Raw genomic sequence first — 144,179 nt, forward strand, 5'->3', positions numbered from 1 at the left:
TATGAAAGCCGAGGCAGAGACTTCAAACTCTTTACATTTGACTGGAAGCAGCCCTGAGCTGTAGCTTAGCACTCGCTGAAGCTTTCCTTACCCCCTGACCCTAATCCCTCACCTCAACTCTGCTTATTATCTGCATGTGTCGTACTCTACCTGCATCGTCCCCACAGCTGGGCTCATGAGCAACAGACAGATTCATCAGCTTTGTAAAGACATAAAACACATTTCAGCTGCACTTTGAACACATTGTGATGATGGTCACAGCCCACCAGCAGTTTCTTTGCTGAAAGCTAGAATTACAGCATGTTTGGGACTGAAAAACCTCTGCTGGTGTTTTTCTGACTCACTCTTCATTCTCCAGAGTTTCTGTGAAAATAACGATCCAAAATAAAAGCAAATCAAAATGATGATGAAGGCGCTCCGGCTGCCGCTTCGTAATTCTGATGCGCAGCCTGACCTGATCTGACTCTTCCAAACCAAAACAGAAAAGCTGAAACTTAAGAGGTGGAGGTGCTTCTTCAGGACATCTTCAGAGTATGACTCAGAGCTCCGCTTTGATCTGGGGTCAGTGGGGTGACGCTCAGCTCCTGCTGGGGATGTTTGACCTACAGAGCGTCAAAAACGAGCCGTGTGGTAGTTCTGCTGCGCATAACTGTGTAACGTGCAGCACCACATTAACTAAATATCCATCCATCACCTGAAAATGAATCCCACCGTTTACACTGCTCGTGTTTGCAGATGAACCTTCCAATCACTGCAGCCCTTTACTCATACGTCTGTTATACTGCAGCATATACAAGCAGCATTTGTGCTTGCGGTCCATCAGTCGCAGACTCGCAGTGGCTGAGAGCGGAGCTCGCCGCCCGTGACGGCTGCCTGAAGGATTCTCTCCCTCTTTGCAGTTAAGATGTTTAGAGACACCGTGAACTTGCTTTCATTTCATTTCAATTTATTGCTTCATGGTAAGAAAACACATCACAAGAGTCTTCTGAAACTCCTGCAGGTCAAAGAGAACCACCCCAGCGATTTCCACGCTGTCTGGCTCAGAGAGGCTGAGAATGCTGGCTGGCCTTAATGCCACAAACATGACTTAATGCAGACTCTCATCGGTACTCAGACGAGGCTTTTATGTCCTCTCCCACAAACTGAATATACAGAAAGCACTAAAGCTGCAGCCAAAGCCATCTGTCGTCAGGCGCACAGGTAATCAGCCCATCGCAGGGATAAGTTAACCCCCTGAGCGCCAAGTCGTCGTAGGAGAAAATAATCGTCTGTCTTGGAAAGAGACTATTTCTATGTTCACTCTTAGCCAAGACGTTGGAGAACGATTTGGGTTGGAGTCATCACCGATGTTTACTCTGGAGTACCTGCAGGACCACACAGGGACAGGAGACTGCACAAACAAAGGTTCAGTCGACCTGCACGTATTCAGGCGAACCCTCAGTGCATCATGGGAATCCCCAGCAGCCTGGACCTATTGCAGCACAACTGTCTCCTGAATCCAAATCCAAAGAACTCAGGACCTCTGAGCTGCAGCACCATGCCATTCTGGGCTGTGTCGGAGTTTCTGCTTTTGCACACATGGCATTATAGCTTTAAACAACTGCTGTACACAAACTTTCCCTCATGCAAGAAGAACATCCAGGCAACATTAAAAGTCTCCACCAGAGAACAAGGTTGCAGCCGTTGGCACGTCTTTGATTTTGGGACCAGGAAATGGAGAAAATGGGATCAGGTGATCTTCAGAGGATCGCTGATCAGCATGAGGGTCGAATCAGAGCACAGTCCGGTGTGTGCAGACTGGCGCCGGGCTGCAGGATGACTCTGCCTGGGCGTTTAAACACAAAGTGAAAGAGCTGAACTCACAAATGATTTCTGATTGGTTGATCAAACAGAAGAGCCAATAAACACTCGGAGGGCTTTGAATAAATTAGCAGCAAGCAGAAGATGGTTGGAAACACTGGATAAAAGTGTAAGCCAGTAAATGTGATTGTTTTTGCCTGATTTCCACAAGTTGATTACTAATCAGCGAAGGGCACGACGCGGTCACCTTCCTGACGTCTTTCAAAGCGCTGACCGAGGAGCAGGAAATGGACCTGCTCACGCCCGAGGCTTTTCAAGGAGACGTTCTTCCTCTCTTCAAATCTCTGACGCTGTGAGTCCGACCCAGCCTTCACTGTCTTCACCTCCACTGTCACTGTTTTCTTTGGGCTCTTACAGCAGATGTGAGTATTGTCCTTTTAAATGTGTGTGGGTCAGTAAAATGTTTATTTTATTTTGAAAGGGAATTATCAAAATGGTTTTTTTTTATTATTTCAAATGTGCAAAAAAAAAAAAGTTTAGTTATAGCTCCCTTTTTAATGGACCTTTTGGTGTGCATTTGTCAGAGGTCACCAGATTTACAGGGGAAAAGGAAAATCATTACTTGTTGTGTGGGTTTGAATTTGTGTGTTTAATCTGAAACAACATATTCTTACAGGTACGTGTTTGCAGTAAACGGGCAGGTGTGTGTGTCCCTGTGAGCTCATCATAATGTCCTCTGATCGACTCTTTGGTAAACTGCAAGCACAGATATTTGGAGAAGGGTCCCTAAAAACCTACCTCAGCAGAGAGCAGTAACCGCTGCAGAGGCTGTCGGCCGTGGGTTGGATCCACAGGTGGACGCAGTTCGTGCTCTGTTATCTAAAGGTCACACTGGAGCATGTCAGGGGGAGGGGCTTCAGTTCTCAAGCTCAGACGGTGCTGCTCGGTGTTCGGTTAGAAGTCCAAATATTTCACGCTGTCACTCGAGGCTGGTCTGATTGTCATTATTGTGAAACTGTAGTTGTTAAAAAGCCCAGTGCTGAAAGAGCAGCTGCTATCTGTTCCAAATTTCCCAATAAACGGAAGCTCAGCCGCTCCAATTACTTCCCATTTTGCCTTCTCCCCTCAGCTCCTGTTATTATCTACCTGCTTTGAATTTAGGCAGAAAATTGGAGAGTTTTTTCTGCACCGAGCAGCACGTAAACAAGACACGCAGATTGTCTGCATCAGATATTTGAATGAACGCCTCAAACAGCTTTTCCTGTACTGAACGATAAAGAAACAAATACATCAAATTACAAAAGCCGGTGCAAACAGGAAGCGTGTGGCTAGTTTGTTCTCGCTGAGCTTCAGTCGGATTATACAGGAGAACATTCAATAACATATCGCTGCTTATCTCTGTGCTGCTAATCTGAAATGCAGATGTTTGCTGGAGGTGACCTTCATCTCTGCACTTTTGAATGTCATCGGCCTTCCCGGGCTCACGAATAACACCAATTACAGTTAAAAGCACGCTTGCTGATTGGTGGATCAGAAACACCTGCTGGGGACGAGCAGGGCAAAGGGAGAGCCGTTCGGCTCCAGAGCAGCGAGCTGGCAGAGAGACAGCTTTGGTTTCAGGATTCCAGGAAGTGATGGAGGTGAGGTTATGACCGGGGATCATGTGACCAGGAGCATTTATAATAATTGAATTGGAGGAGAAGTGAGACAGAGGTGAGATTTTAAATTTGGCAGAGGTGACACGAACTGTCGAAGGCGCATCCTGCCTCAAACACACACACACACACACACACACACACACACACACACACACACACACACACACACACACACACACACAACCCCGTTCAACTATCTTAGCGAGGACCTTCATTGGCATAATGCTTTCCCTAACCCTGACCATAATCTAATTGTAACCCTGACACTAAAACCACATTTTGAGCCTCAAAAAGGCTTCAAACTTGTGACCTTGTGTCCTCACAAGTGACTGTTGGTTCTCATAAGTATAGTAGAATGCAGATTTCGGTCCTCACAAAGATAGCTAGACAGGAACTTACACACACACACAGCAGATCAACAGGTGTGACAGAGCAGGATCTGCACCCACAGGTTTGAGATCTAAGAATTACCTGTGAGAAGAACATCCAGTTTACAGGAACCAAATCTGTCTGTCGTCCTGTGTGATCCTGACATTTTCTTTCTCTCCCCACCTCTCTGTGTTTGCCTCTCACCATCATCTCTTCCGTCCAGGAGCTTCACCCGTTTTCCTCGTCGTGGCTCAAGAGTTGGGAGTTCGCCTTGTAATCGGAAGGTTGCCGGTTCGAGCCCTTGCTTAGACAGTCTCAATCGTTGTGCCCTTGGGCAAGACACTTCACCCGTTGCCTACTGGTGGTGGTCAGAGGGCTCGGTGGCGCCAGTGTCCGGCAGCCTCGCCTCTGTCAGTGCGCCCCAGGGTGGCTGTGGCTACAATGTAGCTGCCATCACCAGTGTGTGAATGTGTGTGTGAATGGGTGGATGACTGGATATGTAAAGCGCTTTGGGGTCCTTAGGGACTAGAAAAGCACTATATAAATACAGGCCATTTACCATTTCCTATCCGGTTGTTCAGTCTGACGTCACTAGCCGTGTCTGGGCCTAAACTCCGCTGCAGGTCCATATATCAAACGATCACTGTGGCATTACTGAGAGTTGAAAACTGTCTAAAGTCTTTCATCTTTAATAAAATGATCAGCGTTCTGCTCTACCAGGTGTAACAACTGAGTTTAACATCCAGGAATCCATGAAAACGGAATTTATGACATTTAACGGAGTTAGAAGTTAGCAGGGAGTTAGCTCGCTAGCTTCTATCTAAATACAATATAGCATGTCCTGACTGCGGGGTTTTGGAAACAAATTCAAACGTACAGCTCTGCTATCACTTCCAACATAAATGAAGACAGAAAACTAAACAGCAGTGACGTTTGTAGGGTTACTGAAGTTGGGCTAGCTGGTATATAATGATGTGCTACGTGACCGCTAGCGACACAGCTATGTTAGCATAATATAAACAAGCTAACTTTTTTTCCACTGGATAAAAGTTAACGTGAGTGTTCTCGGTGGTCAGGAACAAATGTAATCGCATGGCAGGATGCTGTAAAAGGACCAAACTTCAGCCAGGAGAACAACTGAGATAATCCATCCACAATACGAGGTTAGTCATTCATATACTGCTGCATGGGCTGGGCTGTAGTTACATCCTAAGGTTTTAAAAACTGAGCTTAAATAAATGATTAGTGGTAATAAAAGCCGAGGGAGGTCAACAGGGATCACTGACTGTTTTAGGAGCTTTTTGAGATCAAATAGAAGAAAATACAAAACATTAAACATGTTAACAACACAAAAGCCATATTAAACGCAGACTACTTTTTTTTTTTTTTTTTTTTTTTTTTGCCAGAGAAAAACCACTTTATTTTTTATTTTTTTTATTATTATTTTTTTTTTATTGACAAAGCACAAAATACAGATATACAAATACAAAATATGAAACACAATGTCAGGGGATTCGTATAAAAAGAGCAAAATAGACACAGTCTATTATAGAATCACATAATATTGAACAGGGAACATAGGTTTATGGTTTTGACAGCTTTTTGATTTTGAGAATGTTGTATGGTTTTAACATAGTGTTTGGTTTCATTTAAAAAGCACCGAAAGGATGGTTTTGCGTTAGAAAATTTAGACTTATGTATATGAAATTTAGCCAATAATATCAATAAGTTAACCAAATAAAATTGGTTCGCCCTGTGCATGGGGTACTTAAAGAAACCAAACAATATATTCTCGTAACAAAGAGAGAACTCAGAAAAGATAAAGGAAACAACAAAAACACAAAATTCTTGCCAGAAAAGATTCGTATATAAGCATGACCAAAATAAATGAGAAATATCTTCCTTCACACAATTACAAAATGTACAGTTAACATCAATGTCCTTTTTATAACGTACAAGAAAAGACCTAGTTGGGTAAAAACGATGAATAACTTTAAAAGATATTTCCTTTACTTTGTTATTTAATAGAAATTTCGCCGGTAAGGTCCAAATCTTCTCCCATTCCAGGTCCTGGTATAAGTTATTCCAGTAGGCGACAGCCGTTGGGACACAAGTTCTGTCTTTTTGAAACAGAGTTCGTACTTCACGGTTGTTTTTCCTCCTTACAGAGGGGAAACACACCTGACCGACATAAGTAGCAGCAGGATCCAGTGGTAAAGGGGTCAAATCACTAACAACAGGATTTCTAAACAACATTAAGACCCCAGCAGGGATAGCATCAAACACTACGGCATATTCCTTTGGTGGAACAGGAAGACCATATGTATTCAGAAATTCTGAGTAAGAGAGTAAACCTCCAACAGGATTTATAAGTTGTGCAACACGATGAATCCCATTATCAAACCAATTACTTAAAAACACAGATTTATGTTTGTATAAAATGTCTCTATTGTTCCAAATATAGTATCTATGTGGAGAAAAGTTGTGTTTATAAATCAATGACCAGGAAAGAAGCATTTGTTTATGAAAGTTGGATAGTTTTAAAGGGATTTTATCAATATTGTAATTACAAAGCAAAAGAAAGTTAAGACCACCAATTTTTGAGAAAATATAATTGGGAATAAAGTTCCAAATTGAGGTTGGGTTCCTGAAAAATTGTTTAATCCAGTTTATTTTAAACACATTGTTTAATGAGGAGAAGTCAAGAAAGTTTACTCCACCATGTTGGTATGAGCTGGATAAAACTGATCTTTTAATATAATGAATTCTATTCTTCCATATGAAATTATAAAGATGTCTGTCAATATTTGCCAGGGTTTCTTTATTTACATCAAGAGATAAAGCAGCATAAGTTAGATGAGATAAACCCTCTGCTTTCGTGAGTAAAACTCTCCCTTTAATGGATAAATCCCGCTGCAGCCAAGCATTTAGCTTTTGTTGTGTTTTGTCCAAAATTGGAGTGAAATTAAGGGAGCACCTGGTGGATTGATCTTTATTAATGACTATACCAAGGTAAGTGACAGACTCTTTAACTGGGATGCCAGCAATAGATAGACTGGTACAATTTCTAAGGGCAAGCAGTTCACATTTGCCAATGTTTAGGTGGAGTCCTGAAGCTAAAGAAAAGGCATTAATTGTGTTAATAGCCATCTGCACCTGTGAATCATTTTTTAAAAAGAGAGTGGTATCATCAGCAAGTTGACTAATGAATATTTCTTCATCCGCAATTGTTATACCTTTCAGAGGACTGCGTTTAATATAATCAGAGAGGAGTTGAGCACAGATGAGAAATAAGTATGGGGAGATGGGGCAGCCTTGCCTGATACCGCGGTTCAAGTTAAACCTAGGTGATGTACCTGCTTGTAGTTTGATGGAGCAGTTCATATTTTTGTACATTGTTTTAATTGCATTCTGAAAATAAGGGCCAAAGCCAAATTTGTCCAAAGCCTGAAAAATAAAACCATGTTCAATCGTGTCAAACGCTTTGCAGAAATCTACAAATAAGATAAAGCTATCATCCCTACACAAATCTGCATAATCAATTAGGTCAAAAATAAGTCTGATGTTGTTGGATATGTGTCTGTTAGCCATAAAGCCAGACTGAGTTTCATCAATAATATCATTCAAAACAGTTTTCAGTCTTTTGGCAAAGATCTGAGCTAGGATCTTATAATCATTATTAAGGAGGCAAATTGGCCTCCAATTGTCAATATAAGTGGGATCTTTCTTTGGCTTTGGGATTAGGGTTAACAGACCTTGTGATAAAGTGGGGGGAAGAGACTGATTTGTAAGACTTTCAATGTATACATTAAGAAGAAATGGAGCCAGTTGATCTGCAAAAGTAATGTAAAATTCAGAGGTTAAGCCATCGGTTCCTGAGGATTTATTAAGTTTAAGACGTCGAATAGCAGGTAGCACTTCACTAATAGATATCAGCCTATCACAGAAACTCATCTGATCTTCTTTAACTGTTCGCACATCAGGGATTTGTTCCATAAAGTTCAGAGCAGCACTCTCATCAAACTCTGACTTGTATAAATTTCTGTAAAAATTGGAGCAATAGGTGGAGACTTTTCGGGGATCATCAGTTATAATACCGTCAATATTAAGTCTCCGAACAGAACCAAGTTTAGAACGAGATTTCTCTAATTTAAAAAAATAGGATGAGTGTTGTTCACCTTCTTCTAACCATTTCCTCCTTGATCTCACAAAGGCTCCCTCTGCTTTCAGTTTATAGATATCATTTAACTTACTCTGTTGCAAAGCTAAGTCAGTTTTGTCTTCTTCAGATAGGTTCTCTGGTGGGATCTGAGTGAGAGCAGATATCCTAGTAATTACATTAATTTCTTCATTTTTCCTCTGTTTTGCTGCAGATGAGCCATACTCTCTTAAATATTTAGCAGCTTCAAATTTAAAGAGTTCCCAGTTTTGACAGTAGAGATGACTGGTTAAGGCTTTATCCCAGAAACGTTTGATTAATGACAAAATATCTTCAAGCACTTTTTCATGTTTTAGAAGGGAGTTATTAAGTTTCCAGTAGCAGCTCCTACAAGTTTGGGCGGCATTAGTATTGAAAAGGACCTGAAGTGATACCGCTTTGTGATCCGTGAGTGGAGTTGGCATTATATTGACTATAACATTATCCCTATTTAAGCAATCAGAAATTAACCAGAAGTCAATACGGGATTTAGAAGAGTTGGATTTGTTACTCCATGTAAATAGTCTGGCTTTAGGGTTTTTAAATCTCCAAATGTCTATTAAATGAAACTTTTGCATGAATATATTTAAACAACAGGACAGAGAGTTATTTGAGCTAGGTGGCCATCTGTCTAGTGAAGGATCTGGAGCAATGTTAAAATCACCTCCAACTAATAACAGGAGATTCGGGTATTTGGATAACCAGAACAAAAAGCGTGTTTCAAGGGCATCCAGTAAGAAGTCATTATCAGACTTAGAATTAAAACCATACACGTTGGCAAGAAGAAGAAGTGTACCATCAATGTTGACAATCATTAACACATAGTGTCCTTCTGAGTCCATTTCAGAGTGCATAACATTCCCATTAAATTTGTTCTTCAGAGTAGTAACTCCTGCCGATCTTTCTGATCCATGTGAGAACCATAGGTCCTTGCCCCACTGAGTTTTCCAAAAAGCAGTATCCTTAATAACAGAATGTGATTCTTGAAAAAAAACAAAGTCAGTATTCTGTTGATTTGCAAACAAAAACAAAGCTTTTCGCTTAACAGTGTCTCTTAAACCCCTGACATTGAGAGAACAAAGTGATATAGACAGTGCGGCTTTAGCACAAAATAATGAACAGTTTACTTCCCATAGTTAACATGGAACTGGTATTAACTTTTATCCTGAACCTCAAAATTGTAAACAACCCCTTTGACATCTGTAACTTTATACCTCAAGGGGGGCATGAAACCTCCATCAATGCAGGTGCAGCTTGATCCTCAGGCGAAGTGAGCGTTGGGTGCACCTCTTTCCCCTCAATGATCACACGGACCCCAGCAAAGTGTGCTCTTTTTCCTTCTTTCCTTGCAGCATCAATAAGAGGCCAAAGCTTCTCTCGAATTGCTCTGTCGGCAGAGGACAGATCTTCAGAGAACCTCATGTAGTTTTCTTTCAGAAAGGAGCAGTTTTTAGCTTTTCTCCAGATCAAGTCACGAGCTGATCTTGTCACAAATCGAATGATAACCAGCCTTGGTTTCTTCTGAGTTTCGCTGTAGCGGCCCAGGCGATGAACTACATCAATACTGTTTTTGAATCCTGCACTTGTTTCCCCGGCAACAGTGGAGCAGATGTCAAGTACTTTTCTGGTGACGTCTTCTTGCTTTTGCTCAGGGACACCTGAGAGCCTGAGATTCCATCTCCGATGGTATCTTTCAACTTCGTTGACCTTCAGTTCTACTTGAGACATTCTGCTGCTGTTTTTTTCACAAGTAGCTTTAACGGTTTTGGTGACATTCTTCAAAGATTCTACTTCCAAGAACATGAAGTCAATAGACTTCTTCATGGCCTCGATGTTAACAGTATTCTTGCTGATCATAGCCTCCAGATTATCTGAGCGCTCATTAATTAAAGTAGCAATGTTGTTTTGCACATCAGCAAGAGTTATATCACCTTTGTGTTTTTTACCATCTGGTCTGGCTGGAGTATCGGGATCCGAATCCGGCAGTGGCATCAGTTCAGGACTTTTGCTGCGGTTGTAGTCATGTTCGGCGGTCACGGCATTCTTGGGGCTGGTTTTTGAGCCAACAACACCTGTGTTTCTCTCCATTTCCTTGGTTGCTCCTTTGGTTAAACTTTTAAACTTCATGGTAGTTTCTTTTTCCTTCCTTTTGCTTCCCTGAGTTGCTGAAAGCATCGCTGAAGTAGCAGAGCTTTCCTGCTGTTAGCTGAGCTATCGCTCTGCAAAGAAGCTAGGGTCGCGAAAAAGTCCTTTGAAGTATGGTTCAGGAAGCCGTTACTTAGAAATGCCGCATACGTGTACTGAATAAACAGTCGGTAGAATAACTCATTTGAGATTCAGAGAAAAAACGATGGCTGAAAGGGAAGTAAAACTGCAAAATCCTGCTTAGCCGCGGAGAAGAGCATCTACCTCGGTCGCCATCTTGGCTGCTCTCCTTAAACGCAGACTACTTTAGACCCGGAAGTAGGATTCGTCGCGTCATCACTGAACAACCGGATTGGAGGATTCAGCTGAGAGCGCTGCAGTGGAGAGTTTGTCAGGTGGATGTTTGTGGGAAACAGAGGATTTCTCAACCTGACAAACCGTCCTGAAGCTTCGTATATAAGACACTGTGGATTCATCTCTTTTGAAAGACGTAAATAGTTTTGCACATTTCACTGTTTGAAGGACAGCTTTTGCTTTGCTAGTTAAAGTTGGAGACTTCAGAGGCTTTGTGCTAGCCTGACCATTTGCAAGCATTACCCAAGTGTTTGCACAACATTTAAGGAAGATTTTGAAAATGTCGCTTTCTTTATAACTTTAAGCTTTGTCTGGTAGGCTGCTACCAGACAAAGCTTAAAGTTATAAAGATAGCGATATTTTCAAACATGTCTCAAAGGGTAAACTTCTCTTTCTGGTACTGAGCTAGGTTGTGAACTCTTTGCCATCATTAGTTCACGGTACGCTCAGCCGCGCTGTGCAGATCAGGGGTCTGCGCCTGAGGACAGAGGCTGCTCTTATCTGGTGATGCAGCAGCAGATCTTTCTTTATCACTTTGCAGAGAGGCTGGCACGGCTTCTCTCCTCTGGGCTGATGCTTTCTTGGCAGTAAAGTTCTGGGCTGATTTTCACCACCCAGCACACCTTTCAGTCCCAGGATCCAAGTCCACCTCCAAGGCTGTTACGCTGCCTGGATCGCCGCGCTGAGCTGATTCTCATTAGAAATGTTGCTTAGCTTCAACGCTCAGTGGCCACACGTGTTTAAAGCTGTCAGTGTTTCAGCTAAAACAAGACGATTGGATGAGTGTGGAATCATAAGGCGACCTAATCTGTGACAGGATGTAAACATTACTGAGGCCTGACACCAAAGCTACATGATGTAAGCAGCTTCAAGCAAGACAATGTCTCCTGACAAACTGTGCTGAATTTGAATAAAGGGTAAAAACAAACAGTTTCATACAGACAGATTCTGATCATCATCACCAGCTTCACCTTTTATCCGTGGACTCCTGTATTGTGGCTCTGCCTGATTCACAGTTTGGAATAATCTTTCTTTATTTCATGCCGGAGCTCCACGCAGCTGTCAGACGTTCAGGCCGCCTGTCAAAGTCAACATTTCAGCTCCAAATTAAACTGTCCAGACTGAGGAATTATTGATGAGCCTCATTAATCTCTGTCAATATTTGCTGCTTTGTGTAATGACCATATCAGTCCGAGCAGACGAGACAAACTTCAACTTGAACTTTGTTGTTGCCTGGTCTCAAGTCCAGCATTAGAAGGAAGGGGCGAGCACCCACAGCCAATAAGAGAGCTTTGCTTCATGTTTGGTGTCAAAGCTCCATTAACGTAAAGACGTACATCCTGAAAACGGTCTTTTTTTAATTGGTTTTGGTGGCGGTCACAGCCTTGGTGAGATGGGGCTGGACTTGAACCCAAGCTACGGTCCTTTAATGAACCAGGGTACAAGGATGGCGGTCACCTGGCTGAATAAGATAAGTCCCGTCTGCCATCCAGCATCTCTGTGCTGCGTTTGTACGCCTCTAAAATGGGACCATTATTAGCGCTGCTGCAGCCAGTGCATCGCACCCATGCCTATGGACACGTCGTGCGTACCAGCGAGGTGCAGGAGGCATCTGACAGTGACATGTGATGCTTTAGGATGAGAATGCATTTGAAGAACTTTGATTTATCAGATCACACTTTAGAAAATAAGAATCAGGTTTTAGAGACTAAGATGTGAAACCAGCGGCTCAGACCATAAACTGATCTGAGGTCAGGTGAGCACAGGGCTCGTTTTCTGAAGGACTTTTAACGACCTGAGGAGTCGCCCCCTGTTGGACAGTAGAGAGAGTCCCGGTGAAAAGCACGAGTAAGACCCCCGTTAATAAAAAACAGGTGTTCCTAGAAATAGACTGTGTTGTGAGGTTTTCCTCTAACTTATCGTTTCAGCACTTTCAACATTGAGACGTCACAGTTGAAAGTTTCTGAGAGTTACTTGAAAGCCAGTCTGTCCTTTTGATCTGACTTCTGGTGAGTTTTAGCTCAAACTCCAACTCAGGACCTTGACAGCTCAGATAGTTCTTTATAAATGAAAACACGAGTGCACTGAAGTCTTCTTCATGCTCACATTTTTTATATCTAACCATCAAAACATCACAGGTGCCCCGACCTCGATTCCCTCTCTTGATATATAAACTAAGGGAGGGAACGGGCACAGTTAGCAGCACTGCACGTCTCAAAGGACGGAGCGAATGGGTTTCATTTTTACGCTAGAGATGAGAAAGACAGTAACGATGCTATTCTTCAAGTGCACATTTAAACTTTCTGGAGGAAAAAATAAACTTTTTAGAAAATAACATTCATTTGTTTGTCTGTTTTAGTTCATTTTGTTCCCATTTAATTGGAAACCTCTCCAGAAAATCTGTGTTTGAGCTAAGCTCCTTCCTCACTGAGGAATGATGGCGCATTAGGCTTGTGGATAATGATCAGGAATAAAGATGTTTTGTCCTTGGATGGAAATAATGACAAGCCGTGCTGTTTTAACCTCGGAGCGTGAGCTTTCATATAGGATTCACCTCCTGCTCTGACCTTTTAAAATTGGCTTGCACATGCTGCTTCTGATATGGAAATTATGATGAGACCACGGCTGCCTTTGTACAGAAATAAATGTTTAAGGAGACACTGACGAACAAGAAAGAGGGTTTGTGCCTTTATATTATGGATTTTATTGTAATATTGATAACAGGGGTTAAATTGGCAGGTGGGGGGAACTGAGATTAGGTGCAGTGCATCAGCAGGGAGGAGATGAGTCACATAATCATTTCTGCTGTGAGTTTCAGAAGATTTTTTTTTCCGGACGGTTGTGTTTTCTGCTTTTTGTGGATTTGACCAGCTAAAATTTGCAAATTATAATTTAAAGCCAGAATAAAAGTGTAAATTGTTGCAAAAGGACATGATTGTTAAATTCAGATTCTGCAAAATAACCAAGAAAATACAAAACACAGTTTTAAAAGACAAAAAGCTATCCAAACCTGGCTCGACCTACATGGAAAGGTCCTTGCTCACCTTAGTAAATCATGAATTAACTGTAATTAAACCCATTTCTGCCAGACTGCTAAATCAGAAAACACTGAACCAGCAGCACATGCCGTCATGATCTAAAGAACCAGCTGAGAAACCAAGTCAACAAGATCACGAAGGGTCGTCTGCCAACAAACACCTGGATGAAGCCCAACTGGAAAATATTCTGTGGACTGACGAGACAAGAGCTGAACTTTCTGGAACGTTTGAGGTTACATCAAACTAACAGTGTTTCATAAAGAGAGCAGCAGTCGGACACGTCGGTGGTGTGATGGTCTGCGCTGCTGCTTCAGGACCTGAAGACTTGCAGTGGAAAATGAAACCATGAATTTTTCTGTCTACCAAAACATCCTGAAGGAGAACAGCAGCAGCAAGTCCGCCTCTGAATGCTAAAGCAAAACAAAATGAAGTCAGACTCCTGACCTGAATCCGACTGAGACGCTGTGGCACGACCTTAAAAAGCCGGATCATGGTTGAAAACCCTCCGATGCGGCATACGGAATAGGAAATCAGGAAGTCGCCCTTTAAATGTGTCGTGTTCAGTCTTCGCCATGTTTTTCTTCTTGCTCTGTGTTGCTGTTGGTTTTATGATAAACATATTTGTTTTTTTAAATCCCTTTATGTAAACGACTTTTCTCTCCAAGCGCCTTAGATTACCATGACCTGAACGACTACGAACCCACTCAGACATTTTATGCGAACATTTTTTAATTGTTGTTTCATTTCATATTTTTGCTCTTATTATATTTAGAAACCTGCAGGAAAGGTGATAACATTTGACTGACTGCAACACAAACACTTGCATGTAGTGTGTACATATTATCAGAGTTCATTACTTCATGAAGGAAAAGCTTAATTACTTTTGGAAAAAACTTTTTTGTTTATCACAAACATTTCTGAACCACAAAGTCAGACAAATGTAATTGTGGTTTTCTTGGAAGCTTTATTGTGTTATCAGCTTTTTATGATACTGCTGCAGATCTTCTTAGAGACAAAGTGTCGTAGTGGGAACTTGGCGAGAATGTCCCCAAATATTTGATCAAAGGCGATTCACGAGGGGGAAAAGGATCTTTTATTCATGTGGAACAGCTTTGATGTCAGGAACGATGTGCCTCGCAGCAAAATATGAGCACATGAACATGAAATACCTTTTGCTTTCTCCGAGTGTTTCCTCGGGTTGGCTGCAGAAGAAAAAGATCATCCTGTCAGCAGAAGAACGTGTGATGTTAACATGTTAATGAGGAGAAAAGAGCCATTAAACTAAAGTAAATGTCAGTAAATGAAAAACATAAATGTGATAAACATTTTAGAAAACGTTAAAGGAATGAGCTGCCGTTCACTTTTTCTGCTACGTGTTTATTTTTATTACGTTTTCTCATCACCGCATGCACCGAACGCTGAAACATCGTCACGGTTTTCCATAAATATGCTTCCTTTAATATGTTTTCATCAGTTTCCAGGTCCAAACTCTACCTCAGCTGCTACATTCAAACAAACCCTGAGCTCCAATAAAACAATCAGCGTGGCTGTTCTCCCCGGTGTTCCAATAAAGTTTTACAGGGTTTAGCTGTTAGCCGCTAACAAGGTTAGACATTAGCTACTAGCTGACACAATGATGCAGAGGGCAGGAGGAGGTTTCAGCTGCTCTCATTAAAAGTTCATGTTGTCCCTGGCAGGCAGAGACACTGCAATCACACTGAGAATGATTCTATTCTGAAGCCTTCAAATATTTGGCGTCACTGTGAGCCCACCGACAGTGGGAGCATCTGGATGGTTTCCCTGGTTGTGAGAAGAGTTCCCGTTATTTGTCCTCTGGGTGGCGTTTCCACCTGTTCCTAATTCCCGGGCCATCACCTGGAGGATGCTTGAACCAGCGCTGCCTGCCTCTCGCTGCCAGATCGTCACGCTACCATTGGCGATAACTCCGCCTCGTTGTGTTCTACGTTTACGCTCGCCCGTCTCGTGGTTAACGTTGTTTTCTGTTCCCGGTTTCTCAGCAGCACTGGTCCTGTTCCTTTCAACTTCTCCGGTCATCCTGCAAACCAAAGGTTACACACTCACTTCACTCCCTGGCCTGCCCACCTGCTCATCCTGTCTCCCTTGGATTTCTCCCCACCTCTGGACCACCTGGAATCTGGACCATCTCCGCTCACATACTCCACCTTCTTTGGACGCTCTCACAGCTACGCCCGGCACAGATTGAGTCTGTTTTTGGGTCCAAACCACACTTCTCTAGTCTGTGACACCATAAAGATGTGCTGCATTTGAACAGAGCTGATAAGAAGAGAAAAAGTGCTCCCTCGGTGAATAGTTAGCTGCTTCTGATCAGCAAAAGCTCAGTGAATAAACAATGAGGCTGCTTCAGCCCAAATCAAAGGAAAAGGAACGTGTTTGAAGCATAGAGAAGCTGGTGGCAGTCGGATCTGACGGAGGCGACTGGTTGGCAGGTGAGCTGGCACCACACAAAGTCCAGATGGAGCAACGTTCAGGCTGAGTGGAAGGAAGGCCTGTGGTGGGGGAAAGAGATAATAATAAATGAATTACATGAAACAATCAGAAGGCAAAGTGTACTGCTCGTGTTTTATTCAGCAGTCATCGTGGATCTTATATCTGCTGTCAGAGGACATCAGGGAGCACAAGTCTGCTTCAGGTCCTTTAAAATTCTGCAGCCAGCTCAGGCTCCACCTGCCAACACTACGATAACATTTCACAAGCTGGGCCCACATCCTCATTTTAGGTTTGACAGCGTTTTAGGAGGTAAAGGTGGCAACGGCTCCTGGGCAGATCCCCATGTACTAAATAGAAATGAAGAGGTTAAAGAATTGAGAAGAAGGAGGGAGGGAAGGTGGGGCACGTAAACGAGAATGGATGTTTGGATGTTCCAGGTCCTGCTCCTACATAATCTCCAATAAAAACCAACAACAAACCAAAACGCAGAGACCCCGACAAAATGTCACCATTAGTTTTTGTGCTTCGTGCTGTTATCCAGCCCAGCTCTTCTATTAAACGTGGAAAAATCAAAGAGATCTCACGAGCACATCCACGAGGTTTTCATCATCATCACTTCTTATCCCGCACTCTCACCTAATACTGAAATCTCCCATCTTAGCTCGATGCGTAGCTCCTAATGATGAGCTAATGAGGCACAGGGAGTGCGGAGTAGCTTATATATGATCAGGCTTCCCTGCCGAGTCTCAGATACAAACAGTTGTATTGGATTAAAAACACGAGCGCACGATAAATCCATAAAACCATAGGCGTCAATCTCAGGCTTCAGCCAGACACTTTTGTTCTTTTCTGCCTTTGAAACCCATGAAAGGCCTTTTTATTAGACTAATGATGCCCCTGACATCTCATCTTCACCATTATGGGACTATCTGAGCATCTCTGAGAGGCATATTGCTTCTATTGAGGTTATCAGAAGTAGAATTAATCAGGGGAGCATGAGGGTGGGAATGGATGTTTGTGTCTGTGTGTGCCTGTATGTCTGTGTCTATATGTCAGGTTGGGTATCAGACGCCACCTCTCTGGGGACACCTCAGGCCCTCCAAGGTTTGGAGGCCTATCTCCACCCACCACCACTTCCCCTGCCGGTGGCGGACTCCCTCAGGTGTCGGTGTGTTGGTGGTTCTTTGTGTCTGGGGGTGGGCGTCCGGGTACACACCGGCTCACTCCTTGGCGGCCGCTTGTCGGGGCCTGGGGCCTGGGGCTCGCTCGGGCCCCTTTGGAGGTGGGGTGCCCCCGGCCTCTCGGCCTAGGGCTCGGTCACTCAGGCGCAGCTGGGGGCCGGCGGAGCTCACGGGCGCGTCACTGCAACTCCCCCTGACTTCTGCTCCGCGGCTGCTGGGCGAGCCCTCATCTGGGACTCTCCTCAGCTCTTTCTGGGACAGTGGCGCGGCTGCCCCTCTGTTGGTCTTCCATGGTCTCTTGTGTTCTGGGGGCCTCTGGATGTCTGGAGTTTTGATCTCCTCCATACCCGCTTCACACCCTGGAGGACGGGGCTGTGGCCCCCCCACACTCCCTAGCAGATCATTACATGGAGAAACCTTTGGAATGCAAGCATGCTGATCCACACAGGTATGCACACATGGGTATTCACAGACGCGGACTAAAGCTTTCTTGGCTGCTGCCTCAAAGCACACTGTGCGCTGTCTATCTTGCGTGCTGCACAATATCGTTTATTACTTAGTAAATACTGATATCTATGACTAGCTAGTTTATTGTGATGGTGCTTTGTTTTCTCTATTATTATGTTGCTCTTTGTTGTTTGCTGTCTCCTCTGTTTGTTTTTGTTTGTTTGTTTGTTTGTTTTTTTTCTCCATACAGGTGACCCAGGAGTTTTTTGTTTTTTTTTTCTCTCTCTTCCCCCCCCTTCTCACCGTCTCTTCTCCCCTTTGGTTTTCTTTCTTTCTCTCCCCCTCTCTCTCTCATTCATTCCCCCTGTCCTATTTATTAAAAAAAAAAAAAAAAGACAAAGGATGAACTGAAGCTCTGCCATCACGTAATGTCGCATACTGCTGTTTCTGATGTCATTTAGAAAAAAAAAAAAAAAAAAAAAAAAAAAAAGAATTAATCAGGGGAAGCTCTGATTGAAAAACTGGGAAGAAGAAAAGCTTTGAAAGCTTTGAAATGAACTGTGTAATTTATATAAAAATCCCGCTGCTAAGTCATTAACGTGGGACGGTTCTCTGTGTTGTCATGATTATAGGAGAGAGTGCCACACAGAAACGCTAAATAAATCAAATCTTAATTGGATTTTTTTAGGAACTAAAGACTTAAATGGCTTCGTGTCAGCTGAGATTGTGCAGATTTCTTTAATAAAGCTTTAACCTTGGAAGATAAAGACTGTCATATTAAGGATTGAAGAATGGCCTCTGGACCCACACTCCCAACAGACCGAGCGCTGAAAAGTTTTCTGCCCAGTGGGATCATCTCATTTGTGTCTTCATCCTCTTCATCAAAGTCGGAGGAAGAACCAACGCACGTACCGAGGACACTGCTCCAGTTGTTTGGATGCAGACACCCTGGAGGATGCGTCTGCGTCGTCTTCATGTTGGTCAGCAGTGGTTTTCTCCTGAAACTCTCCCACGGAGGTCTCACTGTTGCATCATGACCTCTGACCTTCACTGAGCTGAGTGAGGCCTGCAGGTCTTCAGATGTTGTTCTGGGTTCTTCTGTGACCTCCCGGATGAGTCGTCGATGCACTCTTGGAGTAATTTTGGTCGATCGGGAATGCTCCTGGCAATGTGTGGATAACGGCTGTTTGAAGATGTTTCACCTCTACCATGACCTGCGTGACCGAGAACCTACACAGGCACATGAATATAGTGACCCCTGGTGTCATCAGCTGCAGTAAAAGTCATGTTTTGGTATTTTTGCTCCGACGATGTTGGCCCTGTCATACAGGGTGGATGAAACGTCTTCACATCATCAGGCTGTGGTTCATGGAAATATGTTGATTTTGGTCTAAACAAAGTTGATGATCATATATTGTACGAAAGACGGGCAGAGCCACCAACATAGTCAGCGACTGATGCTGGAGCTTCAGTGTTTTTGCTGCCTTCATCCTGGACTTTTAGAGTCAGAAATGACAAACGTGTAGAGTTCAGTAGAATCCACATAAAGTCCTAGAATGGACTCCCCAGAACAGAAATATGGAGGCTCCAACAGCACAAACACAGTCCAGAGGTCCAGTTCAGGGACTCCAATTAGCTGAGGAGAACAGCTAGCAGCTATAGCCACCTGTTGAGGCCACACCCCCAATAATGTAAACTTTAAGCCCTGATACAGTTTAACAGGTGAGCACACATGTTATGAAGGAAGAAATGATCCACAGAGGCCGAACACTTTGAACGTGGGAGTCTGTGGGACGGACTCACTGCTGCCTCTGCGAGCTTTGTGACACTGGGTCGCTCTTTAACCCCTCGTGGTTATAGTTTACTCAGCTCATTCGCACAGACCGCAACACATTACTTAATTAAAACTTAATTACAGCAGGTGACTCTTCGTAACAACGAGGTGCTTCGAGCGGGCAGAGCAGCTCGAGACGACCTCAGAAAAAGTCTGTAATGTGCTCAGAGTCAGATTACAAATCAGACGGGACGTTTCTGTTTATTTCATCACTCGCCGGCTCACCGTGAGACATCCAGGGAAGAAAATGTGCTGATGTGGAACTGAATGTGTTGAGAGAGAGGAAACTCCTGGAGCTGCGAGTCAAAATCTGTCAGCAGCAGCGCTCCTCCCGCTACAGGTGAGCGTGCTTTACGGAAAACAGCAGCGGAGCAGTGGCACAACAAAGAGCATGTCTCAGGTGGCGCTCTCCTCAGATGTTTGCATCCTGCAGTCACCAAACGGGATATATTTATTCTAAAAACCACGAATAAGCTTCACCTGAAACTGCAGCTATGCAGAAATCTGTTGGGGGCGGGGCATAATAATCACAACCTGTAATCTGCACACTCGTGTATCCACCTGTGTGGCCTCAGCTGTGCTGATTTGTGTCCACACAACTAACTTTTTTCTTCACTTTTTAGGGGAAAAGTTGTTTTTTTTCCGGATATACGTCTTTCCCCACATTTAATTTTAGTAACAGACATCACTAAAACCTGGTATTTCTGCAACGTAGCTCATGTCCACACTAAGAAAATGCATGAACGTGTGAATCCACTAAATTTCCCATTTCTATAAACTATAGACTAGTCACATTTGTGACAGCGCCGCCGCCAACGTCCGACTGTCTGCTGCACTTCACTTCCCTGCTGCAGATCAGTGACATGATTATGTTCTCTGGCATTATTATTGGCTCGTGTGTTACATGCAGCAGTAATCATTAGTTTGATTGCTTTCATCAAAGGCAGAGACCCGCTGTGGCGTCTGCGTGCTCACCGAGTGAAAGGCAGAGAGCATGCACAACTGCAGAAGCTTACGATTATTCTGCACACGCACACACACACACACACACGCACGCACACACACACACACACACACACACACGCACGCACGCACGCACGCACGCACGCACGCACGCACACACGCACAGCGACCTGCACTGTGGCCTTCAGCCCACAAAGGAACAGACGTCCCCACACTGTCTTTTCAGGTTCCTATCCCAGCATCCTCCTCTGTCACTCCAACCCCCTGCAGAGCCCCAGAGTGATTAAATGACTGCTTCTGTTCCCCGTCCTTCAAAGCCTCGATGCCATTCTGCGTTGAAGCTCTCAGCTGTTGCAGAGCTGCAGTTATTCTCCTGTTGACGACTTTTCTTTCAGAGAAGAAAAAAGCCAGTGTAGCCGATCGAGCTCAGGACAAAAAACACGAGGCAGGGAGCAGCACGGCGGGTCGACACCGATCGAAGCAGGAAAGTGTTGGGAGCTGGGAGGTATTTGTCAAGGTTGGGTGAGCTGTAGCTTTTTGTTTGGCGACAAACTTTATTCTGCGTTTTATTCCATCTGCTCTGGACCTGTTGGGATAAATGCTTAAAAATGGATGAATGGAGAGATGCATCTGGGAGCATTAAGAACAGTGCAAAGCTCCTGGATATGAAAAGAAGAGACATGATGATGGCGATGAGTTCGTTTATGGCTCATTATTCTCTGCGAGGGCTCTGCAGACAAAGTGTTTACTGAGAGGAAATAATGAAATCAAGAGGAGACAAACTGGGTTACCTGTGACCTTATCAGCAGCTCTGTTGTCATTTCTGACTCTTGAGTGTAGAATTCAGGCCTGATGTTGTGACCTTAGATGTGCTGACATTTTGTCAGCTTGTCGTACTGTCGGGCCTCTTATCAGTGCCGTTAAGCTGTTTTCCCCACAGGGACGACTTAAAGTTCAGCTCATTAAACTCACACTGTTTAGGGATGAGTCCCAGCAGGAATTCACGTATATAGAGACACACCCACACGCATACATACAGACACCCACATGTGCTCGCACACACACACACTCAGTGCCTTAGTTGTATGATGCACCACAGGGGGGTTTACAGTTGGTGTTTGTGAAACTGTGTGTCACAGAATAAAAGGCTGCAGGAAGACTGGGAGTCAAAGTTGGCTGGGAAACAGGTGAGGAGCGTTCAGCTCCAGCAGCCTGGTCCCGGCCAGGCTTCCCTTGCTAGCAAGTGAAAACTGGTTAAGCTGTTTGTCTTGCTTCGTCCACAGGTGATGAGTCTCTGAACCAGCCGGCCTGCTAAGCGCAGACCCAACAATGGCCAGGGCCGCGACGCCACGACTCCCCACACAGCAGCCCGACAGTTAAAACTTGGACACAGTTGGTGTCAGCCGTCCCAAACACATCAGATCTGGTTGTGGAGTGGATAAAGCAGGCTGACATTAAGGTTTGTGGACCTAAAAGCTGGATCTGTACCAGGAGACCAGCCAGTTTAAATGAACTCTACCGACTCTGTCTCTATACATAGAGGATAAAACCTGGACACGACAAACTGAAGGCAGCACAGGAGCAACTGTGTCGGACCCCCATCACTGAGTGCCGTGACGACACTCTGACAGCTCCGTCCTCAGGTCGGCGTGTAACACGTCTAAAACTAGACGGATGCTGTTCCTCTAAGCTCTCCTCTCACATGTGTCTGCATGCTGTCCCCATGCATCGCTGCAGATTGTGCCACTTGACTGTTGACTCCTGCGTTTTAATCTTTGGATGCAGATTGTTGCAAAAGGAAAACAGAAAAAAGAAACTATCAGAATATTATTGCTTAAAGAGTCACGAGCGTTTACGGCGCCTGCATCACAGGACGGTCTCTTCTTGCTTTAAGTTAATTATGTGAAACAGTCATAATTAATCTGTCCCACTGTATGACTCATCCTTACAGCTACTAATGGACTGTACACAATGGTGTGAAATTACAGCTCCGCCTGTTTCAGACTGATGTGTGCTTTGTTCTGGTCTAACAAAGGATTCGATTTAGTGTTCAAACTGTGCCACCCTGTTCAGTGTACTCTTATCATTCTTTGTTGCATAAAAGAAACAGATGTAACACACAAATCACAGACACTCCAGCCCCAAACCATCATTATTATCATCATTTAAAGGGTTTCTTATATCAGAACAAAGGTGACTGTCAGCCAGACTGAACACACGGTCCAGACTCAGTGTTCCTGATAACATAACAGCTGTAAGATTACAATGAATTACACATAAATGACATGTTTTTGTGTGTATGCCTTCAGACTGGGAATGCTGAACTAAAACAAGAACTGCACATGCAGGCTGTATCGCCAAGCACGACGAGTTCTGCTTGTTCGCTGACTTTTCCCCCTTCGGCTCCCAGCTTTGGCTTTAATGATGTTTATAGTTCGAGCCCGGCATGAATGCGATAGCGAGAGTGCATCACATAATGAGGTCTACGAACTGCAGCGGAGATCAAACCCGGAGATTTTGTACAAAAGCTCGAATGCAGAGACAGCAGCAGCAGAGCTGAGTGTGAGAGAAGGGCTCGGCTCCCCCACGTATCAGCACTAATCCTGTCTGTTTGGAAGCTTCGCTCCAGGCTTTCATTTCCACTCAGGATTCAGTTAAACTGACCCACCTGCTCTCTGGTCTTCTCTTTTTCCTCAGAGGACAGAAATAAAACAGGTGCCGTTATCAATAAATGTTGAAGCAGACGGGTTATATCATACTGTTAGCTAAATCTTTATTTTTTATCTATCTGCTGTCACACAGACGTTTGTAGTTTGGCCACGCATCAAGATGCTGCCCAACGTTGTGATTGGCTCACACTGCTGGAGAGATGCTTTTAAAGGCCTGGCTTTTATCCAGTAACTTAGCAGGAGGCAGGAGAGGCTGCCATCGCTGGTAAAATCTTTCTCATGTGGGCTAATATGATTCAGCGTGATGTCATCATAGTGATGAAAACTCTCCGATCAGCTGATCTGACACCGCGACCAGGACTCTTATGCTACATGTCTTTCACATTGTGCACGACTGCATCAGAAAACACCCTCTCACCAGGAAAGCAGGCAGAGGGGACTGAAGCGATGTCATTGCACGTCCTGTTAATCCTCCTGTGGAGTAATTGGCTTCAGTTCAGCCGGGACTGCAGCAGGCAGCTCTTTCCTCCTCGTCAGTAAACAATGAATCCACTTTGTGTTCTGAAAACTGACTTTTGTAAATCGCCTGCGTTTATAGATCTAGTACACGAAGTCTGGCAGTCACTCCATCGTGCAGCGGTTTGGACAACCTCTTTTTGCAGCTAAAGCCTGCAGCAATGGTTCCTGTGTGACTTTATCAGTCTGTCTCATCGCTGTGTTGGTTCCTTCCCCTCATTGAGGTTTGCAGCATTCGTTCATGCACAGCTCTCTGAGCTCTGCAGCAGCTCCGTTCTTCTCTTCTTCGGTCGTTCTGTTGCAGACCTGCTGCTGTGCTGGGATCTTTGTCCTGTTGATGACCCGGTTTGGTCCGAGCTTCAGCTGTGGGACACACGGCCTCACACTGACTCTACAGAGGAGCTCATGGTCCACTCAGATCATCGTCCCTCCTCCACCGTGCTGACGGCTGTATGAGGTGTTTGTTTCCTCCAGACGTGCTGCTGTGCGTGATGGACGAACATCTCCACTGTGGTCTTGTCTGTTCCAGGAGTCTTTTGGTTTGTTCAGATGCAGCTTTGCAAACCTCTCCTGTGGAAATGTTGTTTTTCACATGATGGCAGACATGTTTGGGCCTAATCTGAGCTGCTTCTAGCACTCGGGCCTCAGTTACAGCACTAACACATTATGTGGATGACATTTTCACTAGAAAAAGTAAGAAAACACGTGAAGTTTATATCACATGAGGTGGATCCGTTGATGACTCACTGTGAGCCCGATGTGTGAAGGGGCTACATGAAAAGTTAGACTTGTAAGAAGAAATGATCAAGTTCTTTCTGCCAGCTCAAAGTAAATAAAAAGCCCTGAGCATTAGTCAGACCTGTCCTCCTGCTCTGCCAGGAAAACTGTTTCTGTGAGATGCTGCTGGCGCTCCTGCTGGCGCTGATAGAAGAACACAGACATTAAGATCTTGGCAGGTTGTTTGAAGATAAATATATATTTGAAAGTGGCTTTCATTTAAAAAAACAGAAGAAAGCGTGAAAACATAAGAGAGATCGGGCACATCACCAAGAAACTCCAAACAATTGGCAGACGTGCGCTCGGGATTCAAAACCAGGTCAAGTGAATTTAACAAACTCAATATGTAACAGCAGATTTCCATAAATACACACATTTAAACAAACGTCACGATCCTCAGCTGAACTCTCCGGGAGCTGATTGATATTAAATCCTCCTCCATTTATCATCTTTAGCAGCAGTCAGGTTTCTACTATCCATCCATCCATCCATCTTCATCCGCTTTGTCCGGGGCCGGGTCGCGGGGGCAGCAGCCTAAGCAAAGAGGCCCAGACCTCCCTCTCCCCAGCCACCTCCTCCAGCTTATCCGGGGGAATACCAAGGCGTTCCCAGGCCAGCCGAGAGATATAATCTCTCCAGCGTGTCCTGGGTCTGCCCCGGGGCCTCCTCCCGGTGGGACATGCCTGGAACACCTCACCCAGGAGGCGCCCAGGGGACATCCTTGTCAGATGCCCGAACCACCTCAGCTGGCTCCTTTCGATGTGGAGCAGCAGCTGCTCTACTCTGAGCCCCTCCCGGATGGCCGAACTTCTCACCCTATCTCTAAGGGAGAGGCCAGCCACCCTTCGGAGGAAGCTCATTTCTGCCGCTTGTATCCGCGATCTCGTTCTTTCGGTCACTACCCACAGCTCGTGGCCATAGGTGAGGGTAGGGACGTAGATCGACCGGTAAATTGAGAGCTTCGCTTTTACACTCAGCTCCCTCTTCACCACGACGGACCGGTGCAGTGTCCGCATCACTGCAGCTGCAGCCCCAATCCGTCTGTCGATCTCCGGCTCCCTTCTCCCATCACTCGCGAACAAGACCCCGAGATACTTGAACTCCTCCACTTGGGGCAGGAACTCATCCCCGACCCGGAGTGGGCACTCCACCCTTTTCCGGCTGAGAACCATGGCCTCAGATTTGGAGGTGCTGATCGTCATTCCCGCTGCTTCACACTCGGCTGCGAACCGTTCCAGTGCGAGCTGGAGGCCTTCACCCGATGAAGCCAACAGAACCACATCATCTGCAAAAATCAAAAATCAAAGCGAAAGCTTGGTGGCCTCAGCTTTCTACTAATGGGAACCAAATCATTGCTACCTGACACTCGATGTAGAGGTGGGGAAATGGCTTGTTTTACACATACAGGTTTAGTTTGGGATGAGGGATTATTTAGGACTGTGAATGATGCAAAGTTACTTCAGTGAAGTCCAAGAATAAAAGCACAGAAGTTGAAATGAGTAGAAAACATCTCATCTTAGCATTCCTATATCATCGAATACGTGAGCCCCACTTCTGCTTCGTGTTGATGGACTGTGACAAGTTTCCATATTTAGCCAAGCTTAGCTGAGGTGGAGCCTAGCAGACAGCTAGCACACATCTGCGTCACTACAACCACCTGTCAAAGAGGCCACGCCCCTAAAAATGCAAACTTTAAGCTTTAAACAGGCGACACAGGTGTTATGAAGTAGGACGTTTTCTACAGAGACCAAACCAGCTTGTGTGTCCGGCTGTAAACGTGTTTATTTCTGCCGTAAAGTTTAAACATGCGAGTTTGCGGGGTGCCCCGCTGCTGCCCCTGGTGGACGTCAGTGGAACTGCAACTTTTGGTACAGCACCACCTTCAGCCACAGCTAGATTCTTCTTCTAGTCACGGACGTTTTCCCAGATGCTCCCCCTGAGTTACTGTTTGAAACGGTGCCATCGGCCAAACGGAGCAGATCCAGTCTGTGAGGCTCGTGCTCAGCTCAGGGTTCACGGCCCACTGCACACTCACAGGAGGCTTTAAACACCCTCCTCACTTTCACACGTCTCTCTGCAACGTCCAGGTCAGTGTCGAGCAGCTGAAGAAGTTATTGTGTTTGAGGATGTGCCGTCCATTGCTCTGCAGAGTTCAGCTTTTCTCTGCTTCACTCGTCCTTCGTTAAATCATGCTTGATAAAAGAAATTAAAGCCTGTATACGAAAACAAAAGACCCCAAAATCGATCATCTGATTTTGTGTCTCCCACGGCGACAGCTTAGACGGGATAATTCGGGGCTCACATGCCTTAGATTACCTTTAAGGAGGGGGAGTGATGATGACTTAAGCCGTGACATTTAGAGGGAAACCCATATTTCCAGTGTTTTTACCAACTCTTTAATCCACAGGATCAACATTTATTAACTTCTCAGCTTTATAGTGTTTGGTCAGAAAGGCCTGAAACATAATATACTGACAGAGCCTCGTTAATAACTCATTGCATTCTGTGTTTTCTGCTCAGTTTAAGTTAAACTTCATTTCTTCTGCTTGTTGTCATTCTGAAGCTGCAGGGAAGCGAACAGCAGGACACAGAGCAGCCTGTGGGACGAACCGAGCAGTGGAGCGGGGAACACGAGTGGGTGTCACTGTGGACCGCCACGTTCATCTAAATCATCTGTGTCTTAAATGTTGTCGGTGTGTTGGCTCGGCAGGCCTGTAGCTCCGAATCATTTGTTAGTCGTTGATTTGCTGTGAAGCGCTCGCCACGTTTAAATGCAGAAATAAACTGATTTAATCAGAGTCTGAAAGCCAGCATTTAATCAGCTTCAAAACTAAAGTTTGTGACCCAAGACAAAAGATCCAGAATCACGTGCTGCACGGCACCAAACAGGGAACCAGATCTGCGAGGGAACACAGACTTATATCCCTTTTTCTTAGTTTGCTGTGCTTCATAATCGCAGAGCTTTAGTTTGTTTCTTCTGTTAGTGTCTCTGGTTCTGACGCCTGAAATAAAGATGGCGACACGCACGCACAGTGCTTTTTGTTGTTCCTACAGTAGCCGATGATAGTCAGCAGTATTTTCTATTCATATTATGTCAGCTACTTATGTTAAGTGCTTTTTTAGTATTGCTTTAATCCAACTCGACTTGCAGAAAGACAATACAGTCTTAAATCCTTGAATTCCTTGAAGCAGGATTTGGTCTTATCCAGGTAACCTCAGAGTGAACCCGGGTCAAAGGTGCTTCACTCCTTACTTTGACCTCTGCAGGGAGAGCAGGAGTGACTGTATTACCCTGAAGAGCATCAGTAATACACATTGATATCTGATCATAAAAGATAACCTTTACACTATACTTGCTGACCTCATGTGGACTATATTTAAATTCTGAATTGATATTTACTCCCAAACACTTAAACAGGTCAGAATCTGCAGCTGAGGGAATGAAAACTTAAACTGTTGGGAGCAACTGGTTTAAAATAATCTGAAAGTGTCTGATTTTCATATTTACAGCGTGTTCGTAGAGTCTCTATTGGGCAAATTTGTTCTATGTGTGTAAAATGTTGAGCTAAAACCACTGAACCCAAACTGTGCATGTGTTAATCTGCTGATTCTGACTCACACTGATGTGACCAGCTGCAGTGATTTCCACGTGTGCTGAACTAACCTGGATCTACTTAAACATCAAAGCTCACAGTCCCACAGCCTGATGCAGACTCCAAGATCTAATATTTAGCCAAAGTGTGATAAATCAGCAGATTAACAATCATCTCTCGTTCTTTTTAAAACACTGCTGTATTTTACAGTTAGATGTTTTAAACACCATTTAAAGTCTGTGGAGCAGGAGACGCTCGCGGGGATCATTTTCTCGAGAAGAAAATTCACCTGATCTGATCTTCTAGATTGGTCAGAAGATGCTAACACCGGCCTGTCATGTGACTGTGCAGGTGTAACCCTGATTTAACTTAACCAGCTGATAACCAGCTTTCCATATTTAAGACTGTCCAGTTCTAATCTGCTGTCACGTGTGTTTGTTAGTCATTAGTCAGTGCCAGCATGTCACCATCGCACAGTCGTCAGACCCTCCCAGCCTGCAGGGAAGTGAGGCTGAAGCAGAATGTTCTCCTCTGGTTTGAAAGTGGACCGTGTTATTATTCTTAGGATTTATTTTAAACCAAACTTTCTGCCGTCATAAAGACACTTCAAACTCTCCAGGCCCGTCTGGGCCGACAGCCGGCGGATGTTAATTTTCAGGTTTTCAGTGGAACAATATTTTAAAGTAGGGGCTCCCCGGAGGCTTCTGATGGCGGCATACTTTAGATGCGCTCCACGTACATGCAGAGCACACATCTGAATTCAGCCGAGGACCCGCTCCAGACCACACTCTCGTCTCGTTTCCATCTTCCATCGTTTCCTGTCTGGCTCGTTTAATGAGGGAAGTTAAAAAAAAGAGTGGATGGTTTTCATTCCTGATGAAGCTGAAATGGACGAGACATAAACAGGTTAAGAGGCAGCAGGGAGTTCGGAGACAGGAGGCCTGGGTCTGAGTTTACTGTTCCCGAGGAGAACGTGATGTCATGAAGTGAGAACGCCGATGTGATTGCATCTCCACTCCGTCCTCGCCACTGCTTTGACTCCATTAGCAGACGATGAGCTCTTGAAATGAAGCTGGTGGAAAACATCAGCTGTCACTCAGCTTTAAAAAGCAGCAGCCATTAGGCACAAAGACGCGGAGCTCTTCATCAGCCGGCAGAGATGGCTGTATTTTCTGCTCAGATTGCAGTTAATTACACCGACGTGGGATAAAGAGCACGGGTGGCTCATCTGTTTCTGCCTGATTCTTTCTAATCACTGAGAATTAACCAGAGTGTTGATGATGTTGGACGTCAGCCTCTTCGTGTCCGGTTCGGGTCCTGACATGTTGAACGCTCACAGAAACATCAAATGTCAGCGTCAGGGATACAATCACGCTGGGCTGTGAACTAAAGGATGCTTCATTGATGAAACTGATAAACCTGCAGGGGGCTAAAATCAAAAACATGACACCGTGTCCTGATGGAACTCCACCCACATCTGAAGCAGGGCGTCGCCGTGGACAGTCTGAGGTGCACCCTGGTGGTGTCGGATGGACCGAAACATAATGTCCCCGAGATGATCAGAAGAGCACGCCTATCACACGTGCTCAGGGGGAACCTGCTCTTATCTGTGAAGGGCACAGCTGTCCACTGGTGGGCCGGGCAGTGACCCTCCCTGTGAAGTGTATCTCCGATTGGTTGGTCAGAGACGTTGACCTCAGCAGCCTGCCGGAGGTCATTTTGTAGCACTGGCAGCACTCACCCTGCTCCTCCTCGGTTGTGTCATTGTTGCCCCTCTAGAGCTCCTGTTGTTAATTTCATGAACACCAAAGCAGCTGAAAGTGATGAACAGCCCCTCTGATGCTTGACTGACCAGGTCAATATCCCAGAAGTTTAACTGACCCGATGCCGTACTCTGATTAAAACGTCCTCCTTTGATGTTTCCCTGAAACGTGTTTCAGGAACAGAATTAAAGTGTTTAATTAATACATACTGAAAACACAAGGACAACAGCAAGTTTAGCAGGTGAGTTTGTAGCTACTTTTAAAACATGATCACAGATGTAAGACTTCCAGAGTCTGCGAGCCACTGTTGCAAATAATGAGTCGAGCCATCTGTGTGACTCATCAGATGTGTGCGACAGCGAGTTGACGACTTTGGAAAGTAAAGTTGAAAAGTAATTCACAGATGAGCAAAACACAAACACAAGCGATGCCTCTTTTCAGCCGCGTCACAGCAAACAATGAAGCGCAGCCACGTTTTTATTAAACACCAGCAGCCAGTCTATCAGGTCGAATGTACGCTTCATTAAAGAATGTAAAGGTTACTGGATAAAATGATACTGGAAACCTGATGGTTATGAAACTCAGTTCTGACAAAGAAAAAAGGCTTTTGCACATTTTCGATGAAAGATTTTTGATAAAACTGTAAAGCAGCTTCAGCGTCGTGTGAAAGCTGTCAGACGCTGGAAAGTCTAAAGCAGGAGAGAGAAACTGTGTCCATGGTGACACCATCCATCAGCGTCACTGCGAGTGTCAGAGTGGACCCGTCGAAGCAGAACGCCGCAGGGCGCCGAAAAACGTTTGACAGCTGAGAATGATGCAGCTACTGCGAGGCACACCCCCTGACTGAAGATCTGATGATCGCTCATCTTTTATCAGAGACGCTCGCAGCTCAGTGATGATGATGAAAACGCAAAAAGATGAGCTCATGAATTATCAGCCTGGTTTAACTTTACTATTCTGGGACACGCACACACACACGTGCGCACACACACACACACACACACACACACACACACACACACACACACACACACAGGTTAAGATAAGATAAACCTTTATTCGTCACAGCAGACAGTACAAGCTGAGAGCAGGAAAATTAAGAAAAAAACAGAAAACAATGTGATAGAATAAGATGCTACTGTATATAAAATAGAATAAAATACCATGTACAATAGAATAAGTACTATACAAATAGAATAAACACTTGCACATCAGTGACAGTTACAGTTGTGTGCATGTGTGTGTGTGCAGTCATCTGCAGAGACCACGTTGTAGAGTCTGACAGCAGTAGGGAGGAAACATCGTGGGTGCCGCCACTGATGGAGCGGCTCAGTGCAGCTCAGGTTCAGCTGCTCAGTGATGCAAATCATCTAATCGGCCAATCATGTAGCAGGACTGTGCACAGCAGCATTTAGGCATGTAGACACAAACTGAGAATCAGACTGAGGTCAGCTTAAGTGACTTTGACTGTGGTGTCATCTGCTGGGATTCAGATCCAGGGTCCTGCCTTGCATCAGCAGTGCAGGCTGGTGCTGTAATGGTGTGGGGGATCTCTCCTTGGCTCACCCTTGACCTCCTTAGTCCCAGTTTAGCACATACCTCAGCCTACCTGAGTGCTGTTGTCCATCTCTGTACGCTGCCTCCAGCAGGACGTCACAGAGCTCAGACCTTCTCAAACTGGTTTCTTGAACATGACGATGACTGTCGCTGTGGTTTGGTGCTACATAAGTCAAACTGGACTGAAGTCAAGTCAAGTAATCTTTATTTCCCTGTTGGAAATAATCCCTGTTGGACAACGTCTCCCACCCCATGCAGCAGACTGTGACAGCACTGAGCAGCTCCTTCAGTGGGAGACTGCGGCACCCACGGTGTGGGACGGAGAGATTTCGCAGGTCTTTCCTCCCCACTGCTGTCAGACTCCATAATAAAGACTTTAACTGATCAAGCACACACATCCATACATATGCAATAATACTAAGTGCAATAATCTTTTCTGGCATCGTTGTATTTTTACTCAGTTGTATATAGTATTTGTATTTGTATTCTATTTTTATCTTATTGTATATTTATTTTATTCTACTGTATATAGTATTTTATTTTATTCTATTCTGTACAGTTGTGTACTGTATTTATTCTTATTGTATTCTAATTTTTGCCTCATAACTTTTGCACTGTCCACTTCCTGCTGTGACAAAACAAATTTCCCACGTGTGGGACTAATAAAGGTTATCTTATCTTATCTTATTTATATAGCACATTTAAAAGACGTCAAGTGTCGGCCAAAGTGCTGAACAGAGGGATGATATGGTCAAAGAATTAAAAAAAAAAATAATTGTAAGACATGTAAGAGTATATAGCATATAATGTAGATGCAATTTTCCCATAGAAACATAGAATTGAATAAAATCGATTCTATGTTTAACTGGTAGCCAATGTAGAGATGCAAGTACCGGGGTAATAGTCTCTGTTTCTGGTACCCGTCAGGAGCCTTGCGGCTGCATTTTGAACAAGTTGCAGGCGGGTCAGGCTTGAGTGACAGATGCCTAAATAGAGAGACTTACAGTAGTCAAGACGTGACAATAGGAAAGCATGGATAACAGTGTTCAGGTCTTTAGATGACAGGATATTTTTGAGTTTAGAAACGCTCCTGAGTTGAAAAAAACTGCCACGAACGACTGAATTTATTTGCTTGTCCAGCTTGAGAGTGGAATCAAAAATGAAACCAAGATTTTTTACGTGGGGATGTACACGAGCTGATAATGGGCCCAAATCGTTTCTTATGAGACTAACAGAGTCCTGCTTACCGAAGATTATCATGTCGGTTTTGTCGTGATTTAATTTGAGAAAGTTCAGAGACATCCAGCAATGTATGTCGCTAAGACACTCTGAGACTTTCTGCAGCGTACTGTCAGCACCTGGTTTTAGAGAGAGGTAGAAATGTGCATCGTCTGCATCGGAGTGACAGGAGATCTGGTGTTTCTGAAAAATGGAGCCTAATGCGAGCATGTATGAGGAGAACAAGGCCGGGCCCAGAATAGAGCCCTGAGGTATTCCACAGGTGAGAGTAGCTGGGAGGAGTATTTGTTACCCAGCATCACAGAGTAGGATCAGCTCTCCAGGTAAGAGGCAAACCATGTTAGAGCAGAGCCTCGAATGCAGACACGTCTTTAGACGGTTTAACAGGATTGTGTGGTCGACAGTGTCAAAGGCTGCGCTCAGGTCTAGAAGGATGACAACTGTGCTTTTTCCAGAGTCACCAGCTAGAAGCACATCATTGAACACCTTCAGTAGAGACTCTGTGCTGTGGAAGGCTCTGAAACCACACTGATATTTGTCTCAATCTCAGAATTAAGGCAGTTCTAAAAAGAGCGTCCAACCCAGTACAACAAAGCCCCAGTCAGTGTACTTTCTCATTTGCAGTTCAAAACCAGCTGGGCTTGTTCAGACTCGAGTGCCTGATTACAAAAGCTCTTTGTGTTCTGCGCACTCTGACCTGCAGCTCAGCAGGTCATCTACTTATTGAAACAGTTGGTAGTTTGATCCCTGCCTGCTCCAGACAATCAAGACACTAACCCCCGGTGGCTCTTAGATGCATCCTTTGGAGTGTGAACGATAGATAATATATTCATGAAGGTAAAAAGTATGAACCAGTCCCAGTATGAGAGTGGTGCTTTCTGTCCTCACGGCTCATGAGCAGTGAAAGAAAAGCCTCTCTGTGGTTTTGAATGTTTCTACATCATGTTTGTTTGGAAACATTTCTATTTTGTTGTCTTCTTTCCTTCCCTGATCTTAAAAAGCAGTCTGACAATGAAAAAGACGTCAGGAATGCAAAATCAGGAAGCTCGACGGCTGAGGCTGTCTTCCAGAAACAGCCTTGGCAAAATAAAGATTCAGATGATCTCAGAGGAGCGTGTAGCTGAAAGCCAGGTGGAAGCAAAACAGGATGAAGCTACGGAGAAACAGAGAGAGCCAAGACGTGCAGGAAATGTAAAGGTCAGCCTGGATCCACGAGGCTGTTTTTCAGACCGCAGCAGCTGAAGGTAATCTGAGAGCGCCAGATGTCAACAGCTGCAATCAACACTAAGAAGGAAAAACAGCAAAGTGTTCGCCTCGTGCTTCTCCAAATGCTGCAGGAAGGAATAGATTCAAGATACAAGCAGACATCTCACAAACAAAAGGACAACTGACGCAGCCCAAGTGCTCAGCAAAGGCCATGAAACACCAGAACCGAGCCCAGAAATCACCATCCTCACGGTGTCGCCTCAGAAACTCGTGTTTCTAAGGCTCGTATTTTTATGTATCTGCCTTTAATGCTGCGTTTTTCATCCAGACCGGTGCACAGATCTCTGTGGTGCAGGGCACAGCTGTGATTGGCAGTGTTTTAGGAAGTGCCCAGTTTGTTTTTGCATCGCCTTCTGTTGGCAGAGCATGCATTTTAATATTGCTTTATGGTGTTCGTTTGAGTGAAGCCAAGATCGAGATTTGATCAATGGTGCAGGCCTTGATTCAAACTCGTCTTTTATTCTCTCACACCTAAATAATAAATGGATCGTCCTCACAGACCAGCTTCACTCTGACGCCCCAGTAAGAATGTAAAGCCTGAGGTGGCAGGTCCACACTAACAGTCCCTCATGTGGGTGCAAAGTGATTGACCGGAAGCAGAGGAGAACATGTCAGCTCTGCACAATCATCAGTAAACTGCAAATATATTTAGCACCTTTTATCCTTTAAAGTCTCCATCAGTCCATCGATTCAGCCAACACGGCTGCTGTGTCAGTGTCAAACGTGTGGCCTGTGGCCCAGAACTGGTCACCAGTTAAAAGAGCCACTACTGTGGAACTGGTTCAGTTCTTTTCTAATCCAGATTCAGGATTTTACCTGTTCAAGTGACCGGCCTCAGCCACACCTCTGAAACTCCGGAATCATCTCCCTCTTCACATTATCTTCCTCACTGACAATCTTTACCTGAAAACAGCCTCGTATTGTTATTTTTCTCAGCTTCAGACTTGTTTCAGGTTCCTGTGTTGTTGTTTTTACTTTAATTGAATGATTGACTGCCTCTTGCCTTCTAGACAGCTGGGATACGCTCTGGTCCCCCGTGATCCTGAACTGGATAAGGAGAGGAAAAATCGATAGCTTTGGAAAGAAAAGCGTGGGGACTTCTTTAAGTTTCCTGAAGATGTTTCATCTGAGAAGCTTCTTCAGTTCTCAGAGCAACTGGTGGAAAGTCCCAGGTTTAATCCCTGTGGGACGGACCCCCCAATCATCCTCTGCCTAATCACACAAGCCAAGGTGTGAAAACTGGTGTGGGTCACAATCAGCAAAGGTTTCAGGTGAACCCACTGTGAAACCTGGCCCCACCCTATCATGTGATTTCCTGAGCTCAGATGGCCCCTGAAACTATGGATACTGGATGCCTGTGCTGGCATTTCTCCTGCGGTGTTGCTATCAGTGTGTGAAGAGTGGGAGAAGAGGGTTGCATTGACAATCCAACACAATGGGCAGCACATTGAACACATTTTATAAGTGGTCAGAAACGTAAATAACTCATGAAAGAAGTTACGTTGAAACCAAGCACACCATTGTTGTTCTTGTGACATTACCAATAAGTTTGATGTGTCACATGGCCCTCTTCCTATTGAAGAAACAAAAGTTGTATCCAAGATGGCCGACTTCTAAATGGCCACCACCCATCTTGAGGAGTTTGCCCCTCACATATACTAATGTGCAGCAAAAAGGACTTTAATATCACCAACCATTCCCATGTTATTATGGTGTATCCATATAAATGGCCCACCCTGTATATGGCAGACAGTTGGTGTTGTAAGCCCCGCCCTCTGTTAAAAGATGGTCGTTCACAGTGGACATAGATGTTTCTTTCACTCCTCTTTCAAACCCTCTTTCTTCTCTGTCCAACATGTGAACATTGGTGTCCTCAAAGTGTGACCTTTAACCTTCAGATGCAGATATACAGCCAAGTGTTGTCTGTGTGGAGTTTGCGTGGGCTCTGTCCGGGTACTCTGGTTTCCTCCCACAGTTCAAAGACATTCAATTCAATTTTATTTATATAGCACCAAATCACAACAAAAGTCGCCTCAAGGCGCTTCATAGATACAGAGAAAATCCCAACAATCATATGACCCCCTATGAGCAGCACTTTGGCGACAGTGGGAAGGAAAAACTCCCTTTTAACAGGAAGAAACCTCCAGCAGAACCAGGATCAGGGAGGGGCGGGGCCATCTGCTGTGATTGGTTGGGGTGAGAACACTAACATGCAGTTAGTGGGGTCAGGATTGCCCATAGGTGTGAATGTGAATCTGTCTCTATGCGTTAGCCCTGCAGCAGACTGGTGACCTGTCCAAGGTGTGCCCCGCCTCTCACCCTAAGACAGCTGGTATCGCAACCCTGACAGGGATGGATGTTTCTTTGATACTTTTGCTTCCTGTGCAGCACTTTAGTCAAAATCTGAGTTTAATTTTGCCATAAAAATAAACTGACTTTAATGAGATGGATGTACGGAGCGTAGACATGTCCTCGATGCAGCTGAGGAGCTACAAAGTGCAGTGTGACTGAGAGCAGCGAATAATAAAACTTTCAGGCACTGGCTTTCTTCTTACTTCCTTTTAATGGTCAAAATGAAACGAAAGGCGAAACTAAGGTCACGTTCGTGCTTAAAAACGTTGATGCTTTCCTGCGTGATGTACAACTTCTACCAAGACTGCTTACCTCTCAGTGAACCAATCAGATGATGTTGGACAAAGATCACAGCGCAAATTATTCAAGAGGTAAAAGGTGTATGCTGTAATGTCCGATGATGTCAAGGTGGGTGAACGACCTGCTGTATGTGTTTGTAATGTTCGCCCAGAAGGAAACACCAAGCTGCATGACTGTGATTCAGAGATGATTCGAAAAACATTTGAAGTTCTTCTGAGAACACGAAAGACCTGAAGAGCTCGAAATGACGTTGAAGCAGCGATAGGTGGAAAAACACGCATGTCACATGTTCTAAACCTCATTGTTTGCCACACCTTCAAAGCCGTTTCTGAAGCTATGGATCTGTTTATCAGTGTGCCCACACTCCACCACGACCAGTTTCCTGCCGTTCAGAAAAAGCGACGCAATGAGCACCGAGAGCTTGAACACCCAGAGGTCATGCACTCTGCTAATTCCTGCAGCCTTCAGATGATCAATGAGCATCTTACTGCAGCCAAAACTGTTTTGATTTCAGTTCCAGTAAATGCTGAGCAAAGCCTCGCAGTGAACTCCTGATCTGCAGAACTGTGAGAGATCTATCAACTGCATTCATCATCTCGTACAGAAACAGCTGTTTGTCAGCGCTGCATGGCTCAGTCAGTCAGCTCTGTGGCTTTTAGCTTTGAGGTTGAGGGTTCAACTCCTGCTGAAAACACTATTCTTTCTCTTCAGCCACAACATTTAGATGTTTCTGCTTCGGGGTCCATGAATGCAGCATCGACTTGTTTGGTAGGAAACGTGACGAGCTTGAAACACCCGATCGAGGTCGGGTTCATGATTATTCATACGGCACATTTAATGTAGAGCACTTGGGTCACACGGTCTTAAAACTGTATCTAACCCCGAGAAAAACGTCACTAAGGATCCAGAAAAATCAAATAAAAACGATAAATAAAAGTAAAAGCAGAATAAAGTGCAGTCAAAAGCTTCATCCCCTCGCCATCAGAGCATCCGGGCAGATGACCTCAGAGCTCTGATGTCTTGGTCGGTCGGTCCTCCTCGGACAACCTAGTTTTTGTATGCATGCATTCTCCCTTTTTCCTCTCCCCTGGCTGTGGGGCTTTGTTTACAGAAGTTTCCAGTTAAGACGTGGCTCGAACGGCCTCCAACCCGGAAGTTTGTTGGATTTTTGGGGCACTGTAAATAAACGCACTGTTTTCATCTTCACCAGAGCGCTGCACCTCCACAGCTTACAGGTGTGAGCTTTGAAATCAAGTTTAAGCTCAGTCAGTCAGTTTTTGTAGCTTATTTCCTGTTTGCACTGTTAGTGCCTCCTTCATTACATCCATGAACCAACTCTGAGGTCATAATCTTTTCAGCCACCACTGCGCCTCCTCTGTGCATATCCAAACTGTCTCAGCGTCGCTTCTCTAGCTGCTCAGCCTGAGCCGTCCCTCCGATGAACTCGCTTCTAATCCTGCCCCTCCTGGTGATCCTCAACTCTGCCACCTCCAGCTCGGCCTCCCGTCTTTGTGTCGGCGCCAAAGTCTCCTCGCTGCCGTTTAATGAGAGCTTATCAGATTTGTTGGCTTGGACAAATTGCTTTGCTCTGAAACAGTTCACTGCCCTGACGGGCGAGGACGGTTCAATTATCACTGCAGAGCCAAACGAGAGTGGACAGAAAGAGCGTTAACCGTTTCTGCACGCTCACCATCTGCAGTCGCACGAACAGCACGGACTTCAGGTTTTGCCTTCTTCAGCATTTTGCAGCGTCCGTGAGAGATGCAGTGGAAGATCAGGTGTTTTTGTGCCATGAATCATTAGCTTTAGATGGGTTTTGTTGATTGGTCCAAACTCAGATGCTCATCTGTCTCTTTTGGAGGTCTCAGATTTACAAGAGATAACCGTCCCACTTTAGAGACCTAAAAGTCCACCTTAAGAGGTTGGAGGGATGGTGGTAGTATCACCATCCTGTCTGGACCTTTACATTCTGCATTTTCCTTCATCATAATTTCTTCCAAACTCACTGATTTCATTTTTTTTTCTTGTTAGGTTTAGTCACTCAAGACTGCTCGGTCAGGTTTTAGGTGCTAAAAGCACCGTGGCTGGGTCGAAGAACACACACCTGACTGCTGAACCTTTGCATGGCTCAAGTGTGACAGTTTGCGGTGCTGCATTAGAACAGACTGTTTGTTACAGTCTGGCTGAGGCAGACTGTAAGGAGTGAAGAGGCAGACCCAAGTGCAGACACGAGACAAGGAAGAAAAACCGACGCTCGGACGAGGAATGAATGAACACACAGACTAAAAGCACACAGGAGGTGGAAACACGTGGAGAAACAGCTGACGCAAATGAACATAATGACGTCACAGTGGAAGAGTAAAACTAAACACATTGAACACAGGAACACAAGACCTCTTCAAAATAAAACAGGAAACATCATGTTGTCATGTCTGTGTCTCATTAACTTGACAATAAGAGACATGCAGACATGAAACACATGAAGGAAAAGGGAGACGTAACACGGGCTGAAAACACAAGCGGAGACTAACAAAGCCTAAACCCTAACCATTAAAAATGAATGCCTAACCCTAAACCTAACCAGTGATGGGAATAATGGTGTTACAAGTAACAGCGTTACAAACGACGTTAATTTTTTTTAAGTAACAAGTAATCTAACTAATTACTATTCCTATCGTTACAACACCGTTACAGTTACCAACAAAAAATGCCGCGCGTTACTATTTTTCAGCAAACAGACGGTTGAAGTTGTGTTCAGTTTACCGCTTCTTATATCAGCTGCACGGACGGTAACGATCACACCTGGATCGCACGAGTGCTGCTGTTGGACTGAGGAAGAGTAAAGTAGTCGTGGCAAGCCAATCACATGACCACTTAAAGACAAAGCAACAAGGTGACATATACCAGTTTATAAACTGTGTTGATCGGCCACGTAAAACCAGAGTCATGATAAGAGTTTTGAGATGTGAGAGATTTGTGACGTTCAGCGTGTTTGGAGTGTGTAGTTAATGTGTTGTCTTGTGTAGTTAGTGTGTAGTGCTGGGAATAGTGTGTGTCAGAACAATGAGGCGACTGCTGTCGCAGTCTGTGGAACCAGCTTCCAGTTTGGATTCAGGAGACAGACACTATCTCTACTTTTAAGATTAGGCTTCAAACTTTCCTTTTTGCTAAAGCATATAGTTAGGGCTGGACCAGGTGACCCTGAATCCTCCCTTAGTTATGCTGCAATAGACGTAGACTGCCGGGGGATTCCCATGATGCATTGAGTTTTTCCTTTCCAGTCACCTTTCTCACTCACTATGTGTTAACAGACCTCTCTGCATTGAATCATATCTGTTATTAATCTCTGTCTCTCTTCCACAGCATGTCTTTATCCTGTCTTCCTTCTCTCACCCCAACCGGTCGCAGCAGATGGCCCCGCCCCTCCCTGAGCCTGGTTCTGCCGGAGGTTTCTTCCTGTTAAAAGGGAGTTTTTCCTTCCCACTGTCGCCAAAGTGCTGCTTATAGGGGGTCATATGATTGTTGGGTTTTTCTCTGTATCTATGAAGCGCCTTGAGGCGACTTTTGTTGTGATTTGGCGCTGTATAAATAAAATTGAATTGAATTGAACTGAATCCAGGTAGAAACAGCAGTGACACACCTGCTGCTGTCAGACCTGCAGGTATCAGGCTGTGATGTTTCCTTTATAGTGGACAGAAATTATTGTTTTGGAGTGGCACAAATAATTTGTGGCATCTTATTGAAGAACAGCTGATTGTTCAGTAAATAGTTTGAAATGGTTATTTAAAAAAGGGTAAAAGGTAAATGGCTGCAAATAACTTTGTTGTTTGCAAAACTTGTGCATATGATTTTAAAATTGACCATTTATATTTGCATTTAAAGTTATGAAATGTGATTCATTAAACATGTTTGTGGTTCTTACAGTAAAAATATAACTTTTTCTATTCTGATATGTGTGTTTGTCTGGTTTTAGATCAATTGTGTTAATACAGTTTGTCAAAATGAAAACATGACTGTAAATTCAGACACGTGAGGTTGTGCTGAAAAGAATGAGACCAAACAAGGCAAAGTAAACAGTTTTTAAAGGTAAAATGTGGGAAAATCAAAAGTAGTAAAAAATGGCCAATTCTACCCTGGAGCCCAGAGGGTTAAACTTTTTTTTTTAAAGTGACGCAGTAGTTACTTTTCAAGTAATTAATTACTTTTAGAATATTGTAACTCAGTTACTAACTCAGTTACTTTGTTGAAGTAGTAACTAGTAACTATAATTAATTACTTTTTCAAAGTAACTTGCCCAACACTGAACCTAACCTTGTGAGTGTGTCCTCACAAGTATAGTAGAATGCAGATATCCGTCCTCACAAAGATAGCTAGACAGGAACACACACACGCACACGCACACACACACACGCACGCACGCACGCACGCACACACACACACACACACACACACACACACACACACACTGAGTCCAGTTGTTGCAGAAAGAGGCTGGATCACAGCTGCTCCACAGGAATAACCAAAGTGGGTGAGCTTCATATTGTCAGGTAGATCCTACAGTAATATACAGAAAACCCAACAATCATATGAGCCCCTATGAGCAGCACTTTGGCGACAGTGGGAAGGAAAAACTCCCTTTTAACAGGAAGAAACTTCCAGCAGAACCAGGCTCAGGGAGGGGCGGGGCCATCTGCTGTGATTGGCTGGGATGAGAGAAGAAAGGCAGGATAAAGACTTTTGTCTTTGTTTTCACCAACTTCTTGTGTTGATCCCAGGATGATGGGCAGCACTATATCAACAATATCGACTGGATGAGCAATCAGCTTTGGCAGGGGGGCGTCGTCACTTTGCTGTCCCTCACACGTTATGCATATTTACAACAACACACTCAGAGAGAAAGGTTATCAAAGTGAATAAAGTACATACATATCGGACAGACACACCATCAGGGAACTTTGCTGATTAGTTAAGTCTGCGCAGCGGCTTAGTCCCAGTTCTCTCAGTTCTCTTCGCACTGTGTATGTGCAAATACTCTCACTCTGACTTTTAAGCATAAAACCGAGTTGTGCTATTGAAGTCTTGAACGACTTTCATCAGAACACTGAAATTCACACCTCTCTCTCTCACCTTCGTCCTCCCAGGTTTTAGTCAAACGTTGGGATGTTCTTCACACATCGGGACCTCTCCTACATTTAAATCAGGATGAGCTCAGAGTACTTTCACTTGTGTTGTTCTCACTCAGGTTTTTTCATTTTATCTTTCACTTCTTAAACTTTGTCATTTTGTCTTTTGTTTTGTGTTATTCGATTGTTTGTGATTTACAACAAGACATAAACCTGACTTGGTGCAGGACACGTGCGTCCGTTATGGTGAACCTGTGGGCGGTTCTACAATAGATGCAGCTCACAGCTTCACATCACATCAGTCACACGTGAGAGCACAAATTTCCAGCATGGATCACTTTAACCTGCTGTCTCTCCAGGACTGTGATTTGCACTTGTGTGAGAATAGAACAGGAAGTGGTGAATTCACAGTGAGTGGGTGTCATGTGTCCCTGCCTGTCTCCACGGCTCACGCTGGCCATCGCACCTCAACCAGATCCAGCAGTGTGTCTGTGGTGGACAATTTCCTGCAGCGTGTTACACGTGACAAAGTCTCTCCTGAGTTCATGTTTGGAAACGGCTTCAGAGTCCTGTGAGCGCCATAAGAGACCTGCACATCCTGCTCCCTGGATTGATTCTGGAAATTGATTTTTTTCTGCAGGTGTGGACACAACCTTTTTCTCTTATAGACACTGAATTCTAAAATCAAAGGGTTTTTGTGCACAGAGAATCGCACTAACTAGGCTTTGCCCGCAGCATGCTGGAGGAAGAACATTCCTGCAGCTAAAGGGCAGCTCGGCTTTGTGGAGAAGGCACCGCAGACCAATTTGAAGGATGAAAAGCACACAGAGGTGAAAAGAGCAGCAGCCTGTTATACAGGCTTTGGATAGAAATGTTCAAAGGGTTATCTCTGTGCAGCCGCCCAGTCAGAACTTTCTAAATCTCTCTGCTACGATTGTTAGACCACAGGGGAGGCGAGAGGCGGGGTCTGGGCTGGACTGATCGCCAAGCTCATGCAGGGCTATTGTTTCCTGTTTCTGCATAGAAAAGGTTTATTAAAAGACAGAAGGCGCAGAAATAATGCACGGCACAAGGAGACGGCAGCAACATGCGTGAAACGATGCGCAGCTGCAGACTCACACTGAGGGGGATGCAGATGACTCTCAGTCCAAGCACGACACGGCGGGACTGAAAGTGTTAAACAGCGTGTTTTTGTGTGTATTTAATACAGTGCAGTATTTGTTACCGTGGTAGTAATCGCTTTAGTTAAAGCTGGTTCAGTCTGCTGAGCGTTCCTGTCACCAATCGCTGGATCAGCGATCCTCCTGGAACACGTCACCTGTGCCGTTTCCTGTTTCAGGTGACAAACGGAGGCTGAAATGAGGCATCAAGAGGACCAAACGCAGGTCTGCAGCAGCAGCAGGGCGAAAGCTTTTAGTCTGAGAGACGACCGGCACGTTACCTGCAGCAAGGAGATGAACATAAAACCCGTTTGCTGAACACCCGTGTGAATGTTGGACGTTTCTCGGTGCTAACATTAGAAAATGAACTTTCTCCCTAAAAGGTCAAATAAAAGCTGAGAGTAACGTGGTGTGAAATGCTTTTCTGATGGTTTTCTCGTGTTGTGCCTCACTTACCTGAAAGCACCCTCGGGGTGTTATCAGCAGGCTGCACATTAAGGGTCTGTCAGTACCCTTGAGTGCAGACAAGCATCATGAAACGGCCCAGAAAATACCAGAATTGGACGGCCGGGCCTGTTACCTGCAGACGGACAGAATGTCGGCTCAGTGAATTATTTTTTTGTTTGCTCTGATTTTTTTTTCCTAAAGAGTTGTTTTGATAGTAAAGAGGAGCATGATTGGCTAAAAGAATCCTCTACTTGGTCTTTGTGCCTTTCTTCTGCCTCCTTAACAGACTTGTAGAGGCTCGTTCCCAATCATACATGAAAGTTTCGAGCACTAAGTACAAATTCAGGTCTTTACATCTTGGCTCATCAGGATGATTAAATGTCCTGAAGCTAAAATCGGTTCAGACGAACATCTCAGTCACACCAACATCTCCAACTAAAGGAAGAAAGTGAGCTTTTAATTCAGCAGGAAGCTGTTGGGATTTTAAATATTGCTGCTTCAGATAAACAGCTTCCATACTGAGCAGCATCTCTTTAAAAATAATCTGTCTCATCTTCAGAGGCGGCAAAAGTACAGACTTTAAGTAGAAGTACAGATACCAGTGTTTAAAAATACTGAAGTGCTGAAGCAACTTCTTTACTCAACTAAAAAAGGTTCAGTCTGTGAAATGTGCTCAAAGTAAACAGCAGCTCCTTGGAGGACAGTCATAACACGAATGAATGTCAGCATCATCAGCTTCAATGCAAATTCATCTCTGCTCTGTTTTCTCTGGCACAAAGAAAAAAATGCGGCTTTTTGCTTGTATTTGATGAAATTAGCAGACGATGCTCGCTCCTCATCTGTGGCACCAACCAGATGCAAGTTTACAGAGATGCAGCTCCGCGTGAGCACGGCAGCCGTGTGTGAAGGCAGGAGTGATTTTCAGCCCTAAATGCTCCAAAGACGATATAAAGGAGGAATCTAAACATTATGTATATTTAGTCCAACACTGAGCATAAAGTTCACCCTGTGAGTTTGCCGAGCTGTGGTGATCTTAACTTTACCTGCTCTGATTCCTGGAAACACAGCAACTGTGCATGTAGCATGCAGACACGTGTCAGTGTGTGTTTCCTGTAGCTGTTTAAAGAGTCACCTGCCACTTAAAAGCTTCACTGCTCTGGTGCAGCGAATGTGGCGTATGAAACATCCCTGAAATGATGTGCGTGTAATTAGTAATGAAAACTGCAGGAGCTGCAAAACAAAGCTTGAGAAAAGTCCTCGTGAACCCAGCGGCACTCATTATCCTGGTTCCCCGTTTATATAAGAAACACTGTGAGCGAGGATTAATGAGTTTAAGGGTCTCGTTAGCTCCACTACGTCCTGTTTGTGTCTTTATTACAGTGAAAACATTTCACAACATTAAGTGCGAAACTAAAGCCTGCGTAAACTGTTTGATGAATGCACGTCTGAATCACTTTGTGGATAAATGTCTGCATCATTTTCAAAGATGATGAAGACGGATCTTGTTTGGCCCTCGACCCTCGTCATGACATGTGTGCATAAAAACATTTTTAAATACACCATATTTCACCACTTCTGAATAATTTCATCAAAGAAGCCACCGAGTTATAAATAATTACAAAACAAAGAGATTAAAAAAGATAATGTCCCATATATCATGAAAGTTATGAAGGATTGCACATGCATTCAGTTTCTGACACACAACATATTTCAGACGTGTTTTTAAACATTTGAACGAAGCTCAGATGATTCATTAGCATAGCTCAAATTTATGACACCACCATAAATACATGACCGTTTTATTACCGTCTCAGATCATTTGGTGGGCGGGGCCATAAATCTGCATTTGACACTTGATTAGCTCTCTCTTTATGCAAGCAGACAACACGAACACAGACAAATACACATCAGTGCAAATGTTTCTGTGACATGAAAACTGTCTGTGGGCAGCTGGAGTCACACACACACACACACCTCGGGTAAGTGGTAGATGTATAACAGCACAGGGTCGTGAAGTACGCCGGTTTTTTAATCTTTGAAAACAAACTTTAGGCTTTAAACCTGCAACAAGGTGGAGCTCAAACACTGAGTCTGTTTGTCCAAGTCTGAAGGAGGGCTGTTTGGGATGACGTGCTGCTGCCTCGCTCTCTGTGCCGACTTGGCTGAGAACTTAATCACATCTCACTAGTTTGGGGTTCTAACCCATGAAGCCGCACTGTACACAAAAGCAACATCTAGCAAATCGGCATGTCTGCGAAGGCAGACGTCAGGTTTTCCTCTAATGCTCAGTGTTAATCACTTCATCAGTAATGATGCAGAAACACCCGCAGTTCACTCACTTCCTGGAAAAGACCGATCGTTTCCATCTTTAGATTCAGCCACTTCTTATTGGAGAATCCCAATCAGCATAATTAGAAAACTCGAGGCCGAGCAGATAAACAGCACAGCAGTAATTAAGCTAAACTGGCTGCTGCCTCCGAGCATTATGACTGAAAAGGCTTCAGTTTGGCTCTGGTGCTTTTTAGAGGCTGAGGAAGCAGCAGCAGCTCGGTGGTTTATTCTCCTCTCTGCACCCGTTACAAGCATCTTTTAATTAGACACAGGCTGCTCGCACCTGGCGAGGAAGCTGTGCAGGAGAAAGCTCCCCTCAGCGCGTTTTACAGGGAAATTATAGCTGCATGGAGGTTCCCAGCAGACTCTCCATAAGTCAGAGGAAGCCGAGACAAAGACACGGCTGTGGGTTTCCCTTCATTTAAATTCAGCACACGGCTCCACATGCTGCTTCTGCCAACTTGAATCGAGAGCTGAACTCAGCTTAACAAAAGGCAGCAGAGTTAGGGCGTCACCGATAACCTGAATCGCCGCCGCACGGCTCCAGGAACCAGTCCAGCCCTGCCTAGTGTCCATGTGTTAGTTTAATTTCAACTAGCACCGCCGACGCTGAAAGAACAGGTATTCCCATCTACAGCAGCTTATGTTGGGAGGAATGGCTGATCTCACACCTCCTCACTCTATTAACCTTTAAGACCTACCACAGACAAGCTCGCCAGAGTTTATATCTTTATATTTTTACATGCTGTAGGGCCATTTCAAGTTCAACCGTTATAGCCCCAACTTTAATATGTATGCATTAAGTCCATAATAACTACATACATTGCAAAAAAGTGCAATAAACTACAAAAAATTGATTTTTTTTTTTACAAAATTTTCTAGTTAGAGAAATTTCAGAGGCTTATCCCTCAAAACTGTAAATACAAAAAAGTTGCACTAAATAGTTTCCAACCACAGGAAAGTTATTTTGAGTGTCTTCATAGTTTTATTTTTGAGAAAATAAACATTAAAATGCAAATTTGCAAAAAAAAAACAGCATATGCATCAAAGTAAAGTATGTCCAGCAGCAACTTGAGTTCTAAGCATCCCAGAAACTATAGAGAAAAGCATAAAGTCAAACATGACTTTTAAAAACACCAGTATAGGCTTATAAGGCCCTGAAGGTAAAAAAAAAAAAAGAAGAAGCAACAAAACTTTCCACGAAAATGACATCACTTCTGGTTTCAGGCAGGTAATGGCGGACATGCCATAGTTTGCACTATGAACAGCTGATCGGATCGGCAAAGCGTGTTTCTGGAATATTGTTTTTGTTGCTGCAAGTGCTTTTTATGCAAGGAAACTGACGACATAAGATGTAAGTACAACTCCTCAGCTTTCATGTGCAAAAAAAATTACCGGGATTTAAAAATAGTTATGGTTGGTTTTTATTGTTTTACATTGCCATTTACTGTTACATTGTTTTATATTTCCATTTCTTGTGTTGTAAAGCACTTTGTGGTTTTTTTATCTGTGAAAAGCTATATATAAATAAATTTTACTTACTTACTTTTCCTGGGGAGACAATGACGTCGGAGGGTGAGCAGAAACGAATGAGCTCATTGTGCACAGGTTGGATATGGGAGGTCGTGGAGGAACGAGGAGGTAAAACATTAACAAGACGAAGAGAAGACATGATCTTCCTCGGCTCTTTGGTAGACTGGATGCTGGTTCTTTTGGATGACGAGGTTGATCAAACACAGGCTGCCTGAAGAGCAGGAAACCCCCAGAATAGCTGCTCAGCCATCCTGGACTTCAAACTGAAACAAACCAGGAGCACGACAACAGAAAAGATGAAAGTCTTTTAGAACAGGCTCCTCTAAGAGCATGTACATGAAAACAGCCTATAACATCCAACAATCCAAGCAGTTCCTACTGACGACAACGGCCAAAAGCGGGATCACCGGCACCTTAAAACCAGTTAGCTTTGGGCATACGAAGCTTATTTCCCAAACTTCCGATGGCCGGCACAGCTTGAAATCTGAACCTGTTCTGTGGCACGCCCGAACTTTTCTCAGACAAACCAAAAGTGTCACGGTGGTGCAGTGGTGAGCACTTTTTCCCCACGGCAGGTTCCTGGTCTGAATCTCCTCATCGGCAGTGGCCTCTGTGTGGAGTATCCCCCCCGAGAAGTCTGGCTTCCTCCGTGCTCGATCGTACGGCAGCGTCCTGACCTTGTAGCTGTAACAGCCTGCTCACACGACCCAAACCGTGCATCAGGCGGCTTTTTCTGTCATCATTTATTAAACGTGAGTTTCTTTGGGTAAGATGTGCGGAGCTGTGGGCGTCACTCTCAGTGTCACATCTGGTCCCGAGCGTCTCGCCGTCGTTTCCTGCGAGCAGCAGATGCGACTCGTCGTGCCTCATTAAGACACAGCAGGTTCCATCTTCAAGCCCTGACACCTTTTACTCACCCTGCTTCCTGTTTAACATGTAAGGTGGTATCACACATCTACCTGACTGCATCTTTATCTGTTAAACTGTCATCACAGCTCCATTACCAACACCACTGAAGGGTAGAGACGTCTAAATTTTGCACCGTGAAGTGGATTTTTCCTGGGTGGCTGCCTTTAGCAGCAGGGAGAGTGAATCTGGTTCAGGTTGGCATTAGTATTATCAGGGAAGCTCAGCGGGGAAATTGCCCTCCTGTCAAAGGGTTATTTCAGTCAGTCTTTCACACAGAAGAAATTTCCGGAGGGACTGCGAAACCATCGACCTGACACTCGGCCGCCCACTGAGCGGCAAAACTGCAAATACGAAAGGATCCGATTCGCTGCAAAGCTTCGGCCTTTCCTTTTTGCTCCTCCTGGCCATTTCTCACTCTAAATGCGTCTCCGTTTTCCTTCTGCCTTTGCTTTAGTTTTCGCTCGTATCCTGCAGATCAAACCTCCCATTTTATCAGAATGTGATGGTTCTACATGAGGGTGAGTAGGGCATGACATGACGGGACAAAGACGCCAAAAACAGGCCAAACTTCAGCCAACAGAACGCCTGAGACAATCCGTCCATATCAGTCATGAATGTTCTGCTGCGTTGGATTAAGCTTGGGATCAGGATAGTTAATGTCCGCACGTCTACTAACATATGTGCAGAAACTGATTTTGCATGTTTTGTGTTTGTTGCACTTAGTCATTTAACTAAATAGTTCCTTTTAGCTTTAGCTATGCATATTGTTTTGGGAATATAAAGGCTGTATTAATGCACTGAGAGCTGAAAAGCTCCAAAAATATCTACAGTATGTAAAAATGTAAAGAGAAGCTCTGAGACTCGCATAAAACAATCTGACTTAAACACAAACTTGCACAGATTCATCACACCACTGTCATTTTTCTTATTTGTGCCATTCTTGTCACAGTGATGGTTTCTGGTTTTGACCCAACAGTGAACAGTAAGAGACAATTTGGGGAAGTGGAGCTGAGAACCGTGCACAGCGTTTCTGTCCCTGCTGTGAAGAACTCGACGGCTGCAGTCATCTCTGACTCACGTTGGCCTTTGAGCTCAGGGCTGATGGTGAAACAAATCTCAGATGTCTTTGTTTAATACTATGTTAGTACACATAAATAACCCAGCACCATGGGGGGCTTACATAAGCACACTGGCTTGTGCTTATGTAACGTCTTTGCCAGAACAAACATGCAGATCAGCAACAATGACATCTCCGTATCGGATCAATCAGGGTGCGACGGAAACCGAGGCCAAAGGAAGCAGAGAGAGAGCTGACAGTATGATGTGCTTACTGTTCTGCCATGGTGAATATAGGAAGATAAAGGGTGTGGGAGTCATTCTGAAGGAGAGAGGACCAGACAGGATCATGAGTCTGAAGCTGGAAATCCAAGTGGTGACGCTGAATGTTGTCAACATCAGTTTACTGTAAAGCAGAGGTGTCCAACTCCAGGCCTCGAGGGCCGGTGTCCTGCAACTTTTCCATGTGTTCCTGCTGCAACACACCTGAATAAAATTAGCAGGTCATTAGCAAGAGTATAGAACGTGACTGCATGCGTGGTGATTCAGCCATTTAATTCATGTTACAGCAGCTCATGAGTGAATGAACACGGTGCAATAAAAGTACATTTGTCCAAACACATACTTCACTTTTATTTACTTGAGTAGGGTTACAGGTTGCCACCTCGGCATGCAGTCAAGTTCGATAGTCTTGCTAATGATCTACTCATTTTATTGAGGTGTGTTGCAGGACAGCCGCCCTCGAGGACTGGAGTTTGAGAACCCTGGTCTAAAGGATGCATTTGGAAATCCAGAAGAGGAAGCAGAAGAAGGATTAATGCTGCACAGAGTTCAGGAAGGAGCTGAGTGGTAGGGAAGAGTCGGCAGGTGACTGGGAAAGTTCAGCTGCAGTGCTGAGTGAAACTGCCAGGAGGTGTTTGCTGTTTCCTCTGAGGAAAGAGGACGAGGAGACTTTGAATACTTTCCTGCTCTTCCTCATTCCTCCACAAAGGACGAGGTAAGAGAGGAGTGCTGAGAGGTGGCAAAGCTGTTGTACGTGAGTGTCGACTCTAAGGAAGAAGTCTAAGTTGCTTGAAGACGTTTCACCTCTCATCCGAGAAGCTTCTTCAGTTCAGAACTGAAGAAGCTGAAGGGGAGACGACAGAGATGGGAGCAGCAAAGTCTTCCTGAGACTCCGGGTTCGATGGGCTCGCCTTTCAGCTTCAGATATTAAATAATGATTTTATAATCCATTCTTTCTTTCTGCAGTTTTCTCAGCATTTTAAGCCAATCCTGTGAGTGAGCTCTGAGCTCGCTGTCAGCCTTCCTTCCAAACTCATTAAAGGCACAAGAAGCATCAGGTGGCCGTGGACAGGAGCACATCAGATTCTGGTTTCAGCTCCACTGCTAACACGCGGTGTGATTTATTACAGTCTGAAGTGACTCATATGCCCTCCATTCATCTGTAACAGCCGTCTTATCTCTGGCACACCGATTCCTCAGCCTAGCTCATCATAGACGAGTCCTTTCATGTGCACCTGATTGTTGCTGCCACGTTTGGTTCCAAGTGAGAAAACAGAATATTCGTTTAGCAGAATTCACTCAAAGATACTTCATGTAAGAGCTGATGAGACAAAGTTAATGGTCAAAGATGTCATCTGTATATTTAGTAACGAGATGACAGGCAGCACCACATGAATGGTTTCATCTTACATAAACTGGAAGTAGCTGGCCTTTTCCTCCTTGAGTCATATAATTGGTCATACTTTTAGTACCGTCTCATACAGTCCAGCGATGTGTTGCCGACCCATATGTGCTGTGATTTCTACGTCACTTAGCGTTGCTTTGCTTACATCAGTGCAGCGTTCGATACTGTTGATCATAATATCCTATTAGAGCGATTAGAGCATGCTGTAGGTATTACAAGTACTGCGCTGCAGTGGTTTGTATCATATCTATCTAATAGACTCCAATTCGTGCATGTAAATGGAGAGTCCTCTTCACACACTGAGGTTAATTATGGAGTTCCACAGGGTTCAGTGCTAGGACCAATTCTGTTTACATTATACATGCTTCCCTTAGGCAGCATCATTAGAAGACATAGCATACATTTTCACTGCTATGCAGATGACACCCAGCTCTATCTGTCCATGAAGCCAGATAACACACACCAATTAGTGAAACTGCAGGAATGTCTTAAAGACATAAAGACCTGGATGGCCGCTAACTTTCTGCTTCTTAATTCAGATAAAACTGAGGTTATTGTACTCGGCCCTGAAAATCTTAGAAATATGGTATCTAATCAGATTCTTACTCTGGATGGCATTACCTTGGCCTCCAGTAACGCGGTGAGGAACCTTGGAGTCATTTTTGACCAGGACATGTCCTTCAACGCACATATTAAACAAATATGTAAGACTGCTTTCTTCCATTTGCGCAACATCTCTAAAATTAGAAATATCCTGTCTCAGAGTGACGCTGAAAAACTAGTTCATGCATTTATTACTTCCAGGCTGGACTACTGTAATTCATTATTATCAGGATGTCCAAAAAACTCACTGAAAAGCCTTCAGCTAATCCAAAATGCTGCAGCAAGAGTCCTGACAGGGACTAGAAAGAGAGAGCATATTTCTCCTGTTTTGGCTTCCCTTCATTGGCTTCCTGTTAAATCCAGAATTGAATTCAAAATCCTGCTCCTCACATACAAGGTCTTAAATAATCAGGCCCCATCTTATCTTAATGACCTTGTAGTACCATATCACCCTATTAGAGCGCTCCGCTCTCGCTCTGCAGGCCTACTTGTTGTTCCTAGAGTATTTAAAAGTAGAATGGGAGGCAGAGCCTTCAGTTTTCAGGCCCCTCTTCTGTGGAACCAGCTTCCAGTTTGGATTCGGGAGACAGACACTATCTCTACTTTTAAGATTAGGCTTAAAACTTTCCTTTTTTCTAAAGCATATAGTTAGGGCTGGACCAGGTGACCCTGAATCCTCCCTTTGTTATGCTGCAATAGATGTAGGCTGCCGGGGGATTCCCATGATGCATTGAGTTTTTCCTTTCCAGTCACCTTTCTCACTCACTATGTATTAATAGACCTCTCTGCATTGAATCATATCTGTTATTAACCTCTGTCTCTCTTCCACAGCATGTCTTTATCCTGTCTTCCTTCTCTCACCCCAACCGGTCGCAGCAGATGGCCGCCCCTCCCTGAGCCTGGTTCTGCCGGAGGTTTCTTCCTGTTAAAAGGGAGTTTTTCCTTCCCACTGTCGCCAAAGTGCTTGCTCATAGGGGGTCATATGATTGTTGAGTTTTTCTCTGTATCTATGAAGCGCCTTGAGGCGACTTTTGTTGTGATTTGGCGCTATATAAATAAAATTGAAATTGAATTGAATTGAACATTTGACCTCTGATTTTTTGATCAAATCCGATGTTTTTGTCTGCTTGTTCACACTACAAATAAAATGCGACAGCAAACGCGCTCTAGTGTGAACGCTCAAAGCGCCACATGCGCAAAAGAAGACGTCACACACAACGCGCTCTGTTTAGACCCAGAGTACAGTATTGTTTGACTGATGACCTTAATATAAAGACTTCGGACTTGACGTTTCCCAATTTTTGCTTTAAGTTATTTTGTTATTGACATAATAATGTAAATAACCTAATAATGATCCTTACTGCTGTTTTAGAGGAGCGCTGCTTCAAAGGATAGCTGCAGGTTTCTGTCAGAATCTGCAGATTATGCAGTACAAATAAAATGTTCACGTTTCTCCAACGCTGTCTTCACTGACATCTACACTGGATGGACAGGAAGCGTTCGCGATGTCTTCTCCGGAGCTGATAGTTGGCGTCTGTCTTGTGTCGGTGACGTAAAAGACAGATTTAATGCGACATGGCCATCAAACAGCAGTCGCTTTCTAAAACATCGGATATGTATGGGATTCAGCACCACATACGAAAGTGACCCAGATCGGATTTGATGCCCTTTCGCCTGCAGTGTGAACGTAGCCTTGGTGAGGTACGGCGTAACAAGCTGCTCTAATAAACCCAGCAGAGACTCATACGTGCTGGAAGAGTGAAAACGTGGCACTTCCAGATTATTCTAAAACCTCTGCAGCCAACAGTTTTAGTTTGTATTCTCTCAGCTGTAGACTCTGTTAAAGGATTTAAGTATTTAAATATTAGAAAATGAACTCAAACAAGCTTAGTCTACCTACAAAGTTGATGAGGTCTGCAAGTACAGCGTGGGTGTCCGTGTTTAGGATCAGATACAGGAAAAAAAAATACTCGAGGAATAAAGCTGCATCAGGAATGTAGATGTATCACTGATGCTAAAGATTTCATACACTGAGAAACATTAAACCCTCCTACTCGTCCACAGAGGACTGAGCGATCTTCCAGGAATGGTGATGGTGGAGAATTGATTGGTTGGCAGGCATCGATAATCAATAATCAAGTTCCAGGTTCCCCAAACAAAGTGACTCTCTCCTCCACGTGTTTGTGGCAGGATGAATGTTATTTCTCGGTTCAACCCACTTTCAGCCTGGCGCATTAGTATAAATAGTGGCCATTTGAGCATTCCTGGATCGCTTACCTGTGATCTCCTTTTTGGTCACCTGACTTCCCTTTGGCGTTGCAGAGATCATTCTGAAGCCTCCGTCGCGGCTGGTAGGTGTGTACTCATTGTAGTGCGTACATTACCTTACTTGGTGGTAAACAGATATTGTTTTTAGGTCATAGCTGTGGAAGCCTCCTATGAGCCACTCTGCTCATGTTTCATGACGCGCTTTACTCAGTACGTAATTCAATTTTGTTACGATCTCTGCCTTTTGTTGTTCTTTTATAGTAATTATTATGCTTTGCAGGAAGTGTGGGCCTTAGTTTTAGGCAACGCCACGCTAACTGAAGTGCTGCTGCTTTGCTTTGACCGTCTGTTCCCGTTGCGAGGTTTCGTTTTCCTGCTGCTGCCAGCTTTTCAAAGTGGACGTCGGCGTGGACAGCGGCCATATGCATGCTGGTTATGGGAGTCAGCTGGCGTACATATTAATTGACCGGATGATTAACTTATAGTCGGGCAGACGGCAAGTTGGGTTATTCTCCAGCGCTACATTAGTTTTGTTGTAATATATTAAAATTTTCTTTATTCTTTTTTTCAGATGCGGAGTGCCGACGTGGAGGAGACGAGGGTGGTGGGATCCTTTGAGTGTACACACCTGCCTTGTTTAGTTTATTAGTGTGAGTGTGTGATTTTGTGTTGCACTTGTGTCTTGGTGTGTTTTCTTTTTGAGTTTGTGCGTGGCATCCCTGCCCCTCCACTGGTAAGCCTCAGCTCTGAATACCTTTTTAAGCATATCTGTACATGGATATTTATGATTGTGCTTTTATACGGTGTTTTAAATAATTATTAATAAATTGTCAACTTGTTTTACCATTGAACCTCGTCTCTGTACTGAGTATAACAAACCTAACTGCCTTCTTGGTGATTAGTGTTACTTCCAGTATTCTCTGGGTGAAATTCCCAGAGTGGCGTTGTCTTTTAAACTGTGAAGAGTATTTACTTTATTCTCCAGCACAAATTAATCATTAAGCAACACAATCGACACATCAGAGTTACACCTGTTAAAGTGTTGGGGGGTAAATTTAGAACTGGGTTCTAGATGTCCTGTTCCAAATTGGGCGCTCCTGGTTTCTGGATAGTCGGGGAGGACATCCTGCCCTAAACCCCACCAAGCAGCATGAACGTTGTTTTATGTCATTCACATTATTCACTGAGAAGCAGCTCACAGTGCCTCCTGCTGAACTGCAGCCAGTGTGTGTTTGCGAGGCCAACAAGAAGTGCAATACCTCCCCTCAACTGACTGCACACTCACAAGAAAAATTCAATAATGAAAGCCAATATTTTGATTAGAAGAATAAAACTAGAGTGTCTGAAACTGTAACCCAGTAAATTCGATTGCTGTATTGTGCCGGCCTCTGAGCATTCACTGAATTACCTCTTAAATGTCCTGAGAACAAAATCACATCTCTCACAGCTCAAGTTGAAAAAATAGAGGACTGAATAAAGAAGCATCTTCAGCTGTTTATTGAACACTGTGCAGGATTCATTTTAGCGACGACTTCCTCATTCAAACAAAACACACTGAAAAAGCCAGAACAGCAACAACACACACATTTCAGATTTAATGAGGAAGTCTCAGAGCAGAAAAGACGAATGATTCTCTTTTCAAGTCTGCTCACACTTCACCTTTTATTCAACAGACGTAAATGTGAAGAGCTCCGACAGCCCCCCACCCCTGCTCGGCTCTGCCCCCACCACATGGCAGGTGGGGAATGCTGAGGACGATTAGGTGGAGGAAGGCAGAAAGCCTGGGCTTAGCACAGAATACAGCAGTGGACCAAACGTTCTGATGAATCGCCTTCAGTTTTCTTCACACACTGAGCTTTTTAGATGTACTAGCTTATCTGTCACGGCCTTATAAGCCCAAAACAAAAAAAATAGTCCAATAAAGGCCGTGGGTGGAAACAGGTGGTTCGTCCCAGAACGCACTTCCAGCTTGATTCTTAAAAAAATAAATAAATAAAAAAAAGGTTTGTTTCGTGCTAAAATTTAAACCTAAAGTCAACCCAATCATTTTTGCAACTTGGACATGAAAGTTAAATTAATTTGTTCCCAAGTGTTCAATCTTAAACCCTCGGTCGTTTCCATCGCACCCCATCCGTTAATCCATCAATTAATGGGAGGCTTTTCCAAAAGCAAGATTACAGATTTAAATAGCAAATCTAAAAGTTCTTACTGTTCTAAATTATGATTCATAAGAAGTAAGCAAAAATGGCCACAGCATTATAGCTGAAACACCAGCACGGTCTAGCTGCTTCCCTGCTCTGTGTGTTTAGTTACTCCTCAGACCGGAGTCGGTGAATTGCAGCTCGACCCCACACCACGCAGAGCACTGTAGGCAGCCAGGCTCCTGTAGACTGTGGCCCTGTTAGCTCTCCCCCAGCAGGACTTTCAGAGCAGCTGGAAATGAAGCCCTATGAACTGCATCCTCACTTACCCGAAGTCTCAACCTCAGTGGCTGCTGGTCATCAGCAGAGAGGAGGCGGCGAGAGATCCTCAGTGATGTCATCAGGATATATTCTGCACATTAGCTGATTCTTTGTTTACAAGCCTCTGAGATGTAGCTGAAGCAGGCATGATGGTGCGCTGGAGAAACCTGGAGTCACAAGAGCAGAAATTTCTGACGCTCTCGTGGTTAAAGGAACTTTAATCATCCTTTCAACACGTCAAATTTACTGATACATGCGGCAGGTCCAATGTCATCAATGCAGTCGTCGATGAGCGGTAAAGGAGATGCGCCAGGAAGCGTTACAGTGTTCCCGTTGCTCAGGTCTGTAGCATCCTAGACTTTGATCAGCTTTTATGTGCAGTGACATGGAGAACTCCATGAGCTACAGCGTCTAACGAGAGATTCCACTTCCTTTTTCATAACCTCTTTTTATTGGGTTAGCATGTTATGTACGCTGTTTAATATGTGCAGGATTGGTGAGAACAACCACCACAAACCTTTAACAAACAGAAGAAATGCCCCAGAGCAGGAGGAGAGAGCCCAGCCACATGCAGGCTTCGATCCTGGCTGGTAACACTCAGTAAGACTTAACTAGTGAGTGAGACAATAGACCCATCAGGAAAGAGCTGACTGATCTGAGAGATCATGTGAGCAGCGGTTTCACTTCCTCGTACTCCTATACAGTGGCGTGTCCAGCGGGGTGGCCTGGGGGGTCACAGGCCATCCCCCCAACCAGACTGGCCACCCCAGGTGCCACCCCGAAGCTAAAACAATAAAATTCAATCAAATATCAAATGTACGATCATGTTAATGATGATAATAATGGATTGGATTTATATAGCGCTTTTCAAGGCACCCAAAGCACTTTACAATGCCACTATTCATTCACTCTCACATTCACACACTGGTGGAGGCAGCTACAGTTGTAGCCACAGCTGCCCTGGGGCAGACTGACAGAAGCCAGGCTGCCATATCGCACCATCGGCCCCTGTGGCCAACACCAGTAGGCGGTAGGGTAAAGTGTCTTGCCCAAGGACACAACGACCAGGACAGAGAGCCCAGGGATCAAACCGGCGACCTTCCGGTTTTCACAGTGAAGCTCAGATATCCGAGTGTAAGTGAATGCAGCATCGGCTTCTGCACTATGAGCATCACCTTAGCAAAGGTAGGAGAGCCAAGCACGAAAGACGGTGTTCTGGGAATCCATCCTACCTGGCAAACCATCCTACCCGTTGTTTCTGCGCATGCGCACAACACGAAATTAACTGCCAAACCGTCCTACCTTTGTGAATGTCACCTACAAGCATACTTAAACGGCTAAAATTTAGTGGCAAATCGTCCTACTTTTGTTAATAACAGCTACAAGTATACTCTGATGGGCAAAGTTAGGTGGCAAACCGTCATACCTACTTAAATTGGCCTGGAATTACTCTGTGACAGCAGAAATGTGCATAAACTACTTACGGTAGGACGTTTTGCCAAAGTAGGATGGTTTGTCAGAAAACAATTTTCGGCGAAAGAAAATGAGGAGAGAATAAATGTCCCGGTACGTAATATTAAGTTTGTTGAGTTTAGTAAACTTCGGTGAAATTAGAATACAAAGAAAAAAATAACACTTGAAGAATTATTGCAGCCGTCGAATATTTCAGACAGTATGCTACTGAGGGAGCTAACATAAGAGTTATGAGTTATAAGATATAATCCAAGTCGTAACATTGCTGTATGGAGCTGCAGATTTGGTTGCAGGTTAAAGGCCGGTCTGTGAAAATATTGTCGGGCATAAACCGGTCCGTGGCGCAGAAAAGGTTGGGGACCGCTGCTTTAAATAATGTTTCCTTTTATAAAAGTAGGATAATGAAAAAACATTTATCATAAAATTTATTATTGACATGTTTGTGGCAATTAATATGTGAATCAACTAAATGGGGGGGGGGGGGGGGGGGTGTTAGCCCAACTGGTCTTAAACTAAGAAACACTAAAGTTACATTTGAAAACAATTTAAAACAAAACATCCCCATTCTAAAATGTCATGTGACAATCTGATTGGCTTACGGAGTGATGATGTCACAAGGACTTTGTTGCCTTTGATCTGAAGTCTATAAATAGGGGTCAGAAGCAGCAATTAATCAGTTTGTTCACAGCCTTCAAACGTTCGACCAGAGATACATTTGGAAATATTTCTAAGCCTTTTCAGAGTCACTGTGCACGGGCTCCAACATGCCTCGAAAAGGCCAACAAAGACAAAAAGATTATGCTCCCTGTCCTTTGTGTTCTGGCCGGCCAATCTCTCCAGGAGAAATTGTGCGGCCAATCTCTCCAGGAGAAATTACCACGGTTGGTGTCTTATCAGTCCAAAGAGCATTACAGGAAAGTCAGAAGGAAAAATCTGACCTACATTACAAAATTAAACAAATTGAAGAAGAGAAGCTTCAACTAGAGGAAAAGTGCAGACAACTGGAAGCACGAAATAAAGACCTGGAAGAAAAACAGCAACGCCAGCCTGATATAAAAATGATCAACGAGGGCTCGGGAGTGAAGTTTGATGAAGGACGAGAGAAGATTTTTTCTCGTTTTCTTTCATCAGGAACACAGAGTGCTGAATTAAAAGAAACATCTGCCCAGCTTCAACGAAAGAAAGCTAATATTGAGGAGATACAGTGGGATCTCCAAAACATTGAGAAACAGAATCAGGTGCTTCGAGGAAAGCTCAATGAAGCGGAGAAAACAATTGAAAAAATCCACCAACAGAAGACTGAACAGGAAATACAAATGCAGGACGAACTCAAAGCCATGCAGAAATTGTACAACAATCTGAAAGTCAAGTGTGGTGAAACAAAGCGCAAAAATAAAGAGCTTCTTGAAGAGAAAAAGCAACAGGAAGAAGAAAAACGTATTATCCAGGACTTTGAGAGAAGGCATCTAGAATTGCAAGAATTTTATAATAAAGAATATGAGGAAACACTTCAACTGAAAAGAGAAAAGGAAATACAAATGAAGGACAAACTCAAAGCCACACGGAAATTGTACAACAATCTGATAGTCAGGTTTGGTCAAATAAAGCGCAAAAATAAAGAGCTTCTTGAAGAAAGAAAGCAACAGGAAGAAGAACAACGTATTATCCAGGACTTTGAGAGAAGGAATCTAGAATTGCTAGAACTTTGTGAAACACCTGAACTGGAAAGAGAAAAGGAAATACTGGAAAAACGATGTTCAGAGATGCAGTGTAGGATTGATAGAATGAAGAGGAAACACTCAGCGGTCATTAAGGAGATGTTGTTGAAGTCCAGTGACTTGAAGAGCCAAATAATTGAAATGCAGGCACAAAAGCAACAACAAGAGAAAATGCATGAAGACCTGCAGCATACGAGTCAAGAAATCCAGAGAAAAAATGAGCTGTTAGAAGAGATGCACAACAAAAAGCAAGAAAAGCTTAGAAAAAAACAAGCAACCTTAAAAGAAATGAAGCAAAGATGCCAGCAACTCGAGCAGCAGAATGCAGAAACAAACGATCAGCTGAGAACCCTTATCCTGGAGAAGGAGCTCATGGAAAAATACCTGAAAAAGAAGAAAAAAGGCTGGTTCTGCCGCTTATTCAGATGATTTAGCCTCGTCCTCCTCCACCTGTGATCCATCTTACCTTGCACCTCTCCTGTCCCCCCTAACACATATTCTCCACCTTCTTCATCTTTTTTCGTTTTTCACCCTCCCCCCCCAACCAGTCCCAGCAGTTGACTGTCCCCTCCTGAGCCTGGTTCTGCTGGAGGTTTCTGCCCGTTAAAAGGCAGTTTTTCCTCCCCACTGTCGCCTCGTGCTTGCTCAGAGGGGGTTGTTGGGGTTTCCTCCCCTCCTCCTTTCCCCCCTTCATTTACTTATTTGCTTGTTTAACTTTTCTTTTGTTGTTTCTGTAGTTACTTGTTTTACTTTTTTCAACTTATGTAAGAAAATAATAAACCAATTGAATTTATCCTTTGAGTATTTTTCATCTAATCTTTACAGAGTTAAGCTCTGTCTTTTATTTGCTTGTTAAAACCCCATCAATGGTGAAGTAAAAACCCTGGGACATGGTTTAAAACGTTGAAATAGACTAACCAGCTAGTCTAAAACTAAGAAACACTTAAATATTACGTTAAATTGAAAACAGTTCAAAAGAAATATCCCCATTCAAAACTGTCATGTGATAATCTCATTGGCTTATGGAGTGATGATGTCATAGGACATCATCACTCCAGCAGTTCAATAAGGCTGATAGAAGGGTACAAAGAAAGGGGCAAGGCAAACTGATGCAAAACTAAACTTTAACCTAAACTGGGTGAACTAAAACACAACATGAAGAACCCTGACATGAACAAACCTGGACATGAATACATGCGACCTGGAAACATGGTGTGAAACAACAGACGACCTGGGCCCTGTTTCAGGAAGCCGGTTTAGTGCAAACTCTGAGTAAGTATATCCTGAGTTAACGAAAACTCTGGGTTTTCGGTTTCACAAAGCGAGTTTAGATTAATTCTGAGTGAGTTACTATGACGACACACTCCGTGAAGCTAACCTGCCCCCTAGCAGGTTTACTTCAACTAACCCTGACCTTCTCCGCCTCTTTGTCAGAAACCTGACTGTAGGAAGTGTCAGACATGGCGTGCTCCTTCCTTGAAGAGCCAGTAGATGTTGAAGCCCAAATTCTCCGCAGAGCTCTCCGCCGGGAGAGAGTGATTAGAGCGCGTTCGGACATTTTATCATTTCCTGATGATTTCCTGTGTGAACGTTACCGTTTTTCAGCACAATCTATAATTTATTTGAAGAACATCCTCAGGCCTAATATTACGCATGTGACACATCGCGGACATCCTCTCAGTTCTGTACATATTATTTGTATTGCACTTCGGTTTTTTGCAAACGGGAGCTTTCTGTATAATATTGGTGACGCTGAGCACGTTTCCAAGGCTACCGTCTGTCGGGCAGTCAGGAATGTTACAGTTGCACTGAAACGTCTCCTGTACTGGTTTGTGGTGTTCCCCGGTCATAGACCCACAAGATTTATCAAAGAGGGATTCCACAAAATTGCAGGTATCAGGATGAACGAAACTTAATTCATGATGTGGTGATACTTGAACTACTACTTAAATTTTACATTTATTCTCACGGTTCCCAGGCGTGATTGGCTGTATAGATGGCACTCACATTCCAATCATTGCTCCTTCAGTAAATGAAGGAGACTATGTGAACAGGAAGTCTTTCCACAGCATTAATGTACAGGTACATAGTTCCCTGTAGCATTTCAAACTAACAAATTATTTCATTATAGTAATGGATGCTAATTTGTGTTCTCTGCACTGTGAAGATCATATATGATGCTGCCAACATTATCACAAATGTGGAAGCCAAGTGGCCAGGCTCTGTGAGTGGTGGTGGTGGAGGACCCCCACCTGTTTTTCGGGCCTCCGCTTTTTTTCTGTTGGCTATAACGGGTCACATTTGAGCATACAGAGTAAGCAAATATGTACTTGTAATGTGCTCAGATAGTTTCAATTAGTGCTTACAGAGGGGAAATTAATGTAGCCTCTAACTGCAATTGATTTACAGCGTTCAGTAATACGATGGCACTAGTCCAAGATGGCGGCCAACCAAACCGGTTTGACAACCGGTTTGACCGGTTTGACAACCGATTTGACCAGTTTCGTGTGTGTGTGCGCATGCGCGTTCAGGTGTTCTTACCCTCTGGGCGGGAACGACTCCTCCTAGTGGGATGTGCTAGGTTGTATGGGTATAAAAGTGATCCTTTCACATTCTAAGAGCATCACCGCCACGGTCTGAGGAGCACCGACACATCGCGCTAAGGATCCCCGACGCATCAACCTATGGAGCTCGGAATGACACCCAGCCAGGACATCGCCCATGCCACAGGCACTCTAGGTATGTCTTCAGGAGTATGCAGTCGGGGTCCTCAACGTAAAAAGCAACGCTGTGGAAACGCCGCAGATGGAACTGTATTTAAGTTAGAATATCGAGGCGTCGAAGGGTATGTGTATGCCATTAAATATACCGAAGGGACAGTTGTGCTTAGTGTAGATTGTGGTGAGGGATTGTTTTGGGGGGAAGCCCAAGTCATGTCTACTAAAAACTGGAAGCTCTTCCGCACCGTAGTGTGTGCGGACCTGGACAATGTGGGTTTCCCAGAGCTGCTGTATGTTTCCCAGTGGAACAGTGCATCAGGCCCTGAGCTTTACAGGGTTGAGGCTGATCGTTTCAATCGCAACCCCGACGACTTTATTTTTCTCAGTGTATGTGATGACAGGGATAGTCTTATTGCTTCCAGAGGGCTTGAAAACTGGAGGTTAAATCCATACCCTCTAAACCTCGAAGAGCGCACAAGATGGTTTAAGGACTTGTTTTTTATACAGTGGTGCGACTGGAGAGGTTTGTCGCGTCTGTTTAGCCAGATTGATGACGCGATCAAGAGGGACAGACTCAACACTGCGTACGAGAGTATTAGAAAGCGCCTTGTTTTTGACGATCTGGCGAGTTGTCCGAAGACTGGTTTGCCTGGTACCCTGTGTAAACCTAAAATCATAAGACCTTCCGACAGCTAAACAATAAACTGGTAGGTTTAATGTGCGGGTGTGTGGGGTTGAGTGTGTATCTATGTGACAAATTAACAGGTTGTGGTTTTCATTTTACAGAGAATGACACGCCCTCGTGGGACCTGTTGGAGTCACCATCAACAGAGCTGCTAATCCCGACCCCCAGACTCCACCACCCTCACCACAATGCTCGCAGGACCCCCTCATATCAGACCTGTGGGATGAAACTGTAATCGACATCAAACTCGCAACTCTCCACCTGTTAATGTTGGCTTTGAATGAGTTTATACAAGAGACATGTTACGGATGCCAAACAGGCCACCCCAGTCAGGTGCAACACAGCTGCTTGCAGGAATTGTCTGAGTATTTCTTCGACACCTACTATGATGATGTGATGATAAGGCTCCAGACTGACCGATTCATCCCTGCCATCCGGCTGTTTGTACGCTCATCCACTGCAGATGGGTCTGGAACACAAATCCGCAGAGTTGCAGAACACATCATGTGTGAACTGAGATCAGAGCGATATATAGTATGCGCCATTAATGACAACATTGGGCACCTGCTAGATGCAAGTACTTGCGCCCGCCGTGTTAAACCAGCCATGCTCCGCATGATTGGAAACTACTGGGCTGGGTTACATCTGGTTTAATGTGGGGTGTCCAAGTATCCATTGTCTGTGATTGTGTCTTTGTGAAAATTAAATAAAAAGACTTGTTAAGATCAACATCATAGTCATTTGTGGTTTGTAAATCATGGAAAGCACATTGCATAAAATATATCATGATCCAGCCCATCCTGCGGGGTTAGCCAGTTTAAATAAGCTACGTATAGCGGCAGGGGAGGCATCAGGTGTAACACCTCCACTATCTCAGGTCAAACATTATTTAGAACAAGACGACACCTACACACTCCATAAACCTGCGAGGATCCATTTCCCCAGAAATAGAGTATTGGTGACAGGGGTCGACAAACAGTTTCAAGCCGATCTGGTTGACATGTGTGAATATGTGACAGATAATGATAATGTGAGATATCTGCTAACATGTATAGATGTATTCTCAAAATACGCATGGGTTAGATGCCTAACAAACAAGACAGGGTCTGTTGTATCAGCTGCTTTTGAGGATATACTTAGTGAGGGTAGGATCCCTGTGAAACTACAAACAGATGAAGGCAAAGAGTTTTATAATGCAACCTTTAAACAGCTAATGAAGCGATATAATATCAAGCATTTCTCAACAGCTAGCGAGGTTAAATGCAATATTGTCGAGAGATTCAATCGTAGCTTCAAGGGTAGAATGTGGAAGTACTTAACATCAGCCAACTCCCGGAGATATGTAGATATCATACCAGATCTCACACACGCATATAACAATGCTTATCACAGATCTATCCAAATGGCTCCGGCAGAGGTGAATAAGGATAATGAGAAGTCGGTCTTCAACGCGCTGTACAAAACGAGGCCTCAGAGGGAACTGCGCTTTAAATTTAATATCGGTGACACTGTACGAATATCAAAACTGAGAGGAAAGTTTCGAAAAGGATACGAGCAGACCTACACCGATGAGATTTTCACAGTCAAGGAACGTATAGGGAGACAGCCCCCAGTGTACAGACTAGTGGATTTAGCAGGAGAGGTATTGAAAGGGTCATTTTATGAGCCTGAGATACAACGTGTGGTTGTTGATGAAAACAAAACATTTAAAATTGAAAACATATTGGCTAGAAAAAAGGTGGGTCGGAAAAAGCAGGTGCTAGTGAAATGGCTAGGATGGCCCAACAGCTTTAATTCGTGGATTCCAGAAAAAGACATCGTTGAGGCGTAATTAACTCAGATGACGCAGCTCTACACACATTCATTCAACACTGAGCATAGACTGAGAAAGCATGAATAAAAAGAACAACAATGCAGGCTTCTATGTAAGCCTCTTCTCGAATGCTTCATCACATGTTTACCCGGGTAATAAGATATCTAATTTTAGAACAAAGCTAGCAAAACCTATTGTTTTGGATCAGCCATATGAGGTCGCTGTTATAGAGATACAGTACCCACGCATATGGCGGACTTTTCCACAATCAGATTCGGAAGTGGAAATTCATGACCCCGTCAAAGACGGAACCATAGCCGTAACCATGATCGAACTGTCTGTGGGCCATTATGCATCTGTGGAACAGATAATAAAAGAATTTAATTTTAAATGTCAACAGCACCAAGCCACTGGAGACATTAAAATGCAGTACAACGCCGTTAGTAACCATGCCTGTGTTATGGGGCCTAGGGGGACTATTCTCACATTTAGAGGGAGACTGGCGGAAATCCTAGGATTCAAAACAGGAGAACCGTTTGCACTTCATTATAAAAACACATATGCCCCGCACCCCGCAGACATATACGGGGGAAAATATAACATCTTTATTTATTCAGATATCGTTGATTACCAGCTTGTGGGTGACGCCCACGCGAGGCTATTAAGAGCTATAAATATTACAGACGATGACCGCCGGTTGCCTATTCTACAATTTGACAGCCCACACTACACACCTGTGTCAAAGACATTAATCGACGACATAGAAATTGATTTGAAAGACGATCGAAATCAACACATACCCTTTTTATACGGCAAAGTGTTTGTCAAGTTACACTTCCGACCGATAACACAGCATTTTTGAAAAAAAAGGATGGCCGTCTACAACTCTGATGACTCAAAATATGTAAAATACTACTTATCATAGGCTGGTGGAGAGCTCGGAGGGTATGTTGGGACCAGTACACAATATGGGACAGGTCTGGGTGGGTTGTTCCGTAGCTTGTTTAGATTTGCAGTACCGCTGTTTAAAAAAGGAGTCAGCATAGTCAAACCACACCTAAAAACAGCCGCATCGGGCATAGTGTCTGATGTCATAACCAACATAACCAGACCCTCAACCACTAAGCAGGACGGTAACGGCTTGTATGTGTATACGCCCAAACCATCTAAGACCCCACCCCCAGGGCAGCCGTTGTCTAAAAAGCGTAAAACCACAAAACCTAGCAGGAGAGCCACCAAACGGACACCGTCACGCAGAGTGAAGAGACCCAGAACCAGTCGTTCAAAAACTGCAGCGCTTGACATATTCTAAATGGCACTGTTACACAGTCATTCTGGAGAATGTGTAAAAACAGAGCTCGATCTTTTTACTGTCCCATACACACAGACTAGCATTGAGAAAAGTACATTTATTGAAATCCCACCTGTATCTGCAATCACTGATGGAGGGCCGATCGAGTTTTACATCTCATCGTCGGGTGAAGATTACCTGGATCTAAATGACTCATATATCTACACACGGGTGAGAATCACAAACGTTGATGGCTCAAACCTGGCTAGGGACGCTAATGTAGGATTTATTAATTATCCTGGATGCAGCATATTTAGTCAAGTCGATATTAATTTGGGAGACCGGCTCATTAGTCAATCATCCAATACATATCCATACAGAGGTGTGATAGAATGTCTTATCAATTATAATAAGGACACTTTAGACACACAGTTCAGCACCGGGTTATTCTGTAAGGATACAGCATCACACATGAATGACACATCTATAGAAGGAGAGAACCAGGGTCTGATGACCAGAGGTGGCTACACAGCAAATAGTAGTATTGTTGAATTGATTGCACCAGTACATGCAGACCTGTTTTTTCAAGAAAAACTGTTACTTAATGGAATCGACCTGTCGCTGAAATTTGTGCGCTCTAAAGACGAATTTGCTCTCATGACAGCGGATGCCAATGCATACAGAGTTAAAATTGTCTCAGCCAGTCTCTTTGTCAAGAAAGTTAGTGTATCACCTAGCGTCAGACTTGCACACAGCAAGGCATTGCACCATGCAAACGCAAAATACACGGTAGACAGAGTATCTTTAAAGACCTTCTCCATACCTGCAGGGGCTAGAATATCAACAAATGACCATTTATTTATGGGTAGGATACCTAAATTTGTCATCATTGCATTCATAGACAATGAAGCATACACAGGCTCCTACCAGCGTAATCCATTTCATTTTGAAAACTGCGATATAGAATTTATGTCTTTATATGCTGATAGTCAGGCTTATCCTGCTAAACCATTCCAGCCAAATTTCCAGAGAAAACACTATATCAGAGAATTTTACCAGCTGATACAAACCACAGGAAGACATTTAAAGGACAGATCGTTGGCCATAACACGTGACGACTTTGGTAACGGCTACACTTTATTCTGTTTCAATCTGGAAGCTGACGAAGGACATTCAGGGAATGTGTCGTTAATTAAAACTGGGAACGTGAGATTGGAAACCCGTTTCAGAAATCCACTACCCCGTACAGTGAACCTCTTGTGTTATTCTGTATTTGATTCAGTCATTGAAATATCTAACATGAGACAAGTGCTCTTGGACTACTATTGAGACAAAAACGGTCATGAACACTATAAAACTATCAGCCGCGGTCGGCGGCATTATCAATAAAAACACACATTTCCTAGGCGTGTTAGCCTATGATCAGCTAACCACTGAACGGCTTCAAAGACTCCCTGCTATGTGTATTGTAAACACACACCCTTCTACGATGCCCGGGGAACATTGGCTTGCTGTTTATATTTCGAGAGACAGACGCGGTTATTTTTTTGATAGTTTTGGTCACTCGTTAGACAGTTTTCCCCCAGCAATAAAGGTGTTTCTTCTAAAAAACTGCTCCACTGTTTTATATTCAGGAAAACAAGTGCAGAACGACTTCTCCATCACATGCGGTCAACATTGTGTATTTTTTTTATATCATATGCAAAATGGTGTATCTTATGCCCGCCTGCTTAACATGTATGGGTCTGATTTAATTTGTAATGATGCTATGGTGTGTCGATTTGTCAACAACATACAACCTGTTGCTGTATGCAGTGATTATGTGTGTGTGCAATGTGGATACTGATATGTACTAATGAGAATAATAATAAAAACAACATGAGAGCATGATTTAATCGAGTCAATGGTATTTATTATCAAATCTCATATATATATATATATATATATATATATATATAGATTCATAACATACTTTGTTTAAACATAAATAAAAGAAATCAAACATTAACCAGTAATAAAAGACATAAAATATTTAACAGTAATAAAAGAAAATAAAACAAAACAATTTAGCAGCAATAAGTGAAAAAAAACATAACAGTTGAAAAACACCAAACAGCAAATATTTTTAGCAGAAAAACAATTTCTGCAATAAGAAAAAAAAAACTGAATTCAAAAATCCAACCACTCTACAGGACCCCCCTTTAATTTGTTTTTTTTATTCTTTATTTTTTTTAGTGTACTATGTCGCAGCGGTCCACCGGGCGTGTTCTTTTTTGGTGTGTGTTTTAAAAAACCGCAGTCTTCAGACAGTGTGTGATCGGTTTTATACATGGCGACGGTCTTACGTATGCCTGTGTTAGATATGGCTGATAACGGTATGTTTAAATCTGAGAAAGCTTTTAAAAACTCTGTCCAGCCGATAGGTCTCAAACCCTCAGAAGGTGTGTGTGTGGTTGTGACGGCTTTAATTAGATCATAAATGTGTGAACCAGGGATGGTTTGTTTATCAACAACAATTTCGCCTTTGTCATTGTAAGAGATCAAGTGTGGCGAACGGTTCACCGCTGATAGAATAAGTTCTGCATTCCTCCTACTCCTTTTAGGTATGTGTGTTAAAACATTCTCCGCAACAAGATCCCGCACCCCGGCATCACCATGAACAGGCAATGTGTCCGCCGACTGGGGTTGCACATCCCTGTTAAATTGTTCAGGTAATGATAAAGACAATACATTCTTTTCACGGGCACCTTGTCTCACAAGGGTGAGGTATCTTTGGAGAATATCGCTGTATTTTTTAGCCTTCTCATACACATCTATGTCAGAATCTTGTAACACTTGTAACATCTCCTTGTCCAACTTGTTCTGAGACTGTTGTCTGATGGTGCCTGTTTGCTGCTGCTGCTGCTGTTGCTTTATTAAGTCCAACTGGTGTTGGGGTACCAAAAACATCTTTTGCACATGTTCCATTTTCACCTGTTTGCTATCAGACTGGTTATGAAAGGGATTGCAGCCCCTAATAACGGCAGTAAAAACCCTCCAGATTGGTTGATTGTCTTTCTCTTTTTCAAAGATTTTATTTTTTTGTCTGCAATCAGTCTGATTATTGTTTTTTTCTTTTTTAGCTGTTTGTACTGCTGATTGGTCAGTGGAATGTTACCATGCAATACATTAAAGGCTATCTCACACAATGCATTGATAAAATCTAAGTTTGAATTACTAATAATAACTCTGCGTAGAGTAGGAGGAGCCCTGTATATCATCTCCAACAGAGACAGATTCCTCCGCATGCGTGATGACATCCTCTCACCTCTTTGCTGATTTTTGTTTTGGAATGTAAACAACCGGACGGTCTGACAGTAAATTTGTTCTGAGTCTTGAATAGTCCGGGGTCTTAGCTTTATAGTCTATTAAAAGATACCCGTATGTTGTGGATGTGGCATCATTAAACGCTTCTATAAAATATTTAGTATTACCCGGAAACATTTGCCTGGCTAAAAGCATAACCTGATATTTATCTCTCGGATTTTTAAACAATATTAGGTAATTAGTGTTCAAGGAAATGGTTCTACTGGATTTTCCCTGAATAAACAAATTCTGAACTAGATATATACAACTCAAATTCCTATGATGCACATACTTTGTGAACACATTTTGTACTTCTAAATTGTTAGCTGCATCGTTCATTACATCGTCTATAATTAACAAATTGTTCTTTTCTGCAGGCAGAAGGGTGTCATCAGCAAGAGATTCGGGTATACCGTTAACAAAGTTTATGTTTCTTATCTTAAGAAGCTGGTCATATAGTGGCTGCCAGCATGAGTATATATACACAATGTTATCAATGCTGCATGATATAATCCTGGAAGAGTTTTCAATTATGTTTTTAACAAAAAAAGTCTTGCCACAGTTACTGGGACCGCTGACCACCATGCTGAACGGATGCTGCAACCGGGCGTCAAACCGCTGTTCTAATTTAAAATCCATAAGGAAGGGTTGTGAAGTCTGGGAGCACACGGCGCTTATTGTAAACAACTTTAACTTTTTTCACAATGGTTTCATTCTTCAAATGAAGCTTCTTTTTATCGCGTCTGATGCTATCAGACACGGCAACTAGGTGTGCGTCTGATGTCTGATTGGCTACAAACTTGCGGACTAAACCTTTCAAGGAGTCGTGGGTGACAACTTTCGAGTTTAATGCATTCAGTGTGACGCCTTTACATTTCACCTGGGTCTTGCCCAGCGCTGTGTGATACGCGTAACATTTTGGCCCACCGGAAACAAATTCCACTATGTAATCCTCCACACCATCCTCTCCACAATCTAATTCACTTGTGAGATCCCCCAGAAACGGACCTAGAGGAGGCATCCACTCGCCAGGGCGTGCCGTGAAAATGACACTGTCCGTGTCACAATACAGCACGCGCTGCTGCAAGTTGTCTAGCAAATCATACAGCATGAGTCTGGCGTGTGCAGTGGTCATGGCCCCGACAAAGACATTAACGTCCTTCACACGGGAAGCTCTACCATCAGCGTGGCGCCACTGCACCATTGCGACGTCGTCAGAGATGAAACAAAACTGACGCACGTCGTACTGGTCGCTAAACATTAGCTGGCTAAATCTGGAAGGGTCTGTAATGAGCTCAGATGATGCCATGTTTGACCTCATGCTGAAACGACCCCATAACGAGTTTAACAACAGCTTGTTACAGTTACGAACAGCTTTATTTACACAAATCTTGGATGGGTCTAGCATTATTCCCTCCTTCTCATAATACTCGTCTATGTACTTCTGCTGTTCGTCAGGTGTGTTCACATGTTCAGGATACCCCGAGTCCTCCTGTTTGAGTTTTAGGAAGGCTTTCACATAGTCTTTAAACAATGTGTCGGTCTTATTGGGGAAATGCCACACCTCATCAACAGCAAGAACCCTGTATCCCTTCTCAACAGCTTTTTCAAGCTCAAATGAGACCCATGTGCCTTTCAACACCCGCTCACTGTCACTGTGCCCGCATGCAGTATGCTGGTTCTGGTCTTCAGCACACATGCTGCAGAGTGGAAACATCAGTTTTCCATGGCATCTGTAGGGTAGGACGGGGTGAAAAAGACCCTTAGGTGGGAGCACTGTGCATTTAACAAAGCCGAAATAATTTTCTAGCTTGTCAAAGTTGGTGTAAATGACTTGAGGGTGTCCTACAGGATAGTCTTTTTTAGACTGCACTGTGGGATAGAGGCTGGTGAAGTCGTAGTAAAATATTTTTTCATCACAAGCAGTCTTGTGGTACAGCTTTAGAGCATTTGTGCGACCGCCAAAAAGGGCGTCTCGGGGATTCAGGCGTTCTGGCTTTCTGTACGTATGCATGAAAGCCACAACTGCAGGGTCTGTCTGCTTCAAGGCAGCCCATTCACACTCCCACATCACTATTACGCTCACACTGTGTTGTGATCTCAGTGCATCAACTTTGTCACAAAACATGCGATGCAGCAGTCCATAGGATGCTTTGCTGACAGGATTAACTTCACTCTCGGGGTAGCATTTAACACAACCGTGGTGAAAACATCCTGCAAATTCATAAGCTGTATTACTTGTGGGGTCAAAACCGTCCACAAAATACGGTCCAACCCTCTGTTCGCCTCCTCTGAGAGCATGTTTTACCACTTTGTTGGTGGTGTGGGACACATATTGAAGCCATTCAATAGAGACGTTAGAAAACGTCTTGTTCTGCTCAACGTATGCCCCTTCATACGTGAGAGCGAGCGCGTCTCTAGGCAGAAACAGCGTTTTATACACACCCATACTAAATGCAGCCAGGGTGGTATACATGAATGGATCAACTTGAGTACAACCCAGTAGCGTGTCACGATAAATGATGCATGCTTTACGCAGGACATCAACATCGTTAACACAGTAACGCCTGAGTTCAGCCTGAAAATCAAAGGGATTCTGTGAGGCAACCTGGTACCATTCCGTGAATCGCACCTTATCGCTTTCAGACATGTGCTCATAGCCGTAGAAGGAGGGGTCTGGGTACGGGCCCACATAACGCTCATTATCCCTCGTATTAAACCTGTGTGGGAAATGGCCCTTCTGCAGGTCTTGAAAACCTAAAGCAGAGGGTATTTTGGCAAGGCCCATGGGCAAAAAGCTGAACGAATCAATCCACCGCTGGTCATAGTCCCTGTCATGCATTAAAATCACACGGCTCCCTCTCATTGTGACACTAGGTGTTATGCTCTGTCTGACAAAGTACTCGAGGAGTATGTAGTTATCAAAGCCAGATGCATTATGTGCTATGAAAGTGTACCCACGAAACCTTGGGCGTCTGTAATGCTGCACAAACGCCTCCACACACTTTAATGTATTAAATGTGAACTTATTGCCCTTCAGATCAGACGCACACACAAAGTTAGCCTCGTGTTTACCGTTGTGGTACCGCGTCTCAAAATCATATAAAATGTATTTATCGTTAGGCTTCTGTTTTTCAACAGGCTGTATGAAACACTGATGCTCGGAGTCTCCTGCTAATTTAGGTTCGCGGCAGTGCTCGCATCTAGGCTGCGCACATTTGTGTGGCAATTTCTTGGATTCTCTATATGTGGTGCCACAGTGCATGCAATGTTTCATATTATCACAGGGGATCATGTTGTGTTTTAATTCAGGTAATTTGTGTTGTTGGTAACAGTGTTGTGATTTGCAGATGCGGTTACAGTCGCTGCATTTCACTGTGGGTCCCCTGTGATGTTGACAGAGTGTGTAACATGTGTTACATCTATGTTTACAGCTGTGCTGTAATGGTGTATTATATATACTGTAACAGAAATTACACATATAGGATCCCCCCAAAAAAGCGGTCGGGTTTAAAATCAGGTGGTAATGTTGATTATGGAGATACATCATCAACGTGTTAGGGTTTGGCTCTTCATGTGTGTAAAAACATTCCAGGCGTTTACGCCCTTCTGTGTGGTAATAGATTACAATCTTAATGTTGAAGTGCTTCTCAAATTTACCGACATCAGAGAATGATACTTGCTGTGTGTTGCATAGACCTACTTCAGCATGCATCTGTTTAGCTGTAGCAAGTTTTTCATGCTCAGAGGATGATGAGTTTAATGAATGTGCTATGCATAGGGAGAAGCACAAATTGTTGTTTGTGTTGTTTGGTGTGTATAAATGTCTGCCTTTCTTTGAGAGAATCTCACCATAAAGGTATGTGCGCCAGTCTTAAGCGAGACCCGCCACTACTGTTCTGAGCTACCGTGACAATAAACTCTAATTCATCATCACCGATAGATTCATCATTACTCTGCATAACTTGTGCAATTTGATCGAGAAACAGCTCCGGATCATACCGATCATCAGCGTTTAAAACAGCCTGAACATCTGAAGCCAGCGAGGGGCCACGCAGGACCACGTTTAGAACACTGCCCTGTTGGGATCCCGCCACAGCTCTGTCTATCACATTGGCTAAGCACTCGCGCACTCGCGCCGGCACTTGTTCTGGATGATCGAGACTTATACCCCTAAAATCAAGGCGTTCACGCAATTCGCGAGCATTAAAATTAGGTATCTCTCTAATGTGTGACTGAGAGCGGCTGCCGGATCCAGACTGCACAACGGGCTCAATAACAACTGCAGTAGCTGCAGCAGAGGTGACCCGGCTAGATTGTGCATCAGACGCAAAATCACCAGCAGCACAAGCTATATGGTTAGCATCAGTAACAGCAACGGCCCGAGCAACACCTGCTGTACTATCACTATTATTAGCAACAATAGCCCCATCAGCAATAGCAGACGTAGGAACAGTCTGACAAGGATGTGTATCGGATGAGGCTGATGCAGGCACCCTATTAAGTCTAGCTATAATATCGTCTAATTTTTTATCTGTTTCTTCAGCCCACTGCATAAAAGTCTCTAAGTCAAAACATCTAACAGGAGTGGAGGTTCCGTTATTATGTTTAAATAATTTATTTGGAGGGTCCATGGTCTGGATTTTAAAAGTCAGGGACTTGAAATTTTGCTGCAGATGTTGTCTAATGTACTACACACTTTGTTTATGAGTTTGGTAAACTGTTGCCTTTGTACCTGTGCTTCTTGGTGGTATTGATTGAGTCTAGCTTCAATCAAACATAATTTATCAGCTATTGAGGCTATATGACTCTGTTCAGCAGGCTGAGCGTCTGGAAGCTTTATGTAAGCATCATACGCCGCTGATATTTGAGAGTCTGTTATGCCGCCTTCTTCGAAATCTATGTGTGAATCAACGCTATTTCTGACACATTCTGGGGTGGTGGGTATATGAACTAGATCAAAATCTGATATACTGTACTCAAAAACATCAGAGAAATCGCGATGTAGCCACTCACTCGGAGGTGTTGCAGGTTCGCTGATGAAGATCGGTTCTGACTCTCCACTGCTGCACAAAGCTCCAGGTTTTTGTTGTTCTGGGAGGTCGATACTGCTTAAACAGTCCAAAAACGTCTGGAATCGTACGGTGTCCTGATCATTATGAGGAGGGGTGCTGTTCTGCAGTCTGTGAAGATAGATAGACATGTGTTAAAACATTTTATACATGTACCCATTTCAAACTGAATAACCGTGTCTCCCTCTCTATCTCTTTTTATCTAATTTATATATGCCTATGCTTACCTTGTAGTGTGCGTTATTCGGGATGGTCCTGCTCCTCCACACACACGGTTCTCTGGCGTGGCTCTGTATGTGTAAAACGGTCAGTTTAGAACATTTGTAATTGTTTAAACCCCTTTAAAAAAAAAAATACACAACTATACATCGCGTTGTATACACACCTGATGTAAGGTAGGGCTCTGTGGTCGCGGGGTCTGAATGTTTTCCTGCTCAGTTTGTTAACCCTGGAACTAATCAAACAAAAACGTTATTACATAATTTAAAACAATCGCTAGTTTAAAACATACATACGTTTAAAAATCCAGTAATGCTGTACACACCTTGTGCCTGTTAGAGAACTAGTTCCAGCTGTAAAAGCGCCCGTTTCTGAAGAAAAGGGTCCTGGGCCGTTCTCCCGAACTCCTAAAAATTAAGCTTTTGTTTTAGGAAAAAAAATAGTTTGAATATCCTATAATATGTTAACATAACACTTTTTAAAAATCCAATAATAGGTTTTGTTTTACTTACCGTTTACGATGGCCATGTTATACACTGTTAAAAAAATCCGTAAATTTAGGGGTCCCTTTACCGTGGATTTGCTACGGATTCGCTCCGTTTTGCGAAATACGGAAAGTTTGCTGTTGCGCGAGGCAGAATTTTCTCCCCCAGCCAGAATATTCCGACGCCATTACTTTCAGTGCGGTCAGTGCCTACCTAAATTTCTGCAAGTCACAAGGAAAGTTGGAAACAGGTTGGTTGTGTGGAATGAGAATGAGAATGGAGTGCCACCTTGTTCCCCCTCGTACATTAAATTGGTCTCGATAGGCAGTTGGTAGTGGTGTGTATGTGAGTGGACGTTTGCTGCTAGCTGCGTTAGCATTAGCTAGCCGCCTGCGCTTCGTAAGTACGTCAAAAACCATTTTTTCCCTCCCTCTTACATGAAATTTGGTCTCGATAGTCAGTTGGTAGCCGTGTGTGTTTCATGGTAACATTTGAATGTGTGGGTTTTGCGTTATTTTGAAGCGTGGTTTGCCCAACTAAAGTTAACGTTAGCCCATAAGTTGGATGCGCGCGCTTGTGTGTGTGTGTGTAAATTAGCCACATGTGTGTATTGTTATAGCTCACTGTGTTACGTTATCATGCAACTGAACATGGTAATAATTAAAAGGGGTGATAGTTAAGTAGAATCAGATTTCATTGCAGAAAACATTGCAGCCCAAAGAGAGTGGCCCATGCAGCCCAACGCAGATTACTTATTTGAAGGTACCTGAAAAGTGAATGTGCTTCACTGTGCTGATATAAATTTATTGTTTTCATATTGATTCTGTTCTGATTCTGGCTATCCGTCAATTGGCAAATTCAATCTCTTAAAAATGTTGCCTTGTAACATTTGTGGCTTTAACGCTCGGTCTTCGACTGATTACTTGAAACACTGCCGAACACACAGAAATAATAATAATGTATCTTTTTTATGTGGCCATAGGGATTGCAGAAGGAAGTTTAACACATACAGTAGCCTTGCTGTGCATATGTCACGAGCTCATGTAGACAGAAGGAGCACACAAACATGGAACCGTAATGTGTCTGTACAGTTAAGGTGCTTGTTTAATTTTTGCAGCAGTGAATATGATGATCTTAAAACTTTAAAGTGTCATTTGAGTGGTCACATAGATGAGGGTTTGACTGTAACGTGTCCCTTTGATGGATGTTCTAAGACATTCAATGTAAAGTCATCCCTAACGCATATTTCCAGATACCATAAAGGGTGGGATGTTACCAAGATAGCCCCAGTTCATATATGTGAACTAACAGAACGGTCTTTCCAAGGTGAAGGATCACATGTAGAACCTGAAGAACCTGAAAGTTTTAACATTGATGCAGAACAAAGTGATAATTTCTGCAGTGATCAAGTGAAAGACAACTTCACAGAGAGTCTTGCTCAGTTTTACTTGGGTTTACAGGCAAAATATTTGGTTCCAGCCTCCACAATAACAGAAATAGCAAATGAAATGAGAACTATAAGTGATATTCAACAGGAATATACTGTGGATGCACTAGCCTGTGAACTGGGGCAGTATGGTGTTCCAAGGGAGACTGTAACATCTCTTGGGAATAGTATATACGAGCAGAGCCCTATGCACAAGGCATTACATTCTTATTTTAAAAGGTGCATTAGGGCAAGTAAGAACTTCATAAATGTAACCAAGTCTCTGGCTGAACGGCACCAGTTGCTTCAGGCTTATCAGTCTTGTGGTACCTTGTTTCGTTCCCAGGTTCATGTCTCAGACTCAACACAGTTCTATCCAGAGCTCTATGACCAGAACATAAAGACAGTGGTTGGAGAATTTGATTTGAACTCAAGTAACTCAGTTGTCACAGAGAGTGTGCAGGTTAAAGGCACTACATATGCAAATTGAATGCTGGTCTTACTGAGCTACGCAAAAGGACTACTGCAGTTAGGACAAATAGCAAGCATTTTTGTAAAAAATGAAACTACTGTCCTACTTTTGCTTCGAGGGAAAAATAAAAGTTGCCATCAGCTGTACATGGCAATAATTACTCTATAATTGGTTTTCATAATTAGGTCCATTTGTATTCCTGGTTGACCCAAACTGGACATTGAGGACCAATGTATTAATTGATTTGCAACAATTGTGATGTGTTTAATTTATGGAGATGTTTGTCATGTCATCCATAGATTCACAAACTCCACCGCAGTTCACCCGGCCTGGCCCCTCATCAACACCTGAACCACAGAGGTTTCAGCTGCCCTCAACACCACCTGAGACAGCCGACTCCCCATCCCAAGACGCATATTCTGTACCATGGCACAAATTTCCCTCAAAAGTCATGGATGAGTTGCGTGAAAAAAAGTACATAATGGGGAAAGACAGACGAGAGATGGTTCGGATCGTCGCTGAAGATTACCTCCATAAACACCCAGGAAGACCTGGTAGACAAAAGCTGAGGGAACTCGCCAGTATGATTGTAGGACAATATCCTGCCTCCTTCAAGCTGACAGAGCCATTTGGAAACAAACCTTTTGCAAAAGATGGTTCTGAAACTCTCTTTCGTCAGCTGGAACACAGAATTGAAAATATGAAGAGGCCACAAAGCTCACTGAAGAGGCAAGCAGGGGGTGAAAATTCAACAAAGAAAAGGCCCAGGAATTCAGATCTGTATGGATGTGTGGCGTGGGATCCAATCATTGAGGGGGCCGTGTGTAGAGAAGACCTGCTGTCTAAACGAGATGAGTTGAAACGTGCCTTTCAAACCCAGGATCTTCAGGTGGGTCTGCAATCATCCATTACAGATACAGAAAGCTTTATTAATCCTCGAAGGGCAATTCGGTTCCTACAGTCCACCATCTAGACATACAACCATTCACACAGCAATAGTATATAGCAGGAGTAATGCGATAAGGTCTGGGTCCAAGTACAATTTAGGACACATTGTGAAATTGTAGATCGTCTGTAGATCACTATGCCCATAGTCAATTGAAATTGATACCCTGTTTTATTATTTTAATTGGTTAGTTTGACTAACTGTTCGACTGTTTGTCTAACTGCCTCATATCTTTAGGAGTCATCTGTTCGAAAATTGATGACTGAAACATATCCCATTCAGCGTGAAATCCTCAACGATGATGATACCACTATTGTCGTTGTAAAGGACGAGTGGCCGTTCCTGTTTGAAGTTCCTCACCTGTTTGATCATGCATCTAAACTCCTTGGCTTCTCTGTACAAAACAAGCTGGCACAGGTGTGTTGTTATTGTTATTATTATGATTGTGCTGTGCTGTGCTGTGCTGCTCCATATGGAGAGAATTTTGTCTTTATTAATCAATCAGAAAAAGATTTGCAACCAAAAAGAGAGTTGAGACCAAAAAAGATAAACTGGCAACCAATCAAATAGAATAACTTGGATGAACAATCAAATGGAATAGATTTGAGACCAAAAATCAGGAAGTGACAACCAAAAAAGCAGGACATTTGAGATCAAAACAGAACAGGTTGCAAATGAAAATGAAATAATTCATTTTTATTTTTATTTTTTTCAAAATTCTCTCCATAGCTCCAAACGAAAATGAGTGTTAGTCTTATGTACTTGTACAAAATTAACACCTTGAACCTTGAACAGGAACTTTCCAAAAAAGAAAAGGGGATCAATGACTTCCTTGACTCCAAAGGGATGAAGATGGGCGAAGGTCCAATACAGCTCATCTGTGGCATTTCAAAATACTTCAAGGAAGACTCTTATAAACTCTTCCACAAAAAAGAGGTAGATGTTGTAGATTTTAAACTGTGTGCAAGATAATTATTTGCATCCAGTGGTGAACCAAGTAACCAACCACAGTAGGAAGTATAGATTCCCCTAATTGTGCTGCTGATATTCTCTATAAACTCTCTATCTATAAACTATTTACATTAATGTTTTTGCATAATGGCTACCTCTGTCTGATGAAGACACTAGCAGATAGTCAATTTGCCAGCAGGTTTGTGTGTACTGGAAACATTAATTCATGTATCATGTCTGTCACCAAAACAGATCTCTGCAGATCCTGAAGTCGAACTCCCAGTGACCCCATGCATCCTAATCAGAGGTTTGTAGTTAAATCTTTTTTTGTATCCCAGCAAGCTGTTGTTAGCTGTTGTTATAAGCTGTTGTTGTGTCATATTTATTAAAGAAATGTTTTGCTTGCCTTAAAATATAGGATTTTTTTTTTTTTTTGTAAATGGTACATGGTTTTTATCTGTGTTTAAGGTGACCAGCAATTCAAGATTGCTGTTGATGGGTTACTTGTCAATGACCACATCACCTCTCCCATTGTGGCCTTGAGCTACGTCTTCTCCACGTTTTATGTCTGGAACGTCCAATACCCACCGGAGATGGCTTTTACTCTCGAATTCATGCAAAGGTAAGCACTCATTGTTTGGAAATACTTTGTAAATGTGACTTTGCCGTGCCTTTCTGCACCTGACCTGCTTTTTGTCAATCTACACTAAACCCGTTTGTCTGAGATGTACAAGCTCAAAATGTGTCGCCACATGCTGTGAGCTTTTAGATCAGCTGTTATTGGCTTATGATCCCCCTGAATATGGATTTGTTCAGAGATTTTGTAGCTCCCTGTTGAAGACTATTGTTGGAATAAATGTGTCATATCTTTTTAAAGGGCAGGTAACATGCTTTTTGCTTTAAATAGTGTCCTAAGTCAATCAATAACAAAACAAACATAACATGATTCCAGTTGGGAAATGGAGCAAAAACATATTTTTCTCAGAATGGTTTGTTGACACAAAATTCGTTTGAGCTATCTCTTTAAAACCATTAGCACCTGAGACCAGGTTATGTCAGTGGTGGTCAAACCTTTTCATGTCAAAGACACACAAACTGAAATTTATTTGGCTGCAGACCCCAAACTCAAAATATGTTGTTCCAGGGACCCCCCCCCCCCGAAGGAAAGACTAAACATATTAATTTAAAAAATACTACATAGTGGATTCATGCCCAAATGTTAATACTTGTACTGATGTGTAACGTGCACTGAATGTCACAGTTTCTCCACTCCATGTTTGAATAACCCCCAGGACAGTCCGTGTTCAAATGTGCTGTTACACCTTTTGATAGGACAATGTCAACTGTGTTTTCTATCCCCTTCTGTGTTCTGTGCATTTATAATATCCCTGCATACACATTGAGGATGCATGCTGTCATGTGTTGGTGATAAGCAGACTTCTCACCCTTGCAAACATTTCTGTATATGCACAGTGTGAATGCATGTGTCTTGAAAAGACAAAGGAAGAGAGCTTAGCCACTGGCACCAGCACCACAACAACATTGGGTTCTAGACAGATGGTCAACTAGAATGATAGAGAGGTTCACACATAGGGGCATAGTGAAGAAAACAAATGTAGGATTTTATTGAACTGCTCCACTCCTGTCAAGCCACACTACATGTGCAAACTTTGTCTGCATATCACTATTGTTTTTTTTTTCCCTCAGAGTTTTCTTTGGGGTCAATCCTGAGCGAGGCTCCAAGGCAGAGAAGAAGGGGAAGAAACGGCACTTCATTCCTCCACAGGTGTGCAAGCTGGTTTCTCAGCTGAAGGAATTTGAATGCAAGCAGAAGGAATCTGAATGGGCCATTTGAGCTGTTCTCAGAGCTCAGAAAATACCTTTTTGGACTGAATGTACACACACACACACACACACACACACACACAAAGGCAAATCCAAAAACACGGGGCTTGGGAGTAGAAATACAGATTTTTACAGTATTAGGTGAGTTCAGATGTTTTAACTAGATGCCCACAACACACATGCTGCAGTTTCAAATCCCCCATGTTAAGGGGGAGGGAAGGTGGGCGATATTTGTCATTCCAGTTAAGCTTTTCCTGTCATTGTGGAGTTGGAGGTGTAAGTTTTAATTTTTTTTTAGTTTTAAGTTGTTTTAAGAGTTTTAAAAATCTCTTTATGGCATGTTGCACAGTCATCCTTCTAAGGTCATGGTTGTTATTGCTGCACTGATGTTTTATAGAAAAGTTGTATAATGTAATACTTCTAATGTTCTATTTGTTTTTTGTAGAAAGGTCAGCCACTGGTTGCAGAGCTCTGCCTGTCGGTGTGATATGTGGAGTTGGAGGTGTAGGTTTCTGCATCCTCCTGGAGGGGGCTCCTCATTTTGCACTGACAGGTGAGACAGCAACAGCAATGCTGGCAGTTTTATTGTCTTATTTTGTCATTGTCTTTAACAAATCAATTTGTTATTAATGCCTGTCAGCCTGTGGATGCTAAAAAGTTGCTAGATTTGGCATCTCCCTGTTAAAGGACATGGCTGTACTTCTTTGAGAAAACAGCTGGTTTATGTATGTAAAATTTCTCTGAATGTGAAGGTGATGTTCTGAATGTTTTAATGGTTGTAGTGTAAATATTGCAAATCATTCACCACAAAAAGTGAAATCACTTTAAAGCACTGGCAGCTGTTAAAGGAAATAAATAATTGCTGTGATTCTACATTTGTGCTTTATTGATGGTAAACGGTATAGAGAATGGTACAGAATTAAACATTTTAGGATGACTGAAGTGTCCGTAAATGGTATGGATTGAGTACTTAAATAATACGAAATATTCCATTTTAGGTTTGATGGAACTGTCCGTAAATGGTAAAGAAAAAGTCAGGTAAATCTACGGAAATATCTGTTATAGGGTTTACGGAATTGTCTGTGCAATAACGCCGAAATTTATGGAAAATACGGAATTTTCCATTTTAGGTTTGACGGAAATGTCCGTCAATGGTACAGAAAAACTCGGGTAAATCTACAGAAATATCCGTTTTAAGGTTTACGGAAGTGCCCGTACAATAACGGAAGAAGTGCTGGTAATTAATTACCAGCACTTTTTCCGTTTTATAACGGAATTTTTTTTAACAGTGTAAAGAACGATGTTAGTGTTGATGATCGCAAAGAAAATGGTGTGCTCTGCAGCGAATCTTGAGGCGTAAATGGCTCAGGGTTTCGGGGTCTGAGCCTGTTTTTTATATAGGGTGGTGTTTCCAAAAAGAAAAGGTATGTCGCCAATCAATTTAAATGAGACCCTTCAGGGCTTTTGTCTTCTCAAGGAATTACAAAGGAACCGATACTTCAGACAATAGGCGGGGTCGCCACCCAACTGGTACACCTGCCCCATTTACCTTGTCGAGGAATTACAAAAAGAGCCAATACCGGCCACTTTAAACAATAGGCTGGGCCCTTGTTCGCATGGTACTCTCAACTAGTGATACCCACGGTGGGCTTTTACAATCCTGAACAAATTCAAACAATTAGCCAGCTGTTGAAAAGTTGGAGCGGGTCTGGGCGACTGGTTTTAGAAGTATCACTGTAGCGTTTATTTTCTAAAGGGCTGAATGTTATTTGTGACTATCTGTTGTGTTAAAAACTACTCTGAAACCATGAAACCCCTTACAGAAGAAATGGCCCGTTTGATCCGTTTTTAAATAAATAAAATGCTTGCATCGGTGCAAGGTGTTGACACCGGAATCACAAAATGAGTGTATTTAAAAGACGATTAGTTTGAAAAGAGCGATACTGGCTGCTTATAGCATTTATTTTCTAAAGGACTGAATGCTATTTGTAACATTTACTGTGTTAAAAACTAGCTGGCTGGCTTTGTCTCACTCTTAGTTCAACATTCCGAAATCCCGATTTTTAAATAAAATGATCGCATCAACCCTGGAAAGAAACCCCAGTAGATGTGTAAAAACTAGTTAAATTAAAACTAGGGGTTTGATTAAATGAAACGCTTGTGAACATGCTGACATCACCCATTCAGAAGAAATTCCCATTTGTGCCATTTATAAAATAAAATGCATGCCTCACTGCAAGCTGAGACATTGTCAGATTTAGAAAATTAGTGTGATTAAAACACTATTACCAACACTTTTGACTAGAGCACACCCTCTTTGTTAAGGCGCACTGTGAACCAAAACAGCTTCCACTCCGCCAAGAATGAAACAAGAAACAAAGAATTGCTTTTAAGAACACATGCATAACTGAATGTTGCGATACACCTAAGTGATAAAAATAGTTTAATTAAAAACCCTATGGTTTGATTAAATTAAAACCCCGTTAAAAACACATAAACTCATATAACCCCTCTGATCCCCTGTGGTATTTCCACACCTGAACGCGCATGCGCACACACACACGAAACTGGTCAAATCGGTTTGGTTGGCCGCCATCTTGGACTAGTGCCATCGAATTACTGAACGCGCATGCGCACACGCACGAAACCGGTCAAACCGGTTGTCAAACCGGTTTGGTTGGCCGCCATCTTGGACAGGTGCCATCGTATTACTACTTGCCTCAAGCGCTGTAAGATACATTGACCGCGCCTTCTTTCCCTCCGTCTCCATGGTGACTCGCTTAATCTGTGCTCCACTAATCAGGGCTTTATGTATCCTCGTCCGCGCGCTTCACTTGGGGTTAAAGCAACTCCGCGTTGACTGAACTAATTGTTATCAGCCTTTCTGAAACCGAATATTCCGAGTTGGACAGTTCGGGGTTACTCAACCGTGAGTGTCGTTTTTCACTCTGAGTTTTCTAAACCGGCTTCCTGAAACAGGGCCCAGATAAGGAACGAATGAAAACACAGACTAAAGCACACAGGAGGTGATCAGGGGTAGTGAAAGTGTTGGAGTCAAATGTTAAATGTTGCCATCATTGTACTTAAACTTGTAAGTCTTGGTTCAAACTATATGGTCAAGGACATTCCTTTGTTTGTGACCCCCTCCCCAGCCTGTTGAATGGTGGGGGAGGCTGTAGTCTTTTATTACAGGCACAGCCTATGTGAGGGTTCTGTTTTCTTGTTTAGTAAACGTCCTGCCTTTATGACCCTTTTGGTGAGCAGGGCCCTGTTTCAGGAAGCCGGTTTAGTGCAAACTCTGAGTAAGTATATCCTGAGTTAACGAAAACTCTGGGTTTTCGGTTTCACAAAGCGAGTTTAGATTAATTCTGAGTGAGTCACTATGACGACACACTCCATGAAGTAAACCTGCCCCCTAGCAGGTTTACTACAACTAACCCTGACTGTCTCCGCCCCTTTGTCGGAAACTTGACAGTAGGAAGTGTCGGACATGGCGTGCCACTTCCTTGAAGAGCCGGTAGATGTTGAAGCCCAAATTCTCCGCAGAGCTCTCTGCCGGGAGAGAGTGATTAGAGCGCGTTTGGACATTTTATCATTTCCTGATGATTTCCTGTGTGAACGTTACCATTTTTCAGCACAATCTATAATTTATTTGAATAACATCCTCAGGCCATATATTACGCATGTGACACATCGCGGACATGCTCTCAGTTCATTGCATATTATTTGTATTGCACTTCGGTTTTTTGCAAACGGGAGCTTTCTGTATAATATTGGTGACGCTGAGCACGTTTCCAAGGCTACCGTCTGTCGGGCAGTCAGGAATGTTACAGTTGCACTGAAACGTCTCCTGTACTCGTCTGTGGTGTTCCCCGGTCATAGACCCACAAGATTTATCAAAGAGGGATGCCACAAAATTGCAGGTATCAGGATGAACAAAACTTAATTCATGATGTGGTGATACTTGGACTACTACTTAAATTTTACATTTATTCTCACGGTTCCCAGGCGTGATTGGCTGTACAGATGGCACTCACATTCCAATCATTGCTCCTTCAGTAAGTGAAGGAGACTATGTGAACAGGAAGTCTTTCCACAGCATTAATGTACAGGTACATAGTTCCCTGTAGCATTTCAAACTAACAAATTATTTCATTATAGTAATGGATGCTAATTTGTGTTCTCTGCACTGTGAAGATCATATGTGATGCTGCCAACATTATCACAAATGTGGAAGCCAAGTGGCCAGGCTCTGTCCATGACTCACAAATATTCCGTGAATGTACACTGAGCACAAAATTTGGACATGGTGAGTTGAGAATACTTTAAAATATATAAAGACCAATTGCTTCAGGGACATTTGAACTGAAGTGTATCCTTCTGTCTTAGGAGAGTTCACTGGCTACTTGCTTGGTGATAGGGGGTATCCATGTTTACCCTATTTGCTTACCCCTTACCCTGACCCTGAACCAGGCCCACAGCAGCGATATAATCTGGCTAATTGCAGGACAAGAGCCAGAATTGAAATGACTATCGGAATGCTTAAGGCCCGGTTCCAGTGCCTGCAAAGACTCAGGGTCACCCCAGAAAGGGCATGTGACATTATTGTGGCATGTGTGATTCTTCACAACATTGCCACAATTAGAGGAGAACACTGTCCTTCTGAACCAAACATCAGCAGTGATCCAAACCATGAACATCCTGACCCTCCCACGGACATACAAGATGGAAGAGCAGTCAGAGACACCATATGTCACAATCATTTCCTTTGACCCATCACCTCAACATGTTGAAAGAAGAATAAACAGATTTTTGTTCAACTGGCTTTATTGGTCGCCTGTATTTCCTGTACACAAAGTATTAAAAGATGTAAACCTCATAAAGTGTCTCTGTTGCTTCCTCCTCTGTAACAGCTGTCAATGTTTCTTCATTATTTTCCTGTAGTAAAGAAATAAACAACATTGCTGTTCTACTGTAAACTCATATAATCTGTGGAGTATTACTCACAACTGCATGTTGGTCTGGCTCAACAGGAGGCTGCACCAGATGCAGTACACCACCACCATCAACTGATAGAATATGAGGTTTATACAGGTCACTTATAACTTACAAGGGACCAAATGGCAATTAACAAACATACCAATCACCTTACACTTCATTGTCATTATGCTCTCAAAGACAACCAAGACTGAGGGAAGGCAAAATCAGTCGGAAAATAACTTCACTACAAAATAATCCATTATGGTAAAGAGTTTATCAAATGAATGAGTAGCACTGCAAAGGTGACTGTGAAGAAAGGATGTATGCACATCATGTATTATTTTGAATTTACCCCTTATGTAGGCACTTGTGTCTTGCGGGGTTATTGACTCAGAGGATGTCCCCGCAGAGATGCCTTCGGCCACAGGGCGCCCACTGTTTTGGCTGAGGGCCAACTGCTCAGCCTCTGTGAGTGGTGGTGGTGGAGGACCCCCACCTGTTTTTCGGGCCTCCGCTTTTTTTCTGTTGGCTATAACGGGCCACATTTGAGCATACAGAGTAAGCAAATATGTACTTGTAATGTGCTCAGATAATTTCAATAAGTGCTTACAGAGGGGAAATTAATGTAGCCTCTAACTGCAATTGATTTACATGGGACAAACAGACCAAGCACTATGGCTCATAATACAATTACACCTTACCTGTTTGGACTATATTTTTATATTTCATTTTTACTTGCTGCCAGGAACGTTTGGGGCCTGTTGGGTTGCACCTGCGCTCACATCACATCACAAAATCAAATGTATAAAATAACAAATAAAATAACATATGATAAAATAATGTGTTAAATGGGTGGAAATCCCTCGATCAATGTTTAAATTAACACTCACGCATTGACTCTGTCGGCCATGTTTTGCCATGCATGCTCTCTTTCTTTTGCAGCTGAGGCTGTGTTACTTTTTTCCGTGGAATTTGCATGTTATCAGCATATGCTGCCATCAGAATTTCGGCCTCAAGCGCTGTGAAATACATTGACCGCGCCTTCTTTCCCTCCGTCTCCATGGTGACTCGCTTAATCTGTGCTCCGCTTATCAGGGCTTTATGTATCCTCGTCCGCACGCTTCACTTGGGGTTAAAGCAACTCCGCGTTGACTGAACTAATTGTTATCAGCCTTTCTGAAACCGAATATTCCGTGTTGGACAGTTCGGGGTTACTCAACCCTGAGTATCGTTTTTCACTCTGAGTTTTCTAAACCGGCTTCCTGAAACAGGGCCCAGGAGGTCACACAAACGCACGCCCAAACACACACTCACATGCACACGCATACACACAGACACATACCTAGAAACTAGAATTCTGTGATCTGTTGTGTACACGTAGCCTGGGTTTTGGGGTAAGTCGCGTTTCCTGCCGCAAACGTAAAAGAAGTCCAAGGGTGAAATACACTGCAAAGTATTTATTGGGCAGTACGTGGTGTGTGGATCGTTGACGAATGAAGTGAAATTGTGCGCTAAGCAGAAGTGAGTGTGTCTGGCATCACGGTGTGTGTGAAAAGGTATCCAGCTGGGGCAGACATGATTCTGCAGGTCACCTGCCCAGTGGACAAAAAGAAATAAAATATTTGTGTGGATGAAGTATGAATGATAACATGAAGAGTGTTTGGTGTTTCTCAGTCTGAAACAACTGTAACGCTACTTTCTGTTTTGGAGAAAAGGACAGTTTAAAAAAACAGAGAGATGTGTGTTGTTTTAAGCAGTGATGAGAATAATGAAAATTTGATGACAGAGGAACACAAAAACATACAGAAAATGCATTAACCATGCTAACCCTACATGCATATACACATACAATGATACTCATGAAGACCAGACGGCATCTTAAGCATGAGATTCTGCTTGTCATCTTGTCCAAGTCACTTAGTGTGATGAAAAGTGATGCAAAGACCATTGGACTAATAGCAAATTAGTTTAAAAAAAAAAAAAGATCAAATAATAGCAAACAAGTGTGTAGGAAAGGCAGCTTTAACAACATGTTCTGCTGGAGATGCAGCTCCTCAGACATCGATTAAACCTGCCTAATAACACACACACATGCAATGAAAATCAGCTTGTTACCAAATGCTGAATTTATCCAATGCTGACAAATTAACTCTGTAGGCTGCAGGACAACAGTTTAACTTTTGTGGGGAAAAAGATTCTGGTTTGAACAACCAGTGATCAGACAATAAATTTAGTTGTTAATATAGTAAATTGGGAGATGCTTTCTGTCTGATGCAGCACAAGTAATTTACTGTATGAGGGAAATTCTATTTTTGTGATAACATTTTGAACATGCATTTCTGTTGTCCTGTCAACTTGGTGGGATGGTAGCTGATATGCAAATTAGCTGATCATAATTAGATTAAGGAAAGGTGACTGAATTTTAGCACAAGTGAATGGGATGTGTTGGAGACTCTAAAACACTGAGTTTCCTGTTTTGATGTGCGAGTGAACCCTGCACCCAGATACACAATACTGAACACATAAGAACAAACTTGTTTTGTGAAGTGCATGACAACATGTCACGTGTTTTATGATGAAGGGAAAGAAGGAAAACTGAATAAAACGTGTCTGTGGCCTAAATGAGTGAGCTGATTGTGAGTTTCTGGTGTGTGAGAATTTAAAAAAGAATGGGGAACTGACTGACTGGTTAAAGCTGACAAGACTGACTGATTTAACATCATTGTGTGAAGTTCAGTGGCATGTCCAGCGGGGGGGCACGGGCCACAGCCCCAACCAGACTGGCCACCCCAGGTGCCACCCCGAAGCTAAAACAATAAAATTCAATCAAATGTACGATCATGTTTTCACAGTGAAGCTCAGATATCCGAGTGTAAGTGAATGCAGCATCGGCTTCTGCACTATGAGCATCACCTTAGGAAAGGTAGGAGAGCCAAGCACGAAAGACGGTGTTCTGGGAATCCATCCTACCTGGCAAACCATCCTACCCGTTGTTTCTGCGCATGCGCACAACACGAAATTCAGTGCCAAACCGTCCTACCTTTGTGAATGTCACCTACAAGCATACTTAAACGGCTAAAATTTAGTGGCAAATCGTCCTACTTTTGTTAATAACAGCTACAAGTATACTCTGATGGGCAAAGTTAGGTGGCAAACCGTCATACCTACTTAAATTGGCCTGGAATTACTCTGTGACAGCAGAAATGTGCATAAACTACTTACGGTAGGACGTTTTGCCAAAGTAGGATGGTTTGTCAGAAAACAATTTTCGGCGAAAGAAAATGAGGAGAGAATAAATGTCCCGGTACGTAATATTAAGTTTGTTGAGTTTAGTAAACTTCGGTGAAATTAGAATACAAAGAAAAAAATAACACTTGAAGAATTATTGCAGCCGTCGAATATTTCAGACAGTATGCTACTGAGGGAGCTAACATAAGAGTTATGAGTTATAAGATATAATCCAAGTCGTAACATTGCTGTATGGAGCTGCAGATTTGGTTGCAGGTTAAAGGCCGGTCTGTGAAAATATTGTCGGGCATAAACCGGTCCGTGGCGCAGAAAAGGTTGGGGACCGCTGCTTTAAATAATGTTTCCTTTTATAAAAGTAGGATAATGAAAAAACATTTATCATAAAATTTATTATTGACATGTTTGTGGCAATTAATATGTGAATCAACTAAATGGGGGGGGGGGGGGGGGGGTGTTAGCCCAACTGGTCTTAAACTAAGAAACACTAAAGTTACATTTGAAAACAATTTAAAACAAAACATCCCCATTCTAAAATGTCATGTGACAATCTGATTGGCTTACGGAGTGATGATGTCACAAGGACTTTGTTGCCTTTGATCTGAAGTCTATAAATAGGGGTCAGAAGCAGCAATTAATCAGTTTGTTCACAGCCTTCAAACGTTCGACCAGAGATACATTTGGAAATATTTCTAAGCCTTTTCAGAGTCACTGTGCACGGGCTCCAACATGCCTCCACGAAAACGCCAACAAACACAAAAAGATTATGCTGCCTGTCCTTTGTGTTCTGGCCGGCCAATCTCTCCAGGAGAAATTGTGCGGCCAATCTCTCCAGGAGAAATTACCACGGCTGGTGTCTTATCAGTCCAAAGAGCATTACAGGAAAGTCAGAAGGAAAAATCTGACCTACATTACAAAATTAAACAAATTGAAGAAGAGAAGCTTCAACTAGAGGAAAAGTGCAGACAACTGGAAGCACGAAATAAAGACCTGGAAGAAAAACAGCAACGCCAGCCTGATATAAAAATGATCAACGAGGGCTCGGGAGTGAAGTTTGATGAAGGACGAGAGAAGATTTTTTCTCGTTTTCTTTCATCAGGAACACAGAGTGCTGAATTAAAAGAAACATCTGCCCAGCTTCAACGAAAGAAAGCTAATATTGAGGAGATACAGTGGGATCTCCAAAACATTGAGAAACAGAATCAGGTGCTTCGAGGAAAGCTCAATGAAGCGGAGAAAACAATTGAAAAAATCCACCAACAGAAGACTGAACAGGAAATACAAATGCAGGACGAACTCAAAGCCATGCAGAAATTGTACAACAATCTGAAAGTCAAGTGTGGTGAAACAAAGCGCAAAAATAAAGAGCTTCTTGAAGAGAAAAAGCAACAGGAAGAAGAAAAACGTATTATCCAGGACTTTGAGAGAAGGCATCTAGAATTGCAAGAATTTTATAATAAAGAATATGAGGAAACACTTCAACTGAAAAGAGAAAAGGAAATACAAATGAAGGACAAACTCAAAGCCACACGGAAATTGTACAACAATCTGATAGTCAGGTTTGGTCAAATAAAGCGCAAAAATAAAGAGCTTCTTGAAGAAAGAAAGCAACAGGAAGAAGAACAACGTATTATCCAGGACTTTGAGAGAAGGAATCTAGCATTGCTAGAACTTTGTGAAACACCTGAACTGGAAAGAGAAAAGGAAATACTGGAAAAACGATGTTCAGAGATGCAGTGTAGGATTGATGGAATGAAGAGGAAACACTCAGCGGTCATTAAGAAGATGTTGTTGGAGTCCAGTGACTTGAAGAGCCAAATAATTGAAATGCAGGCACAAAAGCAACAACAAGAGAAAATGCATGAAGACCTGCAGCGTACGAGTCAAGAAATCCAGAGAAAAAATGAGCTGTTAGAAGAGATGCACAACAAAAAGCAAGAAAAGCTTAGAAAAAAACAAGCAACCTTAAAAGAAATGAAGCAAAGATGCCAGCAACTCGAGCAGCAGAATGCAGAAACAAACGATCAGCTGAGAACCCTTATCCTGGAGAAGGAGCTCATGGAAAAATACCTGAAAAAGAAGAAAAAAGGCTGGTTCTGCCGCTTATTCAGATGATTTAGCCTCGTCCTCCTCCACCTGTGATCCATCTTACCTTGCACCTCTCCTGTCCCCCCTAACACATATTCTCCACCTTCTTCATCTTTTTTCGTTTTTCACCCTCCCCCCCCAACCAGTCCCAGCAGTTGACTGTCCCCTCCTGAGCCTGGTTCTGCTGGAGGTTTCTGCCCGTTAAAAGGCAGTTTTTCCTCCCCACTGTCGCCTCGTGCTTGCTCAGAGGGGGTTGTTGGGGTTTCCTCCCCTCCTCCTTTCCCCCCTTCATTTACTTATTTGCTTGTTTAACTTTTCTTTTGTTGTTTCTGTAGTTACTTGTTTTACTTTTTTCAACTTATGTAAGAAAATAATAAACCAATTGAATTTATCCTTTGAGTATTTTTCATCTAATCTTTACAGAGTTAAGCTCTGTCTTTTATTTGCTTGTTAAAACCCCATCAATGGTGAAGTAAAAACCCTGGGACATGGTTTAAAACGTTGAAATAGACTAACCAGCTAGTCTAAAACTAAGAAACACTTAAATATTACGTTAAATTGAAAACAGTTCAAAAGAAATATCCCCATTCAAAACTGTCATGTGATAATCTCATTGGCTTATGGAGTGATGATGTCATAGGACATCATCACTCCAGCAGTTCAATAAGGCTGATAGAAGGGTACAAAGAAAGGGGCAAGGCAAACTGATGCAAAACTAAACTTTAACCTAAACTGGGTGAACTAAAACACAACATGAAGAACCCTGACATGAACAAACCTGGACATGAATACATGCGACCTGGAAACATGGTGTGAAACAACAGACGACCTGGGCCCTGTTTCAGGAAGCCGGTTTAGTGCAAACTCTGAGTAAGTATATCCTGAGTTAACGAAAACTCTGGGTTTTCGGTTTCACAAAGCGAGTTTAGATTAATTCTGAGTGAGTTACTATGACGACACACTCCGTGAAGCTAACCTGCCCCCTAGCAGGTTTACTTCAACTAACCCTGACCTTCTCCACCCCTTTGTCAGAAACCTGACTGTAGGAAGTGTCAGACATGGCGTGCTCCTTCCTTGAAGAGCCAGTAGATGTTGAAGCCCAAATTCTCCGCAGAGCTCTCCGCCGGGAGAGAGTGATTAGAGCGTGTTTGGACATTTACATCTTACTTTAAATGGAAAGAAGACAGAAATTATTGTTTTTGACCAAAATATGCCTCTGGGACAATTGACTGACACATTTGGGCCTGTTGCTAACTACCTTACTGATACTGCCAGGAATCTTGGAGTTTTCATGGATAGTTCCTTCAAACTTGACAAACAGGTCTCTAATGTGGTAAAAACTAGCTTTCATCAACTACGCCTAATCTCTAAGGCTAAACCCTACATACCACACAAAGATATGGAGAAACTCATCCATGCTTTCATTATGTCAAGACTGGACTATTGTAACTCTCTCTACTTGGGTCTACAATCTTCTCTTCTGCAGCGTCTGCAGCTGGTCCAGAATGCCGCAGCACGTCTCTTGACCGGCACTAGAAAGTTTGACTCTATCACCCCTGTTCTGAAAAATTTACACTGGCTTCCTATCAAATATCGAATTGATTTTAAAATTCTATTGTTTACTTATAAAATTTTGAACAATATGGCACCTGACTACTTAGCTGATCTCCTCTGTCTGTACAGCCCTCAGAGAGCACTAAGATCATCGGGCCAACTGCTCTTGGTGCAACCTAGGTCTCGGCTGAAGACCAGAGGAGGCCGTGCCTTTGCCGTTGCTGCACCCAGGCTATGGAATACTCTCCCTCTTCATATTCGCGCGTCAGATTCCATTCAGTCTTTTAAATCACGTTTAAAAACGTATTTGTTTGATCTGGCATTTAAGGCGAATTAGGGTAATTTACATCTGGCTCTGTATTTAGATTATGTAATTATCTTATATTTTATATATTTGTAATTTATATTTTATTGTGATTTTATTTGTACTGCGATTTTAATGGAAAGCACTTTGGTGTACTTCGGTCTTAAAAATGTGCTATATAAATAAATTTTGATTGATTGATTGATTTTATCATTTCCTGATGATTTTCTGTGTGAACGTTACCGTTTTTCAGCACAATCTATAATTTATTTGAATAACATCCTCAGGCCTAATATTGCTCATGTGACACATCGCGGACATGCTCTCAGTTCTATTAGATTATTCTGTTATTATATGTTACCTTATATATGTAATCAAAGTAGGTGAATTAGAATACTGCTGTAGATCACATTATACCCTTTAATATAGAGTGTGTGAGCTGTATGTAGTGTAGTTCTCGTTATACTTTTGAGTTAACAGAACATATTCACATATTAGTTCATTAGATAAATGTGCATCACTCTGTATCCTTGATCTGCTGGGAATGTGTTACACTGTTTTCTTGACATGCTTAATTGTTGAATCATGAAGAGAAGGTTGTAAGCAGGAGACTCTGTGTCTAAAGACAGGGGAGATAGATAGACCACATTCCACACCCCCACCTTACAGAAAGCAGAGAAACAACTGCCGAGGTCATAACTTAGGCGCTGTAACAGAGAAAAAATGTGATGTTTTGGCTTTTACGACTAGCTGGGGGCCACTAGAGACTATAAAAAGCTGAGCAACCCGTCACCATTTTGAGACATGTGCCTGACCCTCTGGTAGCATCTCTCCCGTCCGGACGTTGTAATGCTCTGACTGTTGAATTGTATGGAAATAAATGATTGTTGATTGAGCATTGATACACCGAGTATTGTCCTTCCTTCAGCCCAAAGATTCAAAGAATTGGGAGAATTCAACAACTTGGTGCCGTGTGACCCGGATCTTTGGTGTGCTGAGGAGGTGCAGATTTGGCCTTTGGTGAGATCGTGGGGCAAAGTGAACAGAAGGCCGGCCTAAAACAGAAAGGTAAGCACAGCCTGTTGTATTATAAATACCAAATGTGCATATTGGGCTTTCCAAATGAATCTGTTCGCTGAGTCACATGTATTTTCACAGTAAATTTGTCGGTGTCTGGTTTTTGGCGCAAGATACTAACAACATAAGTTGAGGCTGAATTCCAGTGTGTTAAATAAACTGCTTCTACCGAGATACTAATAAGATACTACGTTGAGCCAGTTGCAGCCACTTTACCTTCCACATTTAATTTTGTCTAATACTGGCTTCTGTAGCAATAATACGTTAGAATTTCTTCTGAAGACGCGGCCATTAGTCCAGTACATTGAAGTCGAGGTTTGTTTATTTTGTTTATGGTGTCAGTGACGTCCTGGCTTTTGCCGGCTATGAAATAGAAGTTGATTTAAGGAAAAGCAGATGCTGACTTCACGGTGCAGTTGAACGCTGGCAACGCGAGAGCGAAACACGTCCGTAGGTTTGGTTTATGATACTTTTTTGTGTTACTTTTTTCCGCGGAATTTGCATGTTATCTGCATATGCTGCCATCAGAATTTCGGCCTCAAGCGCTGTAAAATACATTGACCGCGCCTTCTTTCCCTCCGTCTCCATGGTGACTCGCTTAATCTGTGCTCCACTAATCAGGGCTTTATGTATCCTCGTGCGCGCTTCACTTGGGGTTAAAGCAACTCCGCGTTGACTGAACTAATTGTTATCAGCCTTTCTGAAACCGAATATTCCGAGTTGGACAGTTCGGGGTTACTCAACCCTGAGTATCGTTTTTCACTCTGAGTTTTCTAAACCGGCTTCCTGAAACAGGGCCCAGGAGGTCACACAAACGCACGCCCAAACACACACACACACACACACACACACATTGGAATGCTGATTCACTGAGAAGTGATCCACACACACACACACACACACACATACACGCTGATGCAATGAAGAATGCTTTGCTTATGCTGATATGCAAAATGCTGCACACAAACATCCCAATGCATAATTTTTATGAGGAGCCATTGATTACTTAGAATGTGTTATATGTCACCTAGAAGGCATTTATGTAGATTTTAGGAATAAGCTCTAAAAAAGTTTGGTTATGAAAACAATGTCTGTGCGTGATGTCTGTTTATGGCTCAAGGCCTTGACTGAATTCTTTGCTGTGCTTCACACAGCCCTGATGAGGAACAGTGGCACAGAGTGAAAATGATGAATTAATAGTGTAAGTTTAGGTCGGAGTACGGCATTTTCTGTGATTGAGTTTTAATTCAAGGAGGAACAAAAGGTGTTACGGCACCTGAGGTTCTCATTCCCACACAATATTGTCCCGGCAGGAAGCAAAATGTTCCTGTGAATTTCTGGTTGATTGTTTGGTTTTGTTTAGCGCTAGCTTGATTTTATCAGTGAGCTTTGGCTTGTGTTCTTTCTCGTAAGCGAGAGAGGGATAGTTTTATGCTTGGACATGTCTGCAACGGGCCCTAGTTTGTGTTATTTTAGTAGTATTTTGTTGGTTATGTCTGTTTTCGTTTTGTTACAGTGCACTGAGATAAGAAAATCTGAGAGGTGTGATCCACCGGTGGTGATATGTTGATATTTTGTGAGTTTATGATTTAACAATCAGCTCTTTAAACCAGGCCTGAAAGATTGAAATTTAAAGCGCTATGAAATATTCTTACAAAAACAGTTGCAAAGTGTGCTTCTCCATGATTGTAATTGGCTTGGGAGAAATTCACTTATAGGGAACACTGAGAAGTTCTGAGTCTAAAAGGATTGCACCGAGTCAATCCGGCCCAAAAAACAACAAGGAATTGTTTTCCTTTAAAATGATGACGTCATCTTGCTGGTGATGGAGGCTCGAATAGGTTGCGCGTGAGACTCCATTATCAGCAACATCTGGTATGAATGTGTATGGAGGTATGTATGTGACTGGACTGTGATGGACTGACGACTAAAAGTTTTGACTGACTTGATACTGAGACAATGACTGCACCCACTTTAGGATTAGTAAATGCCAATAAACAATTCATAAACAATTCACCCAGCCGACAAGAGAAGGGTGGATGCTTCGCTTTGTTTTGTTTTTTCAGGAGCAGGAGGATAAGAGAGACTGGAGGAGGAGACTCTAGCTTCACATAAGTATGAACTGCAGACTTAACACTGTGGTTGCTGATTTTGAGTTACTGATGTTTGCATTAAGAAAACTGTGCTATATTAGCTGTGTTTTGATTAAGGTATCATGTTATATTATTGGGAATGCCAAATGCTACAGTGGAGAAGACTTTTGATACCACTCATGACTGGAATATGTTATTATTAACCACAGCAGGCCACTGTAAAAAGTCAATTAAATTTTATAGAGGAAAATCGCCAAAATTGAACAATACCTATGAATGACTGGCCACATTCAGTATAGAGATATGCAATAATAAACATTGGTCCACGTGATTTAGGTTCTCACTTGAAATAGTAAGTTATTAAATGTAGAATATAATCGACAGGGACATTTGATAGGATGTGGTACTGCAAAAGAACAAGAGCAAAGTAAATAAAGAAAATATTGTGTTTAGTTTGGATAAATTCAACTTAAAATGTACCATTACACTCAGAGGATCAATATGGAATAAAACATATGCAAAATTTGTAGGAAGTACATGACTGATAACTGTTCTGTCCTGAGCGTTTGTTTCCAGAGCACCCACTTGACCACACCAACAGTTTCTCGCCACCGAGGAGGGGTACTTGCAAAAAGAATAAAATAAAAATCTGAGTTTAACAAAACATTTTAAATGTAAATATCAAGCTTACCTTTCTTTTTCCATGAAATGTGCTTGTGGGCACGCCAGCCATTTTGAAAAGGTGGGCAAAACAATTGGCAAGGCCACACCCCCACACATGTGATATAATTTTAAAGGTACTGTTGCCCTCTCTAAGAAACATCAGGAATTAGAGGAGTGGCAAGTAGAGTATGCGAGCTACAAGCAAAAACTAAAATGTGTACTACAGTGTGCAAAAATGAAATACTGGGTCATCAGGGGGTCATGAGGGACATTTATAAAACTAAAAGTCCCACTAACCTTAAAGTGCACTTGAAAAGCTCACACAAGAAGGCTAACCTAGCTTACCTAGAAGACCTCATCAGGGGGAGCACACTCCCCCTCCTTGAAGAGCTCACCCACTCAACCCGCATCCCCAGAAAACAGCTAACCCCAGATAAGGCAGCGTGATGCATCCCGAGACAACAGGACTGGGACATCTAAATAAAGGTGTGAAACAATCGCCTTCAAAAGATTATCAATTCACTTCAACCAAAATTAGGACCACACGGTGCGGCAAGAGTTAATAGTTATTAGTCTCAACACCCAAGGATAACCAGAAGAGCATGACTGATATGATGGAACTGGGATTTTGTTACACTTAATTTTTGCAAAACACAAATAAAACTAAATTGAAACTAAGGATTTTCAGAAAATAAAAACTAGACTAAACTAGCAAAGAATTGGTAAAAACTAATTAAAACTGATGAAAATTGCAAAACTATTACAACCCTGGTCCAGACTAAGATGGTGTTGGACATCTTCAGGGCAGAAAAGGGTTGGTGTGACCAAGGTGTGGTTTGGCTTGTTGTATGTACATTTCAAAATGTTACAAAAGGGGGAATTATTAGATTATTCTGTTATTATATGTTACCTTATATATGTAATCAAAGTAGGTGAATTAGAATACTGCTGTAGATCATATTATACCCTTTAATATAGAGTGTGTGAGCTGTATGTAGTTTAGTTCTCGTTATACTTTTGAGTTAACAGAACATATTCACATATTAGTTCATTAGATAAATGTGCATCACTCTGTATCCTTGATCTGCTGGGAATGTGTTACACTGTTTTCTTGACATGCTTAATTGTTGAATCATGAAGAGAAGGTTGTAAGCAGGAGACTCTGTGTCTAAAGACAGGGGAGATAGATAGACCACATTCCACACCCCCACCTTACAGAAAGCAGAGAAACAACTGCCGAGGTCATAACTTAGGCGCTGTAACAGAGAAAAAATGTGATGTTTTGGCTTTTACGACTAGCTGGGGGCCACTAGAGACTATAAAAAGCTGAGCAACCCGTCACCATTTTGAGACATGTGCCTGACCCTCTGGTAGCATCTCTCCCGTCCGGACGTTGTAATGCTCTGACTGTTGAATTGTATGGAAATAAATGATTGTTGATTGAGCATTGATACACCGAGTATTGTCCCTCCTTCAGCCCAAAGATTCAAAGAATTGGGAGATTTCAACAGTTCATTACATATTATTTGTATCGCACTCCGTTTCTTTGCAAACGGGAGCTTTCTGTATAATATTGGTGACGCTGAGCACGTTTCCAAGGCTACCGTCTGTCGGGCAGTCAGGAATGTTACAGTTGCACTGAAACGTCTCCTGTACTCGTCTGTGGTGTTCCCCGGTCACAGACCCACAAGATTTATCAAAGAGGGATGCCACAAAATTGCAGGTATCAGGATGAGTGAAACTTAATTCATGATGTGGTGATACTTGAACTACTACTTAAATTTTACATTTATTCTCACGGTTCCCAGGCGTGATTGGCTGTATAGATGGCACTCACATTCCAATCATTGCTCCTTCAGTAAATGAAGGAGACTATGTGAACAGGAAGTCTTTCCACAGCATTAATGTACAGGTACATAGCTCCCTGTAGCATGTCAAACTAACAAATTATTTCATTATAGTAATGGATGCTAATTTGTGTTCTCTGCACTGTGAAGATCATATGTGATGCTGCCAACATTATCACAAATGTGGAAGCCAAGTGGCCAGGCTCTGTCCATGACTCACAAATATTCCGTGAATGTACACTGAGCACAAAATTTGGACATGGTGAGTTGAGAATACTTTAAAATATATAAAGACCAATTGCTTCAGGGACATTTGAACTGAAGTGTATCCTTCTGTCTTAGGAGAGTTCACTGGCTACTTGCTTGGTGATAGGGGGTATCCATGTTTACCCTATTTGCTTACCCCTTACCCTGACCCTGAACCGGGCCCACAGCAGCGATATAATCTGGCTAATTGCAGGACAAGAGCCAGAGTTTAAATGACTATCGGAATGCTTAAGGCCCGGTTCCAGTGCCTGCAAAGACTCAGGGTCACCCCAGAAAGGGCATGTGACATTATTGTGGCATGTGTGATTCTTCACAACATTGCCACAATTAGAGGAGAACACTGTCCTTCTGAACCAAACAGCAGTGATCCAAACCATGAACATCCTGACCCTCCCACGGACATACAAGATGGAAGAGCAGTCAGAGACACCATATGTCACAATCATTTCCTTTGACCCATCACCTCAACATGTTGAAAGAAGAATAAACAGATTTTTGTTCAACTGGCTTTATTGGTCGCCTGTATTTCCTGTACACAAAGTATTAAAAGATGTAAACCTCATAAAGTGTCTCTGTTGCTTCCTCCTCTGTAACAGCTGTCAATGTTTCTTCATTATTTTCCTGTAGTAAAGAAATAGACAACATTGCTGTTCTACTGTAAACTCATATAATCTGTGGAGTATTACTCACAACTGCATGTTGGTCTGGCTCAACAGGAGGCTGCACCAGATGCAGTACACCACCACCATCAACTGATAGAATATGAGGTTTATACAGGTCACTTATAACTTACAAGGGACCAAATGGCAATTAACAAACATACCAATCACCTTACACTTCATTGTCATTATGCTCTCAAAGACAACCAAGACTGAGGGAAGGCAAAATCAGTCGGAAAATAACTTCACTACAAAATAATCCATTATGGTAAAGAGTTTATCAAATGAATGAGCAGCACTGCAAAGGTGACTGTGAAGAAAGGATGTATGCACATCATGTATTATTTTGAATTTACCCCTTATGTAGGCACTTGTGTCTTGCGGGGTTATTGCCTCAGAGGATGTCCCCGCAGAGATGCCTTCAGCCACAGGGCGCCCACTGTTTTGGCTGAGGGCCAACTGCTCAGCCTCTGTGAGTGGTGGTGGTGGAGGACCCCCACCTGTTTTTCGGGCCTCCGCTTTTTTTCTGTTGGCTATAACGGGCCACATTTGAGCATACAGAGTAAGCAAATATGTACTTGTAATGTGCTCAGATAATTTCAATAAGTGCTTACAGAGGGGAAATTAATGTAGCCTCTAACTGCAATTGATTTACATGGGACAAACAGACCAAGCACTATGGCTCATAATACAGTTACACCTTACCTGTTTGGACTATATTTTTATATTTCATTTTTACTTGCTGCCAGGCACGTTTGGGGCCTGTTGGGTTGCACCTGCGCTCACATCACATCACAAAATCAAATGTATAAAATAACAAATAAAATAACATATGATAAAATAATGTGTTAAATGGGTGGAAATCCCTCGATCAATGTTTAAATTAACACTCACGCATTGACTCTGTCGGCCATGTTTTGCCATGCATGCTCTCTTTCTTTTGCAGCTGAGGCTGCGTTACTTTTTTTCCGTGGAATTTGCATGTTATCGGCATATGCTGCCATCAGAATTTCGGCCTCAAGCGCTGTGAAATACATTGACCGCGCCTTCTTTCCCTCCGTCTCCATGGTGACTCGCTTAATCTGTGCTCCACTAATCAGGGCTTTATGTATCCTCGTGCGCGCGCTTAATTTGGGGTTAAAGCAACTCCGCGTTGACTGAACTAATTGTTATCAGCCTTTCTGAAACCGAATATTCCGAGTTGGACAGTTCGGGGTTACTCAACCCTGAGTATCGTTTTTCACTCTGAGTTTTCTAAACCGGCTTCCTGAAACAGGGCCCAGGAGGTCACACAAACGCACGCCCAAACACACACTCACATGCACACGCATACACACAGACACATACCTAGAAACTAGAATTCTGTGATCTGTTGTGTACACGTAGCCTGGGTTTTGGGGTAAGTCGCGTTTCCTGCCGCAAACGTAAAAGAAGTCCAAGGGTGAAATACACTGCAAAGTATTTATTGGGCAGTACGTGGTGTGTGGATCGTTGACGAATGAAGTGAAATTGTGCGCTAAGCAGAAGTGAGTGTGTCTGGCATCACGGTGTGTGTGAAAAGGTATCCAGCTGGGGCAGACATGATTCTGCAGGTCACCTGCCCAGTGGACAAAAAGAAATAAAATATTTGTGTGGATGAAGTATGAATGATAACATGAAGAGTGTTTGGTGTTTCTCAGTCTGAAACAACTGTAACGCTACTTTCTGTTTTGGAGAAAAGGACAGTTTAAAAAAACAGAGAGATGTGTGTTGTTTTAAGCAGTGATGAGAATAATGAAAATTTGATGACAGAGGAACACAAAAACATACAGAAAATGCATTAACCATGCTAACCCTACATGCATATACACATACAATGATACTCATGAAGACCAGACGGCATCTTAAGCATGAGATTCTGCTTGTCATCTTGTCCAAGTCACTTAGTGTGATGAAAAGTGATGCAAAGACCATTGGACTAATAGCAAATTAGTTTAAAAAAAAAAAAAGATCAAATAATAGCAAACAAGTGTGTAGGAAAGGCAGCTTTAACAACATGTTCTGCTGGAGATGCAGCTCCTCAGACATCGATTAAACCTGCCTAATAACACACACACATGCAATGAAAATCAGCTTGTTACCAAATGCTGAATTTATCCAATGCTGACAAATTAACTCTGTAGGCTGCAGGACAACAGTTTAACTTTTGTGGGGAAAAAGATTCTGGTTTGAACAACCAGTGATCAGACAATAAATTTAGTTGTTAATATAGTAAATTGGGAGATGCTTTCTGTCTGATGCAGCACAAGTAATTTACTGTATGAGGGAAATTCTATTTTTGTGATAACATTTTGAACATGCATTTCTGTTGTCCTGTCAACTTGGTGGGATGGTAGCTGATATGCAAATTAGCTGATCATAATTAGATTAAGGAAAGGTGACTGAATTTTAGCACAAGTGAATGGGATGTGTTGGAGACTCTAAAACACTGAGTTTCCTGTTTTGATGTGCGAGTGAACCCTGCACCCAGATACACAATACTGAACACATAAGAACAAACTTGTTTTGTGAAGTGCATGACAACATGTCACGTGTTTTATGATGAAGGGAAAGAAGGAAAACTGAATAAAACGTGTCTGTGGCCTAAATGAGTGAGCTGATTGTGAGTTTCTGGTGTGTGAGAATTTAAAAAACAATGGGGAACTGACTGACTGGTTAAAGCTGACAAGACTGACTGATTTAACATCATTGTGTGAAGTTCAGTGGCATGTCCAGCGGGGGGGCACGGGCCACAGCCCCAACCAGACTGGCCACCCCAGGTGCCACCCCGAAGCTAAAACAATAAAATTCAATCAAATGTACGATCATGTTTTCACAGTGAAGCTCAGATATCCGAGTGTAAGTGAATGCAGCATCGGCTTCTGCACTATGAGCATCACCTTAGGAAAGGTAGGAGAGCCAAGCACGAAAGACGGTGTTCTGGGAATCCATCCTACCTGGCAAACCATCCTACCCGTTGTTTCTGCGCATGCGCACAACACGAAATTCAGTGCCAAACCGTCCTACCTTTGTGAATGTCACCTACAAGCATACTTAAACGGCTAAAATTTAGTGGCAAATCGTCCTACTTTTGTTAATCTGAGCTAGAAGCATACTTTAACAGCTAAGATTCAGTGGCAAATCATCCTACCTTTGTGAATGTTACCTACAAGCATACTTTAACGGGTAAACCATCCTGGCTGTATGAATATGAGCTACAAGTATACTCTGATGGGCAAAGTTAGGTGGCAAACCGTCATACCTACTTAAATTGGCCTGGAATTACTCTGTGACAGCAGAAATGTGCATAAACTACTTACGGTAGGACGTTTTGCCAAAGTAGGATGGTTTGTCAGAAAACAATTTTCGGCGAAAGAAAATGAGGAGAGAATAAATGTCCCGGTACGTAATATTAAGTTTGTTGAGTTTAGTAAACTTCGGTGAAATTAGAATACAAAGAAAAAAATAACACTTGAAGAATTATTGCAGCCGTCGAATATTTCAGACAGTATGCTACAGAGAGTGATATTATACCCCTTTCGTCAAAAAAAGTGACAGGTTACTTCCGGAGCTCATTAATTATTCATGAGCTCCGGAAGTCCGGAAGTAATTAAGTAATAAAAATATGATATTCATAAAAATATGATATTCATAAAAATATAATTGATTATTTAGAAAGTTTTTTTATATATCAAAATAGCATTCTTTTATTTCTTTAAGCAATTAAATTTTTATTTTTATTTTTTTTTATGCTCAAAAAACGCCATCTGGTGGCGGGTCAGTGTGTGTGTGCGCGCGCCCGCGCGCGCCCGAGGCTGTGTGTCTGGGCGCGCGGGGGCGCGCCCGTGTCTCCGGACCGTGCTCTCTCGGGCTCCGTGCTCATGTGTTTAAAAATGTATTAAACCATATTAAAATTGTTTAGTTAAACTTGTGCTTTTGTAACGTTCAGTATGGCCACAAACACATGCTGCATGCCTTGGGGGAAAACTTTATTTAGATTTATATGCATTTGTAGATTTAGAATAAAACTCATACTCAGAAAAAACTCGCGATCCCCTAACCCTAACCCTCCTTAGATACATAAGCAGGGAAAACTCCTTAAAAAACCCTCCGCGATTTCTCCAAAACCCTGCAATAACTTGTTAGGGTACCCCCTCTATTCCCAAAACCTTATATTCGATAACAGGGAAAATCCTGAAAAAATCCTTAGCCTTTTTTCTCAAATTCAGCGCCCCGCGGCTCCCTTCATGCTCAGCCAAACAAAGCCAAAACTCCTTTTAAAAATTTCTCCGCGATTTCTCCAAAACCCTGCAATAACTTGTTAGCTACCCCTCTATTCCCAAAAACCTTATATTCGATAACAGGGAAAATCCTTATTCTTTTTTCCTTCAAAAACTTCCCTCTTACTAGCAAGCTCTAAAATTCAACCCACACTCTAAGTTCTACCTCGCTCTTAATCTCCGATCCACAACTTCTTGCAGAGCACAATTTTTTCCTGCTTGTTCGCTCCCCGCTCTGCTCCCTAATGCGCTGCTTACCTCGTTTGAAAATTCCCCCCTTAGACCAACTCCGCCTCACTGCGCCCCGCTGCCAATCACATAACCCTTGCACCGCTCCCTTCGCACCCCGGTTAGCCAATCCGCTCCAGGTCTGATTTTACGATCTCCCGCTGATGTTAAGACTATCTTCGAACCCCCAGAAGAGATCTGACTTCAGACGTATCAACAACTGGCACCGCTCAGACTGCTTGCGAGCTCAACAGCCATGAAACCAGGGATCAACAACTACCTTCGCGTGCCCTATGTGCATATCACTCGGTAAGTGTTAATCTTGCTCTCTAACTACATTTTTCGCATTTTCCTTTTTACCATTCTGTCAATCCTTTCATCTTCAAAAAAGCCATGCAAATAGGCTCTGTAACACTTGGAATACACTTTTTAAAACATATATAAGCTCCCCTCTAACACTCAGAGCTAAAAAGTGCGTTTGTAAGTTAAACTATAGCAGCGATCATGGCCTCATCAGGTACCTCATTTTTTCTCAGTCTTGTTCATATAATGTTTATATTTTTACTGTTTTTTCCCCGTTTGTAAATACTCGATGTTATTTCTTTTCAGACTCTGAGATAAACCTGCTCAACTCCTCTTTTTTTGAGTCTCTCGATCGAATTGGTAGGTTTGGTTCATTCTTGTTCCCCTTCTTAACAGCTAATTGTACAAGAAAAACAAAACATTTACCCTCTTTTTTCATTTTTATCAAACTTTCTAGATATCTCTGACTTGGACACCTTTATTGGTACGAGTTCCCCGAATTCTTCACCACCAGTGCTTGTGCGATCCACAGGAAAGAATATTCGTCTCTCCACACGGGACAGACAGTATTTGCTCTCTACGCTAGATCGCCCTGCTTCATCTGGCCCCAGTTCCATTCCCGTCGGAGCTTGTTCTCTCCCGCAACCCGCTGGGAAAAACTTGCGCCTGTCCGCCGGGGACAGGCAAGATTTGCTCTCCGAGCTCACTCCCGATGCTCCGGCCGATCGGAGCCCCAGAAACGCTTCTTATTCTCCGCCATCAGACACACGAAATGCACCGCGCCTGCCTTTGAGACCCAATCACGGTCAGTCTCTCTAGGTTCTCGCTTTTTTTCTCATTTCTTTTTTAAAATAAAAACTAACCCTTTTCTATTTAACTTTACTAACTGTTTGTATCTTACCCTCAAATTCTCAGGGCGTTTCAGAAGGAGGAGTAGCAGGACCCGCAGGATCGCAAGGACAACGAGGACAACGCGAACACGCACCCGAAGGCAGCTGGCTTCAATCGCTCTTCGCGCGGTATCTCTGTTCGCTGAATTAGTTCAGCTCATCTTATAAAAACTTTGTTTTTGATTTTTTTTTTTTCATTTTGCTTTTCAAACATACTCTTTTGTGGTTTTTTGTTCTTTTAATATATTCCTGTTAAACAATAATAATAAAATAAATGGATAACCAGGAACAAGATATTACAGACCCGTTTCTTGCTTTAGAAACAGCGTTAGCTAGGTTAAATGAAAATATACACCATTCTCAGATTACATATTCACAAAACAGTGAGCAACCTGAGGTGATCAATAATAATGATCCTTTAGAATTGCTTAATTTAGCTCTTGCCCGATTAGCACCCAATGAAAGTGCCTTTCAAAATATTTCTTTGAGTTTGGGATTGGATCATGATGAGATCCAAACAGAGTCAGACGCGGTTCATTCACAAATGAGTCTGACACAAAACATCTCCTCTTCTGATCCGTTTTTAGCAATTAATAGAGCTTTAGAAGCTTTGGCCCAAATACAAAATGAGGTTCAAATACCGCCAGAGTTATTGAGTCAAATAAACAGGCTAAATCAAAATCGTTTCATTGATTCTCAAAGCCAGCATTCGCTAGTCTTTTCCCCAGAAAATGCATGTCCCAACGAACCGCTCAGCCGCAGCCCCCCGATACAGCTGTCAACCACTTTCAATGACTCTAATCCTCATCAATCACTCAGCTCTCCCGCAGACATTGTCTCTGCGAACGAGCCACTTAACCCAGTAAACCATGATCACTCCTTTCAACAACGGGGTAATCCAGACCAGAGTTGCGCCAGTAATTCAGCACAACCCTCTATAGTTATTAGAAATAAATTTAATAACGTTGAAATTAGAGAAATTTTGAATTTTCCTCCTCCAAACGATATACCCGACTATGCGCATTATTATCAAAGCGTAATGTCTAGTGCACGTGAAATATCAAACAGGGTTTTCTCTCACGCACGTCCAGGTGATTATATCCAGTTAGAATTGATAGGCCAGCAGCTACAAAATAATGTTTCAGTGATTTTACGTGATAATCATGATTTATCTGAATTTGAAAATTTATTCTTGAGAGCGGTACAGTCAAACTGGTCAGTAATGTGTGATGGCTCGTTGGAGGTTGTAGCTCAGATTGTTACACCCCCAAATGGCAGTGGGAAAAGATTGCTTAAACACATACTCGACAGCGAAATTGTGAAAAAGAAAACACGGTTTTTATACGTGGTCCATAACCCCTCGAATAAGTTGTGTTTTGCTACAAGTGTTGCCCACCTTCTGCAACCCGATTTTAATGACTATCAAGCACAAACATTAGCTAGAGAAATTCAACAAAAAGCTGGTCTAAATGATCAAACGCCTGTTGGGTTTAATCAAATAATTACATTTGAAAGGTTACTAGGATGTAAAATTATAGTATTTTACCGTAACGAGCATGATCGCACCCTTTGTAAATTTCAGACTAGTACAGTGAATAGCGCAAAAGCCTTGTGTTTATTTTTATTTGACAATCATTACTACGCTATCAAAAATCTTAAAGGATTTTTGGTCACAGCGTATTTGTGTACTCATTGTTACATAGGCTTTAACCATGTGTTATCCCATTTCTGCCCTGCTCGTTGCTCAGTCTGTATGCAGCCTGACTGCAACGATCATTTCCTCTCCCCTATTGTATGTACCGATTGTAATCGCACCTGTAGATCTCGTTATTGTTTTGAGAGCCATAAAAAACTCGTTGAGAGGCGTGAAAGGTCTGCCAGCAACTGTGAGCTCTACAGGAAATGTATCAAGTGCTCAAGGCTATATTACTTAGCAGCACATGAAAAACCTCACAAATGCCAAAAGAGAAAATGCCAAATCTGTCGTCAGGAAATCTCTAGTGATCATCAAACACATCAGTGCTATATGCAGGTTTTACAACGCGAAACAAAACATAATAACAAGTTGATTTTTTATGATTTTGAAACTTTTGTTAACGAACGCGGCGAGCACAGCCCTTTTCTGGTGTGTACAAAAACATCAGATGGTAAATCTTGGAGCTCTCAGGGTGAGCATTGCGTTGAAAACTTTCTTGCTCATTTTAGACGCCCCCTCTTCAAGGGCTCAATCTTTATCGCTCATAATGCAAAGGGTTTCGATGCGTACATTATCCTTCGCGGGTTAGTTAGGCGAGGATTAAAACCAAACTTGATAATGCAAGGTTCCAAAGTGATCAGCTTTACAGACCCAGACTTTAATCAACGTTATATAGACTCGTCATGCTTCCTACCTATGCCATTGTCAGCTATCCCGAAAGCGCTGGGATTTTCAGATAGTGTTAAAGGTTTTTTTCCTCATTCTTTCAGCTCCAAACAAAACCTAACTTATGTTGGACCGTACCCTCCCCCTTCCGCATTTAGTCTCGAGCGCATGACATCAGAAATTAGACAGGAATTTTACAAATGGTATGATTCAGTCAGCTCTGGCCCCTTCAATTTCATGAAACAGGCACTGTTATACTGTAAAAATGATGTTGAAATTCTAGCTCGGGGTTGCACATTGTTTAGAAACGGGTTTATTGAAGAGACAGGAGTAGATCCTTTCAGTCGCAACACGCTTGCAAGCGCTTGTCTTAAAACGTATTTGACAAACTTCATGCCTGCCAATTCTCTGGCCCTGCCCTGTCCTTTAAATTACCATAATCAGGTAAAATCATTTTCCTCATCCTCAATTCAATGGCTCGAATATCTCTCGTTTACGCAAGGTGTTTTTATCAGACATGCGCTCAATCAAGGAGAAAAACAGCTCGGTAGTTATTATGTAGATGGATATTCCGAAAATAATGGTAAAACATACGTGTGGGAATTTTTGGGCTGCTACTTCCATGGGTGTATTAAGTGTTTTTCCAATCAGTCCGATGTTAACCCCCTGGTAGGTTCCTCTTTTGCAGAGTTAAACAGCGCCACTCAAGACAGGCTCGCTAGATTGAGAGCTGAGCATAATGTCTCTCTTGTTATAATCTGGGAGCATGAGTGGACCGAGTTAAAACGTAGTGATGAGAGTGTAATCAGCTTTCTCAAACGTTATGATCCACCAGAGCCTTTGAACCCCCGCCATGCTCTCTGTGGAGGCCGTACAAGCCCAGCACAACTTCGCTGTAGTGCCGGGCCCCGTGAGAAAATCAACTATGTCGATGTCACATCCCTGTATCCATATGTAAATAGTACATGTAGTTACCCCTTAGGTCATCCTCAAATAATCTTTCGAAATTTTCAGCACCCTAAAAACTACTTTGGGTTTATCAAAGCTGCCGTTTACCCACCACGACGGCTCTATTTTCCGGTCTTACCATTTAAAACAAAATCAGGAAAACTTCTCTTTACTCTCTGTCGCACTTGTGCTGAAATGAACAACCAACAAGGAGCCTGTAACCATAGTAACGAGGATAGAGCACTGAGAGGGGTGTGGACCACTCCCGAGTTTAACCTCGCATTAGAAAAGGGTTATGAAATAGGTCGAATCACAGAGGTATGGCACTTTGAGAGACAGAGTAACACAATATTCACAGACTATGTACATCATTTCCTGCGCAAAAAACAAGAAGCTTCAGGCTACCCATCAGATGCTGTAACTGAGGAGGCTAAACAGCTTTACATTAAAGACTACCAGGTTAAGCAAGGAATAACTTTAGACCCTGAAAACATAAAACTAAACCCTGCTAAAAGACAACTGGCCAAACTGTGTTTAAACTCTTTTTGGAGAAAATTTGGTCAGAGAAATAATCTCACACAGAGCAAACTGGTGAGTGACCCCGAGGAATTCTTTAACCTCATGTTCTCTCCAAAATACAAAGTGAGCTATTTCTCTTTTGTCAGTGATGATGTGGCTCTTATTCAATGGTGTTATGGTGACCTCTGCACTCCACTCCCAAACTCCACAGATAACATCTTCATTGCGGCCTTCACTGCTTCATATGGGCGTATGAAACTCTACAGTTACTTGGATCAGCTGCAGGAAAGAGCTATTTACTATGACACTGATAGCGTAGTGTATCTCACTAAAGAAAATCAATCTGAACTAGAAACAGGCAGGTATTTAGGCGAGCTAACAAATGAGTTAGACCAGGATGATTTCATTACAGAGTTTGTTGCAGCAGGACCTAAGAGTTATGGTTACATGACCAGAAAAGGTAAAGTTGTTTTGAAAGCAAAAGGAATCACACAAACACATGATGTCTGCGAGAAGGTCAACTTTGAATCTGTAAAGACTCTTGTTGACAATTACATTGATAACTGTGAAGGAGGGTCTACACTTGAGGCCCCTCAGCACAGTATCGTTCGTAATAAATCAGCCTTTTCACTACAAAATTCATCATTTCCCAAAAAATTCCGTGTTGTTTATGACAAGCGTAGATTGCTGCCAGGAGGTCTGACTTTACCCTTTGGTTATTGATTTTTTGTTATTCGTTTTTGTTTGTTTTTTAAAAAATGTTTCAGCCTGCTTTAATCGAGTTTGACCCCAGACTTCATGTGCCATTTTCCTGTATGGTTGTCGGGCCAAGTGGCTCTGGAAAGACCTTTTTTGTGAAATCTGTATTGGAAAACTGTGTACATGTTTTGAACAAGCTTATTGACAATGTTGTGTGGGTTTATACATCCTTTCAACCTCTGTATTCTGAGCTTCAAGAGAAAAATAAAAACATTAAATTCATCGAGGGCATTCCTGAATCATTTCAAGATGAGACCTTGTTTCCCTCACACCAAAGTCATCTCATTGTACTGGACGATGTTATTTTTCAAGCAGCTAATCATCCGGAAGTGGTCCGGATTTAAAAAATAAAAATAAACACACTATCAAAGCGCCTGCTCTCATCTGAAAGAGCCTGTCACGGCCTTTATGTTCCAAACCTCCCGTTGCCACCCACGGCCTTTTCTTGGACTTTTTTGGTGTTTGGAACATAAGAGGCCGTGACATTTAAGTCAAAATAATTTTCTAACCCTCCCGTCTTCCCATCAGACATTTGGCAAACAAAAAACCATCTTTACCACACCCCTCTTTTTTTTTGAGACATAAAGATGTGAAAACATTTATTTAAAAACATTCAGAAAAACAAAGTTTATTTTATATAGATTCAGAATTTTAACATCTGTATGAGTACACTCATACAGATGTTACTTTGCAGCTGGTGTGTCTACAATATCTGGGCTTGATCTTGTAGTAAACTGTTCTAAATAAGAAAGCCTATCCTGCATGTTATCAGTCTTAGTTTCTATTCCTTGCTCAAACGCCTTAAGAAAGGATCTAAAATGCAAAGGATCACCACCAAAAACAGGAATTTCTATTGCTGGAAGCAGTGACAACCTGTTGTTTTACAAGCATCTCAGTAATCTCATTTTGCTTTCTCATGATCTGTTAGGGCACTACTGCAGACATCAACCTAAGAGATTGGCCTTGGGCTTTCCCCTTCTGGTTTAACCTTAGCAGGTGCATGTGTCTCTAGTACACAAACAGCAGAACAACACTTCTTCCCTGTCACTGACCAAACCCACAGCACTGCGTGCACTGAGAGTGCATGCTGTCCATTCTGAGAAATGACTGCACATGTGCTGTCAGTGTCAGGACACGTGTCATACATGGCACAAACCTTTTGAAGTCCACTCTGTAGGCTCAGTAAGTTCACCTTCAAACACATCAACATCTCCACTGACAAAACCTCCGTACTGCCCCGGTGCCGCCGTCATCGGGAGGTTGACAGAACTGTTATCAGGTGTAGCTGTAACATCCGCGTCCACAAACACTGCAACACTCTCCATGTCATCCACGTCTCCTGACCTACCTGCTAACAGCATACCACTGTATCTAAAGAGTACTTCAGATTTCTTAGAAACGTATTTCTTATTCACAATATTTCTTATTTACGTTTAATGTGGAAAGACTTTAGCCCTCCTCTTAATCTTCCATCTTTTTATAAGATTTTAACTAGTTACACACAGACCTTAGAGTCAAAGAAAAGTCGAAATGAAAACATTTATAAAATGTTCACTTCTGTCAGCATCTCCTCCTTTGTCTGAGTCGTGGCCTCAGTCGCATCTACGAGCAGCCAACCCTCTCTTCAGCTGCACCTGTCGTACCAACAGTCCCGTTGCCCTTGCACAAAGGTCATCTCTGCTAACCCCTGGGTCCAGGCATGCATACTGAAATTACAAAATATTTTGGATCATAGCAATTTAGAAACAACTATAGATGCAATAATTTCACATGTCTAACTATACTCCACTGTGAAAATTAAATTTCCATGATTTTTCCCTTTAGTATTCAAAATACAGAGTCCTAGCTTTTACCTACATCGGTTTGGCTTATTTGTAAAAGTTGACAGTTGGATTCTTGTCGTAACTCTTCCACTTCGGGATCCTTAATCCCAGATATGCCATTCTGTAGTAATAAAGTATCGGGTTAATTAGTTACATCTACAAACATGAGAGCTTCAAAGACAAGAAAATGCAAATTTATTTACTTATTTTTCTGGACAAACTAGTCTTAGCATAAACCTTAAACATGTTTTTGGAAACATGACCAAATAAGCAAGACCAGTTCTGCTCCTTCCCCAGCAGGAACAGACGGTGGTGTTCCTGCTGGGGAAGAAGCCGCGGACGGCTGGAGGGGACTCTCCACCAGTGGGAACAGAAAGGGAACCAGCAGGTGCTGAGACCTCTGGCTGCACCGCCTCCTGAGGTCAGCAGCTCGGCCTCTGGGGAAGCGCTTGGAGGGAGTGAAAGTCTCTTGAGATGCCAGTCTAGCAGCTACACGTCTTAAATTCTGACGAGAACAGCTCAGATGAAACAGTCTTTAAATTTACAGTCCGTCTTTACCGACCCCGAAGAATCAGGCTGAGTTAACAGACTCGGGGTTTGCAACTCCAGGCCCAGGAAGAGCAGAACGAAATCAGTCTGTCATTTCAGTCTCAAAAGGAGCAGGAAAATTGTCTCTCACCACAGCTGACTGCTCTGAAGTCGTGGGGGGGCGCTGCCTCCTCCTCGAAGGCGGGGCTGGTGGGCTAGGAAGGTAAGCGGTTGCAGTTGGGGGTGGAGAAGAAAGTCTGAGTGGATGGAGTGGGTCTAGTAGCCAGAGAGGCCAGAAATGAGTTGCTATAGCCGGCTTGGTACGGCACAATAGTACTCCCTCCTGGATTGATTCAGCCACTGGTCACATAGGTTGTCAACTGAATAAATGATGCCCCCCGCCCCCACGGTGTGGCTGGTTCATACCGTCAATGTTGCTGATGCAGACGTGGGGAGAGTGTGGACCCAAGGGCAGCACTGACGACTGACAAAATACAAAGAAAGGCAGAACACGGCAGCGACTTAACTAAGAAAAGCTACAGAAATAACACAAAGGAACAGAACGCCTGGGACTCGAGACATGAAACATAAAAACCTGAGACAGGGAAACGCGGAACATGAAGACCAGCGAGGGGAACTTCAACAGGAGACACACAAACCTGCCTGTGTATTTAACACATTAAATACACAGGCAGGATAACGAGAGGATGGGAAACTGGTGGGAACACAGGTGGGACAGATCAGACATAACGAGACAAAAGAAGCACGCAGAATACAAAGACCCACTGAGACATGACTGAATGGACATGCAACAGGGAAGACACAGTGAGTGAAACTAGGAGCTAGAACTGCAAATATAATATGAACAGACAACAACCAAACAAAACAAATTGCTGGTACTCATGCTGCCCCGACATCAGCCAGCGCATACTGGGAATGTCACAGGCACCGATCGGTCTTCTGTCGCCCATTTGCTGGGAGTAAGGGCGCCCTCCGTTTGCGAGGTGCGCCTGCTGCTTGCAGCGCAGACAGGAGAGGGCGGGGCGGTGGGGGATTCACTGGTGGCTGGAGCAGCATCTAATAACCAACTCGCAAAATAAAACAAAATGAAAACAAAACAACAAACACGAAAACACCAGACATCCTGATACAGACGTATAATTTGCACCGATGTTTTTTCGAAACGTGAGAAGTGAGCGCGAGAGCCCTCTGGTGCGCGTGCACCAGAGGGAGTGTACGCCCAGGGCGCCAAACAGGCTAGGACCGCCACTGCTGGATGGTATTTTAGCTGCTGGTTACACACATGCTATGCATCAGTGTGACATTACATCAGACGGTCCAACGCCACCTGGTGTTTGTAGCTCGAGGGCCCTCTCATGGCTGCCTGCAGCTTTAATTTAAATTATATCCATAATCCGCTCCCCTATTTGCTATTAAAGCGGACAAAGATCTACATTTACATCCTTTATTAATTCTTTAGGGCTCCTATCATTATTAGCTTATCTACATTGATGAATATCAGAAACCTCGCTATCGTCCCACATTTGTATCTTTCTCGTATTCGTACTCTCGTCATTACAGTCCTGTTAAAGTCTGTCCTAGAGATGGCATGATACCACTTTGTCCGACACTGATGTCATAAATTTGGATATCTGCCGATACTGATATGAATCCAATATTATGTATCTTATAATCAATAAAACAGTTTTTTTTTTATCTTTCTACCTTGTGTATGTTATACCTGTATGTAAAAAAATACACTGCATCCAAAATATTTTGTAGTTTGGATGCAGCAATACTGATCAATCTAATAAACTTAAACCTGCTCCATCCTCCCTATTCTGGTATTTTAAAGAGTACTTAGCAGAAATATTAAACATGTGAGTGAAGTTGGCCCCCCCACCTTCTTCAAATCCAACAAAAGTGGTATCAAAGGTTTGTGCTACGTTTGTGCTGCTAAAATTTTTGCAGCACAAATGTAGCACAAATGTTTGACATCAATTTTGTTGGATTTGGGTAATGTGGGGGGGCTGGTTGACCTTTTGACCTTTACATTTTCATTAATATCTTTAAAACAGAAGCAGCACAAACCAGCACAAACGTAGCACAGTTGATTGACACCCATTTTGTTTGATTTAATTAGTGTGGGGGGGCTGGTTGACCTCTGATGACCTCTAGAAATTTTTATTAATATCTTTAAAATGATAGCAGCACAAACGAAAATTTTAGCAGCACAAACGTAGCACAAACGTTTGGTACCACTTTTGTTGGATTTGAAGAAGGTGGGGGGGCCAACTTCACTCACATATATTAAACAGCCTAGCTAACAGGGTTGCAAACTCCCAGCAAAAAAAAAAAAAAAAAAAAAAAATAGGGAACCACCCCCCACCCTGTGATGCTTAATCGACGTAACAGACTTTAATTTAATGCACGTGTAAAAAAAAAAAAAAAAAAAAAAAAATGCACAGCAGTCGCTCCATATATCGATCGTTACGCTTAACGTTGGAATGCTTTACAAACATTTAGAGATGAACTTACACACTTTATTTCTCTGGGATAACTTCCTCAGAGATGAAATGCAGGTGTTCTATCAAAACATCTTACGGTAGCGTGCTACCTTACGTGGTTTATGCCATCGTATGTCTATAGGTAGGACGTTCTGATGGCCAAATCACACTATCAAAACACGCCTCCAGCGCACATTCATCTAATGTTAACACAGAATACAAGGAGACATGGAGTGGAAAAGACAGCTGTTTATATTTGAAGTTGTTATAATTAATAACTAAATGAAGACATATCACAAGAATCCAGTGTGTACCAAAGTTCACAGGGCACAGCCACATGTCTTCAACTGGGAACTTCATTTGTGGGATTGGAAGTGTAGAATAATTTCGATTTACTTAGGTACCATACGTCTCAGGGTGTTTTCAAATATAGTCTTCTTTAATGGAGCTGAACTCTGTCCACAGAAAGAGGAAGGAGTCCACTTTTTGGACCACTTCTGAACTTCCAATTTACCTTGGTGATGCATCTGAACTGCCCAGAAAACAACGAGCTTGCAGCCACTGAACAGAGCAGGTGTACAGCATTCTGTATAAGTATAAATGTTAAAATGTTTAAATGTTACAGAACAGTAAATACATTTTTTGTATTTCAAAATAAGTGGGCCAAGGACATTTCTTACTTACCTTTCGTCTCTCAGTGAGACGGTGCAGGTATCCATCAATGACCTGTTTTGAATAATCAGTTTTTACACCAGCAGCAACAAGTTCTGAAGTAACTGCTGAGTGCTGTCCATCAAAACCTAGAAAGGACTATAATTGCTGATAAGGGTTCTTTCTGCATGTACTGGAACTGGTAATTATGATGTCACAGATGTCACAACATCTGTTGTGGTTGATAACAGTCTTTCCTATTGAAGTGTATGGGTGAAACCTTATCGGAGTTTCTCAATATACCACCCCCCAGTATCCTTTGCAGCCCATAGCCGCTTTACTAAAAGAAAAATATGATAAGTTAGCTCAGGCATGCATGAGATTTTTAGTGGAAAGCCGGGTAAAGGCCAACGAGCCACAACAGGAAAAAAGTCAACACAATAAACATGCATTTTCACGCAGAGAAGTAGGAAAGTTACAGCGGGTGGGAGAAATTACTGACAGACCAATCTATTGTCAGACGTCCACAAGCTCAGTGCACGTTGCATGTTTCATTACATCCAGTATGAGATGAAGACTGCAAAATGCAAACAAAGTCATGCAACAGTGAATCAAGTTGCCAAACTGGCAACAAATGACCAACTGGTCAAAAAGAGTTGTTCACTATGCCACCTTCATTTTCTAAGCTTTGTTTCCAGGAGGGAAGTTCTTGTTCAAGCGTTTCTGGTCCCGGAACTGAATTTGACTCTTGGTGGGAGCAACAACTGTTGTCAGCCGTTTTGGGTGCATAATGAAAAACAGAGGGTCTGGTATCCTTTGCTGGTACCGAGGGTTAGCAGTAGGACGGCAGGGGGGCATCTTCAGGTTTGTGCTGCTGTTCATTGTCTGACTGTGAGTTGGGCATTTTTCATTGTCACTGACATTTACAGGGTGGCTTCTTCTGTACGGCTTAATATGGTCAATCCTGTACTGATTGTTGCTCCTTTTTAAATCTCACACATTTGCCAGCGATGTCCTGAATGGTTTAGGGTCCTGAAAAATCTGGATCAAGTCTTCCTCCCTTCCTTCGACGTTTCATGTTCCGGAGAAGAACTTGATCTCCAACGTTGTACACGAGGTTTCTGTACTTCTTCTGGATTCGTCTGGCAAAGGCTTGTTTTTTTTTTTTTTTGTAAGTCTTTGGACTTTGCCCAACTTTCCGCTACAGTTTTTAACTTTGTCTTGTGCGTCTCTTGTAGAAGATACAAAGTCACTGTAACTCGACATTTTCATTAACTATTAAACTCAGAATGGCAAATAATGCATAAACAAAAAAATCTAACAATAACTGATGTTTAAAAGTAAATATGCTATTATAGAGCTCTGAGTACAGAAAGCCACAAAGAGACTCATATCATTTTTTTGTATAGTCACTTTTTACTCTTGTCACACTTGCACAGGTGAACACATACTGAAAGGTCTCCTCATCATTTATTACTTTACATAAAGATACAAATACAAACAAGTAATTAGTCACTTTATCTTTAAAACGTGTCTTGCATATAGAAGTTAAGCAGAGAAGATTAAGTCTGCAGCCAATATCGATATGCACGCTCTCCAATGAAGATTACATTTACATTATGATAGTAGTTGCATAAACACAATTCCTTAGAAACACTTACCGGGACTTCAACAGGAACTTCAGTAATCAGGAAGTAATCAGTAACTAATTACTGATTACTTCCCCCAAAAAGTAATCCCATTACTTTACTGATTACTTATTTTCAAAAGTAATTACTTAGTTACTTTTTAAAAACACGATTTATCATCATCATCAACTTTATTTATAAAGCACTTTAAAACAACCACAGCTGACACAAAGTGCTGTACACTGGAACTGTAAAATAAAATTACATGAGATATAAATAAAAAAAATAAAAAAATAAAAGAAGAGTGAAATCATTAATTAAATAACTACTTCAATTAAAAGAGAAAACTAAGTCTCACTGAGGTTAAAAGCCAAGGAATAAAAGTGGGTTTTAAGACACGATTTACAACCTGAATAGGTGATAAAGTGATAGATCTTTCAGCCCAATTCTACTTTTTCTACATAATCATCATACAAAATGTAATCAAATGGAAAAGTCTCTTTTTAAAACTTGTTTTATCAGTTTTAATCTTTTAACTTTATGCATCAAGCAAAAATTTAATTATCTGCAACATTCACTGACTGGAAGAAATTAGTTTAACATTTAAACCTATTTTCTGCACATTCCAGCACATAAAATAAATTTTTTTTGTGTTTACACTCAGTCTTTCAAATAGATGCAAGTAAAACACAGCAGAAAATAAATAAAGTCAAAGACTCAGCGGTCCTGTTGCTCTATTTTCACCTGTAAAGCAGGAGTGGGGTAGGCGGAGGTTTACCCTGGTGCAGGTGTGCCGCGGTCAGTGGAAGAATCCGCGAGTTTCTCTGTGAGTTTCCCATTACGTCGTAGCTACTCGGTGCTTGTTGGAAGTTTAGGGGTTTTTTCGCTGTAAAAAGAAGTTTTCTTCCCACGCACAGCGGACACTAATGTTTTTGTCACTTTTTATGGAATCAAACTCAAAGTAAGGTCAGTACTTCCACGCTTTAAACGCTGCACTCAATATATGATCCATTGTTGATCTGCACACAGCTGTTGTCACTAACGTCGCACTCGCTTACGTCACTGTCGTGAGACATTCTCGCAGAAAAATCACGGTTTTAGTAACGCAGTAACGCAGCGTTCCTACGGGAAAGTAACGGTAATCTAATTACTGTTTTTGCAATAGTAATCCCTTACTTTACTCGTTACTTGAAAAAAGTAATCGGGTTACAGTAATTTACTTGCGTTACAAGTTACGCGTTACTGCCCATCTCTGGTCACGAGTGACTAAAGGGCCTTTAATGGGGAAGTGCAGTGCCAAAATCAGTCAGGGCCAACTCAGACCTCCCAGATGGGACTCTGTGCTTTTCCCAAAGGTTTGGTCATTCAATGCTGTCCGATGACTCAGTAACAACTTTAATATCTGGACATACAGTCAGGGTTAGAGTGGGTACCTAGAGTTTCTAGGGTCGCCTCTGGGAGCGCAAAGAGGAGTGTGAAAACGGAGAGTGAGGAGTTGTTGTGTGGAGTGTGTTTTGGACCTGGATTCCTGGAAATCTGTCTGTCCCTTGCACTGGATATAGTTTCACCAATTGTAAATAAACTTGTGACTTTTATTCTAAATCCAGCTGGTCTGAGTCTGTTCCAACTGCGTGACAGAATATCTAAGGGAGGGAGGTGTGCTCCCTCTCTTGGGGGTCCGTCAGCAGTTCATGTGGAGTCAAGTATGTCTCCTTATGGGTGGAGGCTTTTCCATTAGCATATATACCTGAGATCCTCACCACACATCATTTTACTATCATGGCATATCTTAGCAACTTTTCTTTTCAGGGTTTGGTTTGCTCTTACCACAGTTCCTTAGGATGCCGGATGATACGCTGTCCCAAATCGATGTGTTATGCATAGGGCTCCCTCGACTTTGGAGAGATGCTTATTGTTGAAATGCGACCCATTGTGTGACCTGATGGTTCTTGATACTCCATATCTGGGTATTAATTCATTTATCAACCACTTTATTACAGTCTTTGCATCCTCCTGCTTCCTTCTGTATTCCCTTGATGTCCTCTTTGGTGAGTTGTGGTAAGGGTTCTGTTACATTCACCATCATGCCGCTGAGACAGCAGCCCTGTGGTGATCCAGGGCTGATGGTGAGCTCAGCAGACATGCATCCTCCCATTCTCAATGCCTGTGGTCTGTCTGTCAAAAATTTCAGAATCCAGTTGTAGGTGGGAGTCAGGATGTTAGGGTCTGGCAGATTCCTGATTAGCTTGCCCGGGCGGATGGTGTTGAAAGCAGAGCTGTAGTCCAGGAAGAGCATCCTACGTTCTACTACTTTCCAGGTGTTGCAGAGTGTGGTGCAGGGCTATTGCTGTTGCAGTATGCAAACTGGAGGGGGTGTATAATGTCTGGGACCATGTGATTGATAATAATAATAATAATAATAATGGATTGGATTTATATAGCGCTTTTCAAGGCACCCAAAGCGCTTTACAATACCACTATTCATTCACTCTCACATTCACACACTGGTGGAGGCAGCTACAGTTGTAGCCACAGCTGCCCTGGGGCAGACTGACAGAAGCGAGGCTCTGGCCAACACCAGTAGGCAAGTAGGGTAAAGTGTCTTGCCCAGGGACACAACGACCAGGACAGAGAGCCCAGGGATCGAACCGGCGACCTTCCGGTTACAGATGCGATTCCCAACCCCCTGAGCCACGGTCGATGTGTGTGAGAACCATTTTTTTCTAGACACTTCATAGCGACTGGTGGGAAGTCATTCAGGGCGGAAGTGTCTGTTTTTGGGGGGAACTGGTATAAATATGGAGGATTTAAAAATACGAGGGACTACTGCCCGGGATTGTGACAGGCTGAAGATGTCAGTGTACACACCAGCTAGTTGTCCCCCACAGGCCTTCAGTAGTGTGGGAGGAGCTCCATCAGGTCCCTCAGCGTTGCACACACACGTCAGAGTTTGAGGACGTGTGTGGGGTCACATGGGGCCTTTGAGGACGAGTCTGTGTTCAGTCTGTCAAACCTGGCATAGGTGTTGAGGCTGTCTGGAAGGGGGTGTCTCGGGGCTCTGTGGTGGTTGTGGTTCCCCTGCAGTTTGTGACAGCTTCAATTCCCTGCCAAATCCTGTGCATGTTGTTGTTGAGGTAGCAGCCTTCAAAGCTTTTTAGAGTGGGCCTCTTTGCTGCTCTGATGGACTTCTGCAGTTAGTAGCAGGCCCTCTTATACTCCACCTGATCTCCTGCCTTGAAGGCCTCCATCCTCTCCCTGATTTTTAGTTTAATGTCTCCCTTAGACCAGGGCTTTGGTTGGGGAACTGACGCACAGTCCTGGGAGGGGCACAAACAGACGTACACCAGTTTATGTAGTCGCTCACAGTCTATGTATTTGTGGACATCGTTAGCTGCTCCTTTAAAGATCAGTCCAGATGTTAATAGTCCTGACTGTGACTGGGTTTGTCGTGAGCTTTTTGTTATAGATGGTTTCAGCTGGATTGCCAGGTGGTCAGACTTTCCGAAGCGAGGTTTTTGTTTCAGCTGAGAAGCCATTTCTGATGTTGGTGTAACAGTGATCGAGTATTTTATTTGCCCTGGTGGAGAAGGTTACAGACTGATGTAGTTTAGGCATATTTTTCTGGATGTTAAAATGATTAAAGTCTCCCAGAACAATTACAGAGCCAGAGGTTAATAATAACTAAGGATGAAATGCAGAGAGGTGCATAAACACCTCCAGCTGTGGTAGCAAAAGGCAAATTAACCACAGACTGTCATCTTGTATGCAGACTCATTTCATTCATGCAGTGTGCTGAAGGCCAGCATGAAGGCACTTCAACTGCATTCAAACACGTTTCATCTGTTCAAACTTTAAAAAGTTGGTTATAACACACAATCTTTGGGTTCTTTGAAAAGCTATTTGAAATAAAGCCGCAGTTTGAGTCGTGTCCTTTCTCTGAAGAATAATTGTGGCCATGTCTGCACGCTTTTATCCCAGCTGCGATTTCCATATGAAGCCAGTCTTTCATGTTCTGCACATTCCTCTGCTCTCTGCCTGAATACAAGGTTTGTGTATGTGGATATCTATCTAGATCTATAAATATTGTGAAAGAGCAAGGATGCATGCCAACTAAACAAGGCTCTTTTCTTAGAAAAGGCGATTCTTTGTTCCTACCAGCAGAAACTAAATTGTTAGTCTGGCAAATTCCTGTGAAAGTAGATTTATTGTCCTGTCTCTCCTTTTCAAAGCACACAGAAGGTAAACGGTATTAAGTCAGCCGTATTCAGTCCGAACCATAAGCTTTTATCAAAAAGGAAAGTTTGAAGGCCGAACTTAAAAGTAGAGTGGGTCACAGCTTTTTTTCTATGTCATTTAGACTTCAGCAAAAAGCTGAACTGTATCTAATGGCTGTGTGAAATCACCCTGGATGGATTTACAGTAACAAACTTGACAAAAACAACTTCCCACAATTACTCGGCCCACTAACCTCCAGAGTAAATGCTGCAGTCTGCCATAAAAGCCGTGATTAATTTGATATCAACAAGGCAGTGCTGTTCAGTCAGGAAACACTCTGTGCTGACTGCACACTGTAGCTGTCGTCACACCTTCATCAGGTAATGTTTTAGTGTTTAAAATCTGCAATGCATTATAAGCACCTGAAGGAGTAACACTGTGATTGACACAAAACAGTCCTGCAGACTGAGGCCAGCTTTAAAGGCATTCACAGGTTCACCTGAGTCTTCAGTGTGATGGCTTTAAATCACAGCCATGTTATTGGAGATGAAGTAGAACGAAACATCAGCTGTGGGAATCTGGCTGGATCCTACGGGGTGTTTCTCCTGCAAGAAAACATTTCCCCAGGAATGGCCTGTGTGAAATGAAGTCGTAGTCAACATAACTGATGCAGTTATTGATACTTGGTGTAAATGTTCCCTCTAATGTTTCACGTGTCTGAGCGAACACACAAACTCCCTGAGCGTCCCGTGGACCACTGTGAGCAGCAGTAGACGTGTGCACTGTGGTCACGCCAGCATCCAATCCATGCAAGTTACATGTTTATTAAAGTAATCAAATTACAGCATTTACATTTATGTCAGACTACTTTTAATTAACTGCTTTAGCCCACTGACAATGAAAATTAAAACAATCTTGTTCATGTGCAGTATGTTAACACTATTGGAAGCAAAAATAACCTGAACTCCAATTTTGAAAACACAACTTTATTATTATTTTTATTATTTTTGCTCTGACTTGTATTGTGAGTCTGTGGTCTGGGAGAGAGTCTGTAACTCTGTCTGCAACATACAGTAAATAATGACCATCCATGTTCATCCGCTTTATCCGGGGCCGGGTCGCGGGGGCAGCAGCCTAAGCAAAGAGGCCCAGACCTCCCTCTCCCCAGCCACCTCCTCCAGCTTATCCGGGGGAACACCAAGGCGTTCCCAGGCCAGCCGAGAGATATAATCTCTCCAGCGTGTCCTGGGTCTGCCCCGGGGCCTCCTCCCGGTGGGACATGCCTGGAACACCTCACCCAGGAGGCGCCCAGGGGGCATCCTTGTCAGATGCCCGAACCACCTCAGCTGGCTCCTTTCGATGTGGAGCAGCAGCTGCTCTACTCTGAGCCCCTCCCGGATGGCCGAACTTCTCACCCTATCTCTAAGGGAGAGGCCAGCCACCCTTCGGAGGAAGCTCATTTCTGCCGCTTGTATCCGCGATCTCGTTCTTTCGGTCACTACCCACAGCTCGTGACCATAGGTGAGGGTAGGGACGTAGATCGACCGGTAAATTGAGAGCTTCGCTTTTACACTCAGCTCCCTCTTGACCACGACGGACCAGTGCAGCGTCCGCATTACTGCAGCCCCAATCCGTCTGTCGATCTCCCATCACTCGGGAACAAGACCCCGAGATACTTGAACTCCTCCACTTGGGGCAGGAACTCATCCCCGACCCGGAGTGGGCACTCCACCCTTTTCCGGCTGAGAACCATGGCCTCAGATTTGGAGGTGCTGATCCTCATTCCCGCTGCTTCACACTCGGCTGCGAACCGTTCCAGTGCGAGATGGAGGCCCTCACCCGATGAAGCCAACAGAACCACATCATCTGCAAAAATCAGAGATGAGATTCTGAGGCCACCAAAGCGAAAGCCCTCCGCCACTTGGCTGCGCCTAGAAATCCTGTCCATAAAAATTATGAACAGAACCGGAGACAAAGGGCAGCCCTGGCGGAGCCCATCACCCACCGGGAACGAGTCCGACTTATTGCCGGCAATGCGAACCAAGCTCTTGCAACGGTTGTATAGGGATCGAATGGCCCAGACACCCCATATTCCCGCAACACCTCCCACAGGACACCCCGAGGGACACGGTCGAATGCCTTCTCTAAGTCCCCAAAACACATGTAGACTGGTTGGGCAAACTCCCATGCACCCTCGAGTATCCTGGAGAGGATAAAGAGCTGGTCCAGTGTTCCGCGACCAGGACGAAAACCGCATTGTTCCTCCTGTATCCGAGGTTCGACTAACGGACGAACTCTCCTTTCCAGCACCCTGGCATAGACTTTCCCAGGGAGGCTGAGGAGTGTGATCCCCCTGTAGTTGGAACACACCCTCCGGTCCCCCTTCTTAAAGATGGGGACCACCACCCCAGTCTGCCAGTCCACAGGTACTGCCCCTGATCTCCACGCAACATTGCAGAGGCGTGTCAACCAGGACAGCCCTACAACGTCCAGAGCCTTCAGGAACTCGGGGCGGACCTCATCAACACCAGGGGCTCTGCCACCAAGGAGTTGTTTAACTGCCTCAGTGACCTCGCCCCCGGAAATTGGCGGGTCATTCCCCTCATCCCCAGACTCTGCGCCCTCCTCGGAAGACGTGTCAGTGGGATTAAGGAGGTCCTCGAAGTATTCCTTCCACCGCCTGACAATTTTCTCAGTCGATGTCAGCAGCGCTCCGCCAGCACTATACACAGTGCAGGTAGAGCACCGCTTTCCCCTCCTGAGACTCCTGACGGTTTGCCAGAATCTCTTCGAGGCAGTCCGAAAGTCTTTTTCCATGGCCTCTCCGAACTCCTCCCACACCCGAGTTTTTGCTTCAGCCACTGCCCGAGCCGCATTCCGCTTGGCCTGTCAATACCTGTCGGCTGCCTCCGGAGTCCCACAGGCTAACCAAGCCTGATAGGACTCCTTCAGCCTGGTGGCTCCCTTCACCTCTGGTGTCCACCATTTGGTTCGGGGATTACCACCACGGCAGGCACCAACCACCTTGCGGCCGCAGCTCAATGCAGCAGCTTCGGCAATGGAGACGCTGAACATGGTCCATTCGGACTCAATGTCCCCAGTCTCCCTCGGAATGCTGTTGAAGCTCTGCCAGAGGTGTGCGTTGAAGATCTCGCGGACTGGGGCCTCTGCTAGACGTTCCCAGCACACCCTCACTACGCGTTTAGGTGCACCAGGTCTGTCCAGCGTCCTCCCCCGCCACCTGATCCAACTCACCACCAGGTGGTGATCAGTTGACAGCTCAGCCCCTCTCTTTACCCGAGTGTCCAGAACATATGGTCGCAGGTCTGCTGATGCGATTACAAAATCGATCATCGACCTATGGCCTAGAGCATCCTGGTGCCACGTGCACTTATGGACACTCTTATATTCGAACAGGGTGTTCGTTATGGCCAAACTGTGGTTAGCACAGAAGTCCAATAACAAAGCACCGCTCGGGTTCAGATCAGGGAGGCAGTTCCTCCCAATCACGCCCCTCCAGGTCTCGCTGTCATTACCCACGTGAGCATTGAAGTCTCCCAGCAGGACAACAGAGTCTCCAGGTGGAGCACCCTCCAGCACCCCCCCCCCCCCCCCAGGGACTCTAAGAAGGCTGGGTACTCTGAACTGCCACTCGGCGCATAAGCGCAGATGACAGTCAGGACCCGTTCCCCGACCCTAAGGCGCAGGGAACAAACCCTCTCGTCCACCGGGAAAAACCCCAACGTACCGGCAGCAAGCCGAGGGGATATTAGAATACCCACCCCAGCCCGCCGCCTCTCACCAGGGGCAACTCCAGACTGAGACAGAGTCCAGCCCCTCTCCAGGAGACTGGTTCCAGAGCCCAAGCCATGTGTATAGGTGAGCCCGACTATATCTAGCCGGTACCTCTCAACCTCACGCACTAACTCAGGCTCCTTCCCCACCAGAGAGGTGACATTCCATGTCCCTATTGCCAGTCTTGGCAGCCGGGGGTCAGTCCGCCAGGGCCTCCGCTCCTGGCCGCCACCCGGCACACAATGCACCCGACCCCTATGGCGCCTCCTGCGGGTGGTGGGCCTGCGGGAGGATGGGCCCATGTCTCCTCTTCGGGCTGTGCCCGGCCGGGCCCCATGGACTAAGGCCCGGCCACCAGACGCTTGCCCTCGGGCACCCTCCCCGGGCCTGGCTCCAGGGCGGGGCCCCGGTAACCCTATCCCGGGCAGGGTAAACTGTTCCCTCTGTGTCCTTTTCATAAGGGTCTTATGAATCGCTCTTTGTCTGGTCCCTCACCCAGGGCCAATTTGCCATGGGAGACCCTACCAGGGGGCAAAAGCCCCCCAGACAACATAGCCCCTGGGATCCCTGGGACACACAAACCCCTCCACCACGATAAGGTAGCGATTCAAGGAGGGGACCAATGTTGGGCAATTAATTATTTAGTTATGGAAACAAAGTTTTGCAGCTGTTTACCTAAAAATGCAGCCAAGGCGTTTTTAAACAAACATTTCAAACTATTTACAGAACAATCAGCTGTTCTGCATCAAATTATTTGTGCCACTCCAAAAATTTGTGTCCATTATGAGATGAAGGAGAACAACAGCCTGATACCTGCAGGCCTGACAGCAGCAGATGTGTCACTGCTGTAACACCTGTAACACTCAGCAGGCGCCTCATTGTTCTGACACACAACAAAACTATTGGCTACACTACACACTAACTACACAAGATTTGTGCTAAACGTCTCAAATCTCTCACATCTCAAACACGCCGTCACTCCTAAAACGTCCTCCTCCCTAAACAACTAAATGCCATGTTGCCATATCATTTTTTGATTGGTCGACATGGTACATTTTTCCACCAATAGGAAAGGGAGAGGGGAGGGGTTTGGTGTTGTTTTTGCTCGCAGGCTTTCGAGCGTTTTCCTTATAAAACGCCGTTTTCACCGTTTCTTCCTGCAGTAAATATAAACAACGACAGTATTCAGGAAGAAAACAAACATTGCAGATATTTTATCATAACTCTGGTTTTACGTGGCCGATCAACACAATTTAAAAACTGGTATAAAGTCCACACTTTGTCCGTCAGTTGTTCCGTCTGTCCTGCTCACATCTCCAATGGTTGTACACGTTGGCATTAACGTGGCTTCACTCCACATCAGCCGCTTTGCTAAAACACCGGTGTCGCACATAAGGACGCTGTCATAGCCTGTCAGCGACGTTGATCAGCTGCGTATATACGAATGTGAATCGCATCATTGGCTGGACTTTGGGATAAGGTGGCATCGTTCTGATCACATACGGGAGCAGCCAGTCACTGACTAACACTGCAGAACAGGATTGTTAAAGTTTAATTTTAATTTCAGCGCAGGTTAGATTTTTTTTTTTTTTTGTGCGCAACGCAGATTTTCTGTGCGCAGAGGCCGAGCCAGCAGTGCGCAATTGCGATGTATGACTCGGGGGTGTTGATTCATTTAAACTAACCTAACTATCCTGCTGTAAGCAGGTTTGTGTGAAGCCGAGTAAATCTATTTGTGTATCAGTTATTAATTCATGTGGGTAACAGAGACTTGGTGGATTATTAAACATTCTCTTGTTTTTTGACTGTTTGGGTGCTGACACAGTCTCTACGGGCAGAAGCTGCAGAGAGGCGTGTAAGACTGCTTCCTGTACCCAACTCTGGATAGTCACATTTTGGTGGGTTTAAGAAACAAACAAACTATTTGATTTGATTTACCTTTATTAGTCCCACAAGGGGAAATTTCATAAGGCTGCCGACCTATTGCACGCAATGGCGGTGCCATCTTACCCTCCGACCATACGTACATTACACAAAACATCACATGGGGAAGACGTACACAATCATACAGAGTACAACATGCAGTGAAATGTCTTGTGTCTGAGCGACAGACAGGCTGCAGATGTAGCCGCAGGACCCTTACTGGATACTGGGTGGGAATCAAACTTGTGACTCGTGCTGCAAAGGTGTGTAGTCTTACCACTACACCAGGAGTGTCAAACCTCAGTCCTCGAGGGCCAGCATCCTGCTTGTTTTTGAGATATCCCTGTGCACATCCAGCTGCAGCTCGGTATTATATTATTTTGGTGAGTGTATGTGATGTGTTGGTTTGTTTGTTAGTACGGACATACTGCAAATCAATTTCCCGTTAGGGACAATAAAGTTATCATTGACCATTGTCTATTCAATCAGGCCATCTCTAAAAATGACAGCTGCTCCATCCAAAGTGAGCGGATAATAGGGGAACTCTCTGGGGAAAACCTAGTGTTGTTAGGACAGATGACATCCATCCCAGAACATGCGGTTAAACATGTCACCCCTGGTCGTAGGAGAGCAGAGAAAACTGCAGTCTGCCACAGAGCAGCTACATGTCAGTGTGATGGTAGCACTGGTCCCAAAGTTTGCATGTACCATATCAGCGCCTTGCTTTTCTGTTTATCCCCACATAACCTGCAGACTGCTGCCACAGGCATTAACTACCTTGGGTAAAAAATAAAGATGATAATGCTGAAATGCCAAAATAAAAGTAGCGAGCATCAAACACGCGACAGATTCTGTGGTCCAGAGAGATTCTAGAAACAAGGAGCCTTAATTTCTTCTCTTCATGCAGTTTGTTCAGTACCCTCCATCCAGTCTTATGCAGAATGTCCCCTAATGAAAGCACTTTGGAAATGTGAGCTGATATCCATCTACAAAACGCATTTTACGTGTTCCCATTTATCATGGGATGGTTTGTGTGGCATGTTGCTGACGTGAAGAAAGGTTTTCCCAAAGTGAACTTGAGGACAGTGGAAATAATTTCCAGTTAAGGTTCCTGGTGCATAATAATCTAAAGTTCAAAGAACATCGAATAACGGTCAGTAATTGGGAAGTAAATAAATGATGAGAACCTAAGATGAATGTTTCATGTCCTGAAGAGGTCATGTTGAATGTGTTCCTGCTAAAAAAGGAAAGCTCTTTCATAATAAGACATTTAGTGCTTCAGGCCATAAAATAATCAGCCTCTCTACTTGTATTTGGCTATGTGGTTAAATCTGTAGTTTGTGCAGGTGGCAACGCTGCAGTGACAGGAATGACTGTGGAGCTACTTACTGATATTGCACATTAAACACGTATTAACTTCCTTTTTGAGGGGGGAGAAGATCAGATGGCTTAAAGCCCAGCTAAAATGAAAATCTGTTTAAACCTTATTTTCTGTTCTTTTCAATACAAATGTTTTCTGTATTTCTGCTGCGTCAGCACCGATAATGAAACAGAAACTGAAGCCAGTGATCAACTGTCTAAAACCAGCATGAATTTAATGGTTGGCAGTGGGTAAGTAATTAGTGGTGATTATATAGGAGCAGTGGCGTGTCTAGAAAATGTTTGTTGGGGGGGCCAGGTAGGGGCACAGATTTGGAGAAGGGTGGCAGATGTAATTGGCAGATAATGTTAAAAAAAAAATCTACCAACCGTTAACCATAATTCAATAATCCTGTAAACCTAACAACCAAATGCACTTTTAACTCTTATTAGAATGAGATTTTAACCACCACGGTGCAAAGTTTTTAGATACTGCGTTGATAAAGTACAAGAGATACAATCAGTGCTCTGTCAGTGTTTATTATTATTATTATGTTAACTTTATTTGCCTATTTAAAAAAGGCAGATTAAAAAAAGAAGATAATCTTCTCACAAACTGGTGTTTGATTTTGAAACAGGAAAAAAGTGGGGAAACAACTGAAAAGACTAACATTTGAATAAAACCTGAAAGCAAGTAAATACTTTCTATGCTGCCTTATGGTAAACTCTGGTAATATTGATAAAGAGCAACACTGGCTGATGATGAAATCCAGTCAGCTGGCATGGTGACGCTGCCAGTATTAACCTGCAGGGCTGGACTGGGACAAAAAATTGGGCATTTTCACTACAGACCGACCCACCAGGTATTAAAGCCAATGTGAGTGAAGTTGGCCCCCCCACCTTCTTCAAATCCAACAAAGGTTTGTGCTGCAAAAATTTTCGTTTGTGCTACTAACATTTTAAAGATATTAATAAAGATTTCTAGAGGTCAGAGGTCAACCAGCCCCCCCACATTAATTAAATCAAACAAAATGGGTGTCAATCAACTGTGCTACGTTTGTGCTGGTTTGTGCTGCTAAAATTTTCGTTTGTGCTGCTTCTGTTTTAAAGATATTAATGAAAATGTAAAGGTCAAAAGGTCAACCAGCCCCCCCATATTAATGGAATCAAACAAAGTTGATGTCAAACGTTTGTGCTGGTTTGTGCTGCTAACATTTTAAAATGTTTAATAAAATAACGTCTTGATGCGTGCTTAATCATCCAGGTAAGTAAATCCCAAAAGGTTGATTCTGTTCATCTGGACATTTTCAGTTGGAGAAACGTTTCGTCACTCATCCAGGTGACTTCTTCAGTCTCAGCTGACTGCAGGTTTCCCCAACCTTATAAACACATGTGAGTGAAATTGGCCCCCCTACCTTCTTCAAATCAAACAAAATTCATGTCAAACATTTGTCCTGCAAATTATTTTGTTTGTGCAGGTTATGTTTCCCTAATTTTGTAAACAATACATGTACAGTGAGAGAGATGTTACATCTGTCTTCACTTGCATCCCAGTCATAGAAGCGTTGGAGGTCGTTCATAAGAGATTACAGGATCATCCCAACCTCAGCAACAGGACCACTCTCAGCACTGATCAGTTGTGTTTGCTTTTGGAACTGTGTCTTAATTCCACCTATTTTGCATAAGGGTCAGTACAGGCAGAAATCTAGGTGTGCCATGGGTTCCCACAGGTAAACCAAACCAAAGTCACCAAACCAGTTCGTAAGCAGGTACAGGTGTGGCCAGAAGGGTCCTCAGAGGCACTGCTTTTCCACCACAGGCCGCCACACACGACAACACCACAGACTTTCAGGAATATACAGAAACTGTCACTGCCTACATCCCAAAATGCATCGATGATGTCACAGAGACCAGGACTATCACTGTCCGGGCCAATCAGAAACCATGGCTCACAGGTCAGGTTTAAATGCTCCTAAAGTTGAAAAATGCAAGCCTTCAGAGCCGGGAATTAGGTGAGTCTAAGAACAGCAAGGGCAAACCTGTCACGTGGCATCAGCTACAGCAAAGCTTCAGCGACAGCAGAGATACTTGGAGGCAGTGGCAAGGAATACAAACCATCACAGACTACAAGCCCACTCTACAGACCGTGGTGACACAATCCCCAGACAGTGTGTGGAGATCCCTCCACCATCATTACTGAACCCAAGAAGTCATCTATCTCCTGCTTTAAGGACTACCGTCCTGTCAAACTCACCTCCATCATTATTAAGTTAAGTGCTTTGAACGGTTAGTCATGCATCAAATCAAATTATTGCTTTCCCCCAACCTGGATCCATTTCAGTTCGCATACCGGTCAAAACGCTCAACCGATGATGGAATTTCAACTGCCCCTCACTCAGCCCTCACACATCTGAACACTAGAGACTCATATGTCAGAGTGCTGTTCATAGACTTCAGTTCAGCATTCAACACCATCATTCCCCAGCAACTCATTCACAAACTGGATCTGCTGGGGATCAGCACCTTGCTGTATAACGGGCTGCTAGATTTCTTGACAGGAAGACAGCAGACAGTACGGGTCAACAGCAACACCTCCAGCCCAAGAACACGGAATACGGGGGCTCCCCAAGGATGTGTGTTGAGCCCCCTTCTCTTCACTCTGCTGACCCACGACGAGATCTACTACAGGGGTGAAGTTAACCATCTGCCAGAGTGGTACAGCAACAACAACCTGTCCCTGAATGTGGAGAAGACCAACAGTGACTCTACTTCCTCTGCAAACTGAGAAGCACAAGAGATTCAACCCCCATTATGAGCACCTTCTACAGAGGCACAGTTGAGAGTATCCTCACCAGCTGCATCACTGTGTGGTATGACTCCTGCACTGGGTTCTGCAGGAAAAAATGACAACGGGTAGTGAGAGCAGCCGAGAGCATTGTGGGGACCTCTCTTGCCTCCCTCCCCAGGAGATCTACTGCACCTGCCTATCTGAAAGGTCCTCTCCATTACAGGTGACTCCACTCATACCTTCAACAGCGTCTTCAGTTTGCTGCCATCAGGAAGGATACTGAAGAGCCTCCGGACCAGAACCAGCAGACTGAGAGACAGCTTCGTCCATCGGGCTGTCAGGATGCCGACCATCTCTGAATCGAGAAGGGGGGCCCAAGGGTACATCTTTCGCCATCCTACAATGCTGTGATTGTAGCCATTCCCCACTTTCTGTGAATGGTACTCATGGCCATTAATCAGTAGGCTTTGATTAGTTGTCATTGATCAATGGTCATAAGAATTTGCATACTAACAATCATGGAACTAACCCCCCGGCACATTGTTCATTCAGTGGCGCTAGTTTCCTTCACTATGCAAATGTACTGTTTATAAGGTTGGAGAAACCTGCAGTCAGGGATAGCTCAGTAGGTAGAGTGGTGGCCCCATGATCGGAAGGTCGGGGGTTCGACTCCACTGAACGGCTACCCTGAGGTACCCCTGAGCAAGGTACCGTCCCTACACACTGCTCCCCGGGCGCTGCACTGGCGGCTGCCCACTGCTTCACTGAGTGAATGGGTTAAATGCAGAGGAACTATTTCCCTATGGGGACTAACACGCACACTTTACACACTTTACACTTTACAGCTGAGACTGAAGAAGTCACTTGGATGAGTGACGAAACGTTTCTCCAACTGAAAATGTCCAGATGAACAGAATCAACCTTTTGGGATTTACTTACCTGGATGATTAAGCACGCATCAAGACGTTATTTTATTAAAAATTTTTAAAATGTTAGCAGCACAAACAAACATTTTTGCAGCACAAACGTTTGACATCAATTTTGTTTGATTTGGGTAATGTGGGGGGGCTGGTTGACCTCTGATGACCTCTAGAAATTTCTATTAATATCTTTAAAATGATAGCAGCACAAACCAGCAAAAACGTAGCACAAACGTTTGATACCACTTTTGTTGGATTTGAAGAAGGTGGGGGGGCCAACTTCATTCACATTTAAAGCCACACCAATTTTTATATACTGCAGGAAAAAGGAAAAACAATCCTATGATGCAAATTTGCAAAGAAAGCAGCAGGTGCATCAAAATAAACTATTTCCAGCAGTGCAATTCAAGTTCTCAGCATCCCAGAAACTATTCAGAAAAGCATAAAGTCAAACATGACTTATAAAAACACCAGTATAGGCTTTTGAAGCCTACAAGTAAAAAAAAAAAAAAAAAAAAAAAAACAAACGACATTTTCCGCTAAAGTGACGTCACTTCCGGTTAAGGGCAGGAAATGGCGGACATGCGATCGTTTGCACTGACGTCTGTTTCACTGTGGGAAGTGTTACGAACAGCTGATCAGATCGGCAAAGCCTGTTTCTGGAATATTATGTTTTTGTTGCTGCAAGTGCTTTTTATGCAATTTTTGCAAAGCTTTATGTGGAAGGAAACCGTGACCGAGGACAAGCTGATGGCATAAGATGTAAGTACAACTCCTCCGGTTTCATAAGCAAAATAAATTATTGCGCTAGCTTATGTGGTTGCAGAGCTACTGGGATTTAAAAATAGTTACGCAAAACGGAGCATGCCCGCTCCGACCGGCTTTAAAGGGTTAAATGATGCACTTTAGAACAACACGCAGCAACACCACATATGAGTGGGCAAGAGGTGTGGTGTCTTCACACCCCATCGGGGTGGGCGGCGGAGGGCTGGGGAGGAGGAGTTGGCCACCTGACTCATTTTGCTTCATTTCTTTTTTCCCTCCTTTCAACAGGTGATCTTCTCTTAATATGGTGTGTGTGTGTGTGTGTGTGTGTGTGTGTGTGTGTGTGTGTGTGTGTGTGTGTTGGGGGTGCCCAGAGGGAGTGTTCGCCCAGGGCACCAAACAGGCTAGGACCGCCACTGTGCAGAAGTAATGTCTTTAAAGCAGAGTTTAAATGTAAAGTTCCCAAGATCTGTTTAAATCAATTTTAGGGACTTTTGGTCAGAGAAATAATTTAATGCAAGCCTGAGGAATTTTTAAATTTTATGTTTTCAGGTAAAAAGTCAGATATTTCTTCTTTGTCAGTGATCAGTAGTCGTCGTTCAGCGGCCTCAAAGAAAGCTCTGCATTTCACTTCAAAAGCCGACAGTGTTCATCGTGTTCAGAAAGTGAATTTTCAAAGCTCTCGCTGAGAGTTATGTTCAGAACTCTGAGGGTTGAACCTCCTCAGTATAACCCTGTGTGACTTAAAAATGCTTTCTCTTGAATATCTCTTTCCAGAAGAGGTTTAGGGTTGTGTATAAGAGGCGGCTGCTCAAAGGTCATTTTGAATATTGAAATATTTGACCCAACTTCAGCTGTCATGTTCACCTCAGGCTGTGGGTCCGAGTGGCAGTGGGAAGACTTTTGTAAAAACGTGACAGAGCCAGAAAAGTAGCAGTGGATCAAGTCAAATACTCGTGTAACCAACTTCTCTTTATTTGTGCCAATAAACAAAAGCAGCTTATACAACACAAACGCAGTACTTTTCACAAACACTTCTACTGCTGTGCCAAGAAAAGTAGTCCTTCAAGTAAAAAGTATCAAGATCAAAACTCCTAACAGACCAAAAGACTAATACTGACATTTCAGTTTCATCTTGGTGCTGATATTTTGAGTATTTTGGTCCTTGGTTACTTCATTTCTGGAAATGTTCAAAAAGACTGTAAATGATGCCATGTCAGACCTGTTACTTTATGTAACTGATCAGGTAATGGAGTAAATGACACAATGATGGCGACTGGGAATCATACTACAGACTTAAGTCAGAGTCCCAGTGTGAAAGGAAAAGCTGGCTGAAGGCCGTCTTTGTTATTTAATAAAAACTGCAAGACTCAAACACATTTGAATTATTGCTCGCCAGTGATCAAAGCATCAGAATGGTAAGTCACCAGTGGAGTTTCCTTTCATACTCATGGGAAAACCATGGCATTTAACTGAAGTGTTTTATTGGTCGTCTCAGATAAAAACTGTGAAAAACTTTTAGTCGAACGACTAGAGAATGAGCGAGTAATCTTTAGCGGAGCTTTGCAGTATAAACAGCTGAGGCACAGCTAACTCCTGTCACAGCGCGAGGCGTTTCTGCTTCTTCACTCACGTCAGTTTATGACTGAACTAGTCAAAAATAAATAGCAGAAGCATATACTTGGACTCTTAGGTTCCATAGGAATATTTCTGTGTAATGCTTCTATGGACAGTTCTCATTTAGTTTTTATTATTCACTAATCTGGTGGACACGTTTTTGCTAAACAATAATTCCAGGACCTTTCTGACCAGCAGACCTGCTTTCAGGCTGAGCTTAGTCACAGCCCATCGCAGCTGATAAGGCTGAAACCACTCTGTACAACAGAGTTTTAGGATTTATAGTCTGTTTCTGGTCATTTCAGTTCAATAAAAGTATTTTCTAGTTGGTTGTGCAAAGTATCCCCTGCCAGCTGATGACTGATGTTCACTAAGATTGAAGAATATTTGAAGAAACCTCTCCAGCTGAAACCCTCAGCTGATTTAAATCAAATCTGTAACCTCGAAACATCCATCTAACAGTGTCGGAGTGTTAGGGCAGCCTGAAAATTCTCCTGGGCTGCTCGCATGGAAATTTACAAAATCAACATTGAGATTGCGGACCCCCATAACGGCGCCAGCTGCAGGCCCAAGGCTGGAGCCGAACAATCACTCCCTGATAACGACTGTGTTACGGCTATTCTTCCCATCCCATGCAAGGACACCTGGATTGGCTGGAGGACTGTTTACTTAGCCTGATAGGCCGAAGGACACTGTCTCAGCTAAACTATGGACACGCACACACACACACACACTTACACTGATAAGCACTCACTCATTCCCCCTCCCTTTTCAACGCCTTCGATGCTTGTGCCCTACCGGGGAAGATGGCAGTCGACTGGACCAGCACAGATGCTGCAGGACCGGATGCGCTGTCTACACCGGCTCTCTCTTACCCTTTACCCGCCCCTGTTGCTTGTCTTGTGTTTCTATGGTGTATTGATAGTCATGTGCTTTTGTGCTGAGGTGTTTTTTCTGTTATCAAACTGTTCTCCCACTAGGAGCTCAGTCTGAGTGGAGTTTTTTTTTTTCTCCTCTTACCTCATGTAGTGTATTTTCGTTGTTTTTTCCTATCAGCCTACCTTTCTGACATGTCTGCCCAATGTGATGTTTGTGTAAAGTTGGTCAGAAGGTTTGTAAGTGCGCATGCGCCATTAGCGTGCTGCCTGCTGTAACCCTAATTTCCCTCGGGATGAATAAAGTATTCTGATTCTGATGCTTTGTGCTGTGTTACAGCTGGAGGGGAAAACCTGCAAACAGATTCCAGAGGAAACCACAAGGGTTATGTTTCTCAGGGCCACCTCCCACGGCCCCTCTGAAAATCCACAGCCTCGTTAAAACTTTTAGTATAATCACAAAAACACCATTAACAAAAACTAAACGAATCAACTCGACTCTGGGTTTGATGGCTCAGGTTATCGTCCTTCCTGAAATCCACTCGTTCCTAAAATTAAGACGAGCTGAAAAGCAGCAGCTCTGTGGACACATAGCAGTCTGTCAGGAGTCTCCATAAATATAATCTTTTTTTTTTTCCGCCTGTCCCATTTGGTTCTTTAGCCATCAGAATTGTTGTCTGAAGACCAACAAGGATACCCAATGGATTTACTTTGCCAAATGGATCATCGTGGCATTGCCTTATTGGTCCATTTGGTCGATCTTTGTTTTTATTATATTTTAATTTCAGATGTTACAGACGGGACAGACATGAGTGAGAGATAGGAAAGGGAGAAAGAAAGAGGAAGGAAAGGAAAAACAGAAGGGGAGAGGGACAGTGAGAAAGGGGGGGAGAAAAAAAATAAAAATCTCCTGGATCACCTGTTGAGAGAAGAATAGAAAACAAGCAAAAAAAGACAAAAAACAAAAACAAAAAACAAAGCAACATACTAAACACAACACCATCGCATTAATCTAGCTAAGTGTAAACAGCAGTAAATACTAAATATTCAATGTTGTTGTGCAGCACGCAGGACAGATGTGCTTCGAAGTAGCAGCCAAGCAAGGTGTAATTTGGGTCTACGAGCAGTGAACACCTGTGTGCATACCTGTGTGGATCAGCGCGCTTGTATTCCAAAGGTTTCTCCATGTAACAATCTGCTAGGGAGTGTGGGGGGGGCCACAGCCCCGTCCTCCAGGGTGTGAAGCAGGTATGGAGGAGATCAAAACTCCAGACATCCAGAGGCCCCCAGAACACAAGAGACCAAGGAAGACCAACAGAGGGGCAGCCGCGCCACTGTCCCAGAAAGAGCTGAGGAGAGTCCCAGATGAGGGTTCACTCAGCAGCCTCGGAGCAGAAGCCAGGGGGAGTTGCAGTGACGCGCCCGTGAGCTCCGCCGGCAGCCAGCTGTGCCTGAGTGACCGAGGCACCCCACCCCCGAAGGGGCCCGAGCGAGCCCCAGGCTCCAGGCCCCGATAAGCGGCCGCCAAGGAGTGAGCCGGTGTGTACCTGGACGCCCACCCCCAGACACAAAGAACCACCAATGCACCGACACCTGAGGGAGTCCGCCACTGGCAGGGGAAGTGGTGGTGGGTGGAGATAGGCCTCCAAACCTTGGAGGGCCTGAGGTGTCCCCAGAGAGGTGGCGTCTGATACCCAACCTGACATATAGACACAGACATACAGGAACACACAGACACAAACATCCATTCCCCCCCTCATGCTCTCATATGCACTTACTCCACACTCAACCAACGTGGAGACAGACATAAAGAGACGTTGTACACACGATCACACTCCCCAAGCGTACTCTACAAACCGGGTCTAGGTACCCTTGCCCCTGGAGGGGGGAACTGCACCCAGACCCAGGTGGTGTTACCCTTTTCCCTGCGGTGGGGAGAGGCAGACCACCCCGACTCCGTAGCAGCAGGGAGGCTCCACACTCCAGACCGCAGTCGGACGGCCAACTCCACCTAGCCCCCCCGCTCCAGCAGGCCGCAGAGAATGGGGGTGGGAGAAGACTCCAAACCTCCCTCCACCCGCTCATTGTAGTGTTGATGCATGTGTGTTCTAAGGTGCATTTAAAACCCAGGAGTCTGACAGCCTCGGAGGTCCAGCACTATCCACAGATACAGCGTCTGACAGCCTTTGCTTTGCCTGATTTTCTTTTTGGCGACCCAAAGGCACACACTCCCTGCGACTGTTTTTCATATATGCATGGAGCTACCTGCCAGAGAGCAGCAGGTAAGCGCATAGTCCCTCCTGCTAGCCCTCAATGTCTAAGTGTGTTTAAAATTGAGAGGTGGGCAACGACGCCAGGGGTGGGGTGTACACCCTGATGGTAATTTGGACTCCGTGATTGTGCCCACCCCCAAGATCCTATATGTATGTGTAATGAGAGTGTGAGTAATGTGAATGTCTAAGTTGTGGGATAAAATTGAGGCAGAGGCAGCCAGAAGGGGACAGAGGGGGGGGGGGGGGGTAGCCTCCTCTGCACCCTGGTGACATACCCCTACTCTAAGGCCCTGCATGTGTGGGTGGTTGTGGTGGAGCGGGAAGAGAGAGGCAGCTGGAGATGGGGAGGGAAGGAAGGGAGGAGCAAGTGACTCCTCCCTGGGGCCAGCTCCCCCGCTGACCCCAGTAGGCACCCCCATGCTCCGCGACCCGCCAGGGAAAGGGGGCCCAGGCCCATCCAGACCGGGGCCCAGTGCAGCAGCGCCCCCCGGCCCCACAGAGCCCGGGACAGTCCACCCAACCCCACCACAGAGAAAACTGCACCCACCCCACCATCCACTCATCTTCCAGACTACATGAGACAATAAACACCCAGGCTGAGATCTTCCTCCACCTCTCCTGTATCTCCCCCTCCTGCAGAGAGTTCCTGAAGAGAGGAAAGCTCCTGCAAGATGTGACAATCTCCCCCACCAGTTGAAGAGCCCCCCAGGTGGCTCGACGCACCGGCGGCACACTGCTCCAGGGCTGGGCCCCCATGCACCCACCCGCCCACAACCCCGGCAACACACCAACCAGGATCCAAGCCCCCGAGGCCCGGCCAGGGCCCCAGCCCAGAGACGGAGCGCCCCCAGAACCTCACGCCCATCCCGGACCCATCCAGGGGCAGCCATGCTACCAGGTCAGTAACCCACGTCCGTCAGCACAGACCCTCCCCTAGCCCCGCTGCACACAGCCGCGCATGAAAGACTGTTGTATACCCTCTGGAGTTCGCTGAGATTTCGGAGGTCCAGCACTATCCACAGATACAGCGTCTGACAGCCTTTGCTTTGCCTGATTTTCTTTTTGGCGACCCAAAGGCACACACTCCCTGCGACTGTTTTTCATATATGCATGGAGCTACCTGCCAGAGAGCAGCAGGTAAGCGCATAGTCCCTCCTGCTAGCCCTCAATGTCTAAGTGTGTTTAAAATTGAGAGGTGGGCAACGACGCCAGGGGTGGGGTGTACACCCTGATGGTAATTTGGACTCCGTGATTGTGCCCACCCCCAAGATCCTATATGTATGTGTAATGAGAGTGTGAGTAATGTGAATGTCTAAGTTGTGGGATAAAATTGAGGCAGAGGCAGCCAGAAGGGGACAGAGGGGAGGGGGGGGGGGGGGTGGGGGGTAGCCTCCTCTGCACCCTGGTGACATACCCCTACTCTAAGGCCCTGCATGTGTGGGTGGTTGTGGTGGAGCGGGAAGAGAGAGGCAGCTGGAGATGGGGAGGGAAGGAAGGGAGGAGCAAGTGACTCCTCCCTGGGGCCAGCTCCCCCGCTGACCCCAGTAGGCACCCCCATACTCCGCGACCCGCCAGGGAAAGGGGGCCCAGGCCCATCCAGACCGGGGCCCAGTGCAGCAGCGCCCCCCGGCCCCACAGAGCCCGGGACAGTCCACCCAACCCCACCACAGAGAAAACTGCACCCACCCCACCATCCACTCATCTTCCAGACTACATGAGACAATAAACACCCAGGCTGAGATCTTCCTCCACCTCTCCTGTATCTCCCCCTCCTGCAGAGAGTTCCTGAAGAGAGGAAAGCTCCTGCAAGATGTGACAATCTCCCCCACCAGTTGAAGAGCCCCCCAGGTGGCTCGACGCACCGGCGGCACACTGCTCCAGGGCTGGGCCCCCATGCACCCACCCGCCCACAACCCCGGCAACACACCAACCAGGATCCAAGCCCCCGAGGCCCGGCCAGGGCCCCAGCCCAGAGACGGAGCGCCCCCAGAACCTCACGCCCATCCCGGACCCATCCAGGGGCAGCCAGGCTACCAGGTCAGTAACCCACGTCCGTCAGCACAGACCCTCCCCTAGCCCCGCTGCACACAGCCGCGCATGAAAGACTGTTGTATACCCTCTGGAGTTCGCTGAGATTTCGGAGGTCCAGCACTATCCACAGATACAGCGTCTGACAGCCTTTGCTTTGCCTGATTTTCTTTTTGGCGACCCAAAGGCACACACTCCCTAAAACTGTTTTTCATATATGCATGGAGCTACCTGCCAGAGAGCAGCAGGTAAGCGCATAGTCCCTCCTGCTAGCCCTCAATGTCTAAGTGTGTTTAAAATTGAGAGGTGGGCAACGACGCCAGGGGTGGGGTGTACACCCTGATGGTAATTTGGACTCCGTGATTGTGCCCACCCCCAAGATCCTATATGTATGTGTAATGAGAGTGTGAGTAATGTGAATGTCTAAGTTGTGGGATAAAATTGAGGCAGAGGCAGCCAGAAGGGGACAGAGGGGAGGGGGGGTAGCCTCCTCTGCACCCTGGTGACATACCCCTACTCTAAGGCCCTGCATGTGTGGGTGGTTGTGGTGGAGCGGGAAGAGAGAGGCAGCTGGAGATGGGGAGGGAAGGAAGGGAGGAGCAAGTGACTCCTCCCTGGGGCCAGCTCCCCCGCTGACCCCAGTAGGCACCCCCATGCTCCGCGACCCGCCAGGGAAAGGGGGCCCAGGCCCATCCAGACCGGGGCCCAGTGCAGCAGCGCCCCCCGGCCCCACAGAGCCCGGGACAGTCCACCCAACCCCACCACAGAGAAAACTGCACCCACCCCACCATCCACTCATCTTCCAGACTACATGAGACAATAAACACCCAGGCTGAGATCTTCCTCCACCTCTCCTGTATCTCCCCCTCCTGCAGAGAGTTCCTGAAGAGAGGAAAGCTCCTGCAAGATGTGACAATCTCCCCCACCAGTTGATGAGCCCCCCGGCGGCATCCTGCTCCAGGGCCGGGCCCCCATGCACCCACCCGCCCACAACCCCGGCAACACACCAACCAGGATCCAAGCCCCCGAGGCCCGGCCAGGGCCCCAGCCCAGAGACGGAGCGCCCCCAGAACCTCACGCCCATCCCGGACCCATCCAGGGGCAGCCAGGCTACCAGGTCAGTAACCCACGTCCGTCAGCACAGACCCTCCCCTAGCCCCGCTGCACACAGCCGCGAGGAAACAGTCACCTGAGAGCCAACAGAGCCCCCAACCGGACATGACCGCTACCCCGGGTTGAGCCCCCCAAGGAAGATGCCTCCGGGGAACCCCCCGACGCCCTAAGCCTGTCCCTACCCCCACACCAATCACAACAGTGAAGGCGGGACCAAACTATGACCCCCCCACCCCCACTAGGTGATGGAGCTGATCAAAGGAGCCCAGAGCAATTAATCTGATGTGGTGGCAGAGGCTGTATCAAGACTAATGTAATCTAATAGATAATTTCTATATTGGTTAGAATTAAGATTATTTTTATTTTTCCAGTTCATGAGGACTGTTTTCTTGGCTATGCATAGGGCAGTGAAAACCATATGGGCGATATTCTTTTCTGAAGTGACATTATCTAAGCTGCCCAACAAACACACTAAGGGGGAGGTTGGAATGTTACATTTCAGACATTTTGATAAGTCTTCACATATCTCGCGCCAAAACTTCTGCACTGGTGGACAGAACCAAAGAGCGTGGATGTAATTGTCTGGTGTATTGCCTTGACAGTGTGAGCAGTTGTTGGAAGATGTAAAGCCCATCTTGAACATCCGATGACCTGTATAGTGCACTCTATGTAGTATTTTGTATTGTATTAATTGCAGACTGGGATTTTTAATTAATTTAAAGGTTTTTAAGCAAATCTGAGACCAGAAGTTTTGGTCTAAGCTGACTGATAAATCTGCTTCCCACTTTGCAATAGGAAGGGATATTGATTCATCTGTTTTAGAAAGTGTTCTGTATATTTTAGATAATTTGGGGGATTTAAGAGTAAGAAAATGTGCCGCACTTAGTGGTGTTTGTAATTCAACTTGACTGAGGTTAAATTTCTTTTTTACTATGGATTTAATTTGTTGATATTCTAAAAATCTTGTCTTGTTGATCCCATATTGTGCAACTAGTCTGTCAAATGGAATAAATTCTGTTCCCTCTAATATATGTTCTAAGTATTTAATTCCTTTACAACTCCATTCTGGGAAATTAATCATATTATTGTTTTGTAATATGTCAGGGTTGTTCCAGATAGGTGTACGTTTGCATGGGATTAATGAAGACTCCGTTATTTTTAGAAACTCCCACCATGCTGTCAGAGAAAAGCTGATGTTGATGCTTTTAAAGCATTCATGTCTTTTGATGTTTGAGCTAATAAATGGTAGGTCTGAAATCTCTAGATCCTTGCATAGTGCCTGTTCAACATCTAGCCAGGGCTCAACTAAGAAGGTATGATTTAACCATTCTGAGATGAACTGAAGCCTGTTGGCTAAGAAGTATTGGTGAAAATTAGGCAGATCTAATCCTCCTCTATCCTTGGTTCTTTGTAGCGTTTTTAAGCTGATACGCGGGGGTTTATCTTTCCAAAGGAATTTGGAAATATATGAATCCAGAGATCTGAACCAATCTTGTGATGGTTTGTTAGGGATCATCAAAAATAAGTAATTTATTTTTGGCAAGATCATCATTTTTATAGTGGCGACCCTTCCCATGAGTGATATGGGTAAAGATTTCCATCTAGTCAGATCGCCTTCTACTTTCTTTAGAAGTGGGATGTGGTTTAATTTAGTTAAGTCTGAAAGCTTAGGAGAGACATTAATACCTAAATATTTAATATTTCCGGATTGCAGTGGGGCAGAGGAAGAGTTATGGAAGGAGCAGTTAATGGGGAGAACTGTAGATTTTGGCCAGTTAATTGAATAATCTGAAACTCTTGAAAACCAGTTTATTAAAGTAATTACCTCAGAGAGGTTGGTTTGTGTGTTTTGCAGAAAAAGCAACACATCATCCGCATAGAGACTGATTTTATGTTCTATGTTCTTACATTTTATGCCCTTAATTGTTGTAGCCTGTCTAAATGCTGCTGCTAGAGGTTCGATAAAAATTGCAAACAGTGAAGGGGAGAGTGGGCATCCCTGCCTGGTGCCCCTCAGGAGACAGAAGCTGGGGGATGTCTGGTCATTTGTTCTGATACGAGCTGTTGGGGAATTGTATAATATTCTTATCCAGTTTATGAAAGAGTTTCCAAAACCAAATTTGTGTAAAGTTGCGAATAAAAATTTCCAGTTAACTCTGTCAAATGCTTTTTCTGCATCTAGAGATAATATTATGGTTTCGATGTTTTTATCGTATGAGTAGTCTATTAAATTAAGTAATCTACGAGTGTTTGTTGAGGAGTGCCGACCTTTTATGAAACCAGTTTGGTCAGGATGAATTAAGAGGGGGGTCATTTTCTCTAATCTCTTTGAGAGAGCTTTGCAGATTATTTTAAGGTCTACATTTAAAAGAGAAATTGGACGATAGCTTGAGGGAAATAAAGGGTCTTTGCCTGGTTTTAGCAGGAGACTAATGTTGGCAGAATTCATATTTGGTGGTAGTCTGCCATTTTCCTCGATTTCCTGCAACATGCTGTGGAATACTGGTGCCAAAATTATCCAGAATTCTTTGTAGAATTCTGCAGGGAAGCCGTCTGGACCTGGAGCCTTATTATTGGGCATACTTATCAGGGCTTCCTGGAGTTCACTTGGCGTCAGTGGCGAATCCAGTTCCATTGCTTGACTATCTAGTAATTTTGGAAGAGTTACGTTGTCAAGAAACAGATCAATTTCATTTTTAGATGGGTTTATTTGTGGTGAGTATAAAGTTTCATAGAAATCCCTAAAAATGTTGTTTATTCTTCCAGGATCATATATTATGTTCCCCGATAAATCTTTAGCAGCACATATAGTTGTTTTTTCTTTATTTTTAGCTGGTTAGCTAGAAATCGACCTGATTTGTTACTGTGTTCAAAATTCTGCAAGCGAAGTCTTTGTATAAGGAATTGTGTTTTTTTATTAATAGTTTCATTTAATTCTAGTTTTGTTTTGCATATTTTGTTCAATGTTTCCTGATCTTGGTCGCACGCGTAGGCTTCTTCTAGTGATTTGATGTTTTTTTCTAATTCCTGAATATTTGTTTTTTTCTTTCTTTTTATGTGATGAGAAAGAAATTATTTTACCTCTCATCACAGCTTTCCCTGCTTCCCATAGAACAGAAGCAGATATTCCGGGAGTGTCATTAAAGTCTAAATATGAAGTCCATTCCTTTTTAAAATATTTAATAAAGTCTTCATCTTTAAGTAGTGATATATTAAATCTCCAGTTTTTTCTTGGCATAGTATTATTCTTGTGCATTAGTGTTAAAGATACAGGACCATGATCGCTGACAGCTATAGGATGAATCTCAGTGTCTGAAATGTCACACAGCAGTGAGCTGCTGACCAGAAAATAATCCAGACGAGAGTAGGAGTGATGGACATGTGAGAAAAAAGTATATTCCTTACTGGTGGGGTGAAGGGAGCGCCATGCATCGCAAAGACCAAAGTCGCTCATATACTGTTTGATTATATTTGTGGACTGCCAATTGCGCTGAGTTCCTGTTGTGTTGAGCCTATCCATGTCTTCATTTAGTCCAAGGTTGAGGTCACCGCCAAGAATGAGTGTGCAATCAAGGTGTTCAGAGAGTGCACTAAAAAATCCGTGGAAGAATGAGGGTTCATCAACATTTGGACTGTATATACTTACAATACATAGTTTTTTGTTCAATGTTGATAGTTTAATAATTAGAAATCTACCCTCTGGATCTATAACTGTATCGAGTACTGTAAAATTAACATTTTTATGTATTAAAATTGCT

At 43.6% G+C, this 144,179-nt stretch overlaps 4 protein-coding genes across 4 annotated transcripts; 3 read left to right on the forward strand and 1 right to left on the reverse strand.

Annotated features, from left to right (window-relative positions):
* Positions 1-55,347: 55,347 nt before the first annotated feature.
* On the reverse strand, positions 55,348-74,931 carry LOC146571672 (uncharacterized). Its single transcript, XM_085279618.1, has 8 exons — positions 74,916-74,931; positions 74,729-74,810; positions 74,570-74,638; positions 74,412-74,474; positions 74,129-74,295; positions 63,048-63,132; positions 56,076-56,234; positions 55,348-55,580 (listed from the first exon to the last, which is right to left on the reverse strand). Coding segments are annotated over exons 1-7 (483 nt in total). The 3' UTR covers positions 55,348-55,580; positions 56,076-56,233.
* LOC146571673 (uncharacterized) lies at positions 61,955-63,318 on the forward strand. The gene has a single exon (XM_085281349.1). The coding sequence runs from the start codon at positions 61,955-61,957 to the stop codon at positions 62,672-62,674; it is 720 nt and encodes a 239-aa protein (XP_085137475.1). The 3' UTR covers positions 62,675-63,318.
* Positions 74,932-75,057: 126 nt separating the features above from the next.
* On the forward strand, positions 75,058-81,429 carry LOC146571674 (uncharacterized). The gene is made up of 7 exons (XM_085281334.1): positions 75,058-75,138; positions 77,086-77,675; positions 77,970-78,149; positions 78,528-78,668; positions 78,936-78,990; positions 79,152-79,305; positions 80,391-81,429. The coding sequence occupies exons 2-7, from the start codon at positions 77,238-77,240 to the stop codon at positions 80,536-80,538; spliced, it is 1,116 nt and encodes a 371-aa protein (XP_085137460.1). The 5' UTR covers positions 75,058-75,138; positions 77,086-77,237; the 3' UTR covers positions 80,539-81,429.
* A 22,696-nt stretch (positions 81,430-104,125) lies between these two features.
* Positions 104,126-105,530, forward strand: LOC146571675 (uncharacterized). Its single transcript, XM_085281335.1, has 4 exons — positions 104,126-104,141; positions 104,442-104,495; positions 104,593-104,940; positions 105,051-105,530. Exons 1-4 carry the CDS (start codon positions 104,126-104,128, stop codon positions 105,191-105,193), a joined length of 561 nt encoding a protein of 186 aa, XP_085137461.1. The 3' UTR covers positions 105,194-105,530.
* Positions 105,531-144,179: the final 38,649 nt, after the last annotated feature.

This window comes from Mchenga conophoros, linkage group LG7 (genome assembly GCF_057382185.1).
Source record: "Mchenga conophoros isolate Kocher_MC1m ecotype Shallow Benthic linkage group LG7, M_conophoros_male_GT1.1, whole genome shotgun sequence".
Classification (NCBI taxonomy): Eukaryota; Metazoa; Chordata; class Actinopteri; order Cichliformes; family Cichlidae; genus Mchenga; species Mchenga conophoros.

Bases quoted from the DNA above. Each gene is read 5' to 3' on its own strand.
- LOC146571675 (XM_085281335.1), top strand. The intron at 104,496-104,592 runs GTAGGTTTGGTT...CAAACTTTCTAG, and splicing joins TGAGTCTCTCGATCGAATTG to ATATCTCTGACTTGGACACC. The intron at 104,941-105,050 runs GTCAGTCTCTCT...TCAAATTCTCAG, and splicing joins GCCTTTGAGACCCAATCACG to GGCGTTTCAGAAGGAGGAGT.
- LOC146571672 (XM_085279618.1), bottom strand. The intron at 74,639-74,728 runs GTGTGTACAGCA...TTGTTTGATTAG, and splicing joins AGTTCTCTAACAGGCACAAG to TTCCAGGGTTAACAAACTGA. The intron at 74,475-74,569 runs GTGTGTATACAA...TTACACATACAG, and splicing joins AGAGCCCTACCTTACATCAG to AGCCACGCCAGAGAACCGTG.
- LOC146571674 (XM_085281334.1), top strand. From the start codon at position 77,238: ATGGATGAGTTGCGTGAAAAAAAGTACATAATGGGGAAAGACAGACGA. The intron at 77,676-77,969 runs GTGGGTCTGCAA...TCATATCTTTAG, and splicing joins TTCAAACCCAGGATCTTCAG to GAGTCATCTGTTCGAAAATT. The intron at 78,669-78,935 runs GTAGATGTTGTA...TCACCAAAACAG, and splicing joins AACTCTTCCACAAAAAAGAG to ATCTCTGCAGATCCTGAAGT.
- LOC146571673 (XM_085281349.1), top strand. From the start codon at position 61,955: ATGACACCCAGCCAGGACATCGCCCATGCCACAGGCACTCTAGGTATG.